This window comes from Podarcis cretensis, assembly GCF_951804945.1.
Source record: "Podarcis cretensis genome assembly, chromosome: 5".
NCBI lineage: Eukaryota > Metazoa > Chordata > Lepidosauria > Squamata > Lacertidae > Podarcis > Podarcis cretensis.
In genome coordinates, this window is record NC_137174.1 from 96,855,467 (window position 1) to 96,985,528 (window position 130,062).

Consider the following 130,062-nt stretch of genomic DNA (forward strand, 5'->3'; position numbering starts at 1 on the left):
TGTAAAACAAGAAAACCCTTAATAAAATATATTATAAAAAAAAAAAAAAGAAGGGGAGGGAGAAGCAACTGTTAGCAGTTAACAAGTATTGGCGCTGCTGCGATCAGGACAGAAGGGGGCGCTGTCCTCCAGCAAACCTCAGTGGCGTGGAAGGAAAGAATTGTAGAGCTTAGTGTTAAGCTTGCAGAAGATCTCAATTGCATTGCAAGGCACCTCTAGGCAGGACTGGCAAGATTCCCAACTGAAAACTCAGAAAGCCGCACTGCCAGTCAGTGCAGACGACACTGACAGATGGATGAATTCCCTGGTGCAATACAGGGCAGCGTCCCATGTTCACATTTTCGGCCTGTGCAAGCACTCGCCACATGTAGACGTCCTCAGGGCCTCTGTGTGGGCTGCAGTTGCAAGCAGAGTACCCAGCCAGCAGCTTTTGGAGAGTGCAGCATATTCTTGGTGCAGCCCCTCTTGCTCAGCAAAGGCCTGCCGTTTCCTGCTCCGAATTTGCACACTGCCTCTTACTGTCCCAGAATAGCTGCCCAGGCCAGAATCAACACTACAGACAAGCGAAGACTTGTGCTGCTTTGGCCTGCATGCAAAACCCTGGTTGAAATCTGCATTGAGATGGGGAGGGCATTATTTGCTATTTTTTCAAGCTCCTCTCGTTTCCTGCACTGTTTTAACCCCACCTCCTCTTCTTCCAGGTTCCTCTGTGATTGAGAACTCATCATGGTGGAGTTAGGACCAGACCTAAAATATAGGAGCCATGGAGGAGCTGTGATAAATTGACATGTTGAGGGAGGGTGGGAGGGAGGGAGGGAGGGAGGAAGGAAGGAAGGAAGGAAGGAAGGAAGGAAGGAAGGAAGGAAGGAAGGAGAGAGAGAGAGAGAGTTAGTTCCATCTGGTGCACCAGCCCTGCCAAATTTAAAGTTCCAAGCTTGCAAAAGTGCCTAAAAGTTGTTCTCTCACTCACGAGTAGCACGAGATCTTGCTAGTGGTACTGATGCTGAGCTGCTGAGCCATGGAAGGACCTTCCCAAAAGCTCAACAACTTTTGTGTCTGGATTTTCACTTCTTGAAATAATGGGAACCCTACATTAACTTTCTCATGCTTAATATTAAAAACAGGGTTTTGATGGATGAAATTAGCCTATTCCTAGTTTGGCACTTAAGAAAATTACTAAGGGTTCACTGTAAGCAGGGGACCGAGTCTGAAGTGGTTAGTTGTACTTGTTCAACTTCTTTCTAATGCTAACAGTTAATCAGCATGGAAATGTAAATAAAGTCACTTGAGCCTGGAAGTGAGATTGCCATAGTTTGTTGGTGAGGAAGTCATTGGATTCCATTTTTATTTAATTTATATATCCTGCCTTTCCTGGAAGGAACTCAAGCCAGAGTACATCAATATACTCCCCTACCCTTTTATACTTACGGTCACTAGATTGGGCTAGTTACTCTTAGTCTAACTTAGCCTATGTCAGCCTGTGAGCTTCATGGAAGTGTGGGGAGTTGAATTTGGGTCTCCCGGCATAAGGCTCTATAATAACCACTGTGAGCCTGCTGGCACGAAATTTGGAAAAATAACCAGCTCCATCTGCCCCAAGGTGTCTAGCACCTTCCCACCGAAGGTATCAACTGTGACACAGGCTCTGAATGACACCTGTCTCCTTTTGACCACTCAAACCAGTGTGCGAAAAAAAGCCCTTTAAATCTGAGTTGTTGCCTTATTCCCTACTCCTCGCATCAGGATCTGCTGATTCCCTTCCTACTACTGGGGTTCATCATCTGCCCTCAACCATCAGAACATGCCCATCTACATTATAATGCTTGTGAATAGTCTGAGAAGCCAGGTTTTTTTGGGTTTTTTTGGTCACGATAGGTAGCTTTCAGCCACAACACTCCTTAAAAAAAACAAAAAACCTGCCTTATCCCTTTGCCTTCTTCCTTTCCTTCCATTATTCATAAAACTTCTTGTACTTTGGCTACTGGGGTCTGCAGTGTGTGTTTGCCAAAATCTGGGAATCTAGTGATCTCCCATATGTCTAAGCCACTTGGGTTCATATAGGAGCGTAAGATTGCAGGTGTGAAAAAACAGTAAATGCTCTGATCCCTGGGAAAGACAGGGTGCGGTAGGCTGGTTCTGTGCATAGTGAGAGGGATTTGGCTGGGAAATGCAGGGTGCATTGTCTCAGGATTTTAGTATTTCCTAGAGCTCCCCTGTATTCCTTCCTATCTGGGTAGGCTAGGAGTTGAGAGGGAAGTAGAGGCAGCTATTTAAAAGGTAAAGGTAAAGGTACCCCTGTCCGTACGGGCCAGTCTTGACAGACTCTAGGGTTGTGTGCTCATCTCACTCTAGAGGCCGGGAGCCAGCGCTGTCCGGAGACACTTCCGGGTCACGTGGCCAGCGTGACGAAGCTGCTCTGGCGAGCCAGCGCAGCACACGGAACGCCGTTTACCTTCCCGCTAGTAAGCGGTACCTATTTATTTACTTGCACTTAAGGGTGCTTTCGAACTGCTAGGTGGGCAGGAGCTGGGACCGAACGACGGGAGCTCACCCTGCCGCAGGGATTCGAACCGCCGACCATGCAATCGGCAAGTCCTAGGCGCTGAGGTTTTACCCACAGCGCCACCCGCGTACCCGAGAGGCAGCTATTACTAGGTGATAAAGACAAAACTGGCCAACTCTCTGAGGCAGCTGTGCAACGAAAGATAAGCAGGCTCTAGTCTACTGAGCTTTCCGCTTCCAGCATGACCACTGCAATCCGCAAGCTGTCTGGCCATTCATTGGGCACCTCTGACAACTAGCCAAAGGCAGCTATATCTTGTAGCCTGCTAGGCATTTGACAGGGTAAGCCAGGGTAAGCCTGGCTGCAAAATCAAGTGGCTTATGACAGCCCCCCATAAACAGGCTGATGCATTCAGCGAGATGAATCACATTGTTTCTGTCCACTCTACCTGGCCCTGACCTGATACCCTGGATTATTCCCCTGTAATCTGCCAATCACCTATGTCACATACCTTTCAGGCTAGATTTGCCGTGAGAGACTAAGAGAAGCATGTGCAACCACCCACTGCTTGAACACTGCTCGCAGGCTTCACAGAGAATAAATCCCCCTTGTGGTGAAGCTCCTTCACAGCAGCAAGATAACATTTTCAATTGGAGCCTTCTATGACACTGCAGAATCCAGAATCCATTCACAACAGCAACATAAGGAACACCTCCACGCCACAGCCTAATGTGTAGAGTGATAGCATCCACTTTCTGGCTTGCCTGGAAAAGCAGGGGAGGTGGATTGGCTCAGTGAACTGCCACTAAACCCAAAAATACTAATAGGAAGGTTGAGCTGGTAAAGCACTAAAGCAGCTACATCAGAGCCCAAAGGGCACCAGGTTGGAGGAGGCTGCCCTATAGCAAAGTTATATGAAGAGAACAACCCTTTTTCAAGTGCAAAGTGAGCTTTGACTAAAAATCCTCTTCAAGGTTTCGTTTTTTGTAGGGTCCAGGACTGTGATGCGGCACAGTAGAATTCACTCTGGACATCTCCAGGGCATCTCCCTGCTGGCTGCCTGGTTTTTATAGGCAGTTTCTACTGTCTCAATAGTTATTGACCAATTTCCATAGTGAAGCAAAAACGAACATTTGAGCATAAGTTAATGCATCCAAGGCTGATCCTCTCCAAAAAACCTCAACATGCACTGGATATGACTCCCGTCAGTGTGATAATAACTGAAACACTTTACTCAAAAGACCTCTTCTCCACCTCGACCAATCACTTGTTATGACACAGCCCTGAAGGGAGGGATAGGCTGCAGTGTGACGTTCATGCTGTTCTTATGAGCTACAATAAAGCCCAACAGGTCTGGCTGGTGTGGCAATCACACAGGGCCCCCGGACGTTTCACGGTCTATTGACCCTGTGCCACCACTGCGGTTGCTTTCTTCGCTGCCACCACCCCGCTTCTCACGGGGACATACGGAGTCCAGACAGTTGTTAACATAAACAAATAATCAAGTTTATTTTAAGTGCAGGAATAAGCGTATGGTTTCGGTTTATTTTTCTCTTGTCAGTTTCTTAAATCTTAGTTCCTACAACTTCAAACTGAATTATTCCCAACTATCTAACTCCCTAACAAATCCTCTCACTCCCTCACAATACAACTAAACCAACCCACTGCGTATTCCACCCTCTTCCTTCTCCAACACCCAAGCCTCAACTCCCAACTGACAAATCTCAACTCTCAACTGTCAACCCCCAGACCTCAACTGACTTTTCAAAACCTCCCCATTCTATCTTTTACTCCCCCCTTGCATTCTCACTGGCCAATCGCATCACACCCATTTTAACCCTTTCCTTGACACTTCCTAGGGGCAAACGCCACAGCTGGTTCCCTAACGGAACTGAGAGTGCATGGCAGAACACTTCCCAGAAACCTGCACCGGGCAAGAACTCCACAGCAGTCATGTGGGGATTGTTTAGCAGAGAAACCTCAGTACTTTAACACAATGGCCTTTGTAGATGTGAGTTGTGTATCAGTAACAGAAATGTGCTTTTGTGGCAGTTCTGTGGCAGCGAGGAGGTGGTGGTCCCGAGTGCCAATGCTGTCAAGGCTTTGTTCTCCCTCAATTGTAGGCACTGACTGCAAGGCTGAAAAATACAGCTTGATTGCTGACACTATAGGCCAGAGCTTTCCAAACTGTGTGTCACGACACATTATTGTGTCAGCTGCAGTGTGTAGGTGTGTCACGCTAACGCTCTCCACGCTCCTTCAGGGGCTGGAAAGGGATTAGTTTAACCTCTTTCTTGCTTGCTAGTAAATCTGAATTACAGTGTTGTGAAATGATACATGTCTAAAAAGTGTGTCACCAACATGAGAAGTTTGGAAAGCTCTGCAGAAGGCCAACAACTGGCAAATGCACAGGGATGCAGCTTTGGTCCCTTCCCAGTTTTTAGAGTACAGGGTAGCCACAGTCCGGTGATGGGTCCAACCCATGACTCCCCTAATAAGAGCACCACTTACAAACAAGCTGGTTCTACATACTTTTATTGGGTTTAGAACTGGACAAATCACAAGTGTACAAAATGGTAGACCACACTATCAGAAGCAGAGGACTGTGGGTTGCAGCAGCATTTCTATTGACCCAAAAGCATTTTGGGAAATGAAAGCATAAACTGATTGGGCAAAAAGAAAAAAGGGTGGGGGCAAGGGAGAGAGAAGAGAATGGAGGCAAGGAATTACATAACTGGCCAGTTCCAAATTAAGAGGACAAAACCTGTAGATTTTGAAAGACAAGCTGACCTGTCCTCAATGTGCCTGCTGGGTTTACCTTTTGGGGGAGGGTGCAGTTCTGATTGGGGGTGGGGAAGGGGAAGGTGCTGGCTTTGCCAGCCATTAACAGGGCCCCAAGGCTTTGAAATGTTGTGCTATGCCCACCCACCCCAGCCCAACAAGGAGCAGATGCCAACCCTCTGCCTTTTTGGTCACAAACCTTCCCAGAGCAGGGCTCCATATCAAGGACTCTACACAACAAAGAGGGAGGGGAAGTGTGAGCCCCACTCTGGCTGCACAGCAACAATCACAACAGCAATAGCAAGCACAGGAGCCAGAATCAACTCAAGGTTTGCCCAGCCTATGGTTTTCAGGCCTATTCTACAAGTACATATGCACAAGAACTTCCAAAAATACTAGGATATGATGCAAGTAGTGACACCAACAGAAGAGGAGGGTTTTATCACATGGTGGTGGATGTTCCCTAGAATGACCACAAGGGGTGGTGGTTAGACTGGCCCTTTTATACCCTGGGACAGAAGCAAGAGGTAAGCTGTGGCGGGGGGGGGGGGCTCTCTAGCCGCCCAACGCCAGCTGCAAACTCCAACAGTGACTGAAGCCAGAGCAGGCACCAGTGTTCTTTTTCCAGAAAAGCTGCAGGAGTCTAGCTTCCAGCCTCTGTACGGAGGAAGGGTCAGAGAGATGCTCTTCAATTGTACTTTGAGACCAAGGGAGGCTGGGGAAGAGGGAGCCAGCTGGGTGCTGAGGGCTAGCATCTTGTCTCGTAGATTCCACTCCTGCCAATGTACCTCACCCATTTGATCACATCGTGGTCACTGTAGTTCAGCTTTGGCTCAAAGACTTTCAGGTAGCGCACCTTCAGCCCGGATGGTGCAAATGGGACCTGTGCAAAAGGAGAGCAAGGATGGAGAGCAGAAATAAGTCTACAGCCTGGAAGCCGTGGGTAAAAGCTGCCCACCCCAACATACAGCACTGAAGAAACTGCTCATAGCAGGCGTCTTTTTTAGTTCTCTACCACCTCAGCAGTTCTGAAGATCTCCTGAAGTCAAAAGCGAAACTGCTGGCTACTCTTTAATAATTCCAGTAAGATATCTGCAGCTGTTACCCAGAAGCAAACAACTGGGAGACAGATTTAAATACACAGGTGGCTTGCAGGATCCTGTTCATTCCCCAGCAGGGACATACATAATAAGCTAATGATTAGCTGAACCACCCTCTTGAACTGTGATAAAGGTAAAGGTAAAGGTACCCCTGCCCGTACGGGCCAGTCTTGCCAGACTCTGGGGTTGTGCGCCCATCTCACTTAAGAGGCCAGGGGCCAGCGCTGTCCGGAGACACTTCCGGGTCACGTGGCCAGCGTGACAAAGCCGCATCTGGCGAGCCAGAGCCGCACACGGAAACGCCGTTTACCTTCCCGCTGGTAAGCGGTCCCTATTTATCTACTTGCACCCGGAGGTGCTTTCGAACTGCTAGGTTGGCAGGCGCTGGGACCGAGCAGCGGGAGCGCACCCCGCCGCAGGGATTCGAACCGCCGACCTTTTGATCGGCAAGTCCTAGGCGCTGAGGCTTTAACCCACAGCGCCACCTGTGTCCCCTGAACTGTGATAGGAATGTGCAAATTTTGCTTTCAGTACAACTTGAGATCTTCCTCAACCTCCCACTTCTGTCCCATGTTCCAGAGTTACCCTGTAGTGTCCTTGTGGAATGCCAGTTAAGCAAACTACCTTGCCAATTACCGTGGCTTTTGGAAGCTAATGACTCTCTCATTCCAGCTTTTCAACTCTTAGGAAGACAGTTCCGTTTGCAGGGGATTTCTTAAACTTGCATCATAATGGGAATCTGAATGAAAAGTTCTATAGTGATAAGCAGAACCTTTGGGGGCACACACACAAAAGCTATGGTGAAATCTTCCTCACTGACAAATGACTTCTGTTAAACAGGGGCATACAAGAAATTAATGCCTGTGCTCACTGCACCTTTGTTTTTGCAGTAATGCAGCCCCTTCCTGGAGCTGGAATAATTCATAGGTGGCTTCAGCAGCCATCCAGGAAAAGACTCTGCCCTCGTACCTCAAAGTTCATGGAGATCGGTGGCCGAGCCCATTTCTTCTTGTCGTTGGTGGGAAGAAGTTCTATCTCTGCGCTGATCTGAGACTCCTTCATTCCAGCCATACGCTTAATTCTAAGAAATGAGAAAAGGGAATAAAGAGGAAGCTGTTCTCTAAATCAGGTAAGCCTGGAGGGGACTATGAGAACCGCCAGTACCAATAGCCTTATTAGGCTACAGTTGCCTAGATCAGGAAGTGTGACAGGACTTACTTACTTCCAGACAATGGCATTCTCGCTGGCCTTGTATTTTGCCTTCCCTTTCATGCAGATGACCTGAACGCCACTTGTATTAAGAGGTGTTGGGATTCGCACCTGGAAGACAGAAGTAGTTTGAATTCCATTTCAATAGAAATGTCATTTCTGTGGTCATTTCAACAGAACTTTTCCCATTTGTCAACGAACAGTCCAGGACACATAAGGAGCAGTTGGCTTTGCCATCAATAGTGAAACGTATGCCAAAAGACTGTAGCCATGCTCAGTACTAGCAGTGTGGTTCTGTTGCAGTGCAAACATATCCAGCCAAAACCTGCATCATATCCAAGGACAGTTACAGCACTCTGATCTTCAGAAAAAGCAAAGGCTTTGCAAAGGCCTGGCAACATCTATACTCAGGCACCAAGAGGGAAAAGCAAGGACAACAGCCCCTGCCCCCATCTTTCATAGGCTAACAAGTTGGAGGTGAAGTGACTCCTTCCACAGACGCCCCCTCCCAACACCACTACAACATACTGCTGCATCTTGTGCAAACCTGAAGTCCTTGTTGCACTTACCTCTATCTTCTGAGCCAATAGGGAAGGCTTAAAGTTGGATTTGATCACCACCTTCACCTCCAGCTTGGTGCGGCCCACCTCCCGCACCAGGGGGATCACACGGAAGGGCAGGATAATGTCCTTAGTGGTTCGATACCTGAGAGTCAAGATTTAATATCCTTTAGTGGATGGAGGGGAAGGCATCCCAGTGTCTGGATGGTGACAAGAAGAGAAACCGATATGCTTTCGCTTACAGAAACAGAGGCTGGCCATGCCACAGTTTGCAAATCCTTGCCTTGAGAGGACACTTGATCTGAAAGGACAGCCTGATGCTAAACCACTTGTTAGTTTTTGAAAGGAAGGAGGAGATAATGGACAGAGCAGGTGTTAAGTACAGTTAGGTTAAAAACTGCTCTCATTCTACTTTGCAGAACAATTAAACAGAAAAGCAATTTAAAAAGCTGAAGATGCAGCCTCATCTATTTCTAGCAGGCAAAAGGGTGCTGAGAACAGTAGAGCTTATGCACATTTATTGAGGAGAGGAAAACAGGGCTTTCCTTCAAAGCCCAACTGCACTGGCAGCCAATTAGTTTCTGGGCCCAATTCAAAGTGCTGGTTTCGATCTATAAAGCCTTAGCCCACTCAGGACCACAATACCTCAAAGACTACCTCTCCACATATGAACCAACCCAGACCCTGCAATTGTCACCTGAGCCCCTTCTTCATGTGCCTCCTCCACAAGAGGTCCAGAGGGTGGCAACACGAGAATGAGCCTCTTCTGCAGTGGCTCCCCGTTTGTGGGCGCTCTCCCCAGGGAGGTTTACCTGGCACCTTCATCATATATCTTTAGGCACCATTTGGCCTCCAATGTCTCAAGCAGAAGAGTGTCAATCATCACCACCCCACGATCAATGCAATAGTTACAAGCTCCACCCCTTGTGCCAGTTCTGTACTAAAAATGCAAGTGACCTAGTGAAGACTACTTAGCTGTGACTTGAAGGGAGCCCCCCAATGATTCCCCTATGGCAGCCAAGGCAGAGGCAAACCTGTGCAGCAGCCTATTCCCACCAGCCTTACCTCATGAGTTCAAACTCGCCGTCGGGGGGTATGAAGCTGATGCTCCGCTCCGAGTCAAACTTGCTGAGCCTCACGCACTGGTGGAAGGTGCAGTCATCAATAGCAATCGACTGCTTCCCGCTACGGCACAAGAACACAAGGAGAGTCACAATCAGAAGCACTAGCTGGCATGCATCTGAGGCTGCAGCAGTACTCAGGCTATCAGCTGCAATGAGACTACTCTACGGAGCACTTTGCCATCACAGGAGGAATTATGAAGTAAACGAGGCAGAGAGGAGAGCAACTGGAGCCAACGGATTCCCTCACAGGCAGTAGGGCTGTTTGGCTATCCATCAAGACTCAAGTAATAGGCTTTTCCCCAGCAGCCCACCAGTGATCGCTATACAAGACTCACTCCTGCTCTGCCCATAACACTTCATCTGGCAGACTGGAGTCCAGTCTGCCCTTCCCAAGCCCTTTGGGTGGAAGAAGCAACATAACCCTACAAGAGGGATTTTGTTCAGACCGTTAAGCAACACAAGGCGGAAGGAGCTCTTTGCCCTCCAACCTTTGCATTTCCATGTACCTGAAAGGACTTGGGGGCCAGAAAATTTCCTCTCTAGCAGGCTTAAAAGATCAGCAAAGTCACTGGAGTTTAGTGTTGACTTACAGCATCCAGTGAGGTCTCACTTTTTTGCACCTTTTGCTGAAAGAGGCAGGGGAGGCTCCCCGCAGCCACTTGTAGAAGAAAACCTCCAGGAACAATCCAACACCACCAAGATCTCATTGCAACTCTTGGCTAGTGCAAGTGTTGAATGGGAGCAAGCGAATGACACTCGAGACACAGACGTCGTTCAAGGAAGGTGTGCCAGAGTACAAAAGGGTTGCTTCTGGGCCACAGGGTACAGAAGGGGGTGCCCAAGACATGGAATGGGCATAGGAAACAGCTTGCTTCATATTTATATGGTTCAGGCTTTGTTTCAAGAGGGAGCTGGCTGAACAGCCTGGCCAGTATGTTTTGCCGAAAGGGTTTGGTAAAGGCTTCACTTAGCAACTTGTCTCTTGCATTCTACTGGGAATATCTCTTTGAAATTCAGGCTCTCTCTCACACACATATGATGCAGTGTTGAAGAAAAGTAATTTTCCCACAGCCCAATGAATTTACTTCTCTGCCCACTGTCATCACGATAAAACCATATTTAGATTCACCTTCCTATTCAAACTTCTCTCATGGGTTTCCCAGCCTGCTTTCGTACCTGGGAGGAGGAAGGAGTTCCTGCGCCATCTGGCTACTCTGCTTAATGCAAGAAGCCAACCACAGCCTTCGCCAGGAGTAGTAACCCCTACTATAAAGCCTTATGAAACTCGCCCAGCTTGCGCAGGACTGTCCCCAGACCAGCCTAATGGGACAGCAACACTTTGTAGTGGGCTTTGTTCCCTAGAACAGGCAAGTGGCAGCTCAGCCTTCAATCACAGGCATGACCTGTGTGGAAGTGTCTAAAGATGGTGGCACATGCACAAGTCACACAAAGCAAAAAGATGGGGAAGGGGTGAGGAGTGCGTGCACACAGCAGTAAGCAGGTTATCTACCTTCCTGTTTCACTGGAGTCAGCAGAACACAAAAAGGAAAAAAAAGAATTCATTAACAAAAGTGATTATCAGGGAGTAAGGAGGGCCTCAGATCCAGTCAGCCTGCACCACCCCAGGTGGTCCATTTGAAAACTGACAAGACCACAGACAGCTATGCTTTAGTTGAAGCTGACACGTGGAGGGAGAAGCAGACCAATGCTGGTTGTGGTATTATTCCACCCCGCCACTCCCATTCATTCCACAGACTAGCTAGCCCAGCGGGAAGGGACGCAATTTCATGGCTCTTAATTTACAGGCTCATAACATATAATACACACTAGATTAGGATAGTTTACTAGTTGGCCAAGCCAACAATAGGGGAATGTTGAGTGGAATGAAAAATCAGCTTTCCTTGGTATCTCGTTAAATCAAGATTCGCTATTTATACCTTCTGCTGTTCTCACTCCCATTCAAAACATTATCAATTTGGAAGTAGCAGCAGCAAAACTAGAGAATAATCGACTAGCTTACTGGAAATGGGTTATAAACAAAAGTGGTTCTGGTCTCAGCAGGGTGTAAAACAAGAACAATCACCCTCAAGAAAGCTAGAGTGGCTTTCCAAATGAGAAGGGAGCAAGACAGGGCAGAAAGACACACAAAGTTCAGCTGTGCCAACTGGGGCCCACAGTCAGCCCCCACCCCTACCTCTTCCCTGTTTCATCCGCAGTCCCTTTGCCTTGTTTCTCAATTACAATCTTGTCATTCATGCCAAACTTGCATTCTGGCATTCCGCTCAGGTAGCTCTTCATCACCACCCTGCCAGAGACATGGGCACTCAATACCTGACCTGGAGAGAAACACAGAAAGAACAACTGCTAAAGCAGGAGAGAAGAAAGTGTCATCACCCTCAACCTCCTTCGTTTATTTCACTAGAATAGGAGCCCATTTGCTGCACTTACCTTGTGGTGACATCAGCAAGTTCACACTCTCCAGCACATCCAAGAAGAGTTCATTGCGACGATATTTGATCCCTTCACGCCTCCAGCCAATTTGACCAGTTACCTGGCTAGTAATCTGAGATTGCTCTTCCTTAGTCTGAAGGACAAAGAACATACATGCTTTTAGGAGCCCAATATGTCACAGGCAAACTCTACCAACAACACAAGATTGCCCTGCATGACAATAAACTTGCTACAAATAGACATACCTGCAACCACTACCCATTTATTCTATGAACACCCAAGGGGCCAATGAGCAGATCAGTGTGGAGAACATCAGTCACGTCAACTAGAAAAGGAGGTAAGTTCTTAGGTGCATCTGTTCTAAGGGTCAAGATTTCAAAGTTACACCCCCATTGGGTTTGGAAATGTTACAATTGAAAGTGCACTCTGCCCTCATATGTGCTGTGGAAACAGGCACTTGCAAGCCAGGAGTATGACAAGGAAACGCAAATTGAATACTACAAGGAGGCTGAAGATGTAGTTATGCCAGAGAAAGGGTCACTGCCCACGCCGCCCAATCAACTGGTTTTTCATCCCAAAAAGACTCTACAATCATTCATGCAGCGCAAGGCCACTGGTCAGTCCCTGTTTCAGAACCATCTCATCACTGGTGCCCCTTTGGAAGGACCTGGGAGGAATTGCAAATTTTCCTACCTGATGCTATAGGCAGGTCCACCAGTCACACGAGAGTGAGAAAAACAGATGCATAGCAGCAAGCGCAGCACATACAGGGTTAGGAGCCAAGCAGGTCAGTGGGAGGGAAGGAGGAAGAGAGAAGAGTGTTATGCTCAGGACAATTTCAGGTTCTACAAAGCTGCTCATCTAGTCAGTTAATAAGCCTGGCCGAGGGAGGAGTCTTCTAGTAGACCTGCCTTCTCAGCTTGGTTTGAGCAGAGCTGGTAGGAGCTGCAGACCGGAACATGTGGAGGGCACCAGGTTGAGAAAGGCTGGACTAAATTTACAACCGATATATATATATTGAGACCATTTGTCCATTCACATGTGACTTGAAACGGAATGATGGCAATGGATCAATTCAGACCACAGGCTAGCTTCTTAATAATAATAATAATTTATTATTTATACCCCGCCTATCTGATTGTGTATCCCCAGCCACTCTGGGTAGCTTCCATCAGAGTATTAAAAACACAATAAAACTTCAAACATTAAAAACTTCCCTAAACAGGGAAACTTCAGATGTCTTCTAAAAGTAACATAGTTGCTTATTGCCTTGACATCTGATAGGAGGGTGTTCCACAGGGCGGGTGCCACTACCGAGAAGGCCCTCTGCCTGGTTCCCTCTAACTTCACTTCTCACAGTGAGGGAACTGCCAGAAAGCCCTCGGTGCTGGATCTCAGTGTCCGGGCTAAACGATGGGGGTGGACATGGCAAGTACCTACATCCTGACCCAACTCCATGCCTATATCAATACCAAAACACACTCCACCTCTCAAAACTGGCTGGCATGTTGGCCAGGAGGTGGGTAACATGGCAGTAGTGGGCAAACGAGGCGGAACAGTAAATGTCAAATTTACCTTTGAACAGCAGGCTAGTTTCTAGAGAGACTCATACACCTCTCTTTATTCTCTAGGAAGGCTAGCAAGAGGCATTACAAGAGTTCAAGGGCACATTCTAGCCAGGTAAAAAAAATTGAAGGCGGGTGCAAAGTAGGGCAGGTGAGGGGTGTGCCTGAGAAGGGGGTTTGTGGGGGGAAGAGTCCCAAGAAGCAGACTGAGGCCAGCAGGGTTTGGCCCCCAGGCCTGAGTTTCCCCATCGCTGGCTTAACACTACATCCCAAACTGGCCACTGATTATCCCAAAGGTACCTGCTGAGCAGCAATATGAATCTGGTCTCCACTGCTCTTTCCCAGCACCAGACTGTTCATCCATATCAGCGGCCCACAGTGACAACTCTTTACTAGTCCCCCTGTGCTAGTGCAGCGTTTTATCTACACATCAACCACTTTCCTGTTACCTCATGACAGCGTGCCAAATTACTGTCCATGACTCACTGCATGGAGGCTGTGCAGGCACCGCTAGTATTAGTGCCAGTCAAATCTTTTGGCCAATTTACAAGCCCTGTTTATCTATACTTAATCTGTCCCAGATTACTTACAGCATAAAACATGTCACTTTTCATGACTCCTTCCATATGCCACCTAGAACTAATTTCTGAAGCATCATTTGAATTACAGTGCTATAGTTCTGCTCCAGTCTTCTGCTTCAGAGCATTTCCAACATCCTTCTCTTGCCCTCCACTCCAAAAATAGAATCATAGAATTGTAAAGTTGGAAGATACTCCCAAGGGTCATCTAGTCCAACGCCCTGCAATGCAGGAAACTCAACTAAAGCATCCATGACAGATGGCCATCCAACCTCTGCTGAAAAACCAAGGAAGGAGAGTCCACCACCTCCCAAGGGAGTCCCTCCTACTGTCAAACAGCTCTTAATGTCAGAATTTTTCCTGATGTTTAGTTGGAAACTCCTTTCTTGTAACTTGAAGCCATATCTCATTCTTATCTTTCCACCTATACTAAGAGACCAAGGGCAGAAGATCTGTCGCTTTCTCACATAGGTTTATTACAACAGTGTTCGTCTCTAGTCAGCATCTCAGCTTATTTTGATACAATTGCTAACGCCACAGAGTCATTACAGTGCAGAAGCCAAGACCTGAAATATTTGACTGAAAGGTTTCTGAGCAAACACACAGGCATCCAATTCTGATATTCTATACCAGCACTGGATGCAGGCAGGTTATTCTAGAACTGGCAAAGCTGAATAGGGTCCTTTAATTACGCTGTTCTTTTAAAATAGTCCGAGGATATAAGCCAAGACAGTAAGAGCACTTCAGGGATTGATACACCTTGTTTCCCAATGAGAAAAGAGGGACTCCAGAAAACCATCCATCTCCCAAAAGGAGGAGCTCCGTGTTTTATTTATTTATTTGTTGAATTTATATACCGCCCTATACCCGGAGGTCTCAGGGCATTCACAAAGCAAGAACATATAAAACCACAATATATATAATCAAAATAAAAACAGCAACCAAATAACCCCCCCCCCAAAAAAAAGAACCACATTTTAAAAGGGGATAGTATGTTTTAAAAATAGCCATTTTCTGTCACAGTCATTGAGTCTGTGGTCACTCTAACCAATTATGTACAGAAAAGTGCACACCCCGTATCCCAACTCTTCTTACCCTCCTTCCCATTTTTTACCTGGCTCTTGATTCCTTGCTGAGTTATGAAGGTTTTCAGGGCCCCCGTCTCGGAATTCTGAGGGTAACCAAAATCCAGGATTTCTACAGAAGGGGGTAAAGAGTTATCAGAGAAAAGGCAACCACCAGAAAGTTTGGAGCATCAACTGCAGCCTTTGCTCACACTGACAAGCAACCACCCAATTCCCCACACCAACTGCAATCATGTTCGACACTGATCCCACGGAGCTGCCCTATAGCCTGCAGCAGTAAAGGTAAGACAGACAGTCCACTTAACAGGATCGAATCCAGACATCCAAGGGAACCTGCTCTGAAGCAGGATTATCCAACAGCAGCAGAATAATCTATCTTTGCAGCGTTTTCTTTAGGTTTTGATTTTCGCATGAGCATACCATAAAAATCAAAACCTAAAAAAATAACAGCAGAGTAGCAGGTGTCGCAGGGCAGGCCGACCAGCCAGGCTTGGGAAAAAGAAAACTGCCATTAGCTGCCCCCACCCAACCCCTCCCTCTGAGCTGCCTCTCAGGATCCAGATCTGCAACACAAATAGGAAGTGACACTGCGCTTGAGGACCTGCTTCCTGCTAGACTCCAGCAAGCTGAAGATCTATACAGCCTTCCCATTCTCTCTCCCAGACAGGCTTGAACAAAGCTTTAGGAACCAGGCTCACAAATTCCAGCACACTGGTGCCATTCCTGGAATTCCACTATCTTTGTCACATTGATACAGCAGTAATTGAACCATGACTACAGAATTTGGGAATTAAGGAAGCTTAATTACGTTCTTTGGATCACAGAAAGACCAGCATTAAGAACTAAAGTGGACACCTGCCACCTTGTAAATGAAAATACTGAACCTTTTGAGTAGTAGATAGCCTGTGGGAATAGAGTTGAACTGAAACATCTCTCAGTAGCAGCTGTTAAGAAGGATTCTTTAAACCAAGGCTTACCAGACTGTTAAATGAGGGTCTATATTTTTTCCTGAATTAGAATTGCAAGCACGCTTCACTTTTCACCTGAAAAGGTTTGATTTTCGAACACATGGTTCACTTTTTAAAGCATGTAAAATGAAGAATTACCTGCCCTCGCAAACCTAATCACATCTTTCTGTATGTGAAACGTTCCACGATGTATCTAATCTGAGGGCAGGTAGTTCTGCAGAGTCCCTGCATCAGAATGGTCAAATAATGCAGCAGAAACAGAATTAGGGGTGCCAACTGGAAGGTTGCAATTAGAGCAGCAAATTCAGATACAGCCAATTGTCTCCTTGGTGCAAGTTAGGGACTAGTCAAGTCATGAGACTTTCATTAAAGCAAAATTTCTATAAGTACACTAGTGACAATTATGGAGTTAGTGTAAGCTAAGGCTGTTCAGCAGAGTTCTACCTCCCAAACAAGTGGTATTTGTACTACACATACCCTGCATTAAAAAAAGTCTTCAGTCTGCAACTTAATTCTACAAACTCTACAAAGCACATTACGAGTTGAAATCTTGTTTCCAAAGCTAGGATGACTCATTCACTTGATGGAAGAAGACAAGGTAACCTCCCCATCTTAAACTCTATGCAGAATTAGATACAAAGCAGAAGCAAACTACTGTACAGAGAAAATGAAGTGCTTGCGGTGGGCTACACCCAACACAAAGTTTTCCCAGCTGCACTAGCTCGTTATAACTTTAGCATTTAGCATTAAATGGAAAGTTATTGCAAGGCTAATAATAACAATAATATTTTTATTATTTATACCCCGCCCATCTGGCTAAGCACTTGGGAGACCTGAATGTTTACATCAACAACATGCCCAACACCTGCTAGCCCATACAGACAACCCCAAGCTTACAATGCAAGTTCTGGGCATCTACTGCTAAACAAGCCCCCCAGCATTGAGTCAGAACGGCTCATCCTCACCATCCAGTAGCTCATAGATGAGCACGAAGTTGTTCTTTATGTTCTCTTCACTGATCTTTCCAAAATAGGCAGTCATCACATCACACATCTTGTAGAGGAACTCAAAGACCATGGCAGCATTGACATTTTGCTTGGTGACAGCAGCCAGCCAGATGTTGGAACGCTTGACGTGGAAGAAACTGGTGCGGGCAATGTTGGTAACAGGTGAGCGCACTTGCTGCCGTGCATGGATGACATTGACCCGGAAGGCATCCACTGCATTCCGCCTGGAGAATTGGAATGTGGCAGGAAGACAAGAGTGAGAGACCAAAAGCACCAGGCAGACAGGATACATACTATCCCACCAAGTTGTTTACCTATATCTCTGCTGGAGAAACCAAAGTGTTGTTGACAGACATAGGCATGCTGACCTATTCCTCTAACTTCAGAAGGCATGCCTCTTAAGGATTCAATCTGGTTTACATGTATAGTCTATACCAAGTTTATTATTAAATAGATGTAAAATTTAGCTCTTAATCAGCGCTTTTCAACTAATGACACTTGAACAGCCAGGCATATGGTGAAGTATCACAAGTTGAAAAGCGCTGCTCTAAGCAACACTATGGACAGAACAACATTATATTATATTGCACATGAAGCAACTGCTTGCCGGTGTAAGAGCAAGTTCAGCAGTGGAACAAGCTGCCCAGGAGGGCAAGGAATCTCCACCCTGGGGAGATTGTCAATCAGGAGGCTCTGCAAGCATCTATGGGAATGTTAACAACAGGGAACTTCCCAGGTCCCTTTCAGCTATGGTAAGAAACTTCAAAGCAGTACCTTTTATTTACCATTTAATGCTTTTAGGTACCAAAGCACATCATTCCTCATCATCCATGCATCTGCCAATGCATACTGAATATTTGGTTGCAGTAGTGAATGAGAGTCTGTTGCAATATACATGCTCCACCAAACTCAAATCAAGTCTGTGTGGCATCATGGCTAGAGCGCCAACTAAGACCGGGGAGACCCAGACCCAAATTCCCACTCAGCAACCAAGCTTACTGGGAGACCTGGGGACAGTCACTCCTGCTTGGCTTAGCCTACCTCACAGGACTGCAAGGATAAAATGGGAGGCGAGAGAGACCTTCCAAGCTATGTTGAGCACACTGGAGAAAGGGCAGGGTGTAATAAATAAAGCAAGGCAAGGATAAAGCACTATAAAATGTACAAGTTTATCTTCTCCAAAGCCTCCCGGATCTGCCTTTTGACAGGGAAGAATACTGAAGGAAAAACCAAGAGAGGTGAAGCCAGAAAGACAGAACGCCTGATTTGCTGAAACTTTGGTGCTCAGCTGCCTGCTCTACTCAGAGCGCCAAACTGCCTTTAGTGCTGCAGACAGATGTTATATGTGTCTGTTTCACTCTTAAGAGAGTGCACTTTCCAAGCTTCTTTTGCATCAACGTTACTACATGATGAATCTGCCCAAGTAATACTAGCTCTAAGAATAATGGGAGGAGACTCAGGTGTACATAGCTTCTCAATACACCAGTTTCCTTGAGGTCAGACAATGTGTTATACAAGCGACTTAAAGAGTCTGTAGGTTTCAACCTCTTAAACTGGGAAGGTGATGAGTTGCTTTGAAATGGGCCAGACTATGTGCATTAATGTTAACATATGTTTTTGATGTAATACTACAGTGACTTTGGCCATACTATTAAATTTGGTATATCAAATCAGTTCCCCCATACTGCAGTGCCCATTACATCCTGCCATACATCTCTTACCTATTGCTACAGCAGCCAATGAGATGGGATGAACAGAAATGGCGCCAGCGAAGAAAAAGGAGGAGTGACAGCAACAAGAGAAAGGTTAGAACACACACATACACACACAAAGCACAATGAATCTGAACAAAAAGAAAGAAAAGAAAGAAGAGACGACAGACAGCAACCCCCTCCCACTCCCAAGTTTCAAAGTGGTACTTAAATTCCCTAGGTAGCGGCAGCTGAAGCTCTTACAGGGGCAGCAAAACATACAGGTTTAACACTGTTCATGGAGAACCCAAGGTCAAGAGACAGCTACCGATCATGGAACTTGATGCCACTGATAAAATATGGGACAAGGAAGCCAAAGCTTGAATTAGCCTTTGGCCACACTTTTAATAGCCTGCTATGCTTTGGCTTGAACTATTTCTAGTCCAAGATATTGAAGAGTAAATGTGACAACTCAGAATGTTTTAGAGTTTGCATTATTAGCTAGCTTTCAAGTCCATCTTACAACTTTGGAGGCCAACTTGGCTGCCTTAGGAGATGGGAAGCATCAGCCTGCCAGTTCTCGAAAGTCCTTTGAGGCACAAAACCACCAACTGAAATAAATTACTCTGTTTCTATGAGTGCAGCCTCATCCTATTTATAACAAGCACTCTTGGAACAAATACTTTGAGTTTTGAAAGTCCCTGCCAAACACTTTTCTTTGCCCTTAGCCCCAGTTGACAATTTCTACATCAACTGAAGATTCAGAGGTAAGTTCCACTTTTCAAGCCATTCTGACTCTGCTATGCAAATGCAGTATGAAGAAACACAAATTTTAAAAGAATTCAAGTAGCAAGTTGTAAAGTATCACTTCCTTTGATGTTTAAGGCAGCAACTTTACATATGCAAGTTCAAGTTACAATATGCTCAGATTCTGTTATTACCATTTAGATGAAGACAGTGTGCTGTTGTGGGCAGAGCAGCCTATATCTAGCCTACACATCCTTTGCCAGATCCTTGTCCATCTAAAAGTGGTGGCTGCAATCTGATATTTCTATTTCCTTTCCTAAAGAATACTTTGTTGAATTAATCAATGCATTGAAATGTATCCTAATCTGAACAAGTGTGCTCTAACTGAGATAAACTGGTAGAAATACAAATACCTAAATGCTAGTTATGTTTTGGAACAGATTCTTGAAAGCTACTGAAGGGGCAAGTTCACAAAATTCAGTATTTGGCAGCAATGCTAATGAGGAAATACAATGACTGATCGGTACCGAAACTTCATAGCTGCCTAATAAGATTGTCTGTACTGCAATATTTTTTTATTTTTTGCCAAGCCAACATGCAGCTAGAAGATCACTGCTGCACACTAGACAGACATGCTCCATGCATACTACAAACCTGACCAGAGAAGTCTTGCATGAGCAGTATAGTAATTCTGGACATTGCTTTATCAAACTGTTATATAGGCATACAAGGTCAACATTCCAAAGCCACATGGCTCTGGTAATTTGCCCTCAATGCATGAAAACACATTTCATGGATAACAGAAGTTATGATTTGCCCAATAAAGCTTTCCTTCTCTAGAAACTAGGAAAGGCATGGCTAGCAGCAATAGATCCTTGCATGTTCTCTGCAAGACACCACCACAGATCAATTCTGCTCCCCACACCTGCTTGTAATACTAAAATCTGCAAGTAGAAACTTAGTAGTGGCATCACTTTTGTTTAGAACGGCAGCCAATTCTGCATCAGTGGCTTCTGGAGTGCCACTTGGGACTTGCTGTTCCAAGAATGAAAATTGTATCTCAGCAAAGAGATGGAGTTATCTAACAAATCTGTTGCCAAGTGAATTACATGAGGTTTATAACATTGTTACATTATTTTGCTGCCCTGGACAGAGTTATTAATAGTGTGGCATCTATTGGGTAATAACAACATTATCTGGACAAGTGTTATTGCAAGCATGCACATTCCTTCCCATCTCACTATCATTTGGCCCAATTGTGGCTTAGTCAGCAACCCTGCTTCCTTGCAGCTTCCGCTTTGACAAGCAGGCTGCTTAATAGTAAGATTCAATCATTTATTTTCCACTTGTAGCACTTCCATAATGCACCAGATGCACCCAAGAATAGCAGGTAGGACTTATCTCCCATACTACATATCCTGGATTAGCTGTATTAGTTTTGTATCGATACACAATCGTGCAACGGGATCTGTGCAAATTACAACCCACTTCTCTATACATGCATAAGGGTTTTTTTTTTTTTAAGTGTTAACTGTGATCTCTTGGCACTGTACAGTACAAAGCTCTCAGAGAAAATCCAGAACTCTTAATTTGACTCACTAATTTTTACACTGTTTAAACCATGCGAAGTTCATGGAATTTACTTTCACATATTAGGCAGACACATGCTGTTCAATGAAAGCCAGGAGCTCCACTTGAGACTGGCCACAAGTGTTACAGGTTTTTAAAGCTCTGCCCCAATCCTTTGCAGCCAAGTACATTTAAAAATAGTTAAAGGGAAACATGTTTCAAAATAGTTAACTAGTTTCATATCACAGTCCTCCTATGAGAAGAGGATTGAGAGTCCTGTGATAGAAGATGGCAGCACAGATCAGCTGTAATAAGCTGTGCAGAAGTTCCAAGCTCATGCAGGCAGCTAGGCATGCTACTATTGGCCCTCTTTGTCTTTAGAAATTTGAGCTGTGACCAATCCACAATCTACATTAGTCACCCTGATCATGTCTAGGCACCAGATAAAGGTGTCCTTTGAAGCTTTATTCTGTGTGTCCATAGTGTACAGGTTTAAAACCCCTCTCCTTCCCCAAAACCAATAGTTTGATGTATGTACCATTCAGGAGGCAGAAGAAGCACTTTGACAAGACCAAAAAAAAAAAAAAAACAACAACAACCATGCACCAACTTTCTGGCAAATAGGTAATAGTGAACGCTGGGCTCATCATAATAAATTTGATCCAGCTTTATCAGTCCACAAGAAGTAGGTGACCTCTTATCCTACATATACCAATATCTTTCCACTTTAACAACTTTTGTAAGGACTCCTGGCAGGGATAAACTAGTCGCAGGTAATGGGTGAGTTGCTATTTACAAACCTGAATAGTGAGGCTTACATTATCTATTCAAAAATAGGGAGAATCAGTTTAGCATGAGCTCCTGGGGTAGAGCCATGCTTAAGCGTCAGGAGCCATGTTCCAAGCCTTAAAGCACAACTTTCCAAGGCTAGAAACAAAGTTAAGACACCTTCACACATTATGCATTACACTGAGCTGATATGAGGAGTGATATTTTGGAGACTAGGTACAGTAGCTGAACATGCAGTAGATCCAGAATAAGACACTGCAGGCAAAATAAAAAAACTCATTTGAAAGTGTGGCCTTGGCTGTAAGTTATAGTTGCACTCTTTTCATTAAAAATACAGTAACTCCCTGAGAAGTTATGTAGCTGTAGAACTTGACTTTTACTTTCCCTCATCTGGTGTGCAGAATGTTTTCTATTATGTCTCACCTGCCAGCTACTGGAGTGTGGCTATACTTCACAAAACTACAATTAGTAAAGAGGTATTTACCTTTTTTCAATCTTTTGTATGTTTTAATGTATGGTTATGATTTTTTCTTGATTTTAAGAACCTGATTTTACCTTTCCTTAAGAGGAAAAACTCATCTTTAAGACTATAATTATGCACTTAAAGGCTACAGCTTCTGCCAGAACAGTGCTTAGCAGTAACAGGTTATGAGACCAACAATCACCAAAGGGATCCAAGGTTCTGCTGCCTAAAGCATAACAGAAAAGATCAGACACCAATCACCATAGCAGGCCCAAGTCTGAAGCAGAGATATGGGAAACTATGCTAAACTTGTACTTCAGGGGCAGGGAACTCAGGCCCATAGGCCAAAACTGACCCACCATGCTTCTCAATTTGGCCCATGAGACCATTCTGAGGAAGCCATGCTCAGCTGCACTACACTGAGCATCATACGTGCCATCAGATGTGCAGCAAGTAAGGGTGGGTCTTCAAGCAAACAATCAGGAGCTTAACATGAGCTTCAGATTCCTCCTTTGCTGGAATAAGGGCTGTAACAGGGAAGGCAAAGCAGCCCTGACAAGCAGAACAGAGAGTAGGCCACTACTCTACAGCAATTGTAAGTCTCTGAGCCCTTGGTGGGTGAAAAGTGTGGGGTTGCTCTCAGCCAGTTGTGCCCACCCAGGTGTGTGGCACAACATCAAGGCAGGCTTGAGGGCTGGGCTGGGGTTGTTGTTTTTTATGATTATTTTATTATGCTGTGTCCTATTATGTACTGTATTATGTTTTTAATATTATACTGTGTAAGGTATGTTCTTAATGTTATACATACCCTGGGATCTTTGGATAAAGTGTAGTATATAGACCAAATAAATAAATAAATCTTGAAGTGCAGAATTATAGTAAATGCTTGCAAGGTTGACTCACTGGGTCAAGTTCTAGGATTCTACAAAGCATGCATCGGTTTCTTAAGCTGAAGGAAGATAGGAGACAAAAAAGATACTAAAATCTAGTCCTGATCCAGAAGCCAGCTATACTTCTAGGGAGCTAGAATTAAACCATGCTCTAAACCCAACAGAGAAGCACTCAGGAATCTGAACCAAGGCACCACGGTGCTGCATTCAAGACAGGTCTGTGATCGTCACAGGAGTACAATGATTAAAGTGACACTGATCAGCATCTGAGCAGTTTCATAGGCTTTAAGTACTTTCCTAAAGAAATTAAAGCCTATGAAACTGTTCAGACGATGATCAATGTCACATTGATGGCTGTAGCTCTGTAACCATCAGAGACCATCCTAAAGAAGTTCTCCTCATACTAGAATCAATACGGCATTTAAGGAGAGCTATTCCCAACTACACTACCATGATGGACATTTGACTGGGAATGATTCAAGCCATGATATACCCAGAGACGTAGCAGAATAGACACAGACTGGATGCAACACATAGCACACAATCTCTACATGCATACACAGTTAAAGCAGCAGCTCAGAAGCTACAAGAACTTGGATGCGGGTGCAGAATGAAAGCAGGGTGAAAATGTTGTTAAAGTACTTACCCAATGTCATCCCTGTAGACTCGAGAGATTAAAACCTCTCCCTTATGATTATAAATGAATAGGCCTCCAATCATGTTGAAATCTTAATCTTTCTTTTCCATGGTGCTTAAATCATATCTACAGATACAAGAGAGGAGATTATGAGACTTACAGTACAGAGCATAGGCTTAAGACAATTTAATAGCTTTGATAAGTCGGCTAATTCACCAACTTCCATTTCACCAGATCAAGATTATTCTTGGACACTGGCTTGTTCCCATCAAGGAAGCGTATGCCTTGCACTTCTATTCCAAACAATCAGTATTTATGCATCCTAACAGAACATGCTGTCATCTTAATGCTTACATCATTTACCAACAATCCCTACTACACAGACAGTTCCATAATATGCAGTGCTCAAATTTATAAATCCAATTGCCAGAACAAGGTTCCGAGTCCTTTCAGGTTTTGGTAGAATACCAATACCAACTGATATCAGTGGACTTCTAGTCCCAAAACTACTCTTTGCCTAATAAGCAAACACTGGCTTGGAAGCTTGTCCAATTCCCCTAATTAGTCACACGGAACTGCAATATTTAAATGAGGCAGTCCAATAAGATATTTTGTTATGATCTCTGGGTCAAGGCAAACTTCATATTGTGTTCCTTAGAGTCTAAGCTAGACTTATTTGCAAGGTGCAGCTGAAGAGTTAAGTAGCTGCTCGTCTGTACCTGCATAGGTCTAACTTCAGTATCAGCCTTGCAAAAGCAGCTCTTGAAAGCACACTTGCAAACAGTGCAAGTTACTTCACCACTCAATAGGCTCCTAGTTACATGAATCTGCATGCAGCCTGCCCCAACACTGCAGGAGAGATTTCTAGAGCCACCTGCTGGGTGATTTCTAATTGAAGCTTTAAAGTTCTGGGCTTCCCCAGGCTCTCCATGGAAACTTAGAGCTGATGAGAGTTCTCAAGTAGGAATAAGAAGTATTGATTTCATAGGGTCCACAATTCTCATGTTTTACCAATTCTTTATGTTGATAAGTGGCATGCTTTATAGGTTGGGTGATGTAATGTTAGCTATGAAAGTGCCCTGCTAAGGGATAAGAAGGCATGCCAGCCAGCCATAACCATTTTCAGAAGCTGCATAAGAGCAAAAATATGTTACAATTTTCACTTAGTGTGGCAGTGAGCTTAGGGTTTAAGATTGTTCACCTAAGCAGATACAAATGTGTACACTTGACTCAACTTTTTAAAACAGGAAGGTAGCATCCTTCCAGGAGCAAAGCATCAAGGAGATAGAAGCAAGAGAATATTGTTAGTAGCAACAACTGCCTCTCCACAAGCCTTATTCTTATTTGAGAGGATGCATATCAGCTCTTTGAGGAACTCTGACAGATGCCTACCTCCAGCCAGAGAAACCAGGAGCTCTAGACATCTTAAGGAAAGTGGGGTAGGATAGATGCTTTTAGATAAGAATTCAAGGATGTACCACCACAGTTCTGGGAACAACTGGGCCATAAATCTTGTGTGCATTCAATTATATAACAGAAAGGAAGTAGCTCAGGAGTAAGTGTCATAGATAGTGCTATGAGTATTCTGAATGAATTCTGTGGCTCCTTAATTAACAGATTGGCAACTCCAAAAACAGAACAGTCTTGTAAGACACAGAACTGGCAACATTAGATTGTAGTACATTACGCAGCAGGATGACTCATTGCGGAAGGTTGCCAAGATTTGTTCCACATAAAGACAAAGTCATGTTCCAAGTAACTGTCCATAGCTGTTCTTTGGAATTAGAAGAGGAAGCTTTGTTCTCAGTTCTGCCTTGAACCAACAGCTCATGATATGTAGCAAGAAAGTTTATATTTTAAACAATGTAAAGTAGGCTTGGGTACAGAATCCACCATTTGTACCAAATTATGGAATAGCACGGAAGTTTGTTTTTTTTAAAAAAAATGGTTTAATGTGAATGAGCAGCCAAATTCTTACTCTGCTCCTCCCCAGTACCTACTGCTGCCATGAAGCTGGGAAATAAGACAATCATCTGGTTTATCATGACATCCAAGGTAGAGGCACACAGTTTGCTGCTTTCCAAATAAACCACAAACAGTAAGCCAACAATTTATTATTTGTTTCATAAAATTTATATACCATCTGATTGTTGAAAAGAAAAAAGCCTCAAAGTCTTACAAAAATCTTGACTAGTATTTATGGTTTGTTTGGAGAGACACAAACTATGAGCCCAGATTCAGATGTCACAATCAGTCACATTCTGTGTAGTTTCCCAGCAGTGCAACTGAGAGTTTTTTGGGACGGGTGGGAGGGTTGAGTGAGAACTTTTCAGATGCATCGATACACTGGCCAGGCCTAATAGCCATCTTCAAATATCTTAAGGGTTGTCACATGAAAGAGAAAACTTGTTTCATAATCAATAACCTTAGGCTCTAAATTTGCATTTCCTCCCTCAATGTCATGCTCCAAGAGTTGTTGTTGTTGTTTAGTCGTTTAGTCGTGACCGACTCTTCGTGACCCCATGGACCAGAGCACGCCAGGCACTCCTGTCTTCCACTGCCTCCCGCAGTTTGGTCAGACTCATGTTTGTGGCTTCGAGAACACTGTCCAACCATCTCGTCCTCTATCGTCCCCTTCTCCTTGTGCCCTCAATCTTTCCCAACATCAGGGTCTTTTCCAGGGAGTCTTCTCTTCTCATGAGGTGGCCAAAGTATTGGATACGTTTGATCTTCTTGCAGTCCATGGGACTCTCAAGAGTTTCCTCCAGCACCATAATTCAAAAGCATCAATTCTTCAGCGATCAGCCTTCTTTATGGTCCAGCTCTCACTTCCATACATCACTACTGGGAAAACCATGGCTTTAACTATACGGACCTTTGTTGGTAAGGTGATGTCTCTGCTTTTTAAGATGCTGTCTAGGTTTGCCATCACCTTTCTCCCAAGAAGCAGGAGTCTTTTAATTTCGTGACTGCTGTCACCATCTGCAGTGATCATGGAGCCCAAGAAGGTAAAATCTCTCACTGCCTCCATTTCTTCCCCTTCTATTTGCCAGGAGGTGATGGGACCAGTGGCCATGATCTTCGTTTTTTTGATGTTGAGCTTCAGACCATATTTTGCGCTCTCCTCTTTCACCCTCATTAAAAGGTTCTTTAATTCCTCCTCACTTTCTGCCATCAAGGTTGTGTCATCTGCATATCTGAGGTTGTTGATATTCTTCCGGCAATCTTAATTCCGGCTTGGGATTCATCCAGCCCAGCCTTTCGCATGATGAATTCTGCATATAAGTTAAATAAGCAGGGAGACAATATACAGCCTTGCCGTACTCCCTTCCCAATTTTGAACCAATCAGTTGTTCCATATCCAGTTCTAACTGTAGCTTCTTGTCCCACATAGAGATTTCTCAGGAGGCAGATGAGGTGATCAGGCACTCCCATTTCTTTAAGAACTTGCCATAGTTTTCTGTGGTCGACACAGTCAAAGACGTGGCGAAGGGGTTTGAATAACTCAGAGAAGCTATGAGCTATGCCGTGCAGGGCCACCCAAGATGGACAGGTCATAGTGGAGAGTTTTGACCAAACGTGATCCACCTGGAGCAGGAACCGGAAAGCCACTCCAGTATCCCTGCCAAGAAAACTCCATGGACAAAGACAACAGGCTCCAAGAGTACTAGGTGGAATAAGACACTACTGTACAGTGGTATCTTGGATTAAGAACTTAATTCGTTCTGGAGGTCCGTTCTTAACCTGAAACTGTTCTTAACCTGAGGTACCACTTTAGCTAATGGGGCCTCCCGCTGCCGCCACCACACGATTTCTGTTCTCATCCTGAAGCAAAGTTCTTAACCCAAGGTACTATTTCTGGGTTAGCGGAGTTTGTAACCTGAAGCATCTGTAACCCAAGGTACCACTGTTCCTAGCTTCTTATACAATAATCCACAAGTATCAGCTTGGGCTACTAGCCAAGTCTCTACCTTTTTGGCTACTGATTCTGCAAACACAACAGGGTCTTGCTTCATTGGTTCAAGGACAAGGAAATTACAGCCATTTTCTTTTCTTATCCAAACTGCACAAGCGAACACCTGTTAGAGGCTGCTGCGAGTCGAAGGGAAAAGATAGTCTGCCCTGACAAGCTGAATTGTGGGCATCCAAGTTGATATCAAATTGGGATTACCACTTTCACAAACTGCTCTGAGAGAAGCAAGCAGCTTTATCGTTGCTTGAAGGGAGTAGCACAAATTTGTCTTGTACACAAATCAGCACATCCATTTTAACAACGGCTCTTATCTTAGCTTCCTAACGGTTCTGTGCAAGGGAGTTTATCGACAGCAGACTTGCACATAGCCATTTTGAGCTGATGGCAATTACAGATCACAGCCAGCCATGCATATTTTGTTCCGTTCTCCAAATGCAGTGGTGCCTCGCAAGACGAAAAGAATCCGCTCTGCGATTCTCTTCATCTAGCGGTTTTTTCGTCTTGCGAAGCAAGCCCCTTGACGGCTTAGCGGATTAGCACTATTAGCGGCTTATCGGCTTTTAGCGGCTTATCGGATAAGCAGCTTAGCGGCTTAGAAAAAGGGGGGGGAAGGGAAAAAAAGTCGGAAAAACTCACAAGACATTTCGTCTTGCGAAGCAAGCCCATAGGGAAATTCGTTTTGCGAAGCGCCTCCAAAACGGAAAACCCTTTCGTCTAGCGGGTTTTCCGTCTTGCGAGGCATTCGTCTTGCGGGGCACCACTGTAATGCAGATAGCATCAGTACAGACTAGTATCTCTCTCAAATAACTTCATGCTCCTTAGAGCTCAATTCTTCAACCTTGCTTCCCCATCATCCTGAGCTGCCATAGCCAATGGTCAGGGATGACAGGAGCTATAGCGCAACAACATGAGGGGAGACCCAAGGTTGAAGAACACTGTCTTAGAGCACTGCTGCTTTTCTCAACCCTATTGGGAAGACTTCCTCTCAACTCAGTGGAACACTTTCTATTCCACGTATCAAATATTATTTGCACCCCAACAAATTAGAGAAATTTATGTTGCTGACTAACTTTGTCACAAGGAGTTCCACAGCTCAGCTCAAGCTAAGTAGTCAGAGCTCAAATAAGCAGAATATGAACAGACTCATCAGAAAGAGAAAATATGATAGAGATTTACAAAAGTATGCATAGAGTGGAGTGAAAGGTTCCCCCCCACCTCTCATAATACTAAAGCCAATCATCATTCAATGAAAATGAGGGGTAGAACACCAAGGACAGTCAAAAGGAGCTTCTTCATACAGTGAGAAGTAAAGCTATGGAATTTGTAACAAGAAATGGCCACCAACTTAAAAGGGAGTTAGCCTTATCCTAATCTCAAAGAAACACTTTGTTGGAAGTAGGTTTGGGTGATAGCTGGTTTTCTACAATGTGATATATCACAATGTTTCAACATCGTGATGAATCGTGATGTCTGAAATAAGGATGGAGTTATGTAGAGGCATTGGCTGGCTTCCAGGGTTTTTGGCAGGTCAAAAATTATGAAACCAATATCATGATATGGACTTCAAACCAGTTTGGAACAATGTATCAATATATCACCCAGCCCCAGTTGGAAAGCCCTAGATTTACAGTGGTACCTCTGGTTGCGAACAAGATCCATTCCGGAGGCCCGTCCGCAACATGAAAAGCCTGCAACATGAAGTGCCGTATCTGTGCATGTGCATGGCACAATTTGGCGCTTGTGCACAAGCGGCGAAACCTAGAAGTAACCCTTTCCGGTACTTCCGGGTCGCCACAGGACACAACCTGAAAAAACGTATCATGAATCAAACGTAATATGAGGTATGACAGTATATGGCTCTCTGATCTCTGAGAGCCATCTGCTACACAGATTAATCAGCTCAAGTCACCATAATAATAATAATAATAATAATAATAATAATAATAATAATAATTTATTATTTGTACCCCGCCCATCTGGCTGGGTTTCCCCAGCCACTCTGGGCAGCTTCCAACAAGGATGAAAAATACACTAAAATGTCACATATTAAAAACTTCCCTGAACAGGGCTGCCTTCAGATGTCTTCTGAATGTCAGGTAGTTGTTTATTGCTTTGATGGGAGGGCATTCCACAGGGTGGGCGCCACTACCGAGAAGGCCCTCTGCCTGGTTCCCTGTAACTTGACCTCTCGCAGTGAGGGAACCGCCAGAAGGCCCTCGGAGCTGGACCTCAGTGTCCGGGCAGAACGATGTCCGGGCAGAACCATCACTTATAATGAATGCTGTTCCCCTTACCCAGTTAACTATAGTAGCATTTCTCAAACCTCTTAACAGAGAAGTCCCACAGTATTTGAGATATGAAAGCTGGGAGTTAAATGGCACCTTAAACCTAGGTTATGGGCGCAACAATGGAATGTCTTGGCGTACTATTTATATAACAATACAAAGCTGAAAATGAATGAACTGCAGCTAAAATATTATGTTCATTTTTCCATGGTCTAGTCCTTCCCCTGCCCACCCTCCTAATATTATTAAGAGGGTCTCTTCTCCTTTCCTTCCACTCTGCAGTTTCAATCTGATTTTTTGGGTGCAGTACTGTGCCCAGAGCTCAGAAACAGCTCGCACTAATGAAATTCCCTGTCGCAAATTGTGCCTAGAACAATGGGAGTTTCGAACACTGAAGGCACACTTTTCTGTACTGAAAATGAGAAGCCACTGGACAAAAATAAATGTGTGTTTCTGTGAGCCAAGGCATTTACTCGACTACGGAGGAGTCCACCATTGGCATTTCTGACTGACACTGTTCCAAGTCTGCCTCCTGTTTGGAAGCCTAGAGCAGTGACTATGCAAAAGAAGAAGCTTGTCCTCAAAAAGAAAGGCCAAAAGCAAGTGGCACTGCAAGCAAGTTCTGCCATTAGCCCTCTACCTTTCCCTTAAAGGCACCCCTCTCAGCCCAGCTGCTGACAATTTACATTAGGTTCCCTATTAACTAGCAAAAACCTGAGGGGAAGGTGAAAGCCATTCAAGGAAAGAGGATGCTCTTTGAAGAGTTTGGACCTTGTCCTCCAGCAAGCATAGCTGATCTTTACTAGTGATCAATATAATTTTAGAACATTCAGACAGAAATGGGCAATTACACAAACACCCCAAATCCCAGAAGGCCTCCTTGTAAACTTTTAGCAAGACTGTGAGGTGGTACTGCTACCATCAATCATTTCTAGTCTATCTATGCAATTGATATACAATATATAGCCAGTTCTTTAGCAGAAACCTTTGGATTTGTCCTTGAGCATTAAAGCCAAAAATAAATTGAACAACTATATGACTTTTAGAAGACATCTGAAGGGATGTTTTTAATGGTTGAAGCTTTCTTGTGTTTTTAATATTTTGTTGGGTGTCGCCCAGAGTGGCTGGGGCAATCCAGGTTTAAAAAGGTACCGTATTTTTCGCTCTATAGGATGCACTTTTTCCCCTCCAAAAATTAAGGGGAAATGTGTGCGCGTCCTATGGAGCGAATGCAGGCTCCTTGGCTTCAGCGATAGCAACGCGAAGCCTCTGAAGCGCAGAGGGAGCGCTCCCTCCACGCTTTGGAGGCTTCGCGTTGCTTTCACTGAAGCCTGGAGAGGGAGAGGGGTCGGAGCACACTGACCCCTCTCGCTCTCCAGGCTTCAGGGATAGCCGCCTGAAACCTCCGGAACACGGCGGGAGGTCCCACTGCGCTCCGAAGGCTTCAGGGATAGCCGCCAAGACACAAGTCAAGACAGCCAGCGGGATGGATCCCGCTCGCTGTCTTGGCTTCTTTGCTCTTTGGGGCTGGGCGGGGGGACCCAGGCTTCCCCCGGCAGCCCCGAGAAGCTCTGGGAGAAGCAGACAGGCTACACGTGTTTTTTTCTTGATTTCCCCCTTTAAAAACTAGGTGCGCCTTATGGAGTGAAAAACATGGTAAATGACCCCAAGATTGTTAAGTCCAGTCAAAGGCGACTATGGGGTGTGGCACTCATCTCACTTCAGGACGAGGGAACCAGTGTTTGTCCACAGACAGCTTTCCAGGTCATGTGGCCAGAATGACTAAACTGCTTCTGGTGCAACCTGACACTGTGGTGGAAGCCAGAGTGCAAGGAAACACCAATTACCTCCCCTGCCGCAGTGGTACCTATTTATCTATTTGCACTGGCATGCTTTCGAATTGCTAGGTTGACAGAAACTGGGACAGAGCAATGGGAGCTCACCCCGTTGCACGGATTCAAACCGCTGACCTTCCAATCGGCAAGCCCAAGAGGCCCAATGGTTTAGACCACAGAGTCACCCACGTCCCTTCATCCAGGTTTACCAGACCACTGAAACAATAAAGCAGGCTTAAAATTTAATGAGTTCTGGTGACCTTTGGCCAAGTCACAATCACCCTCAAGCAGCAAGATATCAACACTACTATTATAGTCAGGATTACAGCTATACTACTATAGCGGCAGTAGGAATAGTACCACCCATGCAGTTATCATGGTCCTGTGGAATATGAAGCACTAGGAAACCTGCATAATTCATTCTTCCACCTACTTTTAAAAGAGATACTAGCACTTTAAGGCAAGAAGTGTCACAGCAAAATGCTATGCCTGCTACTAGTCCTGCCTTCCTTTCTGGAGGAAAGAAAAATAAGGTAGCCATCTGCACACTGGAAATTGGCTTAAGAGAAAAGGATTTATTGTGTATTTCATCCAGCTATTTTTTTCAGTCACAATACTTATGTGCAACCATGGTTGGTATGATTGGTATTCCAGGCACATAGTGCATAGTTCCAGGCACATAGTTAATCAGCATGTCTAGAACACTACAAAAAAATCACATCTTCTCAGCAATGTGATATTTCTACTGCTTTCCAAAATAAATGTGCACAGACTGCATACATCACTTGGTCCTTATAGCCTATTTATTATATGCCGCTCTCCACCCAGAAACACTCCACAACCGAAAGAAACATACATGTTACCAACAAAAGTTGGGAGGAAGGTGGGGGAGCTGAATTTTATGCTAACTCAAGCAAGTTGGCAATAACCTCCTGCACCCTCTACCCCAACCCCCGCTTCACACTTGCAGAGACATTACTGGTACAGTGGTACCTCAGTTTACGAACTTAATCTGTTCTCGAAATCCATTCTTAAACCAAAACCTTTCTTAAACCAAGGCGCGCTTTCCCTAATGAGGCCTTCCGCCACCGGCGCCCTTCCACCATTTGGATTCTGTTCTTAGACCAACGTAAAGTTCTATTTCTGGTTTTGCAGAGTTTGTAAACTGAATTGCTCTTAAACCGGACTGTTCTTCAACCAAGGTACCACTGTATTTCCTTTGGACATAAATTACTTAAAACTTTTGGATAGAGGACTAACAGCAATTCCAACTTCCTTCCCAAGGAAATGCCTCTTTTCACTGCCTTGGTCAACAACATGCAGCCAGCTCGGGATGAAGTCCGTTATTCCTGGCATCTAGCCAATTAAACTGAATACACTTCCAAATAAAAACCTTCCCTTTATTCTTGCACTTGCCACATGCCTCATTAAATTATAAAGTTACATCTTCAAAGCTTCTTACAGCGGGGTTTGCAAGACACCACACCGCAGGAATTTTGGGCTAGGTTGTGGGGGCAGGGAACAAAAGAGAAGAGCTACCAAGAAGCCAAAAGTCTCCTGCCCCATAAAGAATACCAGTAGTACCATCTTTGCTTGATCATGCTGACAGCACCCCCCCCCTCAAATATTGAGTCATACTAACTTGGCCCCGATCCCACAAATGCTAGCCAAATTTGAAGCCCAACACTCCTGAGCTATTACATCAACAGGACCCCAGGTTTGGGGGGGGGGGACAAACATTTGTAGCTTTCCAATTCTGCATTAAGCTGCATAGAGCCTCAAACATTGGGACAGCCAGCACTGCCCTCAAAATACAATTTCTGACTTAATGCGCTCAAAAGGTAAAGGACCAAAGGCAAAGGGACTTACTCATGGGGGAACCACGCAAGGCCTTTCTACCTCACGCTGAGGATTCGCTGCATGCCAGTTGAGTAATTTCAGAAGCATTATAAATAAGGGATGAAGAGAGTGATGAGGACGGACCGCTGCCTTTCCCCCTGACCCAAGTTCAAAACCAACAGGCCTCACACACCCTGCAGGATTGATTTATTTAAATTTAATCATTTCTTGCATCTATAGCGCACCTTTTTCTCCAAGGACCTCAAGGCATCACACATGGATCTCCTCATTTAATCCCCAAGACAGCCCTGTGAAGTAGGTTAGGCTGAGAGGCAGTAAATAGGCCAGGTTCACCCAACGAGTAGGGATTTGAACTCTAGTCTCCCAGGCCCAACACTAACCACTACACCACACTGTCTCTCTGTACAGAATCCCTCCCTTCTAACCCCGCCTCTGGGCCAAAGCTAACTGGTAGACAGCCTGCCTCGCGAAGCAGGAAGTCCCAGGTCAGGACCCCTGACCACATCTCTAGGGAGGGCCAGCAAAAACCCCGGAGAGCCGCTGCCAGCCAGTGCCGCCAACACTGAGCTGGGTGGCCTCGGCATGAGGCTGCTTCCTGCGCTCCGCGAGTGCCAAGCCTAATGGGAGGCTCCTCGCGAGCAACGGGCTCGTCCCGATCCTACCCAGAACAGCCACGAGCACCCGGAGGAGACACAGCCTTACCGAGAACGTGCGGTGGTGTTTTTGCTCGGAAAAGCCGAAGCGGCCATGGGAAGCTTCACGCCAGAAGAGGGAAAAGGCAGCCCGTTATTCGCACGCCCCGTTTGCTGAAGGGCGATTCTCTCCCTCAGAAACCCGCTTCCGGCAGGCCACATTAATTAATTAATTGAGAATAAATAATAATAACATTATTTGTACCCCGCCCATCTGACTGGGTTGCCCCAGCCACTCTGGGAGGCGCCCAACGTATAGAAAAACGTAATTAAACGCTAGAAAGCTTCCCGGGAAAGGGCGCCCGACCACATCCCTCGAAGGCTGGAAGAGGCTTAGGGACAGCGGCCCTCAAGGGCGAAGCAGAAGCCCCTCAGGAGGAGGACGAGCCCAGCCCGCGTCGGCGAGGCCCCTCTCAGAACAGAAGGAGCCACAAGGACAACCACCCTAACGACGAAAGAGCCGGCAAATGGGCCGCAAGAAGAAGAAGAAGCGGCGACCACCGCCCGGCCGGACTCACCTAGTGGCGCCGTCGCTGAGGCGGCTGCCGCTGCCGGTCCTTCCAGCTGCGCCCCCTCCGGCACCGACTGGCAAGATGGCGGCCGCTCCCCCCTCCCCTATCACTGCAGAGCCGCCGCCACTGCGCACGCGCGGGTCGCGCCCGGGCCCCAGGACGCATGCGCTGCCGCCCTCCTTAGAGAGGGCGAGGGCGAGTTCGGGATGGTGGTTAAGGACGAGCGGGTGCCGGGGAGGAGGGGCGGGGCCGATTACTGCTGCTGAACCCAGAATGCAACGCGCAAGATCGCGGGTTCCATTCGAGGCGGAGGTGGCGTGCAAGGCACGATGGGAAGTGTAGTTTATATCCCTCCGTTCGATTACAGAAACTGCTTACGGGATGATGAGGCTGCCGCTGTTGCATACTGAGCGGGGGGGGGGGGGGGGTATTTTATTTTATATTATTTTTATTTAGTGGGAAAAGTGGACGAGGCTCCTGCACTTTTAATAGGGTTGAGTTGAGGGTTGCCTTTTTTATTTTTGCAGAGGGATTTTCAGCAGGTGGAGCTTGCACTGGGGCAGGCAGAGACATCTCCCCACCACCACCACCCAGCTGTGACATTTCGTGCAATTTCTTCTTCTTTGGCGATCCCTCGTAGCCAAGTAAGATTGTCTTCCATAAACACAGTTTTAATAATGAGTCCCTAAGTGACTGTGGAGGCCAATTCTGGATCCACACGTTCTTCCGCAGTGGGGACAGAGATTTCCGGATGGGAGTTGATCATGGTGTGGATTTGCCAAGCGTGCCTAACTCTTGGCACGTTTCTCCCTTTCGTCCTGAGTTCAAGCATCTTCAAAGCCCATGACACCTTTGGTAAAGGCTGTTCTCCAACTGGAGCGCTCGCAGGCCAGTGTTTCCCAGTTGTCAGTGTTTATACTAAATTTTTTTAGATTTGCCTTGAGACAGTCTTTAAACCTCTTTTGTTGACCACCAGCATTACGCTTTCCATTTTTAAGTTCGGAATCGGGTACAGTGGTACTTCGGGTTAAGTACTTAATTCGTTCCGGAGGTCCCTTCTTAACCTGAAACTGTTCTTAATCTGAAGCACCACTTTAGCTAATGGGGCCTCCTGCTGCCGCCACACCGCCGGAGCACGATTTCTGTTCTCATCCTGTTCTTTTAAATGGCAACTGCCCTCCAGACGTGCCAGGTGAATTCACTCACTTGGGCACATCATCAAATAGTGTCCTAGATTATCTTCTAGTTTCAGAAGACCTATTTTCAAACTTCTTTTATTTCAAAGTAGATAATATACATTCCAGTGACCACCTACCTCTAGCTGCCAAGCTATCGCTTGACTGGCACCCGGTTAGCGGTACACACTCAACTCATGTAGGTTTAAATGCCACAGCTCAAGTAAGAGGCATTAAATGGTCTATGAAACAGGCCCAAAAATATGCAGAATTCTTCCAGAGGAATATCTCCGAATCCCTTATTGTTTCATTGGCGGAGTTGTCTGAACCAAATAAGATACTGGAGTGGTTCTCCCACTTCTCTGCAGATTTAACTAGCTTCTTTACGATGCCGGCTCACCTGGTTAACCGAGACCAACCCAGGTTCGGTGCACCTTGGTTTGATGCCAAATGTAAGCAAGCTAGACTCTCTCTCTGTTGTATCTACAACAGATATAAATCTTCTGGAGCTGAACCTGAAGCAAAGTTCTTAACCTGAAGCACTATTTCTGGGTTAGCGGAGTCTGTAACCTGAAGCATATGTAACCTGAGGTACCACTGTAGTTGCTTTGGAAGATGATCATCAGGCATGCACACAATTTATTCACCACTTGACTGCAAATAAAAACCAACCCTCAAAGCTGTTTACAAAACAGTAAAAGAAAAATTTGCAACCCTACTTTGAACCATACAAAACATTTAACAGGGGAGAGGCTGGCTGAGCCTTTTCATGGATGCTCCTTCCAGTAATTTTTATAATTAACTTTTAAAAATGTATTATATATTTCTAAAAACAAAACTGCTCATTTGAAATGAGCTGTGCATCAAGCTGGCAGAAGCAAAACTCACATTTTATTTCCTGTAATGATGGTGTTATTATTTGCGTTCTTCAGAGTATTGTTTTTTCAAAAACGGAATGACAAATTGGTTTTGTCCTATTAGGAATGCAGCGGTAATTGGCCGCAGGTGGGAGAAGGAAAGTGTTAATTGTGTGATTCAGAAGTAAAGTAATACACATGGATGCTTAAAGGGAAGGGGGTGACAAGCTACACCTGCTGAAATGCCCTCTTCTTTACACCTGCTAGGTAAAGGTAAAGGGACCCCTGACCATTAGGTCCAGTCGTGGCCGACTCTGGGGTTGCGGCGCTCATCTCGCTTTATTGGCCAAGGGAGCCAGCATACAGCTTCCGGGTCATGTGGCCAGTATGACTAAGCCGCTTCTGGCAAACCAGAGCAGCGCACGGAAACGCCGTTTCCCTTCCCGCCGGAGCAGTACCTATTTATCTACTTGCACTTTGATGTGCTTTCGAACTGCTAGGTTGGCAGGAGCAGGGACCGAGCAACGGGAGCTCACCCCGTCGCGGGGATTCGAACCGCCGCCCTTCTGATCGACAAGTCCTAGGCTCTGTGGTTTAACCCACAGCGCCACCCGCGTCCCATTACACCTGTTAGAGATGTATAAATTCCATCTTTTATATGCCCATTAAATAACCTGTTCTCTTTTAGACCTGGCCACTGTAATTCATTAAGATTTATACCCCACAGGCAGCTAACAAACATAATCTAAAGGGCATTTATCACATGTATGTTTTATATCCATGCCATACTGTCATGTCTGGCTGTAAATAGCACCAAGCAACTCAAGTAAATTGAACTTAAACAAAGGGAATTACAGGCAGCCAAAGAACACTGATCATTTTTGGGTTTCCCCCCACAAAACAAAGGCTTGTCCTGTCTGTTTTATTTTTAGAAATAGACACTTCAAAAAGACTTGTAGATAAAAAAAGCTGATGGAGGGGTAGCAGTATTATGAAGTTTCTGCCCCCAAAATAGTGTTTAAGGAGCCACAAGACTTATTTTTGCCAACAGAGCAACTGCATAGCAGATGAACAGACAGGCTGAAGAAGAAAAATCTCTCAAGAAAAATGAGCCACTGCCTGCATTCTGAAGTCGTCCATATAGTTCCAGAAGCATGTACTACATGTTTTTCTCAACATTTGTTTGTGTGTAGTTGATGGATGGTATTATTCCGAGTACACTAGCTGAATTTAATGAACATGGCTAAGTCCATTAATTTCAGTGGATCTGCTCTGAGTAAAACTTAGTTGAGTACGACACCCCCATACCTATATATACACCCTTTCTTGTAATTTGAATCTATTGGTACGGGTCCTACCACCCAGAGGAGAAAACAAGCTCGCTCCATCTTTCATGTGGCAGCCCTTTAAATATCTGAAGATGGAGGTGCTGGTACCGAGTGTGCTTGAGTTCCCATCGAAAAAACCAACTAGATCTTCTTTCAGTCTCCTCTTTCCCAGGCTAAATATACCCAGCTCCTTCAACCATTCCTCATAAGGCTTGGTTTTCAGACCGTTGCGGTCATCTTGTTACCTTTGTCTGCCCATGTTCCAGCTTGTCAACAGCCTTCTTAAATAGTAGCACCCTGAACTGGACACAGTATTCCAGGTGCGGTCTGAGCAAGGCAGAATAGGTTGGTGAGTTTATTCCCATTCACTTGAAGTGCACCAGTGCCTTGTTATCTTGTCCCGTTTGCATAGATAATTGCCTGAAAATTCTCAATTTCCCAAGCTCACTGTACTGTCAAAATACATCGTGAGGTTCCAATTGCAACTCATCTGCTACTTGCTGGTAGAGCCTGCTGCATCTTTGCCTTCCTTCCAGTTCACTCTTCTGCTGAGGGATGGAAAATTGTAGACACCATTGACAACCACTGGGACGGGGAGCTGACACAGGTGTTGGTGAACAGCAGAAAGTGGCTTCTGTGTGCTGTTGCCACTGTGTGCAGGGTGTTGCTCCTCCTTCACATTTACCTGCCTTTTCAGAAGAACCACCCCCCCCCCCCATTTTACCATTGCTTGTTTTCTCCACAACCTTTTCCTTCTATTTTACACATCCCTTTCTTCCATTCTTTTCTTGTCCACTTGGTATTTTATTCTCTATTCCATTCCCCCTTTGTTTTTAACATCTCCTCTTTCTTCTTTTGCATTCTCACCTCTGCCGTGGCCCTCTTTCCCCTGCTTCCTATCTGTCCCATTGCTCCTTTTTGTACAATGGTCTCCCCTGGAAACCAGGCTTGCATTTGAGCCACAGCATCCCAAGAAACTGCTCCAAAACCTCATTCAGTGCTTGGGCTCTACTCCAGAAGCAGGAGGAAGCCAAAAGGGGCATTTCCATAAGCACTGAAGTATGTGGGTGTGTAGACATAGCGAAATGAAAGCTGAAAATGTGAATGGGGCCAGAGCATCTCACTCAGCCAAGACGCTGAGATCCAGCGCCAAGGGTCTTCTGGTGGTTCCCCCATTGTAAGAGGGGAGGTTAGAGGGAACCCAGCAGAGGGGCTTTTCGGCAGTCATGCCCACCCTGTGGAACGCCCTCCTAGCAGATGCCAAACTGATAAAACACCTATGTGCTTTTCAAAAGACATTGAAGGCAGCTCTGTTCAGGGACGTTTTTAGTGTGTGTTGTAGTATTGTGTTTTTTACTATTTTTTGTCGGGAGCCACCCAAAGTGGCTGGGGCAACCCAGTCACACGGGCAGCGCATACATAATAATAATTAATAATAAATACAGTCGTACCTTGGAAGTCAAACAGAATCCGTTCTGGAAGTCCGTTTGACTTCCAAAATGTTGCTTCTGATTGGCTGCAGGAAGCTGATTGGCTGCAGCCAATTGGAAGCCGCAGAAGCCCCGTCGGACATTCGGGTTCTGAAGAACGTTCACAAACCGGAACACTCACTTTCGAATTTGCTTCATTCGAGAGCCAAAACGTCCGAGTACCAAGGCATTCAGGATCCAAGGTACGACTGTATATGATTATGATGATGTCATGTGTACAAGGGGCAGGTTAAATCTTTTGGACACTGACAAAAATGAACCACACACAGGCAAGGTGGAGTCCAATAAAACTATTTTATAAATAAAAACAAGTAGGGTGGTTTCAATTTATATAAAACCGAAGGGTGTGTGAGGGAAGGGGCAATATGTGTGACGAGAGAAAATAGCACCAAAGTGGGGGGAAAGGAGTTGAAAAGAGAGCCAAGATGTCGACGTAGTACCAGGTGAGGAAGGAGGAGGAAGAGGGAAGACAGAATGGTAATATAGCACCAGGAGGAGGAGGGAGGGAGGACTGGCAACTTGACACTTGAGATCATGGGCAATGCCCTGAAAGAGAGACTAATGGTAGGCAGAAAGGGGGCAAATGGTTCAAAAGACCAAATGAGCAGAGCAGTGGCAAAGGTGTAGAAGAACTGGCATCACGGTGGTGGGCGTAGGGGACTAGCAAAAAAGGGGGAGCCGATGCTAGACTGGAGAGGAAAGCGGGAGGGAAGGAACACTTCAATCTTAAAAACAACAAACCCCACAAGACATTCCAAAAATGGTTGACATTTGGTGCAGAAGACAACTGTTGCATGGCAGGAAGGCCAAATGTGGTTATGGGCCACAAGGGGACTAGAATGTACCGTATAATAGAGGGTGCTTCTCCCAACCAGGTCCTTGGCAAGAGCACAAAAGCAGTTTAGCTAAAGGTGGGCTGTGATAAATCGTACAAATTTTTGCATTGGCGTGGGATGGTCAAGGGCTCTGGAATTCTCCACTGAACAAATCCCTGCCATAGCAAGCAGAGTTAAGTATTGCTTCACGTGTGATGACTTTCCTACAAGAACTTCTGTACGGGAAACTGCGTGAAAATTGTGTAAAGTCATGCATGACTGTATGTGTGCTTTGCAGTTTAGTATAACTCCTCTATTGCAAGCCTTCCCTGCCTGCAGATGTAAGAAATTCTGCACATGAGTGGCCAAGAAGGATGGGCTAGGATTCACTGAGAAATGCAGTGGAGAGGGCAAGTATAGAAAAGGCAGCGGGATTAAACAGAATCCACAAGGAAGGGCACAGCGCTACACTGGGTGAAGATCTCTCTGGACTTCCTAAATCCCTTCTTCAACCATTTGTATTTTCTATGATTTAGCAAACATGGCCACTGTGCTCCCCCTGCAAGTGTGAGGGCTAGGAATGTTTTGGAAACTGACATTGCCCCATGTGTGATTCTGGAGTGTCTATGTTGCAGCACAGCTGCAAGCAATCCAGATAAGCCAGAGGCCTTGCTTATACCCCAGACACACAAGAAATGCAGAGTGTGCCCACAGAGCAGTCTGGGCTTGGTTGTGGGACTCTTTCCCCCCACCTTCAAGCCCAAACCTTGCTGCACTTGTGCCCGAGAAGAAAAGGGAAGAAACCAGAAAGGCCTAACAGCTGCGAAGGAAAGGACTGCAGGGGAGACAATAGTGAGCCCTTATTTTCTACACATGCCCCGCTCACTTGCTTTTCACTGGTGTGCTGGTGCTCTTTCAGAGGGTGGGGACAGCAGAAGCAAGAACTCAGCTTGGAGAGTACATTTTTAAAGCCCCCTCTTCCATGCACAACAGTGAAAAGTTAGGCCTCGTTTCCAAGCATGGCTCAGCATCAGTTTGGGATGGATAGTGGCATGACAACTGGCATAAAATGTGCTGGTCTAAGTTAAGGGTGAGGCTTCAGCTAACCTTGGGCACGTTCAGAATAAACGTGGTCATAGTTCATTGGTAAACTTACTACTTGTCCCTCAGCTATCAAAGGGAAGAGTCCATGATTACAGATCACCACAGCAGTCTTTAAAAAGTAGCAGAGGAAAAAGCTATGGACAGACAGCCACTCCTCACTGATCCTTAGCCTGGGTGATGGAGCTGCAGCAAAACAATTTGGCATTTGGGTAAATTAAGCACACCTCTAGTAGAAGCTATGGTTGAGAATAGTTATGGTTAAAAATACAGTTAAAATATTTATTAGACTTCTGCATCCAAGAGGGAGGAGGCTCAGCAATCTGATATTTGCTGGAGTACATAAAATACTTTTTTGGGGGGAGACCCTAAAAACATCCCAATAAAAATTTCAGTGTATTCTCAATGGCCAAGGAAAGATGAATGGATGTTTGGGGGAGGAGGGAAACGGACTGCAGCATCATAGCAGAGGACAATGCTGCGTGACAGGAACAGTGAACAGGAGCACCGCATAAGTTTATTGTTTATTTTGCTTCTGGCAATCATGGTGCAGGGGTCCACTTGGGGCAACTCATCTGGCCCCTGGGACATAAGCCTAGTGCAGCAACTCTTCTTATTTTGGAGATCCACCCATGTTCACAACCATGACGACCCCAAAAGTTTCTTTGTTAAAATCCTCATAGAATTGTAGAGCTGGAAGTTCATCCAGTCCAAACCCCTGCAATGCAGGAATCGCAACTAGATCACACATGACGTGTGGCCTTCCAACCTCTGCTTAAAAACCTGAATCCCACAGAACTTATTTCATACTATTTGTGCTAATGAAATTATCTTTTTGATGATATTTGTCTACCTCCCCATCCCCCATCTCTTCCCCCCCCCCTCCATCACTTTTTCAGTTTTGGGATTGTTAAAAAGAAAAGGAAGGATGAAAGGGAGGTAGGAGACAAAGAAGAGGGGGAGGTGGGCAGAGGAAATGCCTAGGGATACTGCTGCCAGGGTTATGTAGTGTGGATGCACGGCATAAACGACACAGTGGAGCAGGCTGAGAGCAGAGAGCATCTAAAAACAGCTTGGCTTAAGAGACAACGGACTGATGGGCACAAGAGAGACCTGGGTGTGAAAAGGTGGCAGTAAAAAAGGCTCTACTAAACAGGCCACTGGACGTCGAAGAGATACAGCAAGAAGATAGCTCACCATGAGTGCTCGGGTAGAGAAAGAAAGCGTATTAGAAAGGGGGGCACTTGTACCTGTAGTACCTCCAGGAACATGAACTATGGACACTGGGAGTTGGCACTCTCGCTATTGGCGCTAATCAAGACATGGGAGGCAAAGAATCAAGGAAGAGTGTGAGCCTCTTTGGCGGCTTCCAGCTCTTATCACCATCTGAGAAGCTCTCAAGGGGAACTCTCACCTGCCTGGCAAGGTGGGAGATCTCCTCTCAACCTCATGCCAGTGGCCACCAAGCTGCTACATCTTATCAGATGGAAGACTGAAGGCACAGCTGGATCTGAGCCCTGCTCCCTTCCCGGGGTTATGGATAAGGTGGGGCACCTTCCACCAGGATGGAAAGAAGCCATCTTCAGCCCCCACATGGCCAAGTGCCTGCCTGCAGGGCTCTGCATCTTCCTCGGTTGTGGGGGAGCCCAACCACCACAGCACGCTGCAGCTCTCCCCAGCACGGGCGGCCAGCTCAGAGGAAGTCAAAGACCCCGTAATTCTTGGCTGCTCGACAGAGAGGGACACAAAAAGGGGCGAGAAGAAAGAGGGCAGGTGTTTAGGGCAGGAGAAGTGAGCCGGCAGGGAAAACACAGGCGAGCAGCAGAGTCCCCAGGCAGATGCGGATTAATGGGTTAGAGAAGGGGTTATGGGGGGAGGGGTTGGCACAAGCAAGGGGGGGGGAAACGCGCCTCTGCAATCAAGTCCAGGGGTGGTTCAGGCGAGGCTGCCGGGCCCTCTTGCAGGCAGGGATTAGAATCAAAAACATTTAGTTCAGTTTATTTTCGGGGGTTTTTTCCCTTTTCATAATTGCCAAGACCAAAAAAAGAAAAGAAAAGGAATCCCCCACAGGCCGGGCTGTTCCTAGGAGACAAAACCAACGGGGGCGGCAGGCAGGCGGAGGGAGGGGCGACGTTTCACATTACATCCACAAAGAACTCACTGGGGTTGCCCATGGCCATTCGGAATGACTGTCTACTGGCCGTCAGTTCAGGGGGCACAGAGGCCAGGTCTCGGCCAGGGGGAGCCCCTGGGGGTCCCAGGGCGGAAGGCGGCGGAGGCATCAGCAGCATCGGGGGGCTGTAGAGAGGCGGCAGGCCAGGAGGCCCGTAGGACTGCTGGCTGTGGTGGCTGCGGATGCTGTGAGCCATCGAGTGGTGGCTGCGCTGGCTGGCCGGCACCGAGCGCTCGCTGGCTGCTCGCTCCCTCCGCATGCTGCTGCGGCTGGTGTGGTCCGACTCACTGCCGCTGCCACCCGACTTGGACTCCCCGGCCTTGGGCTCTCGCTCCTTCCTCCTCTCGCTGCCGCTGCGGTTGGAGCCGCTGCTCCGGCTTCCTGCACAAGAAATTGGGGGGGGGGGAGGACAAGAGAATATTTGGGTCAGGCCCATCAGAATAGGTAGGAATAACCTCACAGGAGCCTCCAGCTGTCACTTTGCTGGATTGGGCCCAAAGTCCATGGAAGTGCAGCACAAAAGTGGGAAGCCAGGCAAATAGTGGGGAGCAGGAAGCAAAGCGGCAGGGATGTTATACTAATTTTGTTGTTGTTGTTGTTATATCATCTCCAGTAGAAGGAAAATGACAATCATATAACAAAAGGCTCTGGGCATCTTCCAGTAAATTAAAACACATTAGGACACCAAACATTACAAAACTCCCCTATACACAGCTGCCTTCAGAAATAAAGAAAGGCCATCAGGCAACATTAAAACACGGCCAGGGCAAAAGCCAAACAGATCTCCCGGGATTTAATAATAATAATAATAATAATAATAATAATAATAATAATATTTATACTCTGCTGATCTGTCTGGGTTTCCACAGCCACTCTGGGCAGCTCCCAACAGAATAATAATAATAATAATAATAATAATAATAATAATAATAATACAAAGCGATAAAACATCAAACATTAAAAACTTCCCTAAACAGGGCTTCCTTCAGATGTCTTCTAAAAGTCAGATAATTGTTAATTTCCTTGACATCTGATGGAAGGGCGTTCCATAGGGCGGGCGCCACTACCGAGAAGGGCCTTTGGGTATCATCTGGATGCTGCTACAGAGAAGGCTCTGAATACTTTCAGCTGATCTCTCTGCCCTAAATGAAATTCCCCCCAAAGGTCTAAGCCAGTGGTTCCTAATCTTTTTTTGGCCATGCCCCACCTAAGCATCTCTAAAATCCTGATGTCACACACACACCCTGCCGTGACATATAATTCTTATTATTCAAAAAGTGAACTCCTATTCATGTGGAGGAAACCTAAAAAGGCCATTCACTGTTAATAACTCATTCCCGAATTGCCCCCCTTAAAAATCAAATCCCCGCCCCCCCGTGGGGCATGTGCCCCACGTTGGGAACCACAGGGACTCTAAGCAGATCTCACAACCTTGGGATCAGCCACTAAACCTTCTGGCTTTGACAAAGAGATGCCAAAAGAGGTTCACAACTGAGCAAATGCAGGCTCTGGCACACCCACAAGAACCTGACCCTAACAAACACCTGCAGTCCAAAGGAACAAATCCCTCCCCAAACCCACTTGGCCCATTTATCTCTGGGCAGAAGCGAGGTTGCTCCTCAAGAGGAAGTCCAGCTGTTCAGACTTAACAAGTGCTTGCATGTGATACGATCTTTATGGCATGGGAGGAATTCCTCCCATGTCCCACACGGCTCACATTTACCTTCGCTGTGCTGGCTGCCCGCGCTTCCGCCTCCATAGCTGTAGCCTGGGTCAGGAAATCCAGGGTGGGGGTTGTATGGATGGGGTGGCGGATACTGGTAGGGGAAGGCCATGGGCCATGGGGCAGCTCCTGGGTGAGGCAAAGGAGCCAAGGTGTCCTGATCGGAGGCGCCGCTGGACCCATCGTGGTCATGCAAGGACAGGCTGGCCAGGTCTGTGGAACAGGGACAGAGAAAGGGCAAAGGTTACACCAGGAGCAAGGGCATAAGTGAGCTTATCCTCATTTCTTACCTATGAAATTCAGGTTGTAGTGCAGAGAGGGAGTGGGCAGCATGGGAGGATGCTTATCTCCTGGTGGGGAGTTTTTGATTGAAAGCTAAAGATCCCCACAGAGAAGGTGACTAGTCTGACTCCAAAATACAGGACGAAAGGGAAAGGACGGTGTCAGGTTCAACAAAAAAGGAGACTCCAACTGAACTTTAGGAAGAACTTTCTGATGATAAGAGCTGTTTTGACAGTGGAGCAGACTCCCTCGGGAGGTGGTGGACTCTCCTTCCTTGCAGATTTTTAGGCAGAGTTTGGGTGGCCATCTGTCGTGGATTCTTCAGCTGTGATTCCTGCATTGTAGGGGCTGGACTAGATGAGCTCGGGTTCCCTTCCAACTCTACAATTCTATGATTCTGTAAAGCCACATGGGCTTGCTTTGAGGGCTCTCCTACTTCTAGTCTCCCAGGAAACAGATGGCCACGTTGAGAGCCTGCCAGAACCACCCACTACCTGTTCTTGCTCCCCCCACCCCCTGCACAGTGCAAAGAAGGAGTCTTACTGCCGCAGAGGTCGCCAAAGATGTAGTAGCACTGCTCCGAGAAGGTGATCTTGTTGACAGTGTGTCGGATGTAACCGGCCTTCAGGAGGTTGCTGGCATACTTGCGGGATTCTCGCCTGTCTGTGAAGCCTTCTACATGGTGGTAGAGCCAATCTACCACATCGGATCCTGCCAAGAGACAGCAGCAAAGAGGGACTCAGCAAGGATGGAAGCAGACAGCACCCTGTTCTGCTCTGAGGAGAGGAAGGTGCTTGGAGGGAAGCTGGCTCCAGCCTTCTTTTGCTGCCTTAGTCCAGCTTAAAGGTAAAGGTACCCCTGACCATTAAGTCCAGTCGCGGAAGACTCAGGGGTTGCGCGCTCATCTTACTCTATAGGCCGAGGGAGCCGGCGTTTGTCCGCAGACAGCTTCCGGGTCATGTGGCCAGCATGACTAAGCTGCTTCTGGTGAACCAGAGCAGCGCACAGAAACACCGTTTACCTTCCCACTGGAGCGGTATCTATTTATCTACTTGCACTTGACGTGCTTTCGTGGTCACGTGCTAGGTGGGCAGGAGCTGGGACCAAATAACAGAAGCTCACCCCATCGCGGCGATTCAAACCGCCGACCTTCTGAGTGGCAAGCCCTAGACTCTGTGGTTTAACCCACAGCGCCACCCAGCTTACTGGGCTATAAAGAAGATGATGTTCAGAAGTCATGATGGAGTCACAATGTACCTAGATGCTCCTCCTGACGTGCTCAATAACATCTTACCAACCTCTGTGCTCGATCTGATGCAACACAGTGGCTTAGAATGAAGGTTGTGAACCAGAAGTTTCTGACCCAAATCTGTTCTCACCCCTGAACTCATTTCAGACAAGCCATTATGCTCTCAGCCTCAAGGACACCCCAGTCCCACTTGTGAGACAGGCATAGTAAGACCCATCTTACAGGACACATAAAACACTTAAGTGCACTGTGTAAATGCTAAGTATCCTCTTTATTCTGCTGATCTTGAGGGCTAGAGAGTGAAAGCTGAGACTCTAAGGAATACAATTCTGCAGAAGATGCCATGTATAATCCTATTTTTAGAGATACTTCTCTTGCAAACGGGTTAGTATGTTTTCCCTCTGATACACATCTAACCTGTCCTCCTTATGAAGTTACCGTCGCTTATCTCAAATAGGGGCTTGAGACCGTTATCTGCTCGGGAGAGGCAAACAGTGAGTGGTTCTCCCGTGGCCCTTCACCCATTTGCCCTATGGAGGGCCTGCGTCTTACCAATGAAGGCATTGGGGATGGTGATCTTCAGCCACATGCGGTCGCGCACCTCCAAGCCCGACTCTGGCGAAGCCATGGCTTTGACAATCGTGGCCATATCGCTGTGGATGGACAGGTGAAAGTCATCGAGACCTGCGGGTCGGACGGAGGGAAGGGAGGCAGAGATGAGAGGGGATGGAAAGGCAGAGGAGCACATGAAGGTGCCACACACAGGAGGGTAGGGCAAGGGAACAATACATCACAGGCACACCCTAAGCTTCTGCAATCCTTCTTGGGTCAGGATTTCCCCTAAGAACCACTGAAGGTGCAAAAAGAGAGAGCAGCAGGCCTCATACTGGGCTGCTCTTTGCCTTTTTCCTAGAAACAGGCAACTGCAGTCTAACCACAACGCCCTGAGCACACCCAGCCCAAGCAGGGCAAATCGCCGGTGGTTTAATCCTTTACTGACAAAGCACAAACTTACAGTTGCCCCAGAGGTGCACTAAACACACACACACACACACACACACACACACACACACACACACACACTTCTGGTGACCAGGCAGCCAGCGCACCTCCCCGGGCTTTTGCTCCGAGCTGGAATGCTGCCACAATGGGTGGCTGCCCCAAACTTAAGTACCCTCATCTGACAGCCTGTGAGTCCTTCGACACGGAAGTTGTAGCTGTGCCTGCCTCTTCAAGCTGCTCCTAGTCCTGGGGGACAGTGGGGAGGGGATTCAGACACCGCATCTCCCTCCTCTCCTAGCACATCCTGTCCTTCCTCCCCCATCTCTGGCTGCGGCCTCGCAGGAGGCACAAAACCCCATAAATCATGACCCTCTTCCCCCAGGTCAGCTTCTGGCCCGCTACACCTTCCATCTGCTCTGCAGAGCCCTGCCAATCCCTGGCACGCAACCTCCATTACTACCCAGACTGTTTTATCCTTCAACAACAGCTTTTTTTAGAAAGTTCAGAGCAGCTTAAACACCTGATCAGGTACACATCTGCTTAGTTTCAGTAATGCTACAGCACCAGGCCTTGCCATTCTTCTCAACGGGCCAACTTCATAGCCTCTGGCCAAAACCCACTCAGAGGCCAGCGCTATGAGGCAGCTGTCCCAAACGCACAATTCCTAACACATCCACCTTTCCTCTCTTGAGCTCCCTTTTGGAAGAGAGGGTAAGTTCTCCTGTGCTCAGCATCACATCTTCCAACTTCCTCACCATTTGCCTAACAGGAAGCCAGCACTGCGTCCACCTGAATAAACCATGCTCCCTGAAGTTGTTCTGGGACCATTCAGGGTTTTCAGCCAGCGACTGCTTAACTTCAATCCATTTACAAGGGACACTGCAGTGTTTCAGCCCCAAACATAGCCATTTATCTCAAGCAATTCAGTCAACGCTGCTTCACTGAGGATATTGCTCCACCAGAAAAATCACTGCACACTGCTACTTGTTTATGTGATGTCTTTTGTTATTTTTATTTTCAATGTGTAAGTTGCTTTGAGGCATGGATGTAAAAATGCTACCAATACATATACAGTGGTGCCTCGCAAGACGAAATTAATTCGTTCCGTGAGTTTTTTCGTCTTGCGATTTTTTCGTCTTGCAAAGCACGGACTTTGGAAAAGCTTCAAAAATCACCAAAGTCTTCAAAAACCTCAAAAAAGGCTCCCACACTGCGTGCTATGAGTTGCTCCTCGAAGTGAATGCACGGTTTTAAGAAAAAGGAAACAAACTTGCAAGACAAAGGAAACAAACTTCCAAGACGTTTTCGTCTTGCGAAGCAAGCCCATAGGGAAATCCGTCTTGCAAAGCAACTAAAAAAACGAAAAACTCTTTCGTTTTGCAAGTTTTTCGTCTTACGAGGCATTCGTCTTGCGAGGTACCACTGTAATAAATAAAAATAGATGGCCCTGTAAAGTTTTCAGGGTTCTCCTCCCTCCTTTTTGCAACCCTCTTGATTCTCCCACCGACCACACAAACAAACAGGAAACACTCATTATCCTAGAAGAAGCAACTAAGTGAAGAAATCTCTGTAGCCTTCTGTTTCACCTAGCCTCACACAGGTCCCTCATCCCGCTCATCCTCCAATCTTTGGTTTAAAATATTTAGCTTCTAAAAGCATCCCTGTTGCTTTAGCAAAAGATGGAGCAAACACCTCTTTCCATGCAGCTCAAGATCTATTGAGGGAAACCATCCACTTTCCAAGCCTCAAATCTGGGTTTTGCCCCTGTGCATGTATTGCTCCTATCAGGTTACGGCGTGCAGGTGACCAGAAGCCGAGCAGGGGTGGGGGACACACAGGCACGAGGACTTACGTTCGGTTTCTGGGATGGAGCTGGTGATGGAGGAGCTGGTGGAAGTGATTGTGCTCATGGATGGGCTCATACCGTACGCTGGGTAGGTGCCGGTCATTGCTGCGGTGTGGGAAACCCAGGCTGCTGGGTCAATGGGCCTGATGGGCTCACCTAAAGGGAACACACAGGGCACGTGAGGAAGCCCCCTCCTCAAGAGTCATCCCCTCTCGCCAAACCCGCCACCTCTGGGCAAGCCCTGTCCTCCCCCAGCATCAGCCGGGACTCACCCGGATCGGAGCATGGAGAGTCTGGCCCAGCCCAGATCCGCTGGGGAGCAACTGGGGGAGAAAGAAGAGAGGGAGGATCAACACGAGGGGTGCGGGGGGGGGAGCTCCCCCTAGGCGGAGGCGGGCAGGGGGCACGGGGGGCACGGGGGGGGGTATGCGGGGCATGGGCTGCATGCAGGGAATTGGCCTGCTAACTTAGTAGCTTGTCTTGGGTGTGATGTGGAATAGGGGACTGATTAGACATGGGGTGATGGAGAGGGGCAGGAGAGAGGCAGATAGAGAGAGAGCAGAACAGAGGGCCAGAAAAAAAGGGGTTTGAAACCTCCGTCACACCCTTAGGGCCAATTTATACATTCAACAGAAAGAAGCAGTCAGGTGTTTCCAAGATAGCCAAGATAGGGTTTTGTATAAGTAATACATCATCATCATCATCATCATCATCATCATCATCATCATCATCATTACTGATGCAGGTGAGGGATCACGCCTACAAAATATTTGTTGTTACATTTTTATGCCACCTTTCTCCATGGTACTCAAGGGGGCAAACATGCTTCCCCCCCCCCCCGTTTTGCCCTCCCAACAACCATGTGCTGTAAGTTAGGCTGAGAGCCAGTGCGACTGGCACCCCAGGTCTCCCAGGGTGCTTCATGGCTGAGTGGGGATTTGAACACTGGCCCCCCAAATCCCAGTCCAGCACTCTAACCGCTATACCACACTGGGTCTCATGTATGTAAAATCTCCTTGTGTGCAGTAAAACTAGCAGGGTGAAGGGTTTCTGCCTAGCTTTCTCTCCCATACACTGTTTTTCTGGGTACAAGGAGCCCCCACTCTGTCCCAGTAAAGGAGCATTCAAACATGCAACTCCCTTGGCCACTTGCATCCTGCAACAAGGCAATATTGGGGTGGGGCACGTTATTAACTGTTGGTTCTATAGAACACCAGTCCTCATGCACACTACTAAGCAAACCAAGAAATGAAGCAAAAACCACTTACTCCTGGGTAGCGAGAAGCAGCCCCTAGGGCTGGGATCCCAGCACTTGGCAACAGTCAGAGTGATGGGCCTGGAAGAGAAACATAATGGCTGTCACTGCTACCAGATCTGGTCAGCTCAGTTCGCAGAAAAGCCACCCACATACACATGTCTAGACATGCAGAAGAAACAAGAATAAATCTTCCCCTATAAACTGAGTGGGTGAGTTTTACATCCCTAAAGCTCAGTACTGGGGTATTATGATGGAACAAGACAGGGAAACATGTGAGAAGCTCTCGCTTGCTTTGAACAATGGCCCCCTGACACTTTGTTTTCCTCTTTCTGCTACATCAACGTAAGTAACATAATATAACAGAAAGGGGAAAACAAAGTGTCAGGGGCCAGAAAGGCTGTCATTTTGCCTAAACAGAATTCCACTGCCACCAAACCCAAATGCAGCAACTAGAATAGATGAAGGCTGGTGCCACTATCTTTGTCTTTTGCTCACACACAATGAACCTGTAAGCCTTGGGCTATCTTTCCTTGAAAATTTTTATTTTTACTGATCTGCGAGACTTAACTGTCCTCTAGGCTCACTTGGAACAGTCAGCAGTCCAAGATGGCCATGGGTCTTCTGCAGGGCACCAGGGGGCACTGCTAGAAACTGAGCGCCAGCCCTGCATTACCAGACGCCACCAAGCCCACACTCCCAAGAACAGTTGTAGGTTTAGAGAGTGAGCTGCCTTGGAGCTGCAGGGGGAGAAAAGGCTACCTACCCTGGCTTGTGCACAATCTCCCTCAGCACTCGCACAGCGTCGTCGTTGCTCATGTTTTCAAAATTGATGTCATTCACCTGCAGAGAAAGATGAAAATGTAAGAGCCCCACAAAAGTGTATGGATCTTAAATGAACATGTGGAGATGCCCAACAGCAGTACTGGGATAGATCAGGGATCCCCAAATTAAGGCCTGCGGGCTGGATAAGGCCCAAGGGACTCATTTATCCAGCCCACAGCGACCCCCACTGCTGCCGCCCGCTCTTACCGGCACTGCGCTGCGCGGCTGCCCACTTCCGAAGCTCTGGAAATAGTTTGTGCACATGTGCAAGCGTTATTTGCGCATGTGCAAGTTATTTCCAGTGCACATCCAGGTCAGAGGAGGCCCGTGCACATGTGCACAAGCTATTTACGATGCTCCTCTGACCCGGAAGTGCGCCGGAAATAGCGTGTGTGCACACACATATGGGCACACGCTCCCCCGCCCTCCAGCTCACTGCACGATTGGCGCTGGAGACACCAGCCCGAGGTGCAGTAAGTCTGCTGACCCCTGGGATAGATGGATCAATCTGGTCGCCATCAGGTAGAAGTATTTCCCAGCCCCACCACCTTTTCTAGGTAGAGATGTGCTGGAGAGGGCAGTGGCTGCTCCACATCAGATAGTCTTCTAAGAAACTGATTGCCTTGACCCTTTCCAGTCTGGGTTCAGTCCTGTGCTTCAGGCTGAAACAGCCTTGGCTGTCCTGACTGATGACCTTTATCAGGAGCGCAACAGCAGGAGTCTGACTGTTGCTCCTCCTGATCTCTTGGTGGCTTTAGATGTCATTGACCAAGGCATCTTTCTGGACCAGCTCTGTGGGTTAGGAAGCCTATAGTAATCTGGCGGTTCCACTACTACCTGCAGGGCGAGTTTCAGAAGGGAGCTATTGCTCAGCCTTGTGGCACACTTTGTGCTACAGGGATTTGCAAGGTTCCATTGTATCCCTCATTCTATTTAGCATCACGGAGCAAAGTGGCACCCAGCCATGTTTCTCCTTCCCCTCTGAATCAGGTGAGGCTGTACGTGTCTTGGAACAATGCCTAAACACTGGAGGACTGGAGGAGGGTCACAAAACTGAAACCAAACTAGACAGAGGAGCTGTGCATGGGCAGTTATCAGATCTGGGAAGTAGACTGCTGGCCTGTTCCAAGTGGGGTTGCCCTTTCCTTGGACAATGAGATGGCTAGCATGGAGCACCTTCTGTCAGCTATGGCTGGTTCATCAGGTAAAGCAGTTCCTGGACAGGGAGTGCCTGATTACAGTGACCAATGAAGTGGTGACTTCCCAGCTGGACTATTATAATGTGCTGGGTGGGGGGGCTACCCTTGATGAAGATCCAGAAGCTGCAGCGAGTGCAGAATGTGACAGCTAGGCTTCTCAGTGGCTTAACCCATTGGGGGCATGGAACGCCTACCCTGAAAGATTTCCATTTGCTCAGAACATGCTGTTTGGGCAAAATTCAAGGGGCTAGGGGTGATTTATGAAGCCCTACAAAACATGGGGCCTAAATACTTGAAAAATCTGCTCATATATATGAAACTGCCTCTGCATTAAGATCAGGAGGACAGACTTTCTCGGCTGTGCTGCAGGCATTTGAGATCTGCTATGCAGTTATCTCAGTGGTGGTCCCCTGGTGCCAGTCCCTCTGAGACAGAAGACTATGTGAAACAGAAATCACCTAGCAGTTTCTGCCACCACCTGAAGACCTATTTTTCCCCCAAGCATTTGTGGGGTATGGTTGCGTCGATATATTATCGGCTCTAGTGTTTGTACTGCGGAATACTAATTGTTTTGTTGTTCTCTGCCCTGGGGTTCCTTGTCAGTGAAGGGCTGACTAAAGATGTTTTAAACGAATGCTATGGACTGAGCTTTGGGCTTGTACACGCAACGTGTGTGCTCTGCCCCCCACCTATGGCCTCTTTCCTAGATCTGACGGTTCTTGCCTAGTAACAGGCAGGTTTTAAGCTTTCAAAGCCTTAGGTACACAGCCCAGAGGGTTTATCATGGCCCCAGGGTTCCCTTGAGATAAGAACCACATCATTTACACAAACAAGACATTCCAAATCAGCCATCCTGATTTTATCTCTGTCCTGGGTCGCTGTGCTTCCACCTTCCACAGATAGCAAGTACACTCTCTGGTATAGAATCACAGAATTGTAGAGTTGCAAGGGACCAGGAGGATCATCTAAGCCCAACCCCCTTTTGCCCAACGTGTGACTTGAACCCACAACCCTGAGATTAAGAGTCTCATGCTCTGCCAACTGAGCCAAAACTGAAATCTCTGTCGTGATCACAGGATAACAGATTCTGTAGAAAGAGGCCTGGTTCTCACGTCATGCTCAGCCAAACCCTAGGCTCACTGTTCAACTGCGTGGGCTCCTGGACAGAAACCTGCAGCTGCTTTGCTCCTCCCCAGTCCTTTGCGCGTTGCATCGCACTGAGCTTCGCGTATTGTGAGTATAGCATGAAACCAAGGCCTCTTGGACATCTGGCTCTCAAAGTTTTAAAAAAATTAAAAAGCACCTGCAGCAGCATGTCTCCGGGCTCAATTCTGCCATCGGCTGCCACAGCCCCTCCCTTCATGATGGAGCCAATGTAGATGCCGCCGTCACCACGCTCGTTGCTCTGCCCGACGATGGAGATGCCCAGGAAGTTGTACTTCTCTGTACAATCATAGAATCAGAGTTGGAAGGGACCCGAAGGGGAGGTATTTGTGCAATTAGAACAGCACACAACCAATGGCCAGCATTTCATTAATTCAGCCAGGCCATTAACCAGCTACAAGGAATGCCTGTTAGGTATTTTTAGACAACAGAAAATGGAGACAGGCTGAAAATGTTTGGGGGGGATTGGATGACCAAATCTAAATCATCTTGTTTTATTGGTAAGCAAAAAAGGAAACTGCCTTTTTTTTAAAAGGGGGGGGGCACACACAGAGATAGGCATTACCTGTGTGGTAGCACATACTAGAGACTATGGACAAATGGAAAACGATATAAACATGTAGCACTCAGCAAAAAATAAATAAATGGCACAGGCCATTTAGCATTACATTATGAAATAACATTTTGTCTATGGTAGAAAAAATCCAGTACAGTGGTACTGCAGAAGTCAAATGAAATCCGTTCTAGAAGTCTATTCGACTTTCAAAACGTTCAGAAACCAAGGCGCAGCTTCCAATTGGCTACAGGAAGCTCCTGCGGCCAATTGAAATCCGCATTGGACATTCGGATTCCAAAGAACGTTTGCAAACTGGAACACTCACTTCCAGGATTGTGGCATTCAGGAGCCAAAACGTTCGACTTGCAAGGTGTTTGGGATCCAAAGTACGACTGTAGTTTGCTCTTCAGCAATCAGGCCTGAGATGCAAAATATCTGTTTGCCCACTTCCTTCCCGCCATCCCAATCTGGGTTATGTGGGCCAAATGACTTCAAGCAACTACCTGTACTCACCCATGTTGAGGGTAACTGTGATAATGTTCAACGACATGGTAGAATCTGTGATGCTGCTGAAGGATGAGGACTACAACAGAAAGGAAGAGGGTGAGACCCAAAACATAACCTAGATGCCACTTGCAAGACCTGTGGAGAGGGTGGGGTAACAATGCCCTCAGAGGTTCTCTCCCTTTTTTCCTTAATTTTTAAATTGTGCCCAACCACTCGTGAGGTCACTTGCAGCACTCTCCCTACTCCCAGACACCCTCCCCAGGCATCTCACCCGTTCAATGCGTGGTACTTTCTGCTTCCGCCTGCGTCGCTTGTGCCTTCTCATCAGCCGGGAGGCGCTACTCTGCTCTGTTGAGCTGCTGAACCTACAGTATGGAGGCAAAAGCAAGGCTCACAAGGTGGCCACCAGGAAAAGCACAGAAAAAGGTAGAGAGGAGGCAAAAAAAAACCACCACCTCTGGGTAACTAGGAATGTAATTAGAAGAGGACAGGGAGCCACCTTGGCTAATCCCTTGCACAAGAGAGGACCTCCTCTTCCATCTATTTCTTGTCCCCAAGCACACACAAAAACAAAGCAGCAAATGAAAAGACACATCACAAAAATGAGTTTCAAGAGATTAGAACAGGCTAGGCCACATGCTGCAGAGGCACTCTGTACCAGGCTTTGCCAACATGTTGCCCTTCAGATTGGACCACAACTCCCATCAGCCTCCGGAAGCACAGTTGTTCAGCTGTGGCTGATGGAAGTTGTCATTCAAAACATCTGGGGGCCACCAGTTCGGCAAAGACTAATTTACACTGTGGGAGAAATATGACTCCATGGGGAACCTGGCAAACAATTAAAAAGTTTCATTTATCGCTTCTTGCATAAAGCAGGGAGGGGGAGCCTGTGTTGCTGGACTACAACTCCCATCTTCCCTGACCACTGACTGGAGCAGATGGGCATTGGGAGTCCCAACAACATCTGGATCATAGGTATCCTGTTCCTGGTGTTAATTAAGGGAACTGGGGAATACACACTGTCCTCCTTTGAACATGTTTGGTGGGCGACTTTCTAACAAAAGCTGGTGGTGAGCAAAACATACCTACAGAGCATTTCGGGGACGGGGGAGGTGTTCACATCACTCAACAGTCTGTTTCTACTTGCAGCTGTACCTAACTGTGGCAGAACAATGTTCAGGACAGAGGGAAAACTGCCTAAACCAGCTTGGCAATGTGAGCAATTGGAAGATAAAAAATATCCTGCACCCAATCTACCAAACTCCAGGCGAATACTGATGCGATGGTTCTTCTTTAGAAGAAAAATGATGCACAGGTAAATACTGCAGTGTGTGCAAATAAGACAAGCACAGTTGAACAAAGTGTCTCCTATGCGTACAGTCAAGAGAGTCAGGGTCAGGTCCCTGGCAAGTCCACACACTTTTGCAAACCCTGGCTGACTGCCACAATGTGAAGAAGGCCAAATTTCTGGAACTCAAATCAGTTCTTTTGCAATTGTTCCAGGGAGACTAGAATATGGAAGAAGAAATGACTGGGGCGAGTCAAGGGAGAAGCATTAGATTGGAAAGAAGAACTGAGGAGTTTTTATTTGGGATCCTTCACCAGACTCCAGTCATAGCAGGTCACTTTCTCCCAAGCCATGAATATTCCTTTACCTGCTTGTAGAATCATCTTCATCTGAGTCGAAGAAGCTGGTGGTTTCAAGTTCACTGCTCATGAGGGTGGAGGAGCTTTCATAGCCCCCTAGTTCCCGACGCCGTTCTGCCTTGGCTGTCCCGTTCACCCTGGGGGCTGGAGTAAAAGGAGGAGAGGGTCAATGGCCAAGGGGAACCATTCAGAAGAGAAGGCCTTCAAAAAGTCAAACAAATATATATCCCACCTGGGAAAGGATCACCAGTTGCCTTTCTAGTGATGGGGAAGCGAAAATATAAGGGAGCCTACAAATAATAGTACCTTCATAACACACTGTGCAAACTAAGCAATCCTACAGAACAACAACCCTGAAGGAGGTTGGCAGGGTTGAGTGGGAGAGGGTTATATCAACATAACAGCGCTCGTTGGCAAACTCTTTCCATTAGCAGAAAACTAAAAATCTGAACCCAGTTTTCACGTTGTGAGAAGGAGCAGTATGGGAAGGCCTTCCTGAGTCCCAAGCAATCTTTGAGCGGGCTCCCTCTCCCCACAACTTGTCAGATAATTTTTTCTTCCCTGTTTTAAAAGGGAAAGTTAGTCTGCCCATTTGGTCAGATGGGCAGCTGGGTCCGTGGAGGAGCCAGCCCCTGAGTGGGTACAGGGCTGTGGGCCCTGAATTGCACGGAAATTTCAAAAATTGTTGGCTTGGGATGGCGGCAGAGAAGGTGGACCTCCCAAGGCCCCGAGGATGGGGAAGAACATGCACACAGCAGCAGAGTCAAGGGCACAGCCTACAGAGCAGACTTTGATAGAGGTGGGCTGGGGACTACTACTATAGCCAGTTGAACTCTAGGAAATAAACTTCACCATGTTCAGGTCCATCTTTCCTGCGCGGCCTTTCCCTCTGTATCGATACCACTGAGTCAGTCTCCGTCTCATTATCCAGGTTCTCTCGACTTCCTCCAGTATTGGGACTGCAAAGTAAAAAACAAACAAATACACACACATAGTAGAAAACTGCGCAGAAGCACCTCCTCCAAATTTGCTCACAGAAGTGTGAGGCTTAAAAGAAAAGGCTGAGGGAAGAACTTAAAACATGCAAAAGGTGTGCTGTGCAATCCTTTCTGGACTGTACCATGTCAGACGGCAGGATGGGGGCCTGAATATTTGGCATTCCCTGTATTTTCTTTTTTAAAAAAACCAAATGCACACTCTTCTTTCTATATGTAAAAAATCCTAGCATATCAGAGAGAAATGTTATCAGGCTTCTTCTTCCTGCTAGTTTCACATGTGCCAGGAAAACATCTAAACACATGGCTCCTTGAAGTAGTACACTCCAGAAAAGGCTGCACTAGATACTTTTTCTGGTCAGGGGCAGAAGCCAGCAGTTATCTGGAGTGCCAAAGCTCCAGTGTCCTCAGGCTGCACATACAGACCTTTACATGATGCTGCCAAGAATCCCACTTGCTCCCCTATTCCTCTAGGGTAGGTCTGAGGTTTGTTCAACATGAAGGTAGCCATGTACAGCAACAGCAATGTATGAAGGCACCTTACCCCAAGGCCAAGCATCAATTCATCTGGCCTGCTACCGTTTACTCTGAACAGGAGCAACTTTCCAAGGTCTTTCCAAGGTCAGGGTATTTCCCAGCAATCTGTGATCCTTCTCAACAGGAGCTACTGGGGATTAACACTCAGCTATGGACACTCCAACATACGGCAGGGGTGAGTGCCAGAGAACAGTGTCCATAAGCCACTGCGTCAAACTTGAACTTGTTAAAAGAGGAAAGAAGCCCAGTAGGTTCAACAGTGGTCTCAGTTTCCTTTGTGGATCCCGTGCTGAGAGCACTCCAGGCACAAGGCTACCATGGTCAGGAACTGGGTCTCTCTAGTGTTAACTTTTATCCCTGCCACTTGAAACAGGCAGAGACTAAGCTTCCCTTTCGCCAGAAGAGAATGGAACCTTGAATGCGCTTCCTGCAGAGAAACTGCTCAACTTTCTCCCTGCTCAAGGTAAGGCTGCTCCTTATACACAGACACAGACACACAACTTACTGAAAAGAAGGAGGCCTGGAGTCTCCTATCCCTCCAGTACGCTCAATGGAGGGCGGCAGCTCTGGCTGATTGTCGGCGCAGACAGACCCGGCGTCCGAATGAGACCCCTCAGCAGACACCAGCTGAAAGGAGAAAACAAGCTCAAGGTAAGCCAGCCTAGGCAGCTAAAAATTTTCTTCCATTTTGAAGGGTAGGTTCAAAGTATTGCAATATAACAAAGCAGCCTGTTGGTCTCGTTACGTACATCTGTTTAGTGACACCGTAACAAATAAGGATGTCACTCTGAGGTTGTGCAGCTGGGATGGGAGCCAAGACCTAACTTCTAACTGCAGGGATAAAGGACAAATCACAGCACTTACAGAGGCACCTGCAAAAAGAGGCTTCAGAGGAAGAATAAAAATCAGCTTTGCAGGCTAAAAATAATAATACTAACAAACAAAGCTACAAAAGATGGGGAGGGGACACCCTAAGGTAAAAAAAAGCACCCCAGATAATTAAGTCCAGTCAAAGGCAACTATGGGGTTGCGGCACTCATCTTGCTTTCAGGCCAAGGGAGCCGGCATTTATCCACAGACAGCTTTCCGGGTCATGCAGCCAACATGACTAAACCACTTCTGGTACAACAGGACACCGTGACGGAAGCCAGAGCACACAGAAATGCCATTTACCTTCCCACCAGAGTGGTTACTATTTATGCACTTGCTTTCGAATTGCTAGGTTGGCAGGAGCTGGGACAGAGCAATGGGAGCTCACCCCGTCGCAGGGATTTGAACCGCCGACCTTTCGATTGGCAAGCCCAAGAGGCTCAGTGGTTTAGACCACAGCACCACCCATGTCCCTAACAGTTTACTGACATTAAAACAGAGATGCAAGGATAGCCCACTAAATATCTGTTGTTCTTTAATTGTTGCTGGTGCTGCTGCAACCATTTTCCCTGCATGAAGTACTTCCTAAAAGTACTAAACCATCACTTAATAGTAACTTTCTTCTACTAAAATCAATGCATATGTTTAAGGAAACCTATGTAGAGAAGAAGGATGCGGGTGGTGCTGTGGTCTAAACCACAGAGCCTAGGGCTTGCCGATCGGAAGTTTGGGGTGAGTTCCCGTTGCTCGGTCCCTGCTCCTGCCTACCTAGCAGTTCAAAAGCATGTCAAAGCGCAAGTAGATAAATAGGTACCACTCCGGCGGAAAGGTAAACGGCATTTTCGTGCACTGCTTTGGTTCGCCAGAAGCAGCTTAGTCATGCTGGCCACATGACCCAGAAGCTGTCTGCGGACAAACGCCGGCTCCCTTGGACTATAGAGCAAGATGAGCGCCGCAACCCCAGAGTTGTCCGTGACTGGACCTAACGGTCAGGGGTACCTTTACCTTTATGTAGAGAAGAGCCCTGAGAGCCAACTTGGCAGCTACAGGAAGTAGGTAGATTCTTTCTCCCAGGAGCAACAGGCTGGGAATCCGTCTACCAACATGCCTGAAGACAGGATTCCTTGGATGAACAATCCTGCCTAATCCCTGGCCTCTTGAGCTGTCTGGACGGACTCTGGCTGAACTCCCCCACCCCATCTTCCTAAAATTAGAGTCACACTCCTGAAATAGCTCCTCAGTGTCTGGACCGAGCAACACACACACACACACACACACACACACACCCTCACCCCACCCCTAAGTCATGGGGGATATGAGAGCAGGAGGCGACAGGCACAATGCACAAAGGAAGAGGCCACTCTTCACTCAAAGGGCCCAGCTGTCCTGCTAGGAAACAGATGGCATACAAAGCCAAAAGGCTGTGCCTAGAAATCTCAAAATTCTGTGCCCGGAATAAACCCTGCCAGTTAGGAAATCTGATTATTCTAATTGGATAATATTCAGGGGTTGCAGAATGTGGGATCTTTTGCAATGATCCCTGGAAGGAAAGGATAGTGAGGGGAGGCGGGCCAGGACCTTGCCAAGAGACAGGTGAATAAATGCAGAGGTCTCACACCTGGCTATTCAAAAGTCCTACTACAACACTGTCTAGCACAGATTGTTAACACAGTAATAGGTTTAGAGTATTTCCCGATTTGCAGGTAAATGGGCTAGAAGCTTCGTTTATTCTTCAAAATGAAGTTTTCAGGATTGTGTGCTAGAAGCCATATTTGTGGAATAATAATGACTATTCTATGACTGGGTGCTACTAAGCATTGGTAATCTATATAGTTCAGCAGGATATTCTACAGCAAATAGCTGTTTTTGAGGTCATCTATTTCTAAAAGGGGGCAGCTTTTGCCCCTCACCTCTCCGCTGCCCCAACCTTCCCAGCTGCTGCTCTGTCAATGTCTCCCATGGCGACTGACGGCAGCCACTGACATCTATCAGAGGGGAGGGGGAAGGGACTGCAGTGTCAGCTGCAACTAACTTTTGGTCCGATTAGATCTATGAGACTTGTTTCTCCCCAACCTCAGTTTGTTTCTGACTGCCCCTCAACTTTTATCCAAACAGAAACGCAGCAGGTGCTGTGGAAATATGGTGTCTCTCCACCCCCTCCCAAATCCCAGGTAAGTGATAACTGATACCAATGTCAGATAATCAAGACAAGTTGTCCTCCCCATCAAACATCTTCCTACTTCAGCCTCATTCATTTTTCATTACAGGTCAATGAGGACTACTGGCTTCTATGAGAAAGAGAAGACAGGCGAAAATCTGTAATGGAGGGTGGTGGAGTAGGGATTGGGGGGGCAGCGAGGCAGCAGGGAGGACAGATGTCTGCTCATAGTGTATATACATATCTCCTCCTCTCCCATCCTCTGGATTCCTCCTGCGTGTGGGTGGGTGGCTCCCTTCCAGAAGTGGGTGACAGAGTGCAACGGAAGGTGGGAGCAGTGGCTATGCATGATGTATGAACACATCCATTATCCCTGTCCCTGCATTACAGGAATAGGACTGAGCCCCAAAGAAGGCCTTGCGGAAGTTCAACCATTTACAACAGCCTTTCCCAACTGGTGCCTTCCAGATGTCTTGGACTACAATTCCCATCACCACCAGCCAGCGCAGCAATTTTTGGAGCATCTGGCAATATTAATATGGCAGCAGCAGTTCTGTGACTGACTGCCCAGAGAGAGAAGCTAAGGAGGACTTTTTCCACAGTAAAGCGACCGTGCAAACTGCTGCACCCTAGAACAGGCCAGCACAATGTGTTACCCATAAAAGCACAATGTGTTACCCATAAAACTAACACATTGCACCAGTCATGTGTTGCGGGCTTTCAGTGGTGAACCACCCCTTGGTTTTTCCAGCCTCGGGCAGGCACCCAAAACATGAGGTCTACTCAACCTGGTAGGGCACAACTTGTGCAGGATTTCCTTAAAATCATAGGGACAAGAGCAGTTTTGATATTATTCATGTCATAAAAGGGGCAACCGATGGTAAAGCGTTCAGAATCCAAATCTAGCATAAGCGGCAACCTAAATCGGGGCCTCTAAGCTCACAGAGCTAACACTCCACTGGGACCTGTGGTATTAGAAGACGACATCTGGCTTCCACAGCCAGTACTGGGCTAAGACATTTGCTTCCTGAGGCAAAACACACTATGGCAGCCCAGCCCAACCCATTCTATGGCTGCTGTAAAAGCAAGCTCACAGAAGATATCAGGATGTGTCTGAAAATAAATACAAAAAGAGGCTGCTAAAGACACTGCTTCATTACACTGCAGCTGTTTTACAGCGTATCCAACATTCAGAAATCAGTTTTACACATTCACTCCTATCGAACCTACCAAGCAGCCTGTGACTTTAGAGGTTTTAATTTAGAACGTCTTGATTTGTTTAGCAGATTGCTAGTTTAGCATTAGACCTAACTAGGATAGATGTTTACATTCCACTGGCAAACACTGAAAGAGAATTTAAAGGAGCTGGGAGATTAGCAGTGGCATGAGATCTTTCCCATTATGAAAACGGGTACTGGCCTAGTTTCAGCATTTTAATTTACGTTAGTGTTGGTAAACGAACCAGGAAAATTAGCCAGGATCCTTTCTTCTAATGGTTTATAAAATGAGGAATGATTGTCTGAACCAAGGTTTCCCAAACTTGGATATGCAGTTGTTTTTGGACTACAGTTCCCATCATCCCTGAGCACTAGTCCTGCTAGCTAGGGATGATGGGAGTTGTAGTCCAACAACAGCTGCAAACCCAAGTTTGGGAAACACTGGTCTGAACCATGCTGCACTTACATATTACTAAGGTCTTGATTAATTTTAATTCAAATTGATTGAAGCATGTCCCCAAACACAATAACTTGCCCAACTTTTCTATCAGTGGCATACAACTGAATTGTTTTGATGACTAAATACCAAAGATCCATCTACTTCCAGCAACCATCAGTTAGTTCATGAGGATGCACTGGAGCTTATCCCATATCCAGCCATGGAAGGAAAAGAAGAGGTTGCCACTTGCCAATGAGTCTGTCCCTGCTTCCTTCCTCTTTCATGCCAAGGCTGCCATCTCATGCGCCCTTGCTTCAGTGTATGTTCCACCGAACGGAAGGGGACTTACCTTTGAGTAGATATACGTAAGAAAGTTTTACATTGCTAGGTTCTTACCCACTGGGTTAGGAGTCCAAAGGAATCCAAAAATGGGTTTTATGGATTGCGTCCTGCTTGATGACGTGCTCCAGAGCCTAGAATGTGATCCCCAACCCTCCTTACTCTGAGGTGGTCCACCTGGTTTCAGCTGAACATGTGCAAAATTAAGGCATTCACTGGAAGGAACTACCTTGCAAAAACCTTTTAAGGGATAAGGGGGGGGGGAGGATAAAAAGCCCTGGCTCCTCTCACATCAAGGTATAATAAGCAGGGCAAGTGAAGACAGAACAGGGAATTGCTTCAGCTTAGGACTACCGGGAAGACTTGGACATGGACACAGCCGCTAACTCTCACATTCTTTCACCTTCCAAGTTTTAAGGCTTCTGCTGCCTTCTTCTCCAATGGTTGAGCTGAGCTCCTGGCCCAGTGTGGTATAAAGTGCTCAAACCAGCAGTAGACAAGCTGTGTTTGCCTTTCATTTTCCTAGGCAAGGCTGCTGCTGCTGCTGCTGCTGCTGCTGCTCCTTTGCGGCCAGTTGGGCAAGGTGGAATAGAGAGCATGCTCAGTTTTAAATGGAAACGGAGAAGGTGCTGGGTGGGTAGAGGCCAGAGAACCAAAGATGAGGAGGCCACACAGGCACAGTAAACCTGAGAATTAGGCATTGCAGTTACAGGCCCTGTGAGGAGGGGCACCTCAGCAAATTGGATTCCAGTATGTCACTTGAAAGGGACGCGGGTGGCGCTGTGGGTAAAACCTCAGCGCCTAGGACTTGCCGATCGCATGGTCGGCGGTTCGAATCCCCGCCGCGGGGTGCGCTCCCGTCGTTCGGTCCCAGCGCCTGCCAACCTAGCAGTTCGAAAGCACCCCCGGGTGCAAGTAGATAAATAGGGACTGCTTACCAGCGGGAAGGTAAACGGCGTTTCCGTGTGTGGCTCTGGCTCGCCAGATGCAGCTTGTCACGCTGGCCACATGACCCGGAAGTGTCTGCGGACAGCGCTGGCTCCCGGCCTCTAGAGTGAGATGAGCGCACAACCCCAGAGTCGGACACGACTGGCCCGTACGGGCAGGGGTACCTTTACCTTTTATGTCACTTGAAGGAGCTGCTTAACCTGCCCACATGGTAAAGCCATTCCTGTACACGGCTGCCTGGAAAAAGAAACCCAGTCAAGAATCCAGCTTACCCAAGACACCACGCGGCCGTTGAAACAGGGAAGCTTTGCATTGTCGTCTGAGATTTCTTCCTTCACAACGCTGCAAAAAGAAGAGAGAGACAGATGTCAAAGTACAGGTCAGCACATGAGGTCAAAAAATAGCAGAGCTGGCAACCTGATTCCAGGGCAAAAAAACCCAGAAGAACTTGGACTGCCACAATAATAAAACCTGAGGATGTTTCTTAAGAGGCAGAGATTGGGTATGATACATCAATGCATCTCAATTCCATATCCTAAGCCCTACCTACCCAACCAAGACAGCTCAAATCCAACCAGAAACATCTGTACTTCCTAATCAGCTTATTTCTCAGGTCATATTTGTGGATCTGTCAACTTGCAGCTAAGCCCTCTCTAATTTCTGCTTCTTATTTATGATTTCTATAAAAGGAAGTGTGTGTGTTTAACAGTTCATTTGTCCCTTAGAGAGCCCTGTGAAGCGAAGCAAGATTGAGATGTAGAGACGTGTCTAGGCTGCCTGGAAAACTACATGACTAAGCGCGAATCTGCATGGGAATCCTTCTTAAAAGAAAGACAGGGGGGAGAAGAAGGCTGTTTTGCACAATGACAGGTGAAAACATTGTTCACTTTAAAATGATAAATCAAAGTAAGCCACATTATCCTGTCAGGTCTCAATATTTCAATTGATGTTTTATTCTGAGGAAGAAAACTGATCCCCTTTCTATTGCTGGCTCCTAGACTACACACAACAACTTACCACAAGGGTATTTTAAGGTATGAAAGGCAGACTATAACGTAACATATCCGGAAGACAGAAGTCAAAGGGGACATGGTGGAATGGTCCCAATCCTGTACAAAGGAAAACTGGGTTCTGTAACCTGCATAAACTATGGGGAGCCCATATTATATTGCATTGCCAAGACTAATGTTTCCTTTAAAAAAAAAAAATAGCAGAGATTCCTTAGAACACAAGCCTACTTGGAGCAAATGATGTGAAAGAAAATCTATAGTTGCTGGCTAAATGGAGTGAACCTATAGATTAGGGGTCAGTAAAGTTTTTCAGCAGGGGGCTGGTCCACTGTCTCTCAGACCTTGTAGGGGGGCCTAACTATATTTTGGCAGGGGGCAGAAATGATGCAAGAGCACTACGAGCCCCAGTGGCTGCTTATCTGTGTCTTGTGAGTGGCAGGGGCTGGTGGCAACGGTGGAGGGAAAATGAGCAGCACGCAAAAGAGCTGCGGAGAGGGGCTGCTTAAAATGGCGGCCACTCGAGCGCTGCTGCTGCTGCTGCTGGCACCAACAAAGCCCAGCCCCCTTCCTCCTCTAGGCAGGGCGGGAAGAAGCCAGGAGGAGGGAGGGAGGAGGCACAGCCGCCATGTGAGGGAGAGGGAAAGAATGCGTGCGTGCTGGCGATCCACGTGGCAATTCCTGGACCATTTGCAGGCCGGATCCAGAAGGCAATTGGGCCTGATCCGGTCCACAGGCCTTAGTTTTCTGAGCCATGCTACAGATGCAACATTTGTGAACAAGAAGGGACTGTTGTCTTCTGTTCTGCAAGTGTATCAATGCCTCCAGATCAGAGCGGCAGGGATTCTGGGGCACTCAAGCTCTCTTTTTTTAAGAATAATTTTTATTAACCGACCAATCAAATCAAAACAAATTACATAAATTACAAATTACAAAGCCGAATTTTAAATTTTTGTTGGGGGTACCATATTTCAAGTACTGAAGGGGATCCAATCATCTTCTTGCTTCTTCTTGCTGCTTTAATGTCCACAAATCTGACCATATGATGTTCACAGTACTATCCAGTCCTTTCTTATTGTTTTTCCACATCTCTTCTTGTTATTTTCATATATTTTTCCTTTCTCTTTGTGACCTCTGATAGTCTCCACAAGCAGGTTAAAACAGATTGTAATCCTGTGTGGATATATATTTTTTTATGCAAGAGCCATATCCAGACGTTTTCCGTATAACATCACTTCCATAAATCAAAACAGTCTTAGCGTCGTTAATCTTCACAAATCTGTCGCCTTTCTCAACCTCTGAGGAGATTCACCAGGAATGCAGTCTGAAAACAAATCCATTCCTCCTCCCAGTTATAAATCCTTCGGCAAAACCTGCCAAGATGGCGACTCTGTATTTATTACTGCTCCATTCCAAAAGCTCTTGTTCTTTAGTCAATCTCCATAAAGCATACTTTTGGTTAAAGTTCATTTCCACACAGCCCTTAATCATCCTGCTTGGGTCAGTTAACCGACGGTTCTAATGAGGAGGGGTTCTTGGCTAATCACATAAAAGAAAAGAAAAAAAGGTTCCCCCCCCCATCCAGTCCTGTTGCCGATATACCCAGCCTTTGATATCTTCTTCATAAAATATTCCTGTTGCTCCAACCCGTCGTCTTCTTCCACAGAGGTCCCTTCTATTAGCAGTCTTCACTCCTCTTCTTCACTTGAAATATGTGCATTTGCTTCTTTTGTAATTAATTATTCCAAATTGCTGCAGCTAATGCGCGATCAGAGACAGCGTCTAGGAGAGCCGGGGTCCACACGGGGGCATTCTGCCTATTGCCCTCACCCCCTTTTTTCGAATTCGGGGGTGATTTATGGGCACAGCAGGTAAGGGCAGTGTTCCCCATTCCCTTGGGGCAACAAGGGAGGCTGCCTACTCCCATAACAGCCTCTTAATTACCCTGTGTGGTCCGGAGAGATGATATTGTCAGCCATCTTCCAATGGGGGCACTCAAGCTCTCAGAGGCCCCTTTGAGGACAGAAGGGAACAGGTGTGAGCAACATCTGGCCTTGAATTTGGCAGCCAGCAAAAGGTCTTTGGACTGGCCAGGCATAACTTAAAGACAAGGAGCCTGGCCATCTGCTGTTGCCTGGCCAACAGAGCGGAGCTGTCTGATTGCTGCCCCCCTTGCCCTCCTTTAGTTCTCCAGCAACTGGCCTCAGGCATCCTTGGCTGGTGAAGACGATTTAGAGGCACATGGGCTTAACCTTCCCCTGGCACACAGCAAAACAAGAGCTATTTGACAAAAGGCCTTTAAAGGCTTAAGATTGAAATCTTTAGCTGACTCTTATTTAAATCACTTTATTTCCATCCCAGCAAAGAACATGTAGCAACATGTTTGAGCATCCTGGGGCATAAGACAAGACACAAATATGGCCTTTTCTCCTCAATTTACACAGAGTCTAAGCTCCATAAATGAAAGCAATTGTGCGTGCAGGCTGAACAGAGGCTGAGATATCCCCACCACAAAACCCTCCTCACTTATAGAAGGCCATATGTTCCTGCCAAAATGAGACAGACTTTGAAGTCGCTTCACCAGATGGAACCATGCAAGAAAGTACAATCATTTGGGTCAACGCCTTGGCGGGGTGGAGGGTGCAGAGAAGGCAGCCCACAGGGTTCAGCTCAGACGCTGTGTTACTGTTAGGAGAGGCCCCATCTTTTTAAAAAGGGGAGTGAATCACTTTCATATTTGGAAATCCTATGTTCTTCAGGCAAAATACCTCTGAATGTGCCATGATCAACTAAGCCCACTTCTGCTGAGAAAAATGTATTCACTCCAAACAAAATCCTCAGAAGCTCAGCTTTCTGAATGTTGGGTTTCTAGTCCTCATGGTTGCCTAAAAAGCTGAGAAACTTGAATGAGGCACAGTGTGGCTTCTACTAGTTGGGGTGGTGACTAGTCCCACCCTTCATAAATCCACTGGCTATTCTGGTCACACAAGAATCCTTGGCTTTCTGGCCTGGCCTTGAGTTCTGTAAAAAAAAGGACTCAAGTAACTTCATGCACAAGATGAAGATAATCTGTACAGTACAAAGATTATTTGAAAAATGGCCACCTATATGGAGAACCTTTCCCGGTGCTTCAAGGATCCATACATCAAAATGGGTTTGGAAAATGTGCAAGGTGAGCTTTAAAGGCCCGTCAGCCTACAGCACCGGAGGGAAGGAGGGTTAGAAATTACGTGGGGACACAGAGTAAGTCTGGAACAGGCTATTACCATCATATAACTATAGTGTTTAAAAGCAAGAAGATGAGGCCAAGGAGTAAAGCCTACACAAATCCAAAGTGGAGCCCCTAAGATGGTTGAATGGCGCCTAGTACACTGTCTCCTTCTGGCAACACCTGCAGCCAAGCTGGTGCCAAACGTATTGCTTTCCTTTCCTTTGGACCAAATCAGTGAGCCCGTGTGTGTTTGTGTTGTCATTCTGGCGGCCCAGAACCTCCATACACTCTGCCCAGGCTTGCATTCCAGGGAGGTCACTTTGGTGCTCCCAGTGCAGCCGTTTGGCTTCACCCCCAGAAGCACACTCCATTGTCTCTCGAGGTACACAGGTGCCAACAACTAGTTCCTACTGAGCCAAATTCAAGGTTCTTGTGTTAATTTACAAGGCCCTTAACGACTTAGGTTCAAGGATACCTTAGGGACTGATGGATGCCTTATATCCCTGCCCAATCACAGAGCTCTTGAGAGGAATTACTGTGAGTAGTCTTACACAACTCAGTTCCACCAGGAGTGTTCAATATTGTGGGCTCAATTCAGTGTCACTCAGTCCCAGCTGAGATCAGACAGGCCCCTTTCAGGCACTTGGTGAAGACATGTTTGTTTCAGCGGGCATGTTAAGTATCTTTTCTCATTTTATGATTAGCTGTGGAGGTGCACTCCTCTTGCATGCCTCCTGTATCCACTTAGGAACTGGGGTAATAAGATGAAGTCAGAAACTCTTGGTGCTTCTTCCAGTTGTGGAACTCCTCTGCAGGCAGGATTTTTCTGCCCGTTTCAAAACATGGACAGAAAATTGCAGGAGGCAAATAGGGTTTTCCATCCTAATTAACTCTGCCCCACCCAGACGACGCCTTCTGTCCCTACTTTATACATCAAAGGAACCTGCTCCTTGAAGCCCTGAAGGCTCAGATGCACTCATTTAATCTGAATGGAGTCTTTTAAAGTGACACCATTTCCCACATCTTCTGCACCAACCAACCAGCTAGCTGTGTCTTACTAAGATGCAGGGAGAAGAGGTTCAAAGAGCTCCAGAAGACTCTGTGCCAAGAAACTGAACTGCAAGCCAGTGGGCAACCCCTTACTCACAAAACCAGGAGTGCAATCTGCAGAGCACCAAGGGACCACCTTGACACAGGATCATAACTCTAGGTGAAAGAGGCTTATGGATGCTCAGGTTTTTTAAATTTATCACCTGCATGCAGGCCCTTTTGTGGAAAGGGCCATAGCTCAGTGGTACAGCACCTGCTATGCTTGCAGAACATCTCAGGTGCAATCACCAGCATCCCTAGGTAGGGCTGGGAAGACCCCCTGCCTGACACCCAAGAGGGCTGCTGCCAGTCAATACTGAACAAGACAGACTAACAGTCTGACTCAATATACATTTTGGTGGCAGGGACTGTGACAACAGAGTCAGAACAGAAGCTATTGAAGAAGCTGGCAACCCAAAGATGGTCATTTTCATTTGCAGGAGGATCTAGTCCTCATGGATGGGGGGAAATGGAATAAAAACATGTGGGTTATATCTGTCAAACTGCAATGCATGAACTGTTTAATTTTTAGTTCCATTATGCTGAACATGCTGCTTCTACATTAACTGCAATTCATGGAAGCATTTCGGATGCTCAGGTTTTTTTCGTTTCTTTCTCCCACACACTTGGATCACATGCACCCAGACTCAGATCACCCTCACTGTGTTCAATGGGATCTACTTGAAGGTTCAGTATACATATGGCCTGCGACTTACATTTTTCAAGAGAGATGTATCAATGCTGGAAGCCCTTCCCATCTATCATGAGTCCCCTGGAAGAGTGGTCAGACCCCAAGGAAAAATGGGAGTTAGACCTGGAGGAGAGTCCCAGGGGGTCGGGGTAACAGATTCCAACCCCCAAAAGATGTCTGATCCGAGGGAGGGTTCCAGGAGGTTGGGGGGGGTGGAGACCCACCCCCCAAAGTAGGTTCAGGAAAATTTTGAGAAGTGCTTCCCATCACCTGCCTTCCAGATATGCCTCTCTCAGCTTCTCCAGTCAAGGAACCATCCTGTTACACAGGAGCCCTCCCCCTTTAACGGAGGGAGCTGAGAGCAAATCTGACGCCAAGGCTGGCATCCACTCCACTTCTGACACCCAGGACACAGAGGCTGCAGTGCGCACAAACCTTGACTAGGCAGCATACTGGAAGGGATTCCAGGCGCTTGTTGAGCCAAATGCTGTGCCCATCCCACCCTGAATGTTGTTAGCTATTAGAAATTATTACTGATTATATTTCAAGAGCAGTGCCCATAGTAAGAAAGGCAACTTAACACACACCAGGATTATCAAACCTGTGTTTGTCATAAGCGGTTTCTCACTAGGAACGCCATCCCAATGAGCAACGGCAAAATTTCACAGGAATGGCAAATTGCACAAGATGAATTTGCTACTTTGACTGAATCTAGTGATATATCCTCTGTTCATATAACATAATCTACATCACTGTCAGTGCAAATCACTTGATGCTGTGCTGCCAGCTACAAAAGTCTGTTATTTTGTTTGCTGTATCCTAGCTTGGCAGTAAATCCACAGAAATGGCTAACCTTCAAATATTCTTACTTGTCTGCACACACACCTAACTATATTTAATTACTTGTAGCCTGTAAGAAAAAACAAATAATGGGGAGGAGAACGGCCTTTTGTAAAGCTTGACTGCCTAGAAGTGTGTTTTACTCACACTGAAAACTGAAATTGCTCTGAGGATAATAAGAGGCTACAATGACCATTAGGGAACACATTAGTGACATGTTTTCTACCTCTGCATGTAGTAATTAAGATAGTTAAAATGTTGTGACTAAGACATGACTAGACATGGCTGCAATAAGCCTTCCACCACCCTCTGTATCTTACCCCACAAATATGGCTGCAAAGTGAACTCTTGTTCAAATCCAGCCCCAAAAAATGGCCTGAAGGTGCTTGCTGTTGTTCCATCACAGATGCTAAGCAGATCTGAGGCTGGCCAATAACAGAGTCGGAGACCAGGAGTTCACCACCTTTACACTGAGATCCATAAAGGGAAAAAGGGCAATGCAACAAATCTGTGGGTGGGTGTTGGTGCTTTAACTAAGCCCTGCACACACTCAGTTTCCTTCCATGTAAATGCTGACAGCTTCTAGAACAGCTCTGACTGGCTGGCTAAACCAGATGAGGGGAGCCAATGGGTCTCAAACCCTCAGTGAATTAGGGACTTCCCCTGCATGCAAAGACAAGCTCTGATGGATTGAACAGTGGGTCCAACGGTCAAGAAGGCGGTTTCTACACGTGGTCTAGAGGGATATGGGGGCAGATGGAGCTTGTGTATCTAGGAGAAGGAAAACTCTGATCCTAGACCTCTGCTGCCTTGCAGGATCTCTTCGGGAGAAGAAAAGTCTAAAGTGTAAACCCATACACAAATCCAGAGTCCCTAAGACATGGCGCCTTGTACGCCTCCTTCCAACAACACCTCCAGCCAAGCTGGTGCCAAAGGTATTGCTCTGCTTTCCTTTGGATCACACTAGTGAGGCTCTTGAGAGTCCCATGGACTGCAAGAAGATCAAACCTATCCATTCTTAAGGAACTCAGCCCTGAGTGCTCACTGGAAGGACAGATCCTGAAGCTGAGGCTCCAATACTTTGGCCACCTCATGAGAAGAGAAGACTCCCTGGAAAAGACCCTGATGTTGGGAAAGATGGAGGGCACAAGGAGAAGGGGACAACGGAGGATGAGATGGTGGGACAGTGTTCTCGAAGCTACCAGCATGAGTTTGACCAAACTGCGCGAGGCAGTGGAAGACAGGAGTGCCTGGCATGCTCTGGTCCATGGGGTCACGAAGAGTCGGACACAGTGTTTCCCAACCTTGTGCCTCCAGCTGTTTTTGAACTACAACTCCCATCATCCCTGACTAGCAAGACCAGTGGCAAGGGATGATGGGAATTGTAGTCCAAAAACAGCTGGAGGCACAAGGTTGGGAAACACTGGACTAAACGACTAAACAACAACAAAAGCAAGGCCGAGAGGGGGGTCTTGTCTTCTGGGCAGCCCAGGATTTACATACACACTGCCCAGTCCTACACCCTGGGGAAGTCACTTCAGTGCTGCTAACACAGGTTTGACTTCACCACTAGAGGCGTATTCCATTGTCTCTTGAGACAGATGTATGCCAACAAAGTTCAGTTAATTCCCAGGAGACGGTGTAGTAAAAGGGATTTCAGACTGTCCCATGCAAGTTTGTCTGGCCAGAATGCAGAGCGGGGGGGGGAGGGTAGTAGCCGTGTGCTCCTCAGACATGGAGGGCTTAGCAGGTATCAAGGCAGAACCAACCCTCAAGTAGGCAGCTAAATAGAGCACCTCTGCACCCCTCTATTTGCTTTGCACCCCTCTAGCCCCAGCCTTAGAAAAAGGGTTGACAAGTTGGGCCTGGCTCTGGTTTAATAGCAGGCAAATGCTCTTGCCAAAAAGGAACTGAGGCTGTGGAATGTGCTTTGTGAGCAAAACTGCTCATTCCTGGAAAAGCCTCAACTCAGCAGGAGGGCAGGAAGGGCCGAGGGAGGAGAGAGAAAAGAGAAAAGAGCAGAGTTGAGCTTCTTCAACCCCACACCTAGAAGCATTATCACAAAAAGCTGCCTAACCACTAGCCCCATAATGCCAACAATACTGCAATTTCAGAAGAAGAAAAGGAAAAATAGAAACACCTGGTTTGGAAATAACATTCAACTGGTTCTCAACAAATGGGGTGGTTTTTAAGTTTTATTCAAAGTAGACTCACCGAAACATAGCTAAGTTAGGTTCATTATTTTCAGTAAGTCTACTTTGAGTAAAACTTTGAATACCACCAACTTGCTTATTTCCATTGTTTCTCCAGAGCGCAAAACTCAGACTTACTTCATGCAAAACGGCACAGACAATAATTCCTTTAATGTGGCAGCCCCAGCATTCTGGAATTCCCTATCCACTAGCACTAGGCAGATGACATTGTAACACTGTGACGCCTGCTGAAACTTTTCTGATTCAGTGGGCATATCCTGACACATGATTTAGTCATATCTCTTTTAACATTTGTTTAATGTTTTGCTATGTTTATTGTATTTAAATGTTCCAAACATGATTTTATTTTTAATGGTAATGTTCTTTCACAGATTTAGGAGGAATGGTAGGATATGACTTTAACAAATAAAACAAAACAAATGGTAGAACATGAGACTCTTAATCTCAGGGTCATGGGTATGAGCCCAACATTGGGCGTAAGTTTTCTGCATTACAGGGGGTGGACTAGATAGGTGACCATTGTGGTCCCTTCCAACTCTACAATTCTATCAACTTGCCAGAAAGATGTAGGCTGGCCTTGGTTATCTGCTGCCACCAGCTTCAAAGCCACATTCCTGGATCTTGCCAAGTGTTTTTGTGAAGCAACATCAAGAGTTTTCAACTCCAGCCTAAGAATTCCACTCCAGATCTCCCTTGACCATTCAGCTACAGCTTTGTTTCCTCTTTGTCTTACAAAGTCATTTATTTCACTGGTCAATGAGTAACAGCTGTGGCAGACTGCACCGTCCTTGCCTCCAACAACAGAGACAACAAATTGCAATGATATCCACACCAGTTGCATCTTTCAGTGGATGCTCTCCCCCAAAAAGTGGCTACAGCTGTGTGCCACATCATGTGATCCTCAAACTATTCCCCACCCCCCTTTAGCTCCCATCACAGGGCCAGACCACAGAACATCAAAAGCTTGTGCACTGGCCATCTTGGTTACAGGATGCCAACAGAATGATACAACAGAAAAACAGGTCCATATATATATTTAACTCACAGAGACATGTGTTCCAACCCTTCAAGGGAGACCTCCCTTTGCAGCCTATAAGGATATGCAGCCAAATGTACACTGTAGTACACATCTGGCTTGATGGGTGTCCCTGATCCCAAAGAGGTGCATGTCCCTACCTAGGCCAACCACTATATGCAGTATAAAGCACAATTCAAGCTAATGCAGGGCTGTTATGCTGAAATATATATATATTACTTCAATGAATTTAAACAGTTCTGTTATTATGCTAACCTATGCAAATGTAATTGTATTTATAATTGAAATTTTTAATACAAGGCAGTTGGTTAAAAGTATTCTAGCCACTTGCCAACCAATGGTACTTGAGAGACCGCTGTGGTGTTGCTGCTCACAGGCACATGGTTATCAAACCTGAAGGTGAAAGGTTCTATCAACTGAAAGTGACATCTTCTGTATCAAATCTCATCTCTCAAGTTGTTAGGCACCTACTAAATCTAAATTCTTTCAGGCCAGGGCAAGCAATCAATGACACAGGCATGCCCCTCTACAAAACTGCTCATATCCACTTCTAAATGGATCTTCTAAGCCAACTATAAAGCAACAAAAAGAAGCAACAGGTAGGAGAAGCCAATGAGGCCAAGAAGCTCATTGGACAGATGGATGGTTGTCTGTCAAGTAAGATCTAGTTGAGATTCCTGCATTGCAGGGGGCTGTACTAATAATAATAATATTTTTTTATTTATACCCCGCCCTCCCCAGCCAAGGCCGGGCTCAGAGCGGCTTACAAGCAATAATAAAAACAAGTTGAATGATTACAACTTAAATACAACATTAAAATACAACATTAAAATATTACAACATTAAAATAAAATGTAGCCTCAATGCAGGAAGAGAAGGAAAGAAAAAAGAAAGAGGGAGGGAGGGAATCAAATTGGCTCCAAGCCAAAGGCCAGGCGGAACAACTCTGTCTTACAGGCCCTGCGGAAAGAAATCAGATCCTGCAGGGCCCTGGTCTCATGAGGCAGAGCGTTCCACCAGGCCGGAGCCAGAGTTGAAAAGGCCCTGGCTCTGGTTGAAGCCAATCTAACTTCCTTAGGGCCCGGGACCACTAGGGTGTTGCTATTTATGGACCTTGAGGCTCTCCGTGGGGCATACCAGGAGAGGCGGTCTCGTAGGTACGAGGGTCCTAGGCCGTGAAGGGCTTTAAAGGTCAAAAGCAGCACCTTAAATCTGACCCTGTACTCTACCGGGAGCCAGTGCAGTTTGAAAAGCACTGGGTGAATATGCTCACATGGCAGAGACCCCGTGACAGCTTCAAGGGCAGCCCCGCGTAGAGCAAATTACAGTAGTCAAGCCTGGAGATGACCATCGCATGAAGAACAAAGTATGTTTCAGCAAAGAAACAAAGGCAAGCTAAAATAGGACAGAGAAGTTTCCCAGCACAGGCAATATGGCCTTCTGGCAGCTATCCTCTCTCTGCAACGGGATTTTTCTTGCGTGGCACCTTGGCCTATCAAGCTCATCCCAAAGCCTGCAAGGGCCACATAAGCCCTCTCCCTGCTACAACTAGAAAAGTGACAACAGCTACGAGCTACTGAAATTCCCCAATAAAAGATATTAAATTTTCTCCTTTTCTTGGGGGCTACCTCTCTACTTGAACTGGGGCTTCACTTGAAGCCTGAAGTGCAGCTGGAGAAAGGTCCTGTTCTGTTGACCGGACCGGGACAGAAGGATCCTAGCATTTCTACACATTCCGGCCCAATCTGAATACTTTATCCTGCCTGCTAATAGCAGAGGGTCATGTTGCATGCGGCCATTCCCTTCTGCTCCTGAACAGGGCTCTGAGGACTAAGTACACACACAGTCTCATTATCTCCCTCCATACTACATCTCATCCAACTTCACAGTCAGAGGCTCCCAGCTCTTGTTCTGACACACACACACCCTCAAGAAATAGGGTGTTGCCCTTCTTCCTCTCCAAAATATTGAACCGGCTAGAAGTTGAAATCAACCCTGAATCATAGAAATGCAAGCTGACAAAAGCATAGCATACAGAGCTTTCGCTTGGACTCTTCCTTCCCTCTAAAGATTTTTTTGGACAAGAGGTTGGCCACATTTCAGCTTTCAGAAGGGTAGATGTTTCTTACAAAGTCAATAAGCAGCAGCTAGTTTGGAGGCTCCCAACCCCACAGGACAGCATAGTGCCAGATCAAGAATGTGAAATGAATTTGCAGGCGTCTCAAAATAGTAACTGCAGCTCGAGAGTAAAAACTGACAAGTTATGAGTGAAAACTCTTTTGCCAAATGTGCGTGCCCTGGTGTGCTATATTGCTTGGGGCTTTGCCACTCCAAATATAGGCCCCACACATGACATTCAAATTTCATTGCCGAGTGCAGTGTGGATGAAGTTTGCCTATGAAGCGGATAGGACCCACCGGGGCTACACAGAATATTTAATTTTTAGACAGACCCACTTAATTTTGATGCCAAGCCCTATCTACACTGCTCAAAGGGGACCTAGGATAAAATGTCAGAAGTAAATTCTGAGAAGCTAGTTATCATCGCACACCACTCCCCTGCCCAGCTACTTAGCTCCCTGGGCTGGGGGGTGTGGCTTAAGACAACTGGCAATTAGTCTTAAGGCCTCAAGCCAAGCTCCTGCAATTGCCAAAGTGACTTGCTGCTCACAAGCAGCCAGTGGGGTTTTTCCATATGTTGCTACAGCTCCATCACACATCTGGACTCAATTTAAGGGGGAAAGCTGTGGCTTAATGCAAGGCCAACATGTTGCTTCTCTGCTAAGGCTTGCACAGATCATTGTCAAAAGAGCAATGCACTCATCCTATCTCCTGTAGGCACAATAGCCTGAATACATGAAGTAATGGAAGTTAATATCTAGGCCCTTATGTATATGGACTTGTAGAACCATGATATATAATAAAACTAACATTTCACACACATCAAGAGAAACTTGCCTTCTGCTTGTTAATTTATTACAATGCCTCCCTTTTGTTCAGCAGTTGGTACTGAGCCTACATGCATTTGGGGCACTGCAGGCGTGCTGCCATCATGTGGACAGTGTGGCAGTGGAGCTGCCAGGGGGCACAACAACAGGAGCAGCAAGTGAGGGGACCCACCCTTCACTCTTAATTGCAGGAGTGACTAATGACTATAGGGGTTTAAAGAGAACATATGATATGCCAACTACAGGGTTTTGAGGAAGTAGACGAGTAAGTTCAGGAAAACAAATCCGAAAAGAACTTTTGGCCAGAAATTGACACAGTAGAGAGTAAAGTGCTGCGTGCTACAGATACCTAAAAATGAAGGCAAGTCCAGGCTCCATTGAAAGCTCTAAAGGTAAAGGTAAAGGGACCCCTGACCATCAGGTCCAGTCGCGGACGACTCTGGGGTTGCGGCGCTCGCTTTATTGGCCAAGGGAGCCAGCGTACAGCTTCCGGGTCATGTGGCCAGCATGACTAATCCACTTCTGGTGAACCAGAGCAGCACATGGAAACGCCGTTTACCTTCCCGCTGGAGCGGTACCTATTTATCTACTTGCAATTCGTGCTTTCGAACTGCTAGGTTGACAGGAGCAGGGACCGAGCAATGGGAGCTCACCCCGTCGCAGGGATTCGAACCGCCGAACTTCTGATCGGCAAGTCCTACACTCTGTGGTTTAACCCACAGTGCTACCCGTGTCCCCATTGAAAGCTTTAGAGATGGGCAAATAGCACTACCTGGAGTAGCATCACCCCAAGCATCAGACGTGAGTGGAAGTTGGCAGAAACTGGTAAATGTGGGAATGCTTTAGCATGCAGACAGTGCTCTGTGCATATGGGGTCACTCTGCATGCTTACCCTAAAAGACAATCTGCAAACAGAGCCAGAGACCAAGTAGCCAGACCATGCTTCTCACAACTAGATTATCTAGTACACAGGACTTGCAAGCAGCTAGCAAGATCTGAGGACCATGGAAGACAGTGGGAGTTAAGTACTGGAATCTAAGGGGTGTTACCTAGCCTAGCCAGGCTTTTCCCTTGCTTGTGGGAGAAGATGCTGCTATCAGAGGTAAGCAACAGGCAGGATGAGTCAGTTGACACACAATGACAAACACTCAATTCAACATGCTCTTTCTGCCCCCACCCCAGTCCAAGTGATGATCTCACCCAGCACAAAGGAAGCACCGTGTGCTGCATCATTTTGCGCATTGTCAGCTATTTCCTTAATTACGAGGGAATTAGGCCGTGAACAGCAATGGGGCAGCTCAGAAGCTGCCTTGAATCACAGGGTCCATTGTGCGGAAGACACAGCAGACATATTGTTGGCTGAGGAGAGAACAGTTTGATGCTGCACAGCTGCAGGACTTTAGTCTTTGGTCAGCAATCGCCCAGGCACTGGAAATATTCTGAGAAAAAGCAGAAGTACTGTAAAAGGTTTAAGGAAAAGGAAACCTTTGGTAAGATATGTTGAGGAAGAGAGGTGGCAGAGGAAAGACTTGCCAGAAAGGAGTACATCCATGTACAAGTTTGATTAGAAAACTCAAAAGGATGGATTCCCAACCCAAGCCATGGTTTGAACATCCAATAGTTCAGAGATGCTTGCATGCTTTCTTTTTCCATCAGCTCAGCACTCGAGGCAACTGCCCTAACTACTGTTCGTCAACTCGGACATCACACCAACCCATAGTTTACAGGAAGACTTTAAACCATGATTCCTAGTTTCGGTTTCGTGGCCGATCACAAGGCTTATCGGCAGTTAAACTCAATTGTCTCATTATGAGAAAATTCCAAGCCTTGTGTATTATACTTCAATAAAGCTCTTTGACTAAGGTTACCAGATTTTTTTCAGTAAGTCTGGGGACACTATAAATAAATATTTTTAAAAAAATTAAAAAGAGGGGAAAAGTTATTAAAAAAAGAAAGACGTAATCTCTTCTGTGGTCTCCTCTGTTGCACGGCCTTCCTCTGGGTCCCGGCCTTTCTTGGACCACTAGCCATGCTTCCCCCCTCCCTGCACTACAATCCCCTACAGGCTTACTCAGGAGTAAGCGGAAGCAGAAACCCCCTCCTCCTGCCCTGCCCCTCTGACTGGGCGACTCCTGCTCGGGAATCGTCCGGCGGCCGCCCATCTGCGCCGCGGCACACCCTGTCAGCAGGTCTGGGGCAGAGCTGGCGATGAGCGAGCGGGAGGAGGCGCGCTTGGGCCAGATCAGCTCATCTCCTGCTCGCATCTCGGCCGCGATGGCCAAAGACAAGCTGGCCAACAAGCTGAGCCGCCGCTTGCAAGTCGAGGAGCACAAGCCGAGCAGCAGCCGCAGCTGCCCAAGCACCACCCAGAGGCCGAGTCGGAGCCCGAGCTGCTGGTGTTGGTCAGTGGCGCCGACTGCGAGCTGAGCACCAAGTCACAGTGGCGCACCTAGATCAACGACCCCGAGCAGCTCTTGCCCGCCAGTGGCACCCAGCACCGCATCTTCAGCCCCTAAATAGAGTCCCCATATGATGTGTCTTGTGCGCAACACATCATATGGGGACTTCCAGCAAGGCAAAATGGCGGGCGCCATGGCAGCTGGCAGCTCCTGAAGCCAGCCAGAGCCAACTGCGCTACCAGGCTGGCTCTGGGCTGCTGAGACTGCCGTTGCTGCTGCCACGTTTCCTGGGGACATTAGATTAAATCCGGGACATTCCGGGGATGGAATTTGTCCGGGGACAAATTTGCAAATCCAGGGAGTGTCCCCGGGAAACGGGGAGGTCTGGTGACCCTATCTTTGACACAATAATGCTGACAGAGAAGCCCTCTCAGCAGTGAATAACAGAGGCCCCCAAGGAGGTGCTGGATGTGTCCTTCTGGGAAGCTGAAATTTACTCTCCATTTGCAGCAGGTCTTCGCATTCTAAATGGCAACCGGATCTGAACAAAGTCATAAGAAATAAATCTTAAAAGACGCATCAGCAGATCAAACAAATTGCTGCTATAGCTTCGTTGTTAGCCTAAGACAGGCGAGTTCAGGCTAAACCAAAAAACCACGCAAGTCCTCTTCTCCAAATAGCCAGAGGGGGAGGATGACTCACTGTTTTAACAAGACCTGACCTGGCACGGGGTCTTCTGGCAATTCTTCATAGGTTAAGATGCTGCCAACTGTGCAGATTTGATCTAGATGGTTCCCTCAAAAACCACCAAAATGTACAGAATCTGAGGCCATTCTTTTCAGAAATGGAAAATGCCCTGCATCATTAAAACACAGTAAAGCACTGTGCTCCTCAGGTTAAATGTGAATGTCCGTTATTCAGGGAACAGCCATTACATTGCATCACAGAGACCTCTGAGCGACTTTGCAGCTCACTAGTTTTTTAACCTGGTGTTAAGTGTTGCGCTGAAAGCACCATTAAAAAACACACATTAAAACAACCTTCCATTACTCTCTTCCATAAGAGCTTTACAAGTGTTGCACAGTCCATGCATTTAAATAATAATAAAAGCAGCAACGGCAACGAGCTATCTATCAGTTTACAGAAACCTATCTAAACAAGAGGTGTGTTATAAGCCTATGGTGCTGAAATAGGTATGAAAAGAAGGAGAACGAGCTTTTGATAGTGGAACTCTAGGAAGTGTACTACAAAATGGTCCAGTGAAACTTGGGGACTGTATTTATTTATTTGCAATGGCTGCAAAAATTTCCCAAATAAAACTATAGGCTTCCCTTCCCCCAAGTAAAGGTGGATGAATTCTTTCAGGTATTACTTGCCATCAAGTCCCACGGGGTGGGGATGTGGACCAGTAGTTATTTACACAGTGCCAAAGTCCAGCCCATTTCATAAGCAAAACAGCAGGTCCTTGCTCCAAGGAAGCTACACACTAATTTTGTTGGGGGCAGGGGTTGAGACCACAGAAGGGAGAGGCAAGGGTAACAATGGACAAATGTGCACATAAGGTAAAGGTAAAGGGACCCCTGACCATTAGGTGCAGTCGTGGCCGACTCTGGGGTTGCGGCGCTCATCTCGCTTTATTGGCCGAGGGAACCAGCTTACAGCTTCCGAGTCATGTGGCCAGCATGACTAAGCCGCTTCTGGCTTACGTTCCCGCCGGAGTGGTACCTATTTATCTACTTGCACTTTGACATGCTTTCAAGCTGCTAGGTTGGCAGGAGCAGGGACCAAGCAACGGGAGCTCACGCCGTTGCAGGGATTCGAACCACCGACCTTCTGATCGGCAAGTCCTAGGCTCTGTGGTTTAACCCACAGTGCCGCATACTCAGGTTTAAATTCAGTTGGAGGACAAAATGGTTTTAGGGAGAAAGTGGAGTTGTGGGAATATTTTGAAAGGAGAGAGAAAAAACATGGTATCACATCATTCTGCACCAAAAGAACAGACAAAATGCGCCTCAGTGGACAATAGGAGAACCAAGGTAATTCAAGGGCAGAACATTCCCGGCTCTTTTAAGGAGCCAGACGACAATATCTGGGTGGAGCCAGCAAGTCAGTGCCTGGAGCTCAGAAGCAAGGCAGCCCTGCCACTCAACCAGATGAGCAACAATGGAAATTAATAAAGCAAACAAGCGACACAGCACATCCCAAGCTTGCAAATAGTGTCCTCATATTCTCTCTTGGCCCTCCACAAAACCCACTTCAAGTGACAGAGGCAGCCATCATCAGCCAGTGGCATGACACAGCCAAGGGGCTCCTGCAAACTGTCAACAATAGCAAGAAATGTCAACTTGGGATACAAATGGCTAGCAGTTCACAAGGCAGGGGAAGGTGGAACATCATTTGAGGACTGCAATTTATTAGGAGATCCATCCTCTATTTGGAAAATGTCTCTGCTAGGAGGACAGGGGTTCCTGGCACTGATTTCAAACAGGACATACAATAAAAATAAATCAATTTGCTGCTCTGCCCACGTCAACACATTTCCCCCATGCACATGTGTGCGAGAGGAGGCTGCCAAATACCAGCAGCGTCTGGCTGACACACTGGGAATTCCAGCAGCGCTTTCTTTGTTCTCTCCTCTGCGAAGTCCCGCAAAGCTCAGCCTTGAACCCATCCCGTGAAAGATGGGTGATAATTAAGCAGCCCTGGCTTAGTCATCAGACCAGCAATTACTTGGGATACTAATTTTCTCTCACCAGCTGAGACCAGGGAATCTCTCGGAACTTAAAATTGGAAACACCAGCTGCAAAAAGAGATGCAAGAATCAGGAGGGGGAAGCAGCTATCTCATCGCTGTGTCACACTAACAGAAAGACCGCTTGCTTCTCTGTTAAGGGAAGGGTTGCAGCTAGCAGTAGAGTGTTTACTTTGCAAGTAAATCCCTAGCCAGGCATTCTCAAACAGGAGTAAGGGGGGGCAGTTAGGGCCATACCTGTTTTAGACCTGAGATGATAGGAGTAAAGGGGGGGGCAGTTAGGGCGATACCTGTTTTAGACCTGAGATGATAGGAGTAAAGGGGGGGGGCCAGTTAGGGCCATACCTGTTTTAGACCTGAGATGGTGAGCTTGCAACACAGGGTTCCTGTTGTCCTTTGCTGAAACTGGAGCCAGGTGTGCAGCAGTTAGAAGGTGCCGCTTTGTTGAACAGGTACGGGCAAGAAGACCAGGCTCCTGGCATTTATACCAGGCCTAGCGACCCAGAGGCTTCAGACTGCCTGCCAGCTGCCGGGCTGATGTTTACTTTATAAAATAGCAGTGGCACAATGTTGTTCTTTCATTTTTCCCATCCTTCCACCACATATTGTTCCCTCTGCTCCCACATTTTATTCTCATTTTATGGTAGAGACAGTGATGGTCCCAAATGAGTTCAGCGAGCCTCAGGGCTCAATGGAGACAAACCCAAGCCTTCCTGGTTGAAATTTCATACTCTGGCTGTTACAACTCACTCTACTCCTATCCTTAATTCACAAGGTTCCTCTTCAAACTCGAGTCCTCATCTCTTTTGATCTGGGCATCATGATGGGAATAGAGCACAGACAGAGAGAGCAGGGTGACTGAGGGGGCCCCAATGGAGTTTGGATTTGATATCCCACTTTATCACTACCCGAAGGAGTCTCAAAGCAGCTAACATTCTCCTTTCCCTTCCTCCCCCACAACAAACACTCTGTGAGGTGAGTGGGGCTGAGAGACTTCAAAGTAGTGTGACTAGCCCAAGGTCACCCAGCAGCTGCATGTGGAGGAACGGAGACGCAAACCCGGTTCACCAGATTACGAGTCCACCGCTCTTAACCACTACACCACACCGGCTCTACATCACACTGGAGTACTACACCACACTGGAGTACTACTGCTGGGCGGTAAGGGAGATGGACCCTGAACAACCAAGTCTGGGGTGAAGTGGGTATCAACTATGGCCCCTCACACAAGTCGATGGAAAGAATCCTACACCATTTACTTTCATGGAGAAGACAAATGGTCTCCATCCCAATGCCTTACCTGGCATCCCAAGGCAATGTGTTCATAAGTGAGGGCCACATTCAGCACACACAGCTACCTGGAGAACTGGAATTCCAAGATGATCTCTCCAGGTTAGATGAATGTGCAACAGCACATCAAGTAAATCAACAGGAAGACTTTGGGCTGAGTGGATGTTTCCCCTCTGAAGATGATGGTGATTTGTTATTTATTGTATTTCTATACAATCCTTCATCCGAGGATCACAGGGTGGTTTACAGTATAAAACCACAAACATACATAATATAATAACAAGCAACTCCTGTTTTTCTGTTGCTGTGATTTTCTTTAGCATTGTGGTTTTAATGTATGGTTTCAATGAATTGAACATTCTTTTAAAATGTGACTGCTTATGTAACCCTCTCTGGGACCATAAAGTGAGGGGCAGGTTATATTTATAAACACTTTGAGGTGTTTTCTTGTAATCAAGCGATATACTGCATAAATTTTAATAAATAAATTCAAGAAATAAATGAAGTGGCATACATTGGAGTGGTAAAATTCTAACTTCTAACTATGTAAAGGTAAAGGTAAAGGTACCCCTGCCCGTACGGGCCAGTCTTGACAGACTCTAGGGTTGTGCGCTCATCTCTCTAGAGGCCGGGAGCCAGCGCTGTCCGAAGACACTTCAAGGTCACGTGGCCAGTGTGACGAAGCTGCTCTGGCGAACCGGCACCAGAGCAGCACACGGAAACGCCGTTTACCTTCCCGCTATAAAGCAGTACCTATTTATCTACTTGCACTTAGGGGTGCTTTCGAACTGCTAGGTGGGCAGGAGCTGGGACCGAACGACGGGAGCTCACCCCACCGCGGGGATTCGAACCGCCGACCTTACGATCAGCAAGTCCTAGGCACTGAGGTTTTACCCACAGTGCCACCTGCGTCCCTTCTAACTATGTACTTCCCATCAAAAAAATTTCCAGCAACAAGTCAGGCTGCCATAGCTAGAAGGCAAGATAAGCAAGGAATCCAAATCTGCCTGTGAGTTGACCTACCCAAGATGATATCTGAATTATCTTTATTATCCTGCTAGGTATCTCTCACATTCGTAGTCTCCTCACCACTGCACACAAAAGTATCTGTCCACTCTCCACCCATCACTTGCCACAGACTCCAAAATTTATCCAGAAAAATGGCCAAAAGCAATCAAACTTCATAATTCTGGTGTGGGTGTGAAGTGTCTAACTGTAGATGCAACCAATTGTCAGCAGAGCAAGATATTGCAAGCTTGGTATTCGGGAATCTGATGGCTTGGGGGAAGCAGTCCAACACCTAGGAAGAAAAAACCCTTTTGCTTTCACAGGATAGGGCAATGCCAAAAGCCCTGCTTAGCAGCAGCTGAGTACAAGCCTACAGCTGTCCCGACCTTGCACCGCCTGCCAGCTGTCAGGATAATGAACACGTTCCCCTGCCTGGAGACCTTCAACAGCTTAAGGGAGTGTCACTATCTCTCTATTAACACATACCTTCTGCTCCAATCGACAAATTGATAGGTTTTGAGCAGGACTTCACACCCTTATGATGCAAAATTATATATTTTAACCCTACAGGACCTCAACATACCTTCCAATTGACACCGTGCACGGCCATCTCTCAAGGGCAAGTTAAGCTCAACCCTGCACTAACTGAAATTGTAAAGCCTCTCTCACACCTAGAGAAAAAGCTTTCGGAGAAATTGGAGGAACCGTTTTGGCACAGCACTACTACTAACCTACTGCTGAACTTCAGGCACAACCTTGTCACCACTAGCCAATCACCCTAGAGCTGTGATACGTTAACATGCTTCTTGAACTTCTATATAGGGGATACTCAGTCGGTAGAGCATGAGACTCTTAATCTCAGGGTTGTGGGTTCGAGCCCCATGTTGGGCGAGAGATTCCTGTACTGCAGGGGGTTGGACAAGATGACCCTCGTGGTCCCTTCCAACTCTGCAGTTCTATGAAAACTTCCACAATTTCCTAGTAATAAAGAGGGGGTGTCATACTAACTCCAAAAGTCTGTGGTAAAACGCTGTATGCTTGGCACAGGCAACTAGAGTGCCAAACGCAGAAATGTTATGTAGGAAAGACCAGAAGGATCAGCTTCTGTTGGTAATCATGCTCTTCATCAATGGCCACAACAGAAACATCTGTTTGATGGAAAGAGTGAGAATGCAAACTTGACCAAAGAGATTGAGATCAAATCAGCAACACACTGGGAGACTGTCACAGTATGAATCCGCAGACCAGTAAAATATGTATTGGAGTATATTATTTCTGGAGGCTTGCCTAGTACTGTTGTATTTTCTGCACCAGGGGAAGGCTCACTGCCCAGGCATTTAGTATGTTTTACCTTTACTGATAGTTTTATCTGGCTTTTATGAGAAGTGTCAGAGTGCTCATCCCAAACAGTGCAACAGAGGCTGTTATGTGCAGTTAGGAAGAAAGCAGTTAGGAAGACACCTGCTGGACTTCTGACTCCTAGCAACAGTGCTGTGCAAAACAGGACAGAACCACCACAACAAGCAAGGTTAACAACTGTACAAAGCACTAATCAGCATTAATAATAATAATAATAAAAACTGGAGAAGCCAGTCATCATAGCAAGATAACAAGATGCCAACATGCCATTCATGTCCCTGTGTGAGTGAGTGAGGAATGTAGTGGGAAGGGCTTTAAAAAAACCATTAAAAAGGTGACTGCCATTCACTTTAACCCAAGCACACAGCAGTTACAAGACACCGCACAACCTGTAGCAAAAGGCAAATTGTCTGGAACAGTGAGAAGGCAGTTAAACACAGTACTTCAGCTCACAACGAAATGCATGTAGCTGAACAAACAGGACCTTAGAACAAACCGGAGGTGGAAAACTCTTAACAGAAGATCGGCAGCCGATCCATCACTCAGGGATCCAATACAAAATGGTTCACTCTTGCCCACAGTCTGGCATGCATGCTTCCAACTGTAGGTGTTCTTTGGGGTCAGTAGTTTGTTTTTTATTCTCTCCATCAAGGGGCTTCCTTGCCATCTCTGCATTCATCCATCACATCAGTGTCACACCCTCCCTCGTAGAACTCGGGATTCTATATGTTAGAGGTGGCTGGCCTGTGGCCCTCCAGATGTTGTTGGACTACAATCCCCATCTTTCCTGACTGCTGGCCATGCTGGCTGGGGCAGATGGGAGTTTGAGTCCAACAACATCCGGAGCACCACAGGCAAACCACCCCTGCTCTAGCCTCTCCCCGCCATCACATTCCACTTCTTGTGACAGGAGCAAATAATAATTGCAAAGACTAGGAATCTTCATTTGTAAAACAGGAATATAATAATAATCATCATCATTATTGAATATTATAAGAATATTGTTGACTCACAGGATTAATGCAACTATAAAAGAGGGAAGGGGAATCAGCTGCCCACCCCTGAGCCTTTGGAGAAATTCAATGCATTTACAGAGTTGCAGCTTCCCCCCTCCCAAACCGCTCTCTGTCTTTATGCTAATCTCAAGTAGACACATCAGTAAGCTCTTCTCCAAATTAGCAGTTCTTCATTCCTCTTGTTTGAGAAGCCCAGGGCTGAGCACAACAACATTCCAGGCCTGGTGTTCCTATTGTCTTGCAGAGAAAGAGATTCTCTTCTGAATAGAAGTGGGGCCCAGGCCCAGGCAGACTGGGGCACATTACATAACTGCCCAGTATTACACACACAGTGGCTTTTATTAAGTTGACATCTTGTAAAATTTGCATTGCTTTGCAAGCAACCCAGTTCTCAAGAGGATGAGGGTGTAGGATGAATTTCCTCCACAGCTGTTTTAGCTGCTTTGGGGCCCAAGTGAGTCAAGGTTTACTGCCCATTCCTGAGCATTCCGCATTTGTTCTTTCAGCCCTTGCTGGGATCTAAAAGACATCCCATTTGTGACCTGCAAGATTAAACCCTGCCCTTCTCTCTCTGTGGAACCATTTATGAAACCAAGGCAACTGCTCCTAACACAAACCACTCTCCAAAATTCACTACTGCCTACCATTTATATAGGACCTTTTCCATTTGAACCTTAGAACCTTTGCTTAAATAACATTAGTGATACCTGAACAGCAAAACATATGGAAATTCGCAAAAAAAACCCTTGATTTGCTTACTGATGTAACTCAATATTCCCACCGTTAAAAGAAAAACATCTGTTGTGGCACCTTAAAGGCTAACAAATGTATTACAGGATGAGCTTTCGTGGACTCAAGCCCACTTTGTTAGGTGTAACAAGAACTTGTGAAAGAGAGTTGGCCTTGGAACTGGGGGAGCTGGGCTCCAAAGACAGATCTGTCACAGATTCCTGGCAAGGCCTTGAGCAAGTCACCTCCTCTCCACTTCAGCTCCTCAATCTGCAAATCTGGGAATAATACCGGCTTACCTCACAGCAGTTTTCAAAAGTAAAAGGTAAAAAAGGCATGAAGTACTTCACAAATTACAGTACACATTTTTAATGAAGCTATTCAGATGTCGGCTCTGTTCCCACATGCTGGCTTAACTATGTCTACTAAGTTAACCCCACTGTTTTCTAGAGCCTTCACAGTTTAGTGACACAATTCTTTGTCATGCCTATTCCAGCAGTTGTTGATACAATGACAATGGTTTCTATAATGGTTTCCTATGGAAGTCTTTCAAGTAAAGTAACAAAATTAATGGAAATGATATCCAACATTCAACTGTTTTATTTATTAAATGATATATTAGTTATATTTCTCCAGTACTGTTTAAATTTTAGAACATGCTCACGCAAAGTGGAAATCTTCATTATGTAAAAATGTACACTGGCAAAGGATTTGGGAGCTGTGTAATCCACTTTCGGCTGCAATCCTAGGCCATTTAACTAGGAAGCCCCACTGAACTCAACCGGACTTAATTCCAAGTACGCTTATATAGGAATGCACTTCTCAAGTTATTTTGAGGAATCTTTTGTTCCATTACTATATAGATATTCACATGGCCCTTAAATGCAAAATGTATGATGATCTCTGCCAACAGTTTCTAGACCATCTATGTATTCCAACATGGAAACCAGAGGCTGAGGTCATGCACTTCTTATTCCAAGGGAGAGACCAGGAACTCACCAAGACAGTAGCTAAGTTCCTCTACCTGATTTTTTGTCACTGAAGTATGCTACAGGATCCTGCCCTTGCTGGAAACCAGAGATGAGGTGAATCGCTCGCCTCTTCAGCCCTTTGGCAGGTGACTGGGGTGGCAACGAGATCGCACTGGCCTAGCTATTCTGAATGTATTCTGAATGTTCTTATGTGATGCCAATAAAGGTTACCTGACTTGACTATATAGATATAAATGTCCTTATTTATCTCCTAGTCCTGTTTTCATTTACTCTTAAACATCCTATCTGCTTTTTGCATATTAAAGAAAACTGGCCCTGTCCACACATCCTGTTAGCCAAGGGCAGAAACTTAGAGCCTGCCAGGTGTTGTTGAACTTCAACTCCCATCAGTCCCAACCAGTATGACCTATGGTCAGGGATGATGGGAGCCGTAATCCAACAACCTCTGGAGGTCCAGAGGTGTCCCACCCCTGCATTAACCCATAGCTTAAAGCAAGCTATGATTTAAAGTGATTGAGCAGTGTGTCCCTGAACACTGCTCAAGATTTTCCCACAAAGCACTTCCCCAAGATTTTCCCACAAAGCACTTCTCCTGCTTCTGCCGTGATGCAGATGACAAAAGCCAGAGTCTCCGCTGTGTTTTGTCCAACTCAGGCCCATGGTTGGCTTCTCTAGCACTAAGCCAAGAGTAAACCCTGGTTCCTGATTGCGGTTTGTTTTGAGGAGCCCAGGTTCAGATAACGTGACAAGCCAGACTCCAGCTTTCTTGTCTCTGGCATGGCAACAGCAGGAACAGGAAAGGAGCATCTAGGAACTTTTGAGCAGCATGGACGCATTTAACCATAGTATGTTTAAACTTTAGGGTAACATGCAAACCAGGCCACTGAGTAATATTTTGCTAGAAGCCCTTTTTTCCTCTTTAACTCACAACGTATCCTTGCAAAGGTAGTACTTAAATGCAGATCTAAGGCCTGGCTTAACATGCTATCCACACTATTTATCTAAAAAAAAAAAGTAGACGTTTTGCAAACGTGCAATACACAAACTGAGCTGATGTACACCTTTACATACTCTTGCCGAAAACCAGTGTTCTTAACTCCCATTGTTTTGCGACAGGGAATTTCATTAATGCGAGCAGTTCCTGAGCTCTGGGTGCAGTACAGCACCTAAGATTTCAGATTAAAACTGCCACTGCTGGAAGGAAAGACCTTTTTCTGCCTCCCCACTTCCAGCCACTCTTAAGACTGGAGAAGGAGCCCTCATAAGAATATTAGGGAGGGAAGGCAGGGGAAGTATGGGTTGTTGTGTTTTTCAGTCTTCAGACGAAAACTAGATTCAGGTAGGTAGTCGTGTTGGTCTGACGCAGTAGAAATATATAAAAATAAATAAATAAATTGTCCAGTAGCACCTTAGAGACCAACTAAGTTTGTTCTTGGTATGAGCTTTCGTGTGCATGCACACTTCTTCAGATACCTGAAGTTGTGTGCATGCACACGAAAGCTCATACCAAGATGAAAACTAGACCATGTGAAAAATGAGCATAAGATTGTAGCTGCAGTTCATTCATTTGCAGCTTTGCATTCTTGTTATAAAAACTGCCTAGACACTCTGTTGTGGCACCCATAACCTAGGTTTAATACGCCATTTAGTTCCTAGCTTCCACATCTTAGTTTCTAACATTGCCGATAACCATTGCTTGTGTGAGATGACCTTCTCATCCGATGTCTCCTCCCTACCACCTTCAACCCTCTGGGGAAAAAATCAAGGGGCTTGCAGGCAGAATCTATTTTGCCAGTGATGTCCATTTGACTGGTGGACAGGCACTGTGGTGTTCACCCTATTTATTTAAAGAGTTTGTTCTGCATAAATAATTTGAATCTTTGTCACCAAATAAAGTATTTATCATTTTGTCACATTTTTTATCCCACCAATCCTCTGAGAACTTAGAGGGGGGGTGCGCGGTATTCTTGTTTTATCCTAACAAAAACCCTATAAAGCAGCTTAAACTGAGCTATTGATACTGGCCAAGCAAAGCTTCAAACACAAGTCTCCATGGTCAAGTTCTGATCCACTAGTCACTATCCTACCATAGTGCTGGATATGAATAGCCTGACTTTTCCCATATGTTTCATTTACCACTATACAATTTCAGCCCATATGGCAAGATTGCAACAGACCTGCACCAATTATTTTCCAGTGTAAGATTTCAAAGATCCTAATGTGCTGGTTTATAAACATTATATCCACAGCATTTCCTCCACCAAGGAAAGGGCAGGCCCTCTCTCCCTGGGAGGCAACAGCTGTTTAGCAACACACAGCAGACTCAGCTAAAATATTAGGGCTTAGGGACCAAGATACAATATACTGAAATCAAGAATGACAAACACAGAGCCAGCAAATATGTGAGCCAAAAAAACTCAACATCCCTGGAACTTTTCATATGCCAGGAAAACCAGCAAATCATGGTCTGTGCTTTATATGGGGGGGGGGGAAATGCCTCCTATTGATTTACTCCCTACATTTTCCACAAGCTTTGTGCAGGCTTCTGAGCCAAACATGCATTGTTAGGTCAAAACCAGCCTTTGCAGTCATCTGCAAATTCAGGAGGATGGGGGGGGGGGAGAGAGAGCTATGGGACTGTACTATTTCAGAATGCAGTTGGGGAAAGTCACAGAATCAAATGTGCCACACATTAAATGCTTCCTACCCATGGAAAGAGAGATTCTACCTCAGCTTTCTTGCTGAAATGTTTTGTGTATGGGGGAGCATGCACACAAATACCGATTTCTACTGTGAATTGCTACAGTACCAAAAAGGCTGGTCCATGTACTTCTGCTGCACTTGTAGATCAGCTTTTATAACAAGAGCTCTGAGCAGGATACAACCCCAGGGTAGGTGGCCACAAGCAGAATGTCTTTGTAGGACTACAAAGCTCTAACAAAACTTGCTGTCCAGTTCTCACAAGCAAACACCAAAGGAACACTTCAATCTTGTGAATGCTACTGGAGCCCTAGGAGCAGCAGGAAACCAGGAAAGATTCACAGAGATAGGATGTTAAAAACAGCAAGGTGTGAAGTGTGTGTGTATGTATTTGCAAGAGACAGAAAGATCCTTCGAAGAAGGAAAGAGAGTGTCACAGAAATATAAGGAGGGGGGAAAGGAGCAGCAGCCGTACATAGCCAATTCCTTAAAGAGGAATTTCTTTGTGTCTTAGGACATACAATCAGAGTCTGGAAAATTACACGGCCTTCAGAGGATTGTGGGAGAGGCTCACAAACCAAAGCAGAACACAATCAGAGCAGAGGGCAGGCTTTTACAAGGAATAGGTTTTGGGAAGCTAAGCCAGCCCAAAAGAAAACAACCTCTCCTGCATTTTACTCAGAGACACCACCTTGTCCTGCAAAAGGAAGCATCAAAACAGGGAGGGGGGCACAGTGACAGGTGAGAGACCATGGTTAATTTCCCTTGCGGTGTCAGTGTCCCCAACACACCAAAGATTTGGATGTTGGGGAGCGCTGCAGGGTGAAAGAGCAGGATTCTACAGTAGCTGCTTCTTCTGGACAGTTTTAGATAGTAACTGTATACAAAAGGCCTTTCAGGGGACTGCACAAGCTAAGACGTGCACTGCAGAGGATGCTGGGGAAAGAAAGGGCAACTATTGAACCCATCCTCTTGACCCGGCAAGGGATTCTTGGGGCACATCTCTTACAACCGCACTTAAGTCACCAGCAGCCCTATTCTCTCCTCGCTTGGGCTGCATGCCGGCAGTAAAGCTGGTGCTGGAAGACCCCTCCGTTCCCACAAACAACAGATCTCCTTCCTCAAGGAAGAATGAAATTTATCAGGAGTGGGAACTTATGAAGTGCCTTGCTCTAATGTATTCGAGGGAAGATAGCCTGCAAGGGAGGTCTGGGGAATCAGACAATGCTGGAACCCAGCTCCCAGCCTCCCTGGCTATGTTAGCTGGGTGTGATGGGGGGGGGGGTTCCAACAACATCTGGAGGGCCACAAGTCCTCCATCCCCAATGCAAAGAACCCCCAACGTGACATGGGGAGAATTGTGTGTGAGATTGCGATGTGTGTGAGTGCGATTCTGGCACTGGTTGGCCATTGGAAGATCCTCCTAGCAGGGAAGAGCATTTAAGGTTCACCCCACATTTAACCTCTTTGGGGTGAACCAGGCTTTGCTCAGGTGGGTTTATGTCTCCCCAAGCCCCTTCTTTCCCCTTCCCTCGGCTCTTCTGCAAAGGCTTGAGAATCGATCAGCTTGAGAAGGAAATGGGACAACCTCGGGAGGTGGTGGGCTCCCGCTTCTTTGGAGGTTTTTAAGCAAAACACGGGGGGCCATCTGCCATGGATGCTTGTGTTGAGATCCCTGCATTGCGGGGGGGGGGGGGTTGGAGTACATGACCCCGGGGGGATGGGGTCCCCTCCTATGAAAGGAGAAGCTCTGAGCCAGGGCAGGGGGCTGTGCTCGCCCCGCACTACTCGCGAGGAGGAGAGGGAAAGGAGGTCAGCAACACAGGACGGGCCAAGGGGGCCATTCATTGCGGCAGAATCCCGAGGGCTTCGGCCGCCCCCGCCGCTGCTGCTGCTGCTGCTGCTGCAGACGTGTCCGTGGCGAGGCGTTGATTTTTAAAGGGGGGGGGAGAGAAGATAAAGGAAGGAGGGAAGGAGGGAGAGGAGGGGAGCGGGGCCTCCGTCTCACCCGAAATCATCGTCCATAGACTTGAAGTAGAACTTGTAGTTGGGCCGGTTGAGCAGCGCCTTGAAGTCGCCCAGCGTCACCCGCTCGGCCGGGATGGGCAGCTTCACCAAATACGGCGTCTCCTGGTCGTCCAGGTGGTAGATGATCTTGGTCTCCGCCGCCGCCATGGCCGCCGCCGCTCCTCCTCGCCGGGACCTCTGGAGCAAAGCCAGGCGCGGCCTAGTAGTAGCCCAAGCCGGGGAGCGTCCCGCCGGCCGCGGCGGCCTCTCCAGAAGCCGGAGGGGGGCGGCTTGGGCGGGCCACGCAGGCCTCGCGCTCTCCGGGCCGGGTCCCCTCGGCCGCCGCCGCCGCCGCCGCCGCCGCCTCACCGCGCAAACTCCCGCCTCCGCCTCAGCGCCTCCTGTGGCGGCGGCGGCGGCTCCTCCCCTCCGCGGCCGCCGGGCCTCGCCAGCCCCGCCTCACGCGGACGCCGGCCTCGGCCCCGGCCCCGGCCCCACCACGGCAGCCAGCGCCCCTCGCCTCGTCCTCGGGGCTGCCCTTCAGGGAATATCAGCAGAATGGAGCCTCCATGGCCAGGGGCAGCCGCGCCTCAGGGAGGGTCGCCAAGGGGAAGGCCCGGTATTGGTGGGGGGTGGGGTGGGGGGGTTTTCATTTATTTATTTTGCCCCGAGGGAGGTGGTACCAGACCGCTTTAAGGACTCCTAAGCGCGCCTCATAGAAGTAGAAAACAGGTACTAAAATATTGCCATGATAGAAATTCATGACATCATGGGGGGGGGCAGCCAAAGATGTTGAGCTTTTTGGGGGAAATATATGTGTGTATATATGTGTATGTACACACACACACCACCAAAAAACAGGTCATTTTGGGGGGCGGGGGACAGAACCTCAGTTGAGTACTTCCAATGCTTTTTAGTATTTTTTATGCACATGGCATTATGCACAGCTTGCGGGGAAGTTGAAAGACAGAAGCTTCTCTTCCATAAAACTGGAAGTCATGGACATGCAGCGAGGCTGAATATTGGAAGATTCAGGACAGATAAGCAGAGTTAAACTATGGAACTCCCTCCCACAGGAGACAAGGACGGCCACCAGCTTGGATGGCTTTAAGAGAGCAGCTGTTCCTCTTTATTGAATTTCTGCCCCACCTTTCATCCGAAGATCACGGGGCGGTTTGGAATACAAAAATACATGCCATAATAACAAATGGAAACAAGTCCGCCCCGCACAGTATTCTTTTGATCTCCTAGCAGGAAAAGGGAAGATATAAATTCAGTTTTGTGTAATAAACTGATCATTCATTCCTCTGGTATGTGCAAAGTGTATATGGGTTAAGGACAGAAACAAAATATCACAATTCATGGAGGAAAGAACTATCCTGCTCAGTTGGTTATAGAGTGTGGTGCTGATAACGCCAAGGTTGCAGGTTCAGTCCCCATACGGGACAGCTGCATATTCCTGCATTGCAGGGGGTTGGAATAGATGACCCTTGGGGTCCCTTTCAACTCTCTGATTCTATACTTCCGTGGATGGAGGCAGCAATGCTTCTTGCTGGAAACTACAGTAAGAGAGAAGGGCCTTGTGCTCACGTCTTGCTGAAGGGTTTCCCACAGGCATCTGGTCGGCCACTGTAAGAACAGGATGCTGGACTAGATGGGCCATGGCCTGATCTCTTTTTGTTCGTAAGAAGTTTCAGGGCTAAACTTGCAGCGTGAGGGGAAGTATACAGCACCAGAAAACATTCCATAGGAAGCCCAGGCCAAGCCCCGTTAAAACAAAAACAAGCATATATGCACAAACGTATTACTATCTCTCTTTGGCTCAGAAGCAAAAATATTCACTTAGGCTTGTTTTGTTGTTTTCAAAGACAGGTGCTCAGTATGCATTGTTGGGACTAGCCAGCAGGCCCTGCTTCCTTGGAGCTAGTGGTTTCCAATCTCTCTTGCAGGTACCATATGCACATGAGTGGAGGCAGAGCGTCCATTGACTTTAAAATAAATTGTGGTTGCTCAAGTCGCTACAGACAATAAAGCTGCTGCTACTTTAGGTAAGCATTAGATCACCAATAAGCTTTAAATTAATTGGTGATGCAGTGAATGAAGGGTGCTTAATCTTTTTCTGTTATAGCCATGTTGGTTCTGGAGCTTAAATACAGTCTGAGAACTGATAAAAAGGCAGTTTTAAAGCAACCACATTCCAGTCATTATTCTGCTGCAGCAGAAGCTACAAGGAATCCTAAGGCACCTTAGAAACTAGCCATTTATTGTGGAAATAGCTCTCATGGGGAGGCAGAGCATAACATGTCAAGCTGCTGGGTCGGAATTTATATAGAAATTCGGTCCTATTGGAGTTGGGCTGAATAGAGACTGGGAGCAGCTAGTTCTGAACGGACGCCAGTGGTCCCTTCTCTCTTAGGTGTCCATGCACACTGTTGAGTCATGGTGCCTCCCACACCAGAGAAGAAGGGGTGAGTGAAAATCTACATCAAGAACAAGGAAGATCAGGATCTGCTGCCGCCTGAAGCGATCCCCTCACTTTGCCTTATGGGTGGGCCGGCCCTGTAGCAGATGCTACTTCCTAATAACATTTCCCCTCTCTCCTTTTGTGAGGTGGGAAGCTAAATCTTATGTCAGCTATTAGGTAGGTGATTATTCTGAAGTAGGTAGCACAATGTTCAATAAGATATACTCTAGTGATTGTGCATGGTTGCCGCCTTAACCTTTCAAGTGGCAAAGGCCTCTTACCTAGGTGCCCCTCTGGAATGCCTGAGACCAATTCTCACATGAAGACTTGTCAGTGCTTCTGCTTCTCCTTTCGTTTGCAGAAGGGCTTACACCTGTACCTGATCCTGTCAACAGCTAGGGGCTTGCTGATTGCCTAGTGATCGGATCTTAGTGTGAACTGATTTCTATCTATACAGGAACTCCAAAATCCATTGTTGAGCAACCAAAATATGCAAATGCTTGAGCCACCCAGAACACTTAATCAGGAAAGATGTTACGCAAATAAGGCTGGTTTTTAGACTTCATTCCAAGGTGGAAGTTGCAGACTGAATAAGTTTGTGCTAGGTGTTACACATATAAGGTTACAAAGCAAGGATAAAGAAGCAATAGCTGCACCCTCTTTTTGAAAATGGGGCAATCTAAATGCTGACTGTATGGCTACAACAAACAGTTTTGCACTTCCCTCCAGTTCTTACCTTTTAGAACCTCTTACCTGATGAATTCTGGATAACTTGAAAGCTTGCAATAGTTTGTGACGTTTTGGTTTGTCCCAGTAAGAGGTATCATTTAACTATGGATTCTGGAATTTTATTTTAATGGATCAAATTGCCACCTTCACTTTTTAATATATTTATTTTAATGGATCAAATTGCCACCAGGCAGTTTAAACAGATCACCTGGCAAAACAGATGCAGTGTACACTATGTAATGCTTGGTTTACCGTGGAAAAGCAGCATACAAAAAAACCCAAATGTTTTATTTTTATTGTTAATTTCCCCTTCTCAAGTGATGTGTGTAAAGACATTTCTTTTTTCTAAGCTGTCTTGCATTTATTTATACAGAATTTATAGAGATTTAAAATAAAAAAAACACAAAATAAATTAAAATGATGCAGCAAGAAAAGGCAAGTTCTGGAGCCTTTTTAATTATGCAAATTAGGTACAGTTGCATAATTTCTTCTGAATTATTCATTCTGCTTCTATTAGTCATGGAAAGGGCCAAAAAGATATGCAAGTCTTAAGCCCCACCTCTTCCTTGAACAAATCTTACTTAGCAATCCCTGTGGCTAAGGTTTCTTCAGCCTTTGCATGAGCTTTCAAGCATATCTTCACACCCGTGAAGGCTAAACATTATTTTAAAGCAAAGATTTTCAGGAATGCAGAATTCAATGCCCAATGCCACTCTCACAATTCCTTCTCCGAACTTGTGTGGAATTGCAGTTTGCACATAGCCTCAAGCACAGGGGTGGTTGTGTTTTGCACTGTGATTTGTTATTCCCATTGCTGCACTCAAGACTAGTTTCCCACCCTCTCAAGTGGAACCATGCCAATCCAAACAGGCAGGATTCTACCCCCTAGTCCAAATTCCATTGTTGACCAAAGAGATTTATCAGCAACTAGCCCAACACTGTCTTTCTCTTCGTACCTTGGCAACTGCATGAGCAAGCAGGCACATCCTCTCCATTTCATATAAAGGGTTATGCTGGTGCACATTTAAAGATTGTGATATATTCTATGGAGTGATTCGCATCCAACATTATTCATTTTTATACCAGCAAAATGCTTGATAGGCCCCAGCACATAATTATTTCAGGGAATCGTGTAACTGCTGAACACAAACCACATGCATATAGGCTAGGCCCAGGTTGGGGGGAAGCTGTTTCTGTTCTACTTATCAAGTAGGAATATATAAAGGGTTGTTCAGCTACAATTGAGAGTCTACCTTGAAATCAGGTTTTCAGGCAAGGTTCTTTAAAGTAACATCACCGGACATCGTCTAGAACACAGGTTTCCCAAACTTTGGGTCTCCAGCTGTTTTTGGACTACAATTCCCATCAACCCTGACCACTGGTCCTGCTAGCTAGGGATGATGGGAGTTATAGCCTAAAAACAGCTGGAGACCCAAGTTTGGGAAACCTTGGTCTGGACAGTGCAAATGTTTTTCAGATGGTTGCTTCTGATATATCATTTGTAACAGCTTCATTTTCATACTCTCAAGCCTGCTGCCTAAAACACACTTTGGGAGTAAATCCCAGTGAGCCTAGTAGGATTTTTTTCCTCCAAACAGACATGCATAGGATGGCACTGCTGGATTCTTTTGTTCAACAAATCTAGAGAATGCTCCAATTCCAGTATGACTGAATGTTAGCAATCAATGCACACAATAAAAATTGGTACTTTCAGAGCACAGGATTTGAGCAGAACATAGATTTGTTACGTGGCACAAAGTATTCTCTGCCTCTAGTCAAAAAAAACCCCATCAGATATGGAATTGCAAGGCAAACCCATTTTAAAGCCACCTTTGAACTGTTAAAAGAGAAAACCTCAGGCATCCAGCAAGATTTTTAAATGTCTGCATTTTATACAGCTTGTAAACACTTGGAGAGCTCACAGTAGACTAGAGTGTGTGGAGTGTTATATCTGCATCCATCAACAGTTATAGTGTGCAGGGGGGGGGGGGAGTTAAGGAAGGCTTCATATACAGAATTTATCACTGCAGGAGGGGCAAAAATTTTCCAAAGTCTCAAATAGGGACTCTTTTCAATTTAATGGTCCATAAAACCAGACACATTTCCAAGAGCCAAGAGAGAAGATTAAAAAAACCAAAAACAAATTCTTCCCTGACTTCAAAATTGCCAGACATTACCCTCCATTTCTCAAGGGACCAGGTTAATATTAAAAAGGAGAGGTAAATTTTACCCATAGCAAAAGTAAGTAAGATGTGTGCATCGCATGACACCAGGATTGAAAGAAACACGTTCTGCTACGATTTGCTATCTCAGGAAATAAGTAGTGAAATCACTGCATTACAGTTCATCAGGGAAGTGCAATCCTGTCACTTGTGAACTGGGACAAAGGTGTTGTTTTTTAAATCACATGTGAATTGGATTACCAATGCTGGAGTGCCCATTTTCAACTGTGTGTGTGACTGGTTACCGTAAATACATTATCACCACCAACTTCCCAATCCTGCCAACCTTGCCATGGTTCAGGTCAGAAGCTCACCCAAGAGTCGTTTTCCATTGCTGATTGCGTTATAGCCACCCCATCAGTCACGTTACCCAAAATAGGACAGCTACTAGTATTTCTCTCTCTGATTTCTCAGAATGGCATGTATCTCTTAATTGAAAAAGTTACCAGTCCCATTAATCCACTTAAAATCCCTACTAAGTCACTCACTGGAATCCAGTCACAACAAGGATTTTGGAACTCCTGTTCAGCACACAAAACAAGGAATGGACCTTAAGCTCCCCATTCGATATGCCTTTAATTGCTACATTTGCCACTACCTCTGTGGTTGTTCGTTCCCCTCTATGCAGGTATGGAGAGGTAGAACGGCTTCTGCTCACCTAGTCTGGCTTCCTAACACATTTGCAAACCATGCATTAGTGGCAGGCCTCCCAAGGGTCCAGACGTCATTTGTGCGGTTCGTAAACATAACAAGAACGTGAACCACACGGGCAGAACTCATTCCAGGTACACATATTGCTGCAGGAGCTATAGTGACCACACCAATTGAGCAACATGTAAACAGGATTTAAGAAACTCTTCGTATGTGGGGTAGCCTGTGAGCCTCAGACCAATGAGGCCTACCCAAGACTTTTGCTCAGATGCCGACATTACAGAATAGAAAGCCCATTCTTTGCGGAAGGGATGTTTAATTACTCCCCAAATTAAATATTGGCAGACACAGAAAAAGCACATCGTCTTTCCCGACATTTACAAGAGGATGTGGCAACATGAAGAGCCCAACACCACCACCAATGTTCAAGAGCTTCCATCCCAGCAGGCAATGCTCCCCCAGAGGCTTCTGGCAGTCCACATGTGCTGGCATGGCACAGCAGCACCAATGGTTACAGCCACCTCCAGACTGGCAAAGCTCGGGTTCCCTTCCTCTAGACTGACTGCAGCCCTTTCCCGGAAGGAACAAGGTCAACAAGTCAGACTGACTGATAGACACAGGCAACTGCCTGCTGTGCCTCATGTTCCCTTTTAGCAGAAGGATGGATGCTGACCTGCAACTCAAGAGAAGGTGGCTGCTTGAGGACTCTGTGAATTATGAGAACGGTGCCAGAGCAGGGAGAACGTGCTACCACACACTCCTAGGCCAAACCCATAACCACAGGCCTTCTGATGTCAGTATTTAAGAGGAAACATAAGTGTTTCTTATATAAAACAGGGCTAGCCAATGCAGTCCTCTCCAGACACTGCTTTGACTACAACTCCCATCATCCTTGATCACTGGTCACAGTGGCTGGGGCTGATGGGAGTTCTAGTCCCACAACATCTAGAAGGAACCATCTTGGTTATGCCCTATATAAAGCATGGCTGGAAAATCTCTAGAATTATGTGGAGCACGTGTGATTGACCTAACTTGCATCTATGCCGTGTGAGTGTCCCCAGGGGCCAAAACTCCAAAGGGTTCTGAAGCAACCTCTGTCAAATGCTGCAGAGGACAGACTCCAGCAGTGTCTTAGTAAGATAAAAAGAACATCTGTTCTGCTGCAGCTGGGTGTGGATCTGCTGTTCCAGATACAAAGGGTTAAGTAAGCAGGCTTGACGCAGACAAAAGGCTCCCACCATCAGGGGCGTAAGAACAACACTTGCTTGCTACAGATTGTTCATTTATGAATGAACTCCTGGTGAGGTAGGTGAATGTTTCCCCGTTTTGTATGAACAGAAGTTGAAACAGAAAAGGCTTGTGATTCTGGCAAAGGCTGCATTGCCAAGTAGACCTCCAAGCTAAAACGGAAGCTAAGCCACCTCTCTTCTGAATCTCTCTGGATCCAGGAACAACTCCACCTCCAGCTGCAGCAGAGGCTTTGGGTATCAGCCCTGACTTTTGGCTGCTGAACTCTCTTCCTGCCTCATGTTGCTTTACCAGCTGTTCCCTTCAAGGAAACGGGGGGGGGGGGGACACCCACTGCACGTGCAGCACTACAGTAAAGTCAGGGGCTGCTGGGGCATCTGGTCTTATGGGACTGTCTTCTACACAAATCTGAAGTGGCTCAAAGCCGCCATGGGTTAAGGCTGACATGGAAATCGGTCTGGAACTGCCTCTGTCATCACCTCCAGCAGCAGCAAAGCCCCCGTCCCAGTGGACAGCTTCCTTATACAGCACCATAGATGTTTGTGTGTATACACATACATGTTTGTATACACACATACATACACGCACCCTCACACATACATGTCTCAGAAAAATCTTTTAACATTCCACATGTCTCTGGCTTTTCCTTCTGACTGCTCTCTCACTGTCCTGCGTGCGGTGCCTTTTCAGGGGAAGATGCTAAGTACATAAACAGCAATGGGATTGTCAGTCAGCTTTGATTTTCAGGTCCCCCACGTACACGCCATGCACCGGGTCTCGCTCTTGCTCGCTCTGCCGCTTCGCCAGGCAAGGTCTGGCACTGCGGCCCTCTCCCTCTTGGAAGCAGGGAGAGGGGGCATCTCTTTCTGAGAGAGGCTGCCAGGTCAGTTCTGCTCCCCTTCGGACGACTCCTCTTCGGCCTCCTCTAGCCACTGGATAAACTTCTGAAGCTGAGGAAGCAAAGAAGAAGCTGTAACAGGACGTGACAAAATCGGCAAAGGCAACTCCCCAGTGGAACACCAACAGCTTCAGACATTTTCGCAACCAACAACTGAGCTCACTTGTATAGGCTGATCCACACGTACACAGAAGTTTGCTCGCTTCATCCTTGGTTTACCACACACTGCATGGGGCTTACAGGTACAGAATGAGGTGGCAGAATGGCCTATACCATTTCAGGCTCCAGCAGGGGTGTGTTGGCACATTATTGAATGTTACCCCGCTTAAATAGGCTGGAGCTCAGCAGTAGAGCACCTGTAATGTACGCAGAAGGTCCTTGGTTCATTCCCCCGGCCCCAGGTAGGGCTGGCAGTTCCCTCTGCCTGAAACCCTGGAGAGAAACTGCCAAAAGGTGCCATGTGTGCACTTGCTGGTCTCAACAGAAAGCGTCAACACAACTGCCAATAAAGGCTTCCTCTCACCCTGGAGACTCACCCGCTGGTTTTTACGAAGCTGCCTGCCTTTATCCGATGTGTCCCGTTGAGAAAACCAGGAGAGAATCATTTCTTCTGCCAAGATTTCCAGCTGGTAGAAAGTCATCAACACCTGCAACAAGAGCCCTGGGCACTTAAGATGAAGTGGACAGCTTATTCTGGATCAGGTGCTTATTTGGGGGCCAGAAGGGCACAGCAAACCAATGTCAGAAGCTTGGCTGGTTGGTAGAAGAGGCCCTGGGATGCAAGATGAGTAGGCTGAGGACAGGGAACTGTGCAGAGCAGGCAAGGCTCCCACAGCCCTCTTTCAGTTCCTGAGGCTTCATAGAAATGCCAGCACTTTTAAATAAAAACAATGCAGCCCCACCACACTGCCAAACCCCAGTTATGTCTGCCTGGCACCTTCATTATATATCTTGAGGCACCAGGCAAAAATGTTCCTTCATCACAAGTTCTCAGGGTGGCTCACAGAATAAAATACAAGATAGTTAAAACAAAGACACCAAAATTATTAACACCCGCCCCCCGCCGCCTTCCCACAAACACATTTAAAACGCTGTGGAATATTAATCAGCAGAAAGCTTGGTTGAAGAGGAACGTTTGGCGAAGAGGCACACGCCCTCCAAGGTCCCTGGCAGTCTCAGCAGCGCAGGTGATGCAAGAGACTTGTATGTCTCCACCAGCTCAGGGGAGAAGAAAGACTTCTGCGATTCAGGAGCCGGAGCAAAATCTCAAAGGTCTCCATTTTCACTTAACACCCCTCCTTCAAACTCAACAATGCTACAGAGGAAAAGTCTGAAAAGGTGGCATCTTTTGCCAAAAACAGAAGATTTTGTGCGGACCCCTGTGGTTTGAGTAGCTTAGGCTTCTGAGCCTTTGCAAAAACTTGCTTTCTAAACTGGGATCTGAGGGTTAGCGTCTTCTTGCTACACAGCAAGCACTTGGTGTTTGTGTGTCTTGGACATTTGCCTTTAACAAGGGGCACACAGCAGTGTGTTCTGCGCCAACCATGTTGGCTGCACAAACAAGTCCCTTTCAACGATCGGAAAGCAGCTTCTTAATCAACTCCTGCTGACAGGCACATGAACCCTTCCCTTCCTGATAAGGGACAACTCTAAGTGCTGGTGCAGAAAACAAGGCATAATTCAAGCAGACACGTTGGAAAGAACAAGCTCTTTCTCTCTCACACACACACACCCTTCCCATTGGCATAAAAACTCACTTTGGCCATGGACATGCATAGGTTTTCATGCTCCAGGAAGAACTCCTCAATGGCGTGCAAGGCATCCAAGTGATCTGATGCCCGCTTTATGTAGTTCTTGAAGACTGGAGCCCAGTTCTTCAGCAACTGTTAGAGGGGTAAAGTGGGCAGAGGAGAGACAAAGAGGTGACCACTTAGAGGTATCATATACAGACGTGCCATTACATCAGTGTTTCCCAAATTTGGGTCTCCAGCTGAGTTGTTTTTTACTACAATTCCCATCATCCCTAGCTAGCAAGACCAGTAGTCAGGGATGATGGGAATTGTAGTCCAAAAGCAGCTGGAGAGTCAAGTTTTGAGAAACATTGCGTTACATTATACAAATATAGGGCCCTCTGGGGAGGGCCATAACTCAGTGGCAGAGCACAGGCAGAAGGTCCTGGGGTCAATCTCAAGCATCTCCAGGTAGGTATGGGAAGGAGTTCAGCCTGAAACCCTGGAGAGCCACTACCGGCCAATGCAGGCAGTACCGATCTGGATGGGCCAATGCCCTGATTCAGTATAAGGCTTCCTTTGTTCATCATCTTATCACTAGAGAATTTGACCCTGACATGCTGACAGCAGTTCACAGCCCTGACATTGTCTAAATAAGCCCTTCTCAGCCTTGGGTCCCCTGTTGCTGCTGGACTGCAGCTCCCATCATTCCTCACTACCAGAACCAGTGGTCAGGGATGTTGGGAGTTGTAGTCCAATAAAAGCTGGGGGCCCAAAGTTTGAGAAAAGATGGCCTAAATTAATGGAAAACAATAAGGCAGCCTTTGACCACCTGGTACCCTCCAAGTTGATACTCCGCGGGGTTGGCAAAGTCTGCTTTAAGGCTAAATTACTTTGGCCATCAATAACATTAAACACATTTAGAGCTAGCTCCTTTCTGGAATCATAGAATGACAGAATTGTAGAGCTGGAAGGGCCCCCAAGGGTCATTGAGTGCAACCCCTTTTCCAGATGTTTGAAAACAAGGCCTTAAGAGTTGGCAACAGAACGACAGGATGCTTTATTAGCACCTGTAGCAACATCTGATTGTGACACTAATTAAAACTCGTGCAATTGGAGATGGTGCATTGTCCCTGCTTGGCAGTTCAGGACGGATGAGGGCCTTACAACGCAGCTCCATCACATACACTGCAGCATGGTGGGAATTTATTACAACTTACAAATAAACAAGAATCGCTTGTACTTGAGGCTTAGCGCTTCTGTTGATTTTGCTCCACAGCAACCAGTTACAGGTTACAGATTTGGGCGAAGCCAAAATAAATTAAACTCCTTTCACATTATCTATTACTGTATAACTATGTGTGTTATCTGTGCACCCTTCAAAGGCCACCCAGAAGTTCTTGGACTACAACTCCCATCAGCCCCAGCCAGAATGGCCAAAGGTCAGAGAATATGGGAGCTGGGGAGCCAAAAACTTGCTCTAAAGGCAGTCAACATTCCCACTAATAGCTCACATTCTCACAAGGACCAGAGCTACTTGCTTATTAACAGAGAGCTTGTAAAAAAAAAAAAAAAAGTAATTTCCATTTGTTCTAGATATTGGGTTGATTTTTTTAAAAGTATTTAGATCATGTAGCGGATTATTATTTATTCTGTAAATTAAAATAAAGATGCAAGGGGCGGGGACTGTATATACTCTGTGCTTGTGTGTGTGTGTGTGTGTGTGTGTGTGTGTGTGGAGTTAATTTTGGGGGCAGCTTGCATGACATGGAAACGCAGAATTAATTTGCAAGCTTTGTTTACACTCAAGTGGACGTGAGTGACATCCTGGCAGAGCCCTCCGCATAACAGGAATGAATGGCAAGTTTTGCATGTACCATGAAAAAGGCATTTTAAAAAAAAAGAATTTATTTACTCATGTTTCACCTTTTGTAAGCACCCAAGGCAACACACAAGGAGTAAAACAAAACCAGTTAAATATGGAAAACATTTAGCCGAAAGAAAGAAAAAACCTGCAATATTCATTATGAAAAGCACTGGATTGGATCCAGCAGGGTCTGTCTGCTGACGGAAGGCTCTCTAATCCAGCAGAGGCTTCTGTCCGTGGGACTTGGAAGAAGGTAGTTTCTGCCCAGTTTCCCCTCCCTCTTGCAGCCACCCACACGCCTTCCCCAGATTAGCTCCAGAGGACTGGAGAAAAGGGAGGGTGGTGCAGGAGGAGAGGAGAGCCTTCACTGGAAGGGACAAGATTCCAACCCAAAGCAATGTATCAGCCTCGAACACTGGTCTTCACCTGGTGGGCTGCAACCTGATTCAAGATGAGTCTCAACAGGAGCACTGCCACCATGCAAACATATGGTGAAAGGTTAAGAAATGAGTCTCTGCTGCATTAAAAGTGGGTCCTGGGTCTGGAAAGGGTAGAGGTGCCTGGTTTAGAGAAATCAACACGGGGTGGGGGAGAATGGAGAGGGGATTCCAATCAAAAGAACTCTTCCAGTTCTTTTGCCTGGCTGCTATATGCCCTTCAGCTGTGTTAATGCCTGGATGCATAGAGATGCCTCTATAGAAAACACCAATTTTTGCATGGATGACCTATAGCCCACTACACAAAGAGCCACATCCGTTGCCCTACCTGCAATGTGCAGGTGGCCCCAGGAAGGTTGACCATGAGAAAATATGGCCCTCAGGATGAAAAACAAACAAACAAGCCCACTAAGAACACGGAACCACAGAATTGTAGAGTTGGAAGGGACCCCAGGGGTCATCTAGTCCAACCCCCCTGCAAGGCAGGAATCTCAGCTCAAGCATCCATGACAGGTGGGCTTGGTGGATCAGGCCAATGGCCCATCTAGTCCAGGATCCTGTTCTCACACACAGGCCAACCAGATGTCTGTGGGAAACCCGCGAGCAGGATGCGAGCACAACAGCCCTCTCCCCTCCTATGGCTTCCAGCAGCTGGTACTCAGCAGCAATGCTGCCTTCAAAAATGTGGAGGCAGAGCACAGCCATTATGGCTAGTAGCCACCGAAAGCCCCCTCCTCCATGAATTTGTCCAATCCTCTTCTTAAAAGCTTTCCCACTTCTGGTGTAGACAATTCTGAGCAAGAATGTACCAGGCAGGTTCCTCTGACACAACAGCAGGAGTGGAAGAAAGGAGCAATTAAGTTGGGCTCCATTGGAGCCCCCCATGTATCCTCTGGGGGAGGCTAGTTGTCGAATGCAGCCCTCGCTTAAGAAGCCTTCCTGAAGCTCCGTTTGTGCTCGCCCGAGACAAGTCAGGGCACTGCAAGGATTATCAGCACAGACTGCCAGGAACAGGAGAAAGGATGAAAGACAGGAAGCCCTTTGCATTCCTGGCCAATCCTCTCCTGCACCATTTAATTAGCACTCTGGAAGCAGCAAGACAGCCCCACTAAGTATAGCACTTCGGCCAGAGCCTGTTAACAGCTTCTTACTATTTTATACTTACAGGTAAGAGGAGTTACGAAAGAAAACTATTAAAGCATTTAAGAGGCAGCGGCACCATGACAGAGGAAAGGGGAGGGGGAAGCAAGAACGAAAAGATGCAGCTACGTTAGGGATTTTGACTTGTTGGATTTTCTTATGCTTGCTTTGTTGGCTTTTAATATATGCTGCGTGAATTGATCCTATTTACACTTTCGTATGCTGCCCTTTTGGTGAAGGGTGCATAAGAAGTATTTTTTTAAAAAAGAAAAGATAGATAGGTAATAAGCTTTCCAGACCACAGATGAGCAGGAAATTGCAAACACAGAGAGCACTTTCTCTGCAGATAATGCTTTTACAGTTCACAAAATCCAACACAGGAAACAATTGCCCAGGGAGAATCTAGCAGTATCTCATCGGAGGCAGCTGGTTCAGACCTGTGTCTCTGGAACAGCAAATACTGCCCTTTCTCCAAATAGAGAGGAGTTCCTGAAGAACTAAAGACAGACACTACATCCACCAAGAGAGCAGGGAAACTCACAGGGACTACCAGCATGCAGTAATGTTGAGGGTCCTTTTCCGTGTTTAGCTGCTGCAGTGGGAACTCCAGAACGACTTTGCTGAGCACCTCCATCACCTCTTTCAGGCCAATATTATAGGCATATCTGAATGGGGAAGAGAGAGATAGCAAGGCGTTATGGGGCATGGATAGGGAACTCATCAATCTCCCCTATCTGATCTGCTACCCACTATCACTACGCACAGCTTCAAGAAAATGCACAGTGCTTTCAACAACACTCTGTAATTACTAGTGTAGCATTGCAAGGTGGGTTGGCTCAAATATTCAAGAATATTCAAAAACAATTAAGTCATTTTAAAGAGTTTCCTGCTGTGATCCTTTGTCTGACATTTTAAAAACAATGGCGGAAGTCTGACCATGTGGTTTTCATTTACAACTAATTAGGGTGGATTTTGTTCTTTGTTTGTTTACACTTTTTCATTCCAACCAGACCTGGCACCTCTGCATATTTTACATGCTTCCATTTTTTACTTACAAAGATAACATCTTTGAAATATTCCCATATAGGCTCTTTCTTACAGCCAGCACTCATGGTAGTTTTTGAAGTTAAAGCTGCACACTGGAAAATTTTATATTTTCTTCTCCTCCCCTCTTCTCAAGGCTGCTCCTTTCTGCCTTTGCCTATCCCTGCCTTCCCCTCACAAAAACAAATTAGCAGGCAAAAATGAAATTCCCATGACTGGAGGGTGGAAGCAAGGTCAGAGAGCTACTGGAGAGACTTGAACAACTTACTTTCATCAGGAGAAAATGAAATGCCTCATGCTTGATAGGCAGACTATCAGCACTTCTCCCATAACTCACTTATCTCTGGTAGAGGCACTGATCTAGTTTAGAGATTCACGTTACGGCTATCATGCTTATATTAAGATTCTGTGTTAACATAGCTGTCATTTGAAAAAAACTTTCTATTCACTACTTTGTTTTTAACAATCTTGATCTGCTCTGTGCTACTGCATGCTCAGCCACAGTCCCCAGTGTCCAGACCCTGCCCTAAATAATAATAATAATAATAATAATAATAATAATAATAATAATAAAAATAAATTTTATTTATATCCCGCCCTCCCCAGCCGAAGCCGGGCTCAGGGCGGCTAACAACAATCAAATAATCAAACAATCAAATAATCCAACATTCTAAAAACATTTCATTATAAACATTAATTAAAATCAAATTGAAAGCAAGCGTTAAGCAAAATTCTGTGCAGGTTGCCAGAGGAGGGAGTCGGGCAAGAGTGCAGGCAAAGCCTACAACCAGAACTTTACTGCCACAAAAATAATCTTATATAAATAGCATGCTGAGAAAAGTAACATGCCGATTTGACAAGAAGTTCACAGATTATGTTCTCAGTTGATTTATTACTACTACTACTACGCCTACTATTAGCAGTAAAGAAACTCATACCGTAACTCACACCACACATGTTAATAGTCATAGAATCACAGTTAGAAGGGTCCAACCCCTGCAATGCAAGAATCTTTCACCCATCGTGGGGCTTGAACCCACAACCCTAAGATTAAAAGTCACTTGCTCTACCCACTGAACTATCGCAGAGGCATCTGGGAGTTTGGCCCTGCAGCTCAGCAGTAGAGTCCATGCGCTTGTTCACAGAAGACCCCAGAGGAGAACATGAAGATGTGTCAGACTCTTTGCTTCAGTGGTTCTCAAACAGTGGGCAGCTCTTGAACATCAATGTTAGAGGAGCCTGGACCAGGTCAATGATCCACCTACTCCAGCATCCATCTCTGCATCCTTCCTGCAGTTCCCATCCGCTGGTCTCAAAGGCATCCTGCCTCTGACCGTGGAGGCAGAGCATAGCCTTATCCTCCATGGGCGCAAGGTTACAGAGTGGGAAAGGATCCTGTAGCAGTTTGGTTTAGCACTGCAACCACCCAAAATGTCTCTGCTATCGTGGAAGAGGTGGAGAGACAGGGAACATACAGACACGCCTGGTCAGAGCATCCTCTTCCTCCTCCTGCCCACTTCCGTGACTGGCTCTAGAAATAAGCCTGAGATGCAAGAGGAACAGAACAGGGAATTGACCTGAATTCTGCTTTATCTCCTGCTGTTCAAAAATCAAATTGACTCAAAATAGAGCTTTGTACATGTAACTGTGGGCCTCACACGTGCAATTCCGGCTCTGCATAATTGTCTTGTCTCTAGACTGACCACCCTCAAACAACCACCTCCTGCAAGTTCAAAACGTCTGGGGGGGGGGGGGACATTGTCATACTTGAGAGAGTTGATCTCCAGAACCAGGTTGTCACAGGAAATGTTTTCCTCTTCACCCCTCTGCAGGGTACCCAGCACCTCATTCTGGAAAACTGCAAGCCAAGGAAACAGCAGATTGTTAGATCAGAAGCAACAAACACCGGCACTCCCTACGAAAGAGCCAATAGCAGGAGGCATCAGTTCCCAAATCTGCAAAGCCCAGTGGCCAAACTTGGATTCTTTTTATTGCACAAGTGGTTTTCTACACAGTACACAAAAGGAAAGAGGATGCATGCAGAGCTAACTCCTTACCTTGAAAGCCAAATGGCTCTTACCTTTGATATCATCCAACAGAGGAGAAGCTGTCCGGCTGTCTGCTCCTTCAGACCCCAGACTCATATCACTTTCTGACTCGCTTTCTTCTTCTGCATTTAAAATGGGACCTATTGAAGATGGAAAGAGAATGTGACCAGCTGCAGAAGTTCCCCCCAAAATCAATTTGGCCAAGCACCCCTTCGTCATTTCTACGCCCCAGCCCAGAGGATGATATTCCACCCGCTGGGTGTTTATGCAAAGCTATGAAGCCACTCAAGAATGGCTTTTTAAAGGGCAGGGTTCGCCTAACCATCCCCTTGAGCACAAACCCTGAGCAAGGACTTATACTTGCACAACAAGGTTCCCCCCTCCCTCGCCTCCTTCCACACCCCTGAAATTGGCTCTGGGGGCATCTGGAGAACCTCAGGAACAGCGCATGTGGGGGGGAACGTTCCATCTGGCAAGCTGAAATGCCTGTGGAGATGAACAATTGGAAGAACGCAGTGCTGAACCCCACCCCACCCTTGCTCAGTCTTCCAAGGATTATGTACTGCAAGATGCTCTCAGCTGACCTTTGGACACCACAACAAGTAATCGGAAAGGAAACGGTCACCCGGGAGTGCAGGATCCTGCCTATGGAAGGCATCGGCATGGCCTCCCAAGTAGGACATGTTCCTAGGAGGTCTTCTCAGTGGCTGCCCCCAGCCTTCGGAACTCCCACCCTCGAGAAGCTAGATTGGCTTCCTCCTTGTTGTTCTTCCACCAGCAGGTGAAGACTTTCTTGTTCCCACTGGCTTTTGGGGACTGCCTGCTTTAAATTAAAGGGCTGGGGCCATGCTGTTTTATTGTGATTATCTGTATGGTTTTAATAGATTTTATATGTCTCTATATTTTTAAATGCATCAATGTTTAGGTGCTCCTTAATAATAGTCTCCCCCCCCCCCATATTTTTAGCAGTTCTTATTTTTCTTTCTAAAATAAGATACCCCTGCCTTGATTCCCATCATGGGAAAAGGTGTATAAATATTTATTTATATATATATATATATATATATATATATATATATATATATATATATATAACTATAAATAAAATAGTAAGAATAAGAATCCTGTATCTGGCTGCTGGCCGTGCCATATGGAGGAAGCCTGAACACGGAACAAGTCAATCATATGCAAGGCTAAGGGAAGCTGCTGCCTCTTCTGCCTTCTTGCCCAGCTCCTGATCATTCCAAGGGCATCTGTACAGGACAAGAAGCTGGTGGGGAGGGCCCACAATCAACAGCCCACTTTTCTGTGGCTTTGACATTCCACCAACAGGCGCCTGTTCAAACCCACTATGTCCAAGTGCCGTTTGTTCTTACCCCAAAGACTCTGCCTTTGCTCCACTTGGTCTACGTCATTCTCATCATCTGCTTTCCAGAGATAGCCTCTCCCCTCTGAGCCAACGTCCGCTATATTGTAGCCTAGAGTAGGGGGAAAGGAAGCAACGTTGGCTTGATTTCAGCCACTAACCACTTCTCAAGAAACGGGCTGGGTTAAGAAAAGGAGGCAGCCAGCATGACACCCCCCCCCCACCCCCCGGATAGATGTGGCCCAAACAGTGCGTGATGACCTGTAGATCAAGGCTGGCAGCCTGTGTTCAATATTGAAAATGGTACTGTACATGTTTAACATGGTATTTCCCTGTCTGTATCTCTTCCCTGGACAGTCATCTTTCTTTTCAAATCATTCTCTAAAACACAGCATCAGATTATTTCCATGTTATCAAAAACCAACCAACCAACCAACAACAACGCAGAGTTAACAGTGGGCTCTCCCTTTTAAGAAGGTTCAAGCTATTGCTTCTTTATGTAGCTCATAGTTAAACCTATGGAACTTAGCCCACAGGAGGCAGTGATGGTTACCAACTTGGTTGGATTTAAAAGATAAGGCGCATTCATGAAGGATAAGGCTATCTGTGGCTACTAGCCATGATGGCCACACTCTGCCTCCATGGTCCGAGGCAGTAACACTTCTAAATACCAGTTGCTGGAAGCCACAGGAGGGGAGACAGCTCTTGTGCTTGGGTCCTGCTTGGTCCAGCAGTTCTTCTTATGTTCTCCAGCAGTTAAGCCCCAATTGCAATTTTCAAGATGCAGAAATTAAGGCTGGCAAAACCATGGCTGAGCTTGGATTTGAACCTAAGATCAGCTTGATATGCTGAACGCTGCACCACCTAACAGGAGGAGCTGAAGTCTCTGTCCTCTCCTTCATCTCCTCCCTACTGCTCCCCTAGGGAAAGGTCCCTCGGCCACTTGCTTAACCACCAATACCTCCACATATATCTAATTTCCCAAACTGAACAAGCACAAGGCTCTGCAAAAGCCACCATGAATACAAGGCATGGGGGGGGGGTAGGGAACCCCACACTTTGTTTGCCAGCAATTCCAGACAGAATTGCTCACACACCTTTTAGCTTCACGTTGCTCTCTTCTTTGTTCACACCCGAATCATCACTGAACTGGTCGTCATCCTCCTCCTCTTCATCCGTGGGATGCAGAGAGATGACGGTGCCTTCTTTGAGGACCATGTCAGGTCCCACCACCACCTGGAAATGAAGCAATGTTTCCATCTATGCCAGGAATACCTGGTGCTTTGACTCCTCTGGGAGGAAAAAGCACCTGCAAACCCCAGTCCCAGAATTCCAGAGCGTTCATGCAGGCAGATGGTCTGAATAACAAATCCAAGCGACTGCGGAAGCATCAATAGTCAAGGCTGCCAGCAATTCTCATCTTGGCAATCACTCTTGTTTTAAAGCAAAGCTGATAGCTGCTCAAAATGCCTTGCAATCTTTATGTCGCAAGGACCCCCCTAGAGCAGGTCATCATTATCCCCATTTCACAGATTGGCAGCAGAGGCTGGCTCAGTGACTAGCCTAGGGCATTCATCAAGCCTCCCAGTGTGGCTGGGGCAACCCTAGTCAGATGGGCAGGGCAAAAATAATAAAATGTTGTTGTTGTTGTTGAGCAAGTCTTCAGTCAGAATTTTAATTCTGAAACGGCGTCTTGGGGACAAAGAGCCAGAAATTTGTCCACCGGCGTATCACAAGTCCAAGGGCAGAGCAGCAGCTCTTCAAACTCACCTGGGAAGTGAGGACGCAGCGAGGATTCAAGGTTACCCCCTTCTTCACTTCGGCCTCGTCGCAAACTATAGACTGTTGGATTCGTACATGGTCCCCTACATGGACGCCGTTCCACAGGAACGCCCTGTCCAAAATGACCTCATCCCCTGCCAATCACAAACAAAAGGACGTGAAACAGAACTGTCATCTTACACTACACAGTTACCCATCATGCAGCAGAAACACTCAATGCTGCTAGCTAACCCTACAGATGCTCCATGCAAGAACCTGGGATGGCCAATATATACCCTGACTCATCCTAGCCCTCCTTTGTCACAGCTTCCCCAATTTCCTACCTCTCCCACTCACCCATCCTTCTCTTGCAGATGGTAAGATGTGCCACCTTCCATGTTCTGAGCAGAACCTAGCATGCTGTGACAGCTGAGCCTGTCCCCAGTGTTGGGAAGCTGGCGCTCAAGAACGAGAGGTAGCAGCAGGTCTTTTATGAGGGGAAAACTCAAGGAGCAAAGGAAGACAGACTCAAGCTTAACTCAATGGGTCAACCCCAGGAAGTCTGAGCCTGAACCAACCCAGGTCATGCAATGCACTCCAACCCAGCTGAGATAGCTTGCAATCCAGAACAGATTGTCAAAGCCTATGCTACACTGTCTGAGTAGCAGAACCAATTCCCTGAGACAGAGATGGATAATTCTGCCTCTTCCGACGTAACTTCACCTCCCCCATTTGTCTCTTGGTGGCTATTTATCATTTCTTCTATCAGAACTCCTGCTCCTTCAACCACAAAACGGTGCGGACTTCTCCACCAACCCACGCACCCTCGTCTAGGGAAGAACTTGCCTATTTTGCAGTTGGGGCCAATAACGCTCTTGGTTATGGAGCATTTCTTGCCAACGGATGTTCCCTGCCCAATGAGGACGTTCTCTTCCAAGACGCTGCCATGGCCCAGGCTCACTCCCGCCCCCCGGTAGATGTTGTGCCGCGAATGCGTGCAACTCTGCGTCTTGTCGTCGGTGAAATTCATCTCCGGAGTCAACGGGTAAACCCAGCGCTGCAGGACGTCAAAAGACACGGACTCGTACATCAGCAAGTTGGACACAGGGGCGCCATACTCTTCGGATGTCACGTGCATATGGATCTGGTTGCCCAGGACCTGGAGAAGGGAGAATCACAGAATTGTAGAGTGGGAAGGGGCACCCAAAGGTCATCTAATCCAACACGCTGCAATGCAGGAATCTCAACTAAAGCGTCCAGAAGAGAGGCACCATTCAGAGATGCTATTCAAAAAACCAAAACAGCAAGGACAGGCCATGGTCCCCGATTCCCAAGCAAAGCGACTGATAGTTTGACTCCTTTCTGTGAGTAAGTGGAATCTGACTCGGATTTTGGATTCTCGAAGACTTCAGCTGCTTGTTGGATTTCTACCCTTCCAGGGGTTTCATTGCACACAGCTATGGCACCCCTGTAAAGCTACTTTCATAGGTCGTCACTCAATAATTAGGCCACACACCAAGCTGAGCATAAGACAACACATACGTTAAAAAGAGATAAAGAAAAGGTCAGAGATGGTCTTGGCTGTGAACCCTGGAAAACCTGCTCCCTGCCTTGCAGGCCTTTTCCACTTAGCCTGGGAGGGCCCTAACTGACTCTAGCTACAAAACAGACTGCTAAACAGACTCCGGAGCTGGGCTGCTAAACAGACTCCGGAGCTGGGCTGTTGTTGGGGAATTTTTGTTGGAGGATGTTGTTGCTGTTGGTTTTATCTTTATTTTAGATTTTGTTGTGATTCATATGGAAACATTTCAGTTTGGTTTTGTATTTTTAAATGCTTTATTTATTGTTTAGAACTACTTTTGCTATGTCCATATATATTTTTCTGATGTTGTTAAGCCACCTTCAGCATGGTGTCATATGAAAAGGTGGCATACAAATAAAATTATGTATGTATGTCTGAATAGGCTTGTGCAAAGAAACACGTTTTAAGTGGCTGCCGAAAAGAATACAGTGAAGGTGTGTTCCTGATGTCAAAAGGCAGTGGATGTGCCTCAGCAACCAGCCTGGGACAACAATCTGCCACATTTAGCCAAAACATTGCTCAAATATGACACTAAAGATTGAGGCCCCCAGCTCCCTATACTTCCTCCACTCACAAACCCCTTCATCAGTCCTTGACGTTAGCACTGTGCAGCCTCTGGCTCTTCATCCTCTCAGAGCAGCCTCCCATTGCACAAACTTACTTCTTCGTTCACTAGAAGCCCACGCACCAAGTCATCCCGAGTTTGATAATCAAAGTTATCCGTGAATAACTCTGCCACCTGCGAGAAGAGAAGAAGCGCGACATAAGGGTATACAAGCCAGAACAGGAAGTCACAGTTCCAAATAATCCTCTTAAGAAAGCTTTGCATCAAGATGAAGAAAATGCAGTGAATTTCTAACACACACACCCCCATTATGTGTAACACAAAAGAGATTTAATGCATCCAAGTAGCCACTGATAGCCTTGACCGCCATAGCCTTATGATTACAACCCTTGGGGGATTTCCAGTTTAGAGAAAAGGCAAGTAAGAGGGGGCATGGCAAAAGTCGTATAAAATCATGCATTGTGTGGAAAAAGCAGAGAGAAATGTTTTTCTCACTCTCCCAGAATACACAGGGCCATGCAATGATGAATGGAAGATTCAGTTTGTTTCACTGCAAAGCAGTCGTTCCTCTAGGCTGAAGAAGTCCTTCTGCATAAACTATTTCTCTAAGCAGCAGACACCAGCCAGCCCTCAGCGTCCAGCTAACACATTGTGCCTTAACGTTGCTAAACACAAAGCAACACTTGAGATGGAGGCCTCTCTCCAGCAGCAACACTAAGTCTGCTTCTGACACCCACCTGTGGAGAGCAGATGCTGATGTGGCAGTCCAACAAATCATGTCGTATTTGTACTTCTTCAACGTTGCCCTGGAACAGGCTCTAAAAAGGTAAGGACACAGCAAAGGCCTAGTGAGCCTCGCACAACAAATTTGATACCAACATCTCTCCGTGCTAACCTAGAGAATTGACAGCAAGAATCTGGCAGGAGGAGTGCCTTGAATGGACCACGTGTGTATGGTGTCACATGAACCAAGCCCAACAACAAGCTCAGACTAAACCACCTGCAGCAAAAACATTTAGTGCCTGCAGAAACAGTACACAGAATTGAAATCAGGAGCAAACTCCAATACGTTTTCAGCATTTAATACTTTAATCAATGCATGTTTGAATGTTAATGGCATAACCATTACCTGCTTTTCTTCTAAGTTTCCTGGTAAAGAATGCTAACATTTCTTTAAAAATCAGTGGTTTTCTGCTTGTGAATGGCCTGTGTGTTTTTCACAACACTACACAGGGAATCTCGAGAGCTCTGCAACACTCCCCTGCGACCCCATTGGTAGGGTGAAATGAGAACAATAAGCTTCCCAGTGTTTCCAGACAGTATCACAAGTTAGGCGGAGGTGCTCACAAAGGAAAACACAGGCAATCTGCACATCCTCAGTATGAACATATGAAATTGCTTCACACCAAGAGAGCCCAGTTTTGTCTGCTCTAAGAGCCAGCAGCTCTGAAGGTTTCAGGCAAAGGTGTCTTTTCAAATTTTATCAGAACCCAAGATGCTTTTACTTGAAATACCACTGACTCAGGCTAGGACGAGTCCCACCAAAGCTGGGGACGAACGTATTTTCCCCGGTTGTATGAGCTTGCCTAGGATTTGAGCTGAAAGTGAAGATCATGCACCTAGTTTAAGACTTTCCACACTTTTAAGGCAACGTGTGGGGTTCCCTCACAGCAGGAAGTGTTAAACAAACATCCACAGCATTCTAATAATAATAATAATGATAATAATAATAATAATTTAAACTTCCCCTTCTCTTATCTCACTCTTCTGTCCTCTCCATCCCCCCTTCTTTCTCCCATTATCTGAACGCAACAGCACTCTACCCAACTGTGATTCCCAACCGTCTGAACTGGTAATCCAAGACACACTGCTTTGGACCATGGAGGCAGAGCCTAATTGTTCCTTTGAGAGGGAGAACCCAAAGGCTCTGTGGGTTGCAGCCAGGCGCAAGGTTCCCTACTCCTGTTTTAGGCATGCATACAACATTTTCTTATTCAACCATCAACCGACCCTGCAAGCTAAGACGGGAGGTGCACTGAACTGTCTGTGCTCAAAAGCAAGCCCGAGCCCGGGTCTTGGAAGGGAACCAGTGATGGGTTATCAGGAGAAGAACATAACTGGATGAGGAATTCAATGTCACATTATTAGGATTGTTCCATCACTGCAAGCAATTCTCTCCTCTCCTCCCCGACATGAATCCCCAGCACCTCAAAGCTAGTTGGGAAGGGAGACCCCTATTGCACCAACAGGACTCGTTGCGCTGGTTCCCACTCGCGCAACTGTTTAGTCCAATCTGATCCTCAGGTTCCGGACAACTGCTCCCCTATTAACACACCGTAGGGAACCGGAAGCGTTTCAGCCCTTGAGTTCTCTGGTAGTGCAGCACTTGCTTCGTCGCGCTGTCCATGGCAAGGATGACGTCATCCTCTTGGCACCTGGAACGGTGACCTGGTGTGGATTCCTTGAAAATCATTGTCATCACAGACACGTTCTTCTCCAGCTTCCGCCGTAGCCTATAAAGAGGTGGACAGGGTGAGGTGAAGGAAGAGAGATTTCAATTTAAGTGACACACACCAGGAGAAAACAGTCAGAGGCTATCTCATCAAGAAAGGCTGCGTCATCTTCCTCCCAGATACCCACCTGTGCTCCTGCAAAGCTGTGGAAATGTTAATATTGGACACCACATCTCCAGAGACAAGGATGAAGTCAGAGCGAACGAGTGACTTGGCATCAACATCCCTCAGCACATCACCAAGTGAGCGGTAGAGGTCTGAAGTCACAAACCGTACAGTATTTGGAGAGGCCGGACGGCACCACTTAGATTTCCTGGCAAAGAAGGCAGATAGAATGGAATTAAAGGGGACATATGCACACTGTGTACAGTAGATGACGACTCCATGATGTTTTTTTCTGGCATTAGAAGAAACAAAAACCATATTACAAATCAAATGGCTTGAAGTGTCTTCAGGGAGCAACAAGGAAATAACCCGAACACCCCCTCCCCCATTGGTTTTAATGAAAATAAGTGTTTCTTTCTTGCCACTTTTTCGTTTTCTGTAAAGATGCCTTGAGCAGCATGTGGCGAGAGAAGCCATCTAATAAATTTAATTAATAATAAAAATGCGGAGGATCGGGCTAAAAGATTTCTCCATGCATGGGGAGCTTTCAAAGAAACACAGAGTACTAAAATGCTACTAGTCATTCTAAGCATTCAGAATGAGTGATATAAATCCAAAGACATACATACTTTAAAAAAACCAAAACCAGCATGATAAACCGAAATCATCAAATGAGTCCACCTGAGCAGAGCATAAAACCACAAGACTGCTTAGCCCACATTTATTATTCTTTATTAGCACTGCTATAAATTTGGAGATCAGGAGCTATTCCAGATTATCCTGGAAAACAGAGATATTGCCTTGTGTGTGAAGTATAAAAGGCACCACCTACAGGAAACCTCTCATATGTTGCTCTCACCTAACAAAAGAAAGCTGGAAAGAGTTGATTTTTAGGTATCTTTGATATCTTAACTATTCTGTCACCCTACTGTTTTATAAAGACTGTGTACTACAGAAGAAGAAGAAGAAGAAGAAGAAGAAGAAGAAGAAGGAGAGTTTGGATTTGATATCCCGCTTCATCACTACCCGAAGGAGTCTCAAAGCGGCTAACATTCTCCTTTCCCTTCCTCCCCCACAACAAACACTCTGTGAGGTGAGTGGGGCTGAGAGACTTCAAAGAAGTTTTAACCAAGAATCCCCCCCCCAAGTCACAAGTTAGTAATGCCGTGTAAATGACTTAAGCTGTGGATTTATGACTGTGTGGAGATAATTTTCTAACCAAAGCATGTTTCAAGAAGATCGTGGAAAGTATAAGAGCTTTGGAATGACGCAGTAAAAAATACCGTCGCCATGTTGGCAAGTTCTGTCGGAAGACTTAAGTCTGGGAGGAGGAACAGAGCTGTTTTTATATTGTGGGTGAGACTCCTCAGAGGGACTTAAGAGTGACAGTTTTGCGAGATTAATGATGGAAAGAGTGATGTTATTTATGAAAGCAATGATATATGGAAACCACAGTGATAAGGAGACTATCACAAGAGATCATAAAGGAAAAAAAAGAAAAAATATACAAATAAGATGAGATGTGGAAACAGCAAGATAAGACTGGATAGAATTACGAACATTATTTGGACTGATTTGTGGATATTAACGCAGTAGCAAGAAGATGATCGGAATCCCCCTTCGGAACTTGAAATATGGGTCCCCTCAACAAAAATTAAAAATTCGGCTTTGTAATTCGGAATTTATGTGATTTGATATGATTTGATTGGTGAGTTAATAAAAATTATTTTTTTAAAAAAAAGAGAGAGACTTCAAAGAAGTGTGACTAGCCCAAGGTCACCCAGCAGCTGCATGTGGAGGAGCGGAGACGCGAACCCGGTTCCCCAGATTACGAGACTACCGCTCCTAACCACTACACCACACTGGCTCTCAGACTTTGAGGAAAGCAGTGGCAGGTTTAAAATCCCGTTTTCTCTCTTGCTAACATTCCCTCTCCCCCCAACATCTCTCTCTGCCTCAGTTCCACCACTTAGCATACTCGTACATGGCACCCAATTCCTAGTAAAGCACAGCATCATCTTGTAGCATATCTGCCCTTGGATGCCACAAACCTATATGCCACTTGAAGCAAGAGGTTATGGGGGCAGATCACCTCCGGCCTACAAAAGCCATGCACCCACCATCAGCAGGAATAGCTGCCCTAAGATAAAGCTAAGGAGGACCAAAAGCAACAAAAATGTGTCTGCTCTTACAGTAAATGTTCCTTGATCTCTGCTGACTTCCAGCAGCAGAAGACGAAGGTTTCCTCCACTCCAGTTGCAGTTAGGAATTCCAGGGTGTAATCTATCATGGCTACATTTGCCAATGGAATCAGAGCCTACAGGATAAAGAAAAGTCAGTGTCTCCACAAAAAAAGTTATAATACATTATATTCTATAATTCTGCTAGCAGGAACACACCCTAACATCTTGTTCAATGTGTGACTGTATTTAATGAAACAGTTTGTGTGGTGTTGTTTTTAAATAGCAGCCATTGGGGGGGGGGGGGAATAGGATCAGGACCACAGCAAGGAGGGTTAAGCCCTGCCCTCCCCAGCACACATGACAAAAATCAGCCCCCAAGCTGCTACTGGTGCTAAAAGTGTCTTCTCCTCAGTGGCAAACTTCAAGGGGTTATAGTCATCTGGACAGGGATGTCCAGTACAGGGACACTCCCTGCATGGTCCCAATCCACAGCCACTAGGTTTTTAAAAAAACCAACCAGGCATATTGAATGCAATCATGCATTTAGCATACTGTGTAATTTGACCTTGAAATTAACAACCCCATACCCTGGGTTTATAGAATTCATGCCCCTGAAACTTGTTAGAATAATGTTTTGATCCTCTTTAACAGCACTACCAAGTTTGAAAGTTTTATGTTCTTAGTCCTGCACGACATTCCATCTTCCTTCTAGCATTAGCCAATTAAAATTTTAAATTGTGTATGTTACCAAATCTCACCACAAGTGGCCTTCTGAAGATATTAAAACGACAAGCTAAGTTAACAATGAGTTGCAGCTTTTATCAATAGGCCATCTTAATATTTTCATGCCTTAGTCCAGCAATACAACAGAGCCAGCATGACATCCAAATGAGCACATCTTCCATTTCATGTAAAAGGAAGGTGACACGCATCACAGCATAGCAACAGCTATATTGAACCAGGCACTGGGGTACATCTTCACCCACTGCCTCTAATTTTCCATTCTTTTTCAGTCTCGGCTCCACTAATTTAACCCTCCTTAGTTGGTTGGTCTATCAAAGAAATTAAGGCAGCAATCCTATGCACATTTTCCTGGAAGTAAGCCCCAATTAACACAATGGGACAATCAACACAAGTACGCGTGCCTAGGATTGCTCTGTAAGGCACATTTACTAGGCACATTCCCACGTAACTTGGTGGGAATTGGACCCAAGCAGAAATGCAAAGGATTGCATCACAAAGTATGCTCTGCTGCTTTAAAGTTCCACAAGCTTTTATCACTGCACGCAGGCTCCATTTAACCTGACTCTTCAACAAAACATACTAACGGCCAATAATACACGGCCTGGTATGAATTCCTGCTGTGTCATGCTCTCCTATCTCCTATTGCTGATGCAGCAGCCAGCAAATCACATCCTTTTATCTCCCGTTCTGTCCTCAACCAGTCTCCCAAAATAAGTGGCAAGATGATGATTGTATTTATATGCTGCCCATCTAACTTGGGTTGCTCCAGCCACTCTTGGTAGCTCCCAATAGAATATTAAAAACACAATAAAACATCAAAGGAAATCGCATGTCCAGTTGCCAAAGTCATCATTTATTTATATACTGCCATTTATCTACTACAGTATCAGGGTGGTATACAAAGATTAAATGGGAAAGAGCCGTGCAAAACAATGATTAAAACAACTGGCCACTCAAAAAACAAAAAACCTTCAAGTTGCAACATAGGCCTGTTGGCATGGGAAAGTCTTCAAAAGTGAGGGTGCCTGCTGAATTTCTGCTGGAAAAGTGTTCCAAGGCATGGGACCACTGACACTAAATGTCTGACTTCTGTTTGAGGCCAGTAAGGCCTCTGTAGCAGTGGGTACAATGAACAGCGTTCCTCCAGATTATCCCAGTGAACAAGCTGGGATATAAGGACTTGGGCGATCCTTATGGCACCCTGGACCCAAGTTGTTCATCGGACAACACTAAAGCTACACATCCTCCCAGGCTGCGACAACCTCAAATTTTAGGTAGTAAAAGTACTCTTCTTACAAGACTGGCTGGCTAATTCAATGCAGGGAAGGAATGCAGTTTTGTGTGGTGGTTTTGCCTCTTTAGCCTCCAGCAAATCCACAACTCCCTCAAAGCGACACATTACGACAGCAGCTTCCACGTCAGCAAGGTAAAAAGCAAAGCAGCCTCCAAAATACTTGCTGGAGTTCCTTTTTCACTAACCACGGTCCAGGTATGTGTTTTATTTTTCCTCACCATAAAACCTGTTTGAATCATTTCTGTGTATAAACCAATTAACAAGTCAACCTTCCAAAAAACCCACAAGTCAGCCTTCTCACACATTCCCTGCCTCATGACTTCATTCCACAGAGTCTAGACAGGCGAACCAACAGAACTTTTGCTAGAAACCTCTGCCTGTAATTTCGTTTCAGCCCAAATTCAGTCTTTCATTCATAGGAAGTACAGGAAACGAGATAGCACAGCCATACTCCAGCTGTTATAATCCCTGATCCCTCCTATTTCCCTTTCCCCCTGGCTGTTACCTTGTGGTGGGAGGGTTCTTGACATATGGCCACATCCTCAAATTTCAGGGAATAAAAGTGCTCTCTTATCACACTGATCAGCCATCTTTCCTTTCTTACACAATGGCACACATTGTTTCCAGGCACACATGACAACAGTAGCTCCAACAGCCGGAACGTTAAACTGGTGCAGATTGTTTCCTAATTAACCACAGCATGGATTTGTAGTTTATTTTTCTTCACTGTAAACTAGTGACTGATGGGAAGTTCCCACATTAAAGTTTTAAGACCTAAGGGGACCTGCATGTCTGAGGTGTACACGTGCCTATACATTAGGTGTCTGGCTTGTGCATTTTGCCGAAAGCCAGCTAACTCAATGAACCATACAGCTTCCAGGAAAACTTCAAAGTGCTAATTGTTAAAACCCTTAATCGTCTGGACTCAGTAACTTTTAGAAATGCATCTGCCCACACACTCTCCCTTTAAATCAAAGATTGCTGGGCGGGGGGAAATCCTTCTCCTGCTTCTCAAGTTAAGACAGGTGACTATATTTAACTGGGCCTTCTCAGTCGTGGCACCCTTCTGTTCGTTCCTGCTCATAGCCTACAAGTTCATCTATGAGAGTTTCTTAAGAGCAATGCTATTGTCTCCATCAGCCCTTGCAAAAAAATCAGTTCAGTTCCCTTCCCCCCATCATGCCACAAAAACTTGGCAGCAACTTGAGTCTAATCAATTCATTCCAGCTTGCTGCATATGGTATTCTTCACTTAAAGTTTCTTGTTGGAAATGAGTCCCAAGTTCTCTTTGTGTGTTCTTTAACATGCACTCTGCTGAAACTGTTTTAGCAAACTGTTGCATGTGTTCATTCCAAAACAAGCATGCAATCAAGTAAATGCTGCACATAACTCCTGAGATGACTGCAGGTGCCTCAAAACTGGATAATATTTTTATCAGCCACCAGCAGCCATCACTGTGGACTCCTCTTGCAAGAAAACATGATGAATTCTCCAGCCTACCAAGGAATCTGCTCAAGAGCTGACTGATTCTCTTTTCTTGAACTATGACAGGGCTCAGCTGCTATTTTCACAATAATATGTGTCTCTTTTTAATAAGTTTTGCCAGCTGTAAACTGAAAAACTATCCAGCAAAGCCTGCTTAACAACCAGCAATGACACAGATTACAAGGGCTTCCTAAATACGGGATTCCCCCCCCCCCCCCTTTTAAAGGCAAGATCAAAGGATGACACATCTTCCACAACAACTGGTAATTTCAGTGGAAGGCATGCTGTTGTTCATGGATCATATGAATTATCCCAGAGAAGTTACCTTCTCCATCAACTGACAATATCTAGAAAGGCTTAAGTCTTAGTACTAACCCTTCTATTGCACTGAATATAAGGGATCATGACTTTCCTTACTTTAAAAGATGCAAGCTAATGTTCTGACAGGTGGCTCACTTTCAGAAAAAAGAACATCTTCCCAGCCCTCAGAAATTATCCCTAAAACTTCCCAATACAGAGATTTTTCATTGGCATTTGTGTGTACACAAAATGCTTGCAGTGTTGGGTGCATGGCTCAGAGGCTGGAGGTGAACATCTTAAATATGTCCCTACAATGAGATTCTTGGAACTATCAGTTAAGAAAGGAGTGTGCTATGAATGGAGTCTAAAGATACAATGGAAGTCATCTCTCCAAGAATGGAAGACACAAAGGGTGCAATTCAACATAGCACTAAAGAAAATGTTGTGTCACTGCTAGGATTTCTCCTCACACAATAAAACATTCTCTCCCTCTTCTCCCCATACACCCCCTAAATCTTTTATGAAGTTCCCCCAACCTTCTGCAGCACATTTGGGGACAATGGGGTGTGTGCATGGGGGCAGGGGGGCGAGGAGAAACAACAAGTCCATTGCAGAAGGGGCTCATTCGGCTTCTGCAATTGTTTAGTTGAAGGTCAGCCATTCTTTTTTATAAGAAAAGAAATAATTTCTGCTGCTTTAACAGCCAACTCATGCAACAGGAGAGGTGAAGCTTTTTCCAAAGATGAACAAAGATCAGTGTTGGGAGGAAGGGGAATGAATTTCAACCACTGAATGACAGCACAATCCAAACTGTGACCAACCACAGGGAAGCTCTATTGAATCCAATAGGGCTTACTCATAGGGTACACATAGGAAGCTGCCTTATACCGTCAGACTATTGGTCCATCTAGCTCAGTATTGTCTGCAGTGACTGGTGGTGGATCTTTAGGGTTTCAAACAGGGAACCTCTCCCAACCCTACCTGGAGATGCCACCAGGGATCAGACATGGGACCTTCTGCTTGCAAGGCAGACACTTTAACTCTCTGGGCTGTGGCTCTTCCCCAAAATGAGCCAGACAACTGGGGTCCACCCAGCTCAATACTGCCTACACTGGCCAGCAGCAGCTCTCCAGGATTTCAGTCAGGAGTCTCTCTCAACTCAGCTGGAGATGACACTGAAGACTGAATCACGCCAACGCAGACACGAGCTGCAGTCCTTCCACAAACATCAGAGGATGCTGCCTTAGGCCGAGCCAGACCTCAAGGCACTGCAACCATCTGCAAGGGATTCCCACACAGCAGGGTTGATGTTGCCATCCTTCACGTAACGTTTGCAGACACCTTTGTAACCCAGAGCTGAGTCAGCTTTAGGGAGCAAGGCTGCTGGCAGACCAATTCTGCGTTACGAAGATGTCTAGATTTGTGACATGAAGGCTGGCAACATCAACCCGGCTGTGTGGGAATCCCTTGCAAATGGTCACAGTGCCTGGAGACAGGGTATGCATCCACAGCAGTGACCAGTGGAGAAACGAGAGGAGGAGCAGCGCAGAGAGAATAAATGCCACGGTACACCTGCAGCAGTACAACCGGTGGACGCCTTCATCCACCCCAGCTGCAACAAAACATGTCTCTCCCGCTTCGGCCTCTACAGCCGCGGCGGCCGCTGCAACCTTCCTGAGACAGGTGCCAGCAGTGCTTTCCCAACCTCCCTGGCTGCTGGCTAGAAGTGCCGGCAGCTGTAGTCCAGAGATCTCCTTCCTTGGAGGTTTTAATGTGGAGGTCGGAGGGGGGGGCATCTGTCAGGGATCCTTTAGCCAGGATCCGTGCCTTGCAAGGGGTTGGAGTAGATCAGTGTTTCCCAACCTTGTGCCTCCAGCTGTTTTTGGACTACAATTCCCATCATCCCTTGCCACTGGTCTTGCTAGTCAGGGATGATGGGAGTTGTAGTTCAAAAACAGCTGGAGGCACAAGGTTGGGAAACACTGGAGTAGATGACCCTCGGGGTCCCTTCCAACTCTACGGCTCTAAAACACCTGGGCACCCAAGGCTGGTCCACTCAGCTCAGAATTATCAGCGCTGACCAGCTAGCGGGTCTCTCCCAGACCTGCCCGGAGATGCCTCTGAGGGTCCCCCCCCGAACCTCGGGCAAGGCAGAAGCTCCGGGCGCTTCGCTTCGGCCCGGCGCCTCCGTGAGGGAGGCAAGGCCACGCCGCCCCCGCTGGCCGCCTCACCCGGGGCCGGTCCTTGGAGACGGGGCAGAAGCGGCGGTTGAAGCTGTCGGCGACCAGCACGGCCTGGAGAGGCGGCGGCGGCTCTTCTCGAGGTTCGGCTCCCCGGGAGCCCCCGGACCCGGCTCCCCGCTTCCCTGAGGAGGAGCCGCCGACGCACGCAGCCATCACGCCTCGCTCTCACTCGCTCTCGCTGGCGGCCTCCGTCGGCCCGCCTCTTCCGCTTCCGGAAAGAGCGGGGAAAGGGGTAGGTGGACGGTGCATCAGAATGGACAAAAGACGGAGAGCAAAGACCAGCGCGAGGGAGGGGGGGAGGCGAGGAGTGAGGGACCCGCGCGGCGCATGCGCACGCTCGACTTCGTGTGGCGGCGCGTGGCTCCGGCGCCTTTTTTTCTTTAGCGGCTTGTTCTATGCACAGAAGTTGGGAAGCGATCCTGCACCCAAATAAAATGTCTGCTGAGTTCAGAGTAAAATAATAAAAGTTATAATTTTTATTCACAATTTTTATTATTATTACAGTACTATTATTATTATTCTCCACCCGTCTTTCTACCACGCTGGGCTACTTCCAACACATATAAAGCATCAATCCTTAAAAACGTCCCGATACAGGGCTGCCTTAAAATGCCTTCCAAAAGTTAAGTAGTTCTTTATCTCCTTGACATCTGATGGGAAGGCATTCCCCAGGGAACCCCCACCCCCCACACACAATTTTGTATTTTTATTCTTTTAAATAAGGATAAATGCATAAAATTTTGCCTGCTTGCCTCTCCCCAGACTTGGAGCAGGTCCTGCGTGAGTGCTTTGGTTTGCGATAACTTATATGCAGAATTCATCATGCGAAAGGCTGGGCTGGATGAATCCCAAACCGGAATTAAGATTGCTGGAAGAAATAACAACCTCAGATATGCAGATGATACAACCTTGACGGCAGAAAGTGAGGACGAATTAAAGAACCTTTTAATGAGGGTGAAAGAAGAGAGCGCAAAATATGGTCTGAAGCTCAACATCAAAAAAACGAAGTTCATGGCCACTGGTCCCATCACCTCCTGGCAAATAGAAGGGAAGAAATGGAGACAGTGAGAGATTTTAGCTTCTTGGGCTCCATGATCACTGCAGATGGTGACAGCAGCCACGAAATTAAAAGACGCCTGCTTGGGAATAAAGCAATGACAAACCTAAACAGCATCTTAAAAAGCAGAGACATCACCTTGCCGACAAAGGTCCGTATAATTCAAGCTATGGTTTTCCCAGTAGTGATGGATGGAAGTGAGAGCTGGACCATAAAGAAGGCTGATCGCCGAAGAATTGATGCTTTTGAATTATGGTGCTGGAGGAGACTCTTGAGAGTCCCATGGACTGCAAGAAGATCAAACCTCTCCATTCTGAAGGAAATCAGCCCTGAGTGCTCACTGGAAGGACAGATTGTGAAGCTGAGTCTCCAATACTTTGGCCACTTCATGAGAAGAGAAGACTCCCTGGAAAAGACCCTGATGTTGGGAAAGATGGAGGGCACAAGGAGACAGGAACGACAGAGGACGAGATGGTTGGACAGTGTTCTCGAAGCTACCAGCATGAGTTTTACCAAACTGTGGGAGGCAGTGGAAGACAGGAGTGCCTGGCATGCTCTGGTCCATGGGGTCATGAAGAGTCGGACACAACTAAATGACTAAACAACAACAACAATGCCTCTCTCAGGGTGTAGGACAGGCCTGAGCCCACTACTCTCAGGGAGGGAACCGCCAGAAGACCCTCGGAGCTGGACCTCAGTGTCTGGGCTGAACTGTGCGGGTGGAGATGCTCCTTCAGGTATACTGGACCAAGGCCATACCAGTACCCCCGGATCTGTAGTAATCTAGGAAAAGACAGCATATTTGTAACCTGATGCGAAATATAAACAAGATCTTGACCCATTTATCTTTTTTTCCAAGGTGGGGGGAAGCTAATGAGTGTATTATTTAGATAATAGGCTTGGCAAGGATTTTTAGACTAAAGGTTTACAGCATCACTGAAGGCAAGGCTGGGTTTAAAGAGGAGAAACTGTGCTGGTTGGCAGGAATAAAACAGCTAGATTAGACTTCTGCTGAGAAACAGATGCTGCATCAGAGACCAGCTGCCCTGGGGAAATAAAGCAGCCCAAAATTGTGGGAGAGGATTAGCTGGCATGTCAGCGCAAGAGAGTGTCTGCCTGGAATAAAGGACGCTGCGTCAGCAAAGGAGCTCCTCTTTGTACAAATGGTGCCGCCGGCAATACTAGCCTTGACACCATGACGCTGAGCAGTAGAAGAGTTCAGGTAGGCCACTTGCAGATTGTTTGATACCAGAAAACCACTTGAGGAGATTAGATTGGTTAGCTGCCTATTCTGGATGGGGTTACACTCCCTCTGAAAGAACAGGTTAATAGTTTGGGGATCCATCTTTGTCATTGAAGGTGACACAGGCAGCCTCAGTGGCTAGGAATTTTATCGCCGAATGCTTTGAAGGTGACTCAGAACCTACAACTAGTCCAGAATGCAGCAGCTAGACTGGTGACTGGGAGCTGCCAAAGGGAGCATATAACACTGGTCCTAAAGGATCTTCACTGGCTCCCAATACGTTTCTGAGCACAATTCAAAGTTTTGGTACTGACCTATAAATACCTAAATGGCCTCGGCCCAGTAGACCTGAAGGAGCATCTCCACCCCCATCTGAGGTCCAGCTCCAAGGGCCTTCTGGCAGTTCCCTCACTGCGAGAAGTGAGGTTACAGAGAACCAGGCAGAGGGCCTTTTCGGTAGTGGCGCCCGCCCTGTGGAATGCCCTCCCATCAGATGTCAAGGAGATAAATAACTATACAGCTTTTAGAAGACATCTGAAGGCTGCCCTGTGTAGGGAAGTTTTTAACGCTTGATGTTTTATTGTGCTTTTATATTTGTTGGAAGCCATCCAGAGTGGCTGGGGCAAACCAGTCAAATTGTTGTTGTTATGCCAGCAATGACTTGGACAGGGATAGTTTGGCCACCATGATTCATGCTCTGGTAACCCCAAGGCTTGATTACTGCAATGCACACCATGTGGGGCTACTACCCTTGGGGGCCTGGTGTGGATGCTCCAGCAGGTGCAAAATGCTGCAGCTAGATGTTGGTAGAGGCAAACTACCACCAGCACATAACTCCTGTGCTTAAAAACCTTGCACTGTTTGATCATAAGTTACTGGGCCAAGTTCAAGGTCATTGTATTAATGTGCAAGGCCCTTAATGACTTGGGTCCAGGATACTTTAAGGGCTGCTTGATTCCTTCTAACCCTTCTGAAGGTCAGTGGTAGAACATCTACGGTAATTTGCATGCACAAATCCCCAGGTTTAATCCCTGGCAGCATCTCCAGTGGCAAATATAATCAATAATCTGAAATACAACCTTTAATTAGAAATAATAATAATAATAATAATAATAATAATAATAATAATAATAATCTTGCAAGGAAGTATTACCATTTCAACTGCTGGGGTAAAGTAGGAACCCCATCAAAGAAAAGGAAAGATGTATCCAGCATCTGCTTCCTTGTTTCCCTCATTCTCTGTGCTAATCGGTCATAATAGAAAGTGAAACTTAAAGACCAAATCAA

The 130,062-nt window shown here is 46.5% G+C and overlaps 3 protein-coding genes across 5 annotated transcripts; all 3 read right to left on the minus strand.

Annotated features, from left to right (window-relative positions):
- Window positions 1-5,021: 5,021 nt before the first annotated feature.
- On the minus strand, window positions 5,022-35,033 carry AP2M1 (adaptor related protein complex 2 subunit mu 1). The gene is made up of 11 exons (XM_079978127.1): window positions 34,881-35,033; window positions 23,727-23,843; window positions 16,890-17,155; window positions 14,986-15,068; window positions 11,726-11,861; window positions 11,472-11,613; window positions 9,219-9,338; window positions 8,163-8,298; window positions 7,607-7,704; window positions 7,354-7,465; window positions 5,022-6,167 (listed from the first exon to the last, which is right to left on the minus strand). Exons 2-11 carry the CDS (start codon window positions 23,798-23,800, stop codon window positions 6,033-6,035), a joined length of 1,302 nt encoding a protein of 433 aa, XP_079834253.1. The 5' UTR covers window positions 23,801-23,843; window positions 34,881-35,033; the 3' UTR covers window positions 5,022-6,032.
- A 4,966-nt stretch (window positions 35,034-39,999) lies between these two features.
- On the minus strand, window positions 40,000-94,174 carry DVL3 (dishevelled segment polarity protein 3). 3 transcript variants are annotated; one of them, XM_079977883.1, is made up of 17 exons: window positions 93,858-94,174; window positions 64,844-64,913; window positions 59,106-59,227; window positions 57,921-58,027; window positions 57,077-57,212; window positions 55,693-55,786; window positions 55,428-55,497; window positions 54,498-54,637; window positions 51,937-52,013; window positions 51,184-51,251; window positions 50,188-50,238; window positions 49,922-50,071; window positions 47,620-47,751; window positions 46,362-46,529; window positions 45,537-45,749; window positions 43,802-44,194; window positions 40,000-43,365 (listed from the first exon to the last, which is right to left on the minus strand). In XM_079977883.1, the coding sequence occupies exons 1-17, from the start codon at window positions 94,022-94,024 to the stop codon at window positions 43,334-43,336; spliced, it is 2,190 nt and encodes a 729-aa protein (XP_079834009.1). In that variant the 5' UTR covers window positions 94,025-94,174; the 3' UTR covers window positions 40,000-43,333. The 3 variants fall into 3 exon arrangements, with proteins under 3 accessions (XP_079834009.1, XP_079834007.1, XP_079834008.1); XM_079977881.1 differs by lacking the exon at window positions 50,188-50,238 and having other exon boundaries at window positions 93,858-94,118; XM_079977882.1 differs by lacking the exon at window positions 50,188-50,238 and having other exon boundaries at window positions 40,000-44,194; window positions 93,858-94,117.
- Window positions 94,175-98,918: 4,744 nt separating this feature from the next.
- EIF2B5 (eukaryotic translation initiation factor 2B subunit epsilon) lies at window positions 98,919-126,664 on the minus strand. The gene is made up of 16 exons (XM_079977880.1): window positions 126,464-126,664; window positions 120,419-120,543; window positions 118,249-118,434; window positions 117,944-118,121; window positions 116,346-116,426; window positions 115,705-115,782; window positions 114,308-114,620; window positions 113,471-113,616; window positions 112,798-112,936; window positions 111,711-111,812; window positions 110,367-110,474; window positions 110,054-110,144; window positions 107,784-107,907; window positions 103,826-103,951; window positions 102,605-102,715; window positions 98,919-102,120 (listed from the first exon to the last, which is right to left on the minus strand). The coding sequence occupies exons 1-16, from the start codon at window positions 126,626-126,628 to the stop codon at window positions 102,055-102,057; spliced, it is 2,139 nt and encodes a 712-aa protein (XP_079834006.1). The 5' UTR covers window positions 126,629-126,664; the 3' UTR covers window positions 98,919-102,054.
- Window positions 126,665-130,062: the final 3,398 nt, after the last annotated feature.

Excerpts from the sequence above, each read along its gene's own strand:
- DVL3 (XM_079977883.1), bottom strand. The coding sequence starts at position 94,024 with ATGGCGGCGGCGGAGACCAAGATCATCTACCACCTGGACGACCAGGAG. Across the intron at positions 50,072-50,187 it reads CTCTCCATGCTCCGATCCGG|GTGAGCCCATCAGGCCCATT; the intron begins GTGAGTCCCGGC and ends TGTTCCCTTTAG. Across the intron at positions 46,530-47,619 it reads CATCCCCAATGCCTTCATTG|GATCCGATGTGGTAGATTGG; the intron begins GTAAGACGCAGG and ends GTCTCTTGGCAG.
- EIF2B5 (XM_079977880.1), bottom strand. The coding sequence starts at position 126,628 with ATGGCTGCGTGCGTCGGCGGCTCCTCCTCAGGGAAGCGGGGAGCCGGG. Across the intron at positions 120,544-126,463 it reads TCTCCAAGGACCGGCCCCGG|GCTCTGATTCCATTGGCAAA; the intron begins GTGAGGCGGCCA and ends TTTATCCTGTAG. Across the intron at positions 115,783-116,345 it reads TCAGCATCTGCTCTCCACAG|GTGGCAGAGTTATTCACGGA; the intron begins GTGGGTGTCAGA and ends CTCTTCTCGCAG.
- AP2M1 (XM_079978127.1), bottom strand. The coding sequence starts at position 23,800 with ATGATTGGAGGCCTATTCATTTATAATCATAAGGGAGAGGTTTTAATC. Across the intron at positions 15,069-16,889 it reads CATCTATGAGCTACTGGATG|AAATCCTGGATTTTGGTTAC; the intron begins GTGAGGATGAGC and ends CCCCTTCTGTAG. Across the intron at positions 7,705-8,162 it reads TATTGGCTCAGAAGATAGAG|GTGCGAATCCCAACACCTCT; the intron begins GTAAGTGCAACA and ends TCTGTCTTCCAG.